Below are 126,798 nucleotides of genomic sequence, written 5' to 3' on the forward strand. Positions count from 1 at the left end.
ACAAGATCACGAATAAGCGCAACGGAAGAAATCGATCACATTAATTAACAAAGAGAGAATTGAGACGTGTACCTTATATGCAAAGATCCAATAAGAAAATAATAATAAGATTATTATTTATGCTTAGGGTTTAAAAGCAAAACCCCTCCACGATCGCACACTAGACACCCCGAATAATGTATGCTAGTACCCCGATCATGAACCTAAACAACCCTTTGTTTAAAACCCTTAAACTAAAAGTCGAAACCGAAAACCCTTAGAGAAGGGGTAGTTCGGCCGAAACAAGAGAAGAGGAGAGAAGGAGGAGATAATTACTTTGTAATTGTGTGTGAAAAAACCTTAAGCTTAACCCTCTATTTATAGGACAATATTAGGTTAACTTTTATTGAAGATTAAGCAAACATCAAGACTATGGAAAACCTTAATGTGGCCGGCCTCTCCTAATGGACTTAGGTCCAAGTCCACTTTCCAATTTTCACATTTTAATCCTCCTTTTTAATTAATTAAATATAATTAATCCTTTAATTATGGTTAATTAATTATTTCGTGATCAAACTAATTAATATATTACTTTAATATATCAATTGTTATTATCGGGTTACCGTGTCATTTCGTGTGACCCCGTAGGCTTAAATTATTCCCGGTCATGCAACTTATAATAATATGATCATATGCCAACACAACTAATACCGGTCCACACATGAATTAAAAATGTTCGGAGTATTAATCACCTGAGATATTTGTTTTTCTTTATAGATGTTTGACAAGTAGTCAAAGTTTGAGCGGAAGTGAATGTTTTTCAAATCGGGTTAATTTGTTCGGTAAGTTTGAGCTTAAAGAAAATGATACAGAAGTTCACACTAATAAACTTAGAATAAAAACATTTTAGCATATTTACGTAGTTTAATGTATTGTAAGATCAAACTAGTTTGGTAAGCTACGGATATTTCGAGCTGCTTATCTTTTACGAGCTTGCTTATTTAAATACGCTCCAAATAAAGTTTTTTAACTGACACTTAAAAAAAGAAAAACACTCAAAACATATAAACTGCTCTTAACAGAACATAGGCATAAATTGGGAGTTAGGAATTAGGATAGTAGTATGGCTGTATGGCAAATCTAGTTACGGACTTACGGTTCATATCATAAATGTGGCCCAAACACACAGCCCAAATGTCCGGGCCGCATAGCCAGAAGCCAGTGACCCATTTTTATGCGCACCTTCCATTCCAATTCATGGAAGGGGCTTATGGCCTAGACATGTATAAACTTTTCCAAAATGGTCAATTTGATAGAATGGTATAGAATTTATTAAAAACAAAAAAACAGCTTATTTAGACAGCTACACATGGATTTTCTAAACAAGTCAAACATATTTTACGAAGTCCATTCATTAGTAAGAAATAGTGTTAAACAATTAAAAGTTGACATGTGACAAGTTCTGTATTAGATTACTTTGAGATCTTGTTTCTCACCCTCTTATTTTCAAATCTAAACCATTCTCGTCAGGTCATCAGTGGTGAATTACTGAATTTGTGTGGTCTTTTGTACATCTTGATAATTTGAATGGTGGGTCTAACACATATGCAAGCTTTAAATCCAAATGAAGTATTAAGATTTATGTTTTTGGAATATATGGATTTAGTTGAATACGAATAGGACATTTCAAAGTTTGGGTGCATCGAAAGACGACTCCTTAAATATTTTGGAAATTTAGTAGGGTCCCTATTTTATTTTCACGTGTCCTCCTTTGCTTACCATTCAATTTTCGACCCATTTGTGCTACATATAGGTACGTGTCAACCTTTAATTGGTTATTTTCATTTCTTACTTATGAATATACTTGGTAAGGAATGCTTAATCATTTTTAAAATTGTATTTGTAGTTGTCCATCTAAAAATTTTTAAATTTTTTTTTTACCATTCAAGTAATTTTTCCATATTGTCATTGGTTGAATTTGCCTTCAGAAGTTACGTTTTAACATAATAGACTGTCTTCCAAAGTTACATTTTAATGTAGTAAATTGCCTTCAAAAGTTACTTTTTAATGTAAGGAAATGTATAACGTGCATAAAAAAAACTTGTACCTTCCATATTAAAAGTCCGCCTCCTGATTTTCATGGTAAGTGTACAAACAATTTATGCACCTTAAACACAGCCCTAAGAGCTGTATTTAGCAAACCCCTTTAACGTAATAGATTTTCAGTTATTTCATTTGTAAAATTATTTATGCCAACGAGGATAGTTTTAATGATTATATGCTTTTATAAAACTATGTATTTTTGTCTAGTTTTCAATCATTTTGAGACACATATTTATAGTAAATGACAATGGGTATCGTGATTTATTGGATATCATGTATATCGACTTATCATATGGTTCGTTTCTCAATGGAAATGTTAACACTTGAGTTTTTGTGTACACATTTCTTTCACATGAAAATGTTTTAAGTTCCAAGACTTGCAAACAAGCTTATTACTTATACAGTTATGAATGAAAATTATGGTTGCTACTAAACTAGTTTTATTTCAAGCTATCATTTATATTAGAAACATCAAACATGACAGTGAAACAAAATACAAAGACAGCCCTTAATTGGTTACGCAATCTCCCGACGTACGTATGTCGGCCTTTCTCTTTGTTATTTCTTTTGTACTGTTGGAGGCAACGAGGGAGCACCACTCTTATCTTTTGAACGTGGAGAGGCATCTACCGTCGGACGTATACAATGTTGTTCAACAGGTATCTTGTTTGGCGAATTTGCATGATCAGACGACTCCTATATTTAGAAAATATTGTTGTAAGAATCATTATGGATAAAGGAGAATACAATATCTAATTAATTGTTATCCTAAAGCATATGCTTGAATCGAACGTTCACATACATATATACTACGTAAGGTATCAATTTCAACTTAACATATAATTAATTGGTTGATTTGGGATATGGTTTGTCTTGGTTGTAGAATCAAGCTCAAAGATTTAACCAAAAAGAGAAAGGAAAGGGATCAAAGACTTTTTTTTTAAAAAAATCAACATTTGTAATGCATTCGAAGGTTTAAAACCAAATCTAGAAGTGGACAAACTAAATTTTTCTTGGAGCAACCGAATACGACCCATTTTGATTTGACCACCAAAAGTCACGCATTCTTTCTATAATCTATAAACCCTTATAAAAGGTATTGAAATTAAGTAATTTTTCATTATTCCTAAAATACTCCTACTTCTATAATCCCTTATAAAACATATTAGATTTTGTATTTTAGGAAATTCAGCAATCTTTTCAATATCCTCATATTGCCCCTAATTCACACATTATCTCTAATTCTATATTTCTAAACACAATATCTAACACACAATCACTTCTTTCTCTCCTTTCTATTTACACACACGCATATCGATTCCTCCTCCACTATTTTGTATTATTATCACCGTTTAACCGCCGCAACGTGCGGGCACCAACCCTCGTAATTAAAAATTTTGTGTTACATATATATATCACTATCAATTCCGGTTCCTCTACTATTCAATCACCGTGTTGTTGACGCGAGAAAAAGTTGTATTAGTGTATTGGCCCCTAGTCCTAAATAAGTTGTTGGATATTAAGCCATGTGCTGCTGCCTAGACTATTCTATTATAATTGAGATATTTGATCTCTGATTGATTGAAAAGATCCAAATTTACTATGAAAAAATCAGGATACCACAATAAGAGGCAGTAACATCATATCATATCTCCGAATATTCCTCTTGTAAACTACTGGTATTTACATTTTAGGTGGTTAAATCATTAGGAAAACTTGACCAATCAAAATTTTGTAACAATACGAGAAATAAAAACTATTCCTCTTATATCAATAACAGATTTGCAAAAATTTGCAACAAATTTAGTGAACTATGGGTTAAGATTTGTACATCAAAATCAAATGTTCTTCTTCATATACATGATTAACAGCAGAATTTTATTAATAACTCAAGGCGCCAAACATTTACAATTACATCAATATTTTGGGCTAATTAATAAGCCATGACTGCTATACAAAAAGACCCTTTCGTACTCCGACTAGATTTGGTGTATGAAGCAAATTAAGATTTTGGTGTACGAGTCGCCTGTGTTCTTAATACAGAAATCAATAGTTTTCTTTATATTAATCTCTTAGATTTATAGATGAGTTATGTTTCTATATAGTCAAAGCCAAATTTAAATTGTACTCCATATATTATAAATATATAAGGCTATCTTCAATGGGATGCCCTTATGCGCCCTTAGGTATCCTTGGATATCCTTTGTCGTTAAAACTTGTCTAAAATTAAGAATTTTTTAAAGGATATCCTTACTTAAGGGTATGCCCTTACTTGTCCTTACCTAATATATTTTTGTTTTTGGTTGGAGGTAAAAGATATATATGTAAGAAGGGATTAGTTTCCTGAAATGTAAGAAACTTTGTACGAATGTCTATAGTAGGAAACAACTAAAGTTGTGTGTATTGTATGTAAGCAACTCGAAATAATGTTTATTGTATGTAAGAATTTCGTTTCAACCAATTAAAATCTGACAAGTGACACCTGTATATGGTTGCCACGTATGTTTTCTTACATACAATAAACATTTTTTCGAGTTGCTTACATACAATACACACAACTTTAGTTTTTTCTTACTATAGACATTCGGTCAAAGATAGTTACATTCCAGGAAACTAATCACTATGTAAGAATATGTAAGGATGTTTGTATAGTTGGAGATAAAACTGTATGATTTGAATGATTTATAAGGATGTATAAGGATTTGTAAGGAAATGATGTGGCAGCTCAAGGACGCCTGGGCGTCCTTAGCATTGGAGATAACCTAATAAAGATTGTGGTATCGAACTATTCGCAAAATAAAACGTTGCATTCTACGCTACGCTGTGAATGCCTATCTAAACAAGATCTATATATATTAGGGGTGAGCAAAAACCGAACCGGAAAACCAAAAACCGAAAAAAACTGACAAAACCGAACCGAAAAAACCGAAATCCGAACGAAATCCATTGGTTTGGTTTTTGTTTTCTAAAAACCGAACGGATCGGTTCGGGTTTCGGTTTCATATGCCAAAAAACCGATCAAAAACTGAACCGAATCAGTTATATATTAATTATTTAATATTTATCATATTACATTTATATTTATTACTTATAATTTGTAAATATGTTAATATATTTAAACTTTTTGTCTTTTTAGTATACAAATCTATATAAATTGTATGTTTTAGATGAAAACGTACAAGAAAATCATTTCGTTTTATAAAAGTTATATCAATTTTAACACCTAAAAAATATAATTAGTCGATAAAAAACATCTTTATATTTTAATTTTTATATCATAATTTTTTTTGTTAACAACTGAAAATTAAAGTTATAACATAATAAACAAAAAAGTTTAAAAAAAAATTATAATAAAAACCGAACAAAAACCAAAACCGATCCAAACCGAACCAAAAAACCGACAAACCGAACCGAACAAAAACCGAATCCAATAGATTGGGTTTTCTAAAAACCGAATGGATCGGTTATAATTTTGGTTTTAGCCAAAAACCGAACTAAACCGATTCATACTCACCACTAATATATATAATGAACATGAAAATTAACAAAAGTAGGGCTTAAACCGACCTTTTGATTATCAACAATGGGAGGTGGCTGCATAATGTCGTCCTGGAAGTCGAAAACCGACTGGGATAGCCTTCTTTGGTGGCGACCTACTCCTCCCTGAGACATATTTGTGAAGAAAGAAAGGTACAGTGAATATGTGCATCCATGTGCGAATGAGGAAGGTTGTGTATATATAAACAAATTTGAGTAGTGAGGGTATGAGGGAGGGAAGGAGCGAAAGCTCAATTACAGTATTACTTAATTAACTGCCATCATTTCATTGTCCAAAATAAAGAAACAAAAGAAGATGCATTATTGATTTTTTTTTTTTTAACATTTAGTCGGTATTCGACATCAAGAAATACCTCACCGTATAATGGTGAATCCCTGCACGTACTCTAGACTACGAGATGTATGCCATAAGCCGTTACAGGTGATTCAGGGTAAAAAAAAACCCACAAACTTGTCACTCCTAAGAGTCGAACCCAAGAACTGTAGAAAAAACCAGGGATGTATCTGCCAGATGAGCTAGCTTCATTTGCTTGCATTATTGATTTATAAATTGGAAAATGATTTGATACGTTTATCTTTACTATCTTTACTTCTTTTATCTTTACTATATTATAAAACATTTTAGATTTTTATTTATGATATGTATTAAGAAATTAAACATATTTTTTTTTCTTCCCAAAAAGTCTCTTTCGGCATATTTATAGTTCCCAAAATTACACACTACAACACTAAATTACCATATCTACACTTATAACAAACTGTCACTCCTAAAACAAAATTTCGTCACAACACGTGGGTATTATGCTCGTTCGTTTAAAACATAAACTTAAACATCCGCTTAAATTTATAGATATGTATCATGAATTTTCTTTTTTAAAATTCGTCATTAATAAATATTCATACAAACTTTGTATTGTATATGTACATACATATAGCCATATAGGTGAAGATTGAAAAAAATAGCTTAATGGGGAAGACGGAAGAAACAATTTTATAAATATCTTGATATTAGTGGGACAACATTCACTCATTTGATTGTTTATGTATCTATCTATTAATCTATATTATTATTATTATTATTATTATTATTATTATTATTATTATTATTATTATTATTATTATTATTTAAAGATGTATAAGGTATAAAAGAAATTATGAAAGTATAATCATGGGCAATTTCGTCATTTGCTATGAATTTATTTAAGCGAATTTCGTTGAATTTTGTCAACCAAACACATGATATAATTTAAAACATTAAGATTCCAATTCCTTTAAATTCCAATTCTTTATAAACATTTCAATTCCTTCAAAAATATTCCGTGAACCAAACAGCCCTATGTAGTATTTCATAATTGGTAGCTGATGGTGAGTTAATTTTAACTGAATGTTGATAGCGGAAGACTTTTATATATGTTTTGATGTTTGATACTAAAGATATCGACAAAAGTTTAAAATGACTAAAATATTAAATCTAAAATCTTGTGTAACTTTAAGATTAAAAGTTTTATTTTCGAACTAAAAACTCAAATACCTCTAAACTACTATAACCAAAGAAAAACTTTCATTATTACTCGTATATTACTATTCAGGATATTGCAAATCATAACTAGCTACTGATATGATTATAAGCAATAAAATATTTATAAAAAACAAAACTTATCACTTTTTTAAACCAATTTTCACTCGTCGTATATGTCAATTTACTATAAGGAGGAGTTAACCATAATCTAACGATCATATTTAGCAAGTTTTTTTATTAGATAGATTGATTGTTTACCAATCATCAATAGATGGATTGGTATATGGTGGAGTCTAAAACCGAGAGGTCTTGGGTTCAAATCCTGGTGTGAGTAAAATGCTCCCATTATATGTGTGTGAGTGTGACACTGGATATGGATCCGAATCCGGGAATCAGAATAAGCAAGATGGATCAGTTGACCTTTTTAACTAGCTAGATTCAATCAGACCTTGTGATCCGGAGAGGTTATCCTCAATGCATTGGGAATCATTGCTTAAATAGTTAAATAATGCTTCTCTGATTCCCATTAAGATTGCTTAAATATGTAATGTATCTTTTTCTTTTAGTTGAACATCTAACACTATGTAGTATTATAATTGTTATTGATTAATGCATCTTCTATGATTTCCATACTTTCGGAAAAACTTAAATATTCTTAACGAAGTATCTAATTTAAATAAATACATAAAATTACTAGGTGTCGTTGCTTAAAGCCTTGAAGAGATCAATTACGTTGATTGAAGATATCTAAACAAATTTTAAAATCAATTACTCCGTAGTATTTAATTAATTTCATATCAAGCAAATAATCACATAATATTTATTTTTGAGAAAATGATTACAAAAAGGAAGTAAATCAGAATCACTTGGTACAGTGGTGGGTTGGTTTTGTCATCGTGTAGATTACTGAATTGTCCTCTGCAAACTTTTGTGTCTTTATGGTTCTTGCATCTTACCCCATTATATATGTTCAATGAATCTGTAAATAAAAGAGGCATAGTAATTGTCTTTTTGTTGCGTGTAGTTCTACTTCTGTTTTAATGTTACATAAATATCTTTTTAAAATAAAATTGATAAAAATGAATTTTTGTAATTTTGCTAGATTAGTTTGTAAAAGAAAAAGGTAATGGACTCTAGGCCCGATACCACATATTGGATACCCTAAATTTGATAAATACGGAGTACAAGTTATATGATGTAGTTTCGGAATTTTATACAATATTTTTAATGCACGCATGACACTAGTGTTATCAACCTTTTTTACATAACTAGCTTTATTCACCATTACAAGAGTGATAATCTACAACATGCGAGATGGTATAACAACGGTAAGTTATGTTGGTGAATGACAGCATTTGTGAGGGGTGGTGATTATGGGTATGTTTGGCAAAATTAGCTGGTAGCTGTAAGTTGTAGCTGAAAGCTGGTAGCTAAAGCTTTTTGGATATTTTTAAACGTTTGGTGGAGTAGCTGGAGCTTTTAGTAAAATGTATAAAATTACAAAAATAGAGATAAATAAAATATAAAAAAAAAATAATACAACGTGTATATACATATTTTATCTAAGTTTTAACCATATATAAAGTCCCATACTCACATTACATTCTTTATGTTTTATTATATTTTTATTATATTATATTTATATTTATGATATATATCCTATCTTTAACTCAATAAGCTAAAATTTTTTTTAAGCATATACAACAAAGATAAGAATAAATTGGAAGCATGTGTTAGTGTGTTACAACCGACTCTCCTTCAACCATGTGATCCAACAGATATTAACCAATGAACAAGCCTTTCCTTTCACATTTACAATTCTATCGCTAAATAAAATATTAGAGGTTATATAGGTAATCTTATATGCTAAAAGCCTCTAGCTCGTGTTAAACGCTATGTATACTAGCTTTTTCTCCAAATCTAAAAGCCTGAAGCTCCTCAACCAAACAAAGTTTTTTATTAGATAAGAGTTTTTCCTTAAAAGCTAAAAGTTTGAAGCCCCTAAAAGCTCTTAAAAACTTCCTGCCAAACACAGCCTATGTTGGTGGCAACGGTATGTATGTGTATATGTATGGAAAAAGATGTGACCTTCGTATAATATGTTTATATGTTTGAAAAAATGTTTTAGTTTAAAGGGTATTGGGTTTTAAGTAGATGGTGGCTAAAATTAATAATAAATTATAAGGTATTTGAGCGTTATCAAAAAATTTAATGTTGCAAGAGGGTGGATGGAATGTTAAATTAAATACATTATAATGAAGTATAAAGATAAATATATATATATATATAGGGGAACAATTAAATAAGAATAATCTTAAAATAAGAATGGTGAGAACACTTAAAAAACATCATTTTGATGCATTAAAAGTGCATAAAACTAACATATTGCATAACTAATTATCATTATTTAAGTGTTTTACAACACATTGATCCGTCAAAATCGAAAAAATCACGTTTTTTGGTGGATGCATCGTTTTGAAGAATATGCATCCAAGATGAATGCACAAAAAAAAACATAATTTTCTTGATTTTGACAGGCCAATATGTTGTTAAACACTTAAATAATGATAATTAGTTATGCACTATGTTAGTTTTATGGACTTTTAATGCATCAAAATGATGTTTTTTAAGTATTCTCACTGTTCTTATTTTAAGACTGTTCTCACCAGAATGTTACCCTATATATATATATATATATATATACGCAAAAAATTTTAACAAGTATTTTATGCTATTAATTTGCATCAAATAATACTAAATTACCTCAATGCCATTGATTGAGCGTTGGTCTCTGTCTAAAAAAACAAAAAGTCTCAATGGAAAAAGATGTGACTTTCGTATAATATGTTTATGAATATAGTTTGAAAAAATGTTTTAGTTTAAGGGTATTGGGTTTTAAGTAGATGGTGGCTAAAATTAATAATAAATTATAAGGTATTTGAGCGTTATCAAAAATTTAATGTTGCAAGAGGGTGGATGGAATGTTAAATTAGATACATTATAATGAAATCTATATATAGGGTAAAGTTATTTTGAGAACCTTTTTTTGCGATAATTTTTGAGAACTTTTTAAATCAAGTCTAACCGATGATTGTTTATTACATGAAAATTGTTTTTTGATAGTTTTTTGAATAACTTATGTGTCATTTTGAAGTTTATAATTGTGTGGAGCACGGATTATCATCCGTTATACCATTATGTGAAGATTTGAATTCTTGATCACATGTGCACGAGTATTGCTATGATCACATATATGCAAGTCGATCACATCGTGCACATGTGATCAAGAATTCAAATCTGAAATCTCCACATAATTGTATAACGGATGATAATTCATGCCTCCACACAATTATAAACTTCAAAATTACACATAAGTAATTTAGAAAATAATAAAAAACAATTTTCATGTAAAGAATAATCATCGGTTGGGTTTAATTTAAAAAGTTTTCAAAAGTTATCGCAAAAAAAAGGTTCTCAAAATAACTTTTCACTATATATATATACGCAAAAAATTTTAACAACAAATATTTTATGCTATTAATTTGCATCAAATAATATTAAATTACCTCAATGCCATTGATTGACCGTTGATTACTGTCTTAAAAAACAAGTCTACCAAATTAGTATATACCTAAGTTTTTATAATTTTTTATTTATTTAGTTTTTGATTTTACACAAGCTATCAACGTGTATAACAAATGATATATTTACACAAATATACTTATATACTTTTATACAATATAATAAAAAAAATAATCCTCATGTTAAAAGATGGGGAAATGTCTAAACTACCACCCCTATGAAAAACAATCTTATATCTAAAACATGATAGTCATCAAACCTCTTTTTTTTTTCCCACATACACTGGCTTCCTTACACGATTTCACACACATCATTCACACACAAGCTTATACTATTATATCTGCTACAACGTGCGGATATCATGCTAGTATATGTGTGTGTATATATATATATACCATATTATAAAGCAGATTCCTTCCAGATTTTCAACATTGAGTTGAAATTTTCAATATTGATTTTAAGTACATCCCCAAAACACCCCTCTCATCTATTCTATATTTATCTAAAATAACCATAATACATTTTCTCTCTTTTCAAATCTCAACCAATCATCTTTTTTCTCTCTCATCCATAAATCATTTATTTCTCCAATTCATTCAAAATCTTTTATCTCAAAAATCATACGTCGATAAATTATAAAAATTGTATGGGTGTTCTTAAAATTTCATGCTCTTTCATTAGAGATGTCATTTGATATACTTTCGACAAATTTTTAAATCCGAGGGCGGAGCCCGTACGGCTAAGACATTTGACTGTCATACTCTATGACATATCAATTCCTATAACCTATCACATTCTATGACCTAGGTATCACCACCACTATCTCACCGCCGCAACGCGCGGGTACTTGCTTTCGTATATATATACATATATTTCAATTCAAATATAAACATAAAAAGAAAGAGGAAAAAATGATTATATAATCAATAAAAGTTAACATACATAATATTATAAAAAAATAAAATTAAAGATAAATTAGTACGAGTATTAAGAAAAGAAAAGACCATAAACTTTTATCCGAAAAATTTGTCGGGGAGAAAAGTTAGCCAATAGGAAAAAATGACGCAGATGTGGACATCCTCGGGGCTGCCATGCCAACAAAAAGATTCTGACTTTATCACATTACCCATTAGTTAGTTTTTTTTTTATTGATTACTCACTTTAGTGATGCAAATTTAGGTCTACCCTTTTATTGGCAAGAAAAAAAAATTCCCATTTCTTTTAGCAATTAGTCCTTCAAATATATTAGATGGTCTTCAAAAAAAACTATAGGAGTACCCGCATAACTAATGCGGCGGTAGTTGGTGGCGGAGGTGATGGTGGCGGTGATGAGTAACGACAGCAGACGGTAGCGATAGAGGGGTGGTTATTAGTTTAAAAAAGGAGTATAGGAGTAAAGATATTATAGTTGTTTAAGTCTAAGGGTATGTTGGGTATAAAAAGTGCTGAAGTTTTCTAAATAGGAGAAGACAAGTTGCTTTATAAGGGACTATAGAAAATATTAGCTGCTGCAAAATAAAAATTATTTTATACTTTAAAGATAATTGAGTTACAAAGCCTAAATTCTTGATAATGTTGCATAAAAATAAATTTCCTTAAACGATACATTTAAGACGAGTAAAAGTGAAAAACATAAATGGTATACGTATTTCCATTACTAGACGAATGTCCGCATAATACGACGGTGATGGTGGTAACAACAACAATGTAGTGGTGGCGGCGATAATTGGTGGCGGCGATGACTGCAAATAGTGTAGGTTATTGATATAAATATAGTTTACATAAAAAGTTTAATTTAGTTATTTTATAACTTAAATGATAAATAATGTAAATTTATTTATTAAAGGCATATTTAGGTAAAGAACATGTTTTAGACTTTTAGTTGTTAAGAATGTTGATAGATTAAGGAAAAAATGATATTTCTAATCTTATACTTAAAAAAGTAGAAATAGAATGCTTTAGGATGGTCATAGTAATAGAAGGGAGTCATCGATGCGGAAGCTAATGCTACCAACCATGTTGACCTTTTCCATTTATTTTCGTTTCTTAAAATATGAAGTGTACCGACTAATCGACGCAATCAAGTGGGATCGGGGAGAATATTGTGTAATAGAAAAAATTGTTTTTTTTTAAGGAAAAGGTTTTTTAGTGCGAGGGGTGATTCTTGAAAATATAAAATTTGATGTGACAATAAGCTAGAGGTGAGAAAAAAATCACTTAATAAGTGTGACATATTAACGTGTTATATTGATAATTAAGTATACAAATGTGAACACAATGATGACTATAACTATTAATATAGTGTCATAGTGGTCAAACATTCTAAGATTTTAATATCTTAAAAACGTTTCTGGAGGTAAGAAAATGACCACATGAATATTTCGATGAGGTTGTGTATATATGAGTTCTGGTGTCCACCCACTTCATGTAAAATAAAAAATCCGTTTAATGTGAACAGGGTAATCCTCTTTCGTTTAATGTGATCGAACTCCATAATCTAGTTATCTATTGGACATGTTATTTGTGTTGGTTTTATAAAGCATAAAGAATAACTTTAAAGCTTGAATTTATTACCTTTTTGCCCTCTATGCATAAATGATATTTAGGGTTCGACATTAAGTTGAATCTTTCATCGTTTTTACTCCGTCTACCTTCAAAATCCCATGTATCAACATCTCTCGTCAACTTTAATTCCAAAATTCTACATAAAAAGCATCTATTTATTCTTGGTCTTAATTACATCAAAGTTAGAACCACATTTGATGCAAGCACCTACGAAAATGGTACATTACGCTATCGGTAACCACTTGTTTATTGTTGTTTATCCTTTATCTACATGTACGTGTGCACTCATCAAATTCACAAAAATGTCATAATCAGGATTAAATCTTTTAATTGACATCATATTATACCGTATCTTAATAGTCATATGTATATTTATGATAATTTGTAGTTTTTAATAGCGTTTTACCTTAAAAGTCTTGATTTTGTTATATTAAGTGGTTTTGAATGAGTTACTAAAATATATAAAAATGTTGGAATTAATGAATTATACAATGTTGTAAAACTTGGACTCTCTGTGAGAGGAATTGAAACTTAAACACCAACCAAGGGGATTATATCATGGGCAGCTATTAGGGGGCCGGAGGGGGCGCCCGACCCCCAAATTTTTTTTTATTTAGGGGTATATTGTTTTCGTGTAGAAAAGTTTTGATATACTCGGTTTCGACCCTCGATTTACCCGAAAAATAGGGTTAGGGAAAAAGAAATTTAGATCCTGACCTTCTACTAAAAATTTTATAGCTTCGGCACTGGATCATATGCTTTTGTATGGGCTCAAAACTCGACCAACTTTAGTCAAACTCGGGTATAATTAGACAAATTTTTAAAATCATGTCAACCAATATTTTCTATATCAAATCTTTTTAGGGATGGTCGGAAATCCATTTATTACAAAATGACAGTTTGATGATAATGATGATAACACTGAGTTTATGTTTTTAAACAATTATGTTTATGCTTTTAAGTTTTAATGCTTTGGGACTGTTAGGTATACAATATGTAATATGTTATATGTTGGTAACAATACTTTGTGTTTGTAAACTATGCAAGATGGAATAATGACATGACATAAGTCAAGTCAAGTCACGTTGGCTGTAAGAATAAAAAAAAAATGTTATCGGTTATAACAATTTATGTAAAAAAGAAAAGAAAAAGCCTATTCTAGGATCATTTTTCGTTGGGTATAGGCGAAGAGCAAAGACCTTAATATTACTTATTTTCTATATAGCAAATTTCATCTTTTACTTATGTTCAATTACACAATTAATTTTCAGTGTACATAAAAGGTATTGTATAGTTTAAAACTAAGGTCATAGTACTGTTCAAATTAAGGTCGAGAAACTACATAAATATTAACTATACTTTTGTAATTGAAATTATGTTGAGTACTACAATGAACCACTAAAAATTACTTATGTGTATAATTATTATTTTTTTTGCGAGACAAAATTTTGTGTGGATAAAATGTTTGTTGAGAAAACATAATTTGTATACATCATATATCATTTTAAGTTGTTGTATCACTCTATGGATAGATGTATAATCTATAAAGGTAATATATTTTAATTTATAAAGTGAGTGAGTTCATAAGTAAAAATGTAGGTGAGTTTTAAAGTTTGTTCATTAAAAGAAAAAAAAATGATTGAGAGTTAATTTCTTTCCTTTTAAATCACTCCAAATTTGAATTGGAAAATTTTTGAACAAAATACAACTAAACCTTCCATCATTTTCATTAGTAATCATTTATTTTTTCCTTTAAATAAACTCAAGAACATGTTTAGTTTTGAAATTATTTATATTCATTTCTTTTTTTTTTTCCTGAAAAAAACTCAAGTACTCACCATTTTGATATAAATTATTATTTCTTCTAAATTATGATCCGTATGACTTGCTATGTAACTATATAGGACACTTTATTGTTAAATCAATTAGATCAAAAGTACACAAAATCACCTAATCCCAATTATTGAAATATGATCGAAAGATGATAACATAGAAACAATAAATCACGAAAGATATAAGTACTATATGGATTGAAATAGGATTAATCATGGTTTAAAGTTCTAAGTTTACATTTTTGACATGTAAAAGTTTTTTCTTCACAATTTTATTCTCCAAGTGTATTTATACCAACTTATTGTTTAAACTATTTCAATGATTGAACATTTGAACCACCAACTATCGAAAGTTAAAACGATTAAATTTGATATCAACTTACAAAATAGATTCCTATTAAAATTTGAAGAAATAGTAAACAATATCATGTGTCTCACAATCCCAACTATCATCTATGTCAAGCAATATTTGAAATAACCCCGGAATTAACAATAAAAACGAAATGTGTAGATGGATCGACTCATCAAGTTCTTGTTGAAATATGACCCACACAAAGAAAAATATTTGCCAATGGTTTAGTTATAAGAAATTAAGAATGTTTGTTTCCTCACCAAAGTTCACATTTTCTAGTTATATTCTAAACATATTCGAGCATTAATATATGTATTTCTTTCCTTTTTTTTAATTTTTGATAATAAGAATTTAAATTTAAATTGGAAATTATTAAAATTTCTTTAAAACGAACCCGTTTAAGAAAAAAACTAGCAAGATTGGGGCCCCGTTCTGCGGGGCTTTAGTTGTCGTATTGATACGGTTTTCTTATGGTAATCTATTTGCGTTAAACCTATTTGAAAATTCAAAAAAGAAAAAAATGTGAAAAAAGCCAAGAAATAACCTGAATAAAACTAAAAGTATTGAGAAAAATCTTGCAATATAGAATACATACATTTAGTTTGTACAAGAAAATTAAAAATAGAAAACAAAGAAAAATTAACAGTGAGTAAAAGTTTTCAATATATTTGTTGAGAATATAAAAGTAAAAGAAAAAAAAAAAACTGAAAGAAAAAATATACGGCATCTAATATGGTGATATCCAAATAATGATGTGAGTTGTAAGATGAATTAATAGAATAGAACACAAAAGAATAAAACTATAAAGAAATCAAGAAATAAGGAAAGGTGGACCAGAATAGTGCTACTTGAGATGTGGGACTGTTACAGCACTCGTAATTCAGTGAATTTCTGTCGCAATTTATACTTTTTCAAACAACCAAAAACCATTTTTTTTTTACGAATGCTAGATCTTACGTGTGTACTCGTACACCAAATCTACGCAACGACACGGACATTCCCATAATCTCAACCGTCCATTACCCCTTCATTATATCAAAACCATCCAGTGATCACCACGTGGCACCTTCTAATTAGCTCACTCTATATAGGACCCACACATATATCCCTATCCTCCCCCACACCCTACAATACCCCCCTCTTCTCGTGCCTTTCATATCGTCTCCCGCGAACAAAATTTCAGTTTCATTCGTTTGCCTCGCTTTTTTCGGATTCAATAAAAAACACAAACCTATATACAAAAATCAAAAATAAAACCCTAATTTTTCAAATTCTTCTTCCACGGTTAGTTTACCTTTCTAATTATATTTATATATATATCTTTGCTGTGTATATATATATATATTTGATTATTGATTTATTTTTACATATATATATATGTACATGATCTATGATTATAATAATAACAAATTACTTACATGATATTGTTTGTACATATCTGAAGGATCGAGATTGAGATTCAATTGTGATTTTGGAAGTTCTTTTTTACGTTGTGTGAATTTATGTATTAGAAATAAGTGGTTCTTGAGGATTGAATTTCAGGTGATTAAATTCGGAAATTGATAATTTGATTGGTGAATATAGTGTTAAGAGTGACTAATTCTACATTTCTGTTGAATAAATGGTGAACTGAGGTCGAGTTATCATAATTCGGTTGTTTGGAAGGGGTGAAGTGAGGGTTTTTGAATAATAATTATTAAGGAATTAGGGTTTTGCTTGGTTGTTTGTTGATATTTGGAATGGTGTTTGAATTTTTGTAGAGGAGGCGGTGTTTCGGATGGGAGAAGGTGAGGTGTGTGTGGCGATGGCGGTGGTGAGTAATGTTGGGGAGATTGAAAGTAATAAAAAGCAGCAGAGGCGTGATAACCGGTGGGTGACGGGTGATTCTGATATGGAGCCGTTGGCTAAGAAACACGTGAAAGAGGGTTCGATTGAGGATGATGTGAATCCGTGTGTTGAGCAGACCATAAAAGAACATGAATGTGAAATTGCGCAGGCAACATATAGTTTAAATTCTGTTGGTGCGGATCCATCTGTTGAGCAGCATGTTAATGGTGGTTTGTATGACATTGAACGAGATTCTTCTGGTGAGAAGCATTCGTTGGAGGTTTTAAATGAGATGGAAACAGAGGTTATTGTTGAGCAGCCTGTCAAGGAGTGCTTGAAAGAGATAGAACTAGAGCTTCATGCCAGGAATCAGAAAACAGTGGCTGAAAGTGACGTCAACGTAGAACCTTGTTGTAGGATGCAAACAACGGGGGTTAAAAGTGATGTTGAATTTGAGCCGTTTATTAAGCAGACTGTTAAAGAATGTTCCAGTAAGAGGAAATTGGAGGCTTGTCAGACAACAGGGGCTGGAAGTGAGAAAGAACTAGAGCCCTCTATCAAGCAGACTGTCAAAGAATGTCCAAGTGAGATGGAATTGGAGGCTTATGGCGAGATACAACTGACAGAGGCATTAAATGGGAGTGCCACAGAGACTTCTGCTCAGCAGCAACCTGTCCAAGAATGCACCAGTGAGAAGGATACTGAGGCTTGTGGCAAGATACAACTGGCCGAGGCTTTGAATGAGAGTAAACCTATTAAAGAATTATCGAGCGAGATGGAAATGGATGTTTATGGCAGGGTGCAACCTATAAAGGCTTTGAATGAGAGTGTTACAGAGCGTTGTTCTTCGCAACCTGTCAAAGATTGTATGAGTGAGATAGAAACAGAAGCTTGTGATAAGATGCAACCCACAGATACAGAGCCTTATTCTCAGCAAGTTATCAAAGATTGTCCCAGTGAGATGGAAATAGAGGCTTGTGGCAATATGCATCTGACAGAGGCTTTGAATGAGAGGTTTACAGAGGCCCGTGCTCATAAACCTGTCAAAGTATGTCCAATTGAGGTGGAAATGGAGGCTTGTCGGAAGATGCAACTGACAGAGGCTTTGAATAAGATTGAACCAGAGCCGTCTGTTTATCAATTTGTAAACGGATTTCCAAGTGAGATGGACACAGAGGCTTGTGGTAAGATCCGACCGACTGAGACTTTAAATGAGAGTGTCACAAAACCTTCTGTCCAGAAATATGTTAAAGAATGTCCGGGTGAGATGGAAATAGAGGCTTGTGGCAACATGCAACAAATGGGGGATATGAGTGAGGGTAACACAGTGCCTTCTGTAACGGTCAAAGAATGTCCGATTGAGATTGAATTAGAGGTTTGTGGAACTAAGCATGTAACACAATTTTCAAATGATATTGGAATAGAGCCTTTTGTTATAAAGCAGACACCCCAGGTCTTGAATGATACTGAAATGGAGCTTTCTGCCTCTGTTAAGGAGTGTCAAAATGAGATAATAATAATAGCTCCTTTCAACAAGCAAGAGGTGAAAGAGGCTTCGAATGATGATATATGTTCTGAGGTTTCAAATCCCGATGTATCTCCACGGGACAATTCTTCAGGATTTCAGACTGTTAATAGCCAACCAGATGAAAAACTAATTATGAAAGGCCAAGCCGTTTGTGGTGAAATTACATCTGCTTGTTCTGGTAACTCAAGCAGCGAGGGAAGCTCGGGCCAGGAGGATCATGGTACGAATGATACATCTGGTACAGTGTCAACATCACATGTTGTACTTGAGGTTCCAAAGGATGCTGTAACTTCTTCTGGAGTTAGGAAAATTACTTTCAAGTTCAGCAAACGGAAGGAAGACTGTAATGGTCAATTGTCTTCTGCTGTGAAGGAAATAGGCAACACTTGGAATAATGGGACTTGTAAAGCACCTCGGTTAACCCATATTAGCGAGCAAGGGCTGCATGAATTTGATGATTCTTTTTTATATCCTACTAATAAGGAAGTGATGCCTGGTAAGGTTGTTTCTGATAGTTATCCTACTACTGTCAAAAGGCTCTTATCAACTGGGATTCTTGATGGAGCAAAAGTGAAATATATTTCTGCTGCGGTAAGATGCATCTCTATGTTTTTTTTTGTGTAACGGCAAGATGAATCTCTATGTAATAGTGTTTTCAGCAAAATTCTTTTTTTCAGTTTTAAATCGAACCATCTTTCATTCATAGATATTGTAATTTACATAGAAATTATAGGCAAACGGGCAACAAGCTGCGCCGCCACTTTTAACGTAACTGAAATTGGCACTTTTATATTCATGTACATGAAATCAGGGGGAGCTTATTGGACTTGTTAAGGATTGTGGCTATCTATGTGGGTGTGCAACTTGCAATTTTTCGCGTGTAAGTTTTTCAGGTGCTTCATAATGGTACTATTGAATTTGGATTGCTATTTTACTAAATGGTTGAGTGATGCAATTAGGTTCTTCGTGCTCAAGAGTTCGAGCAGCATGCTGGTGGAAAAACCAGGCACCCCAATAATCACATATATATGGAGAATGGTAAACCTATATACAGTATAATTCAGGCAATGAAGACTGCTCCTATCAGCACAGTAGACAAAGTGATAAAAAACGTAGCTGGTTCCGCTGTCAATGATGAACTCCTCAAAGTTTGGAAAGGTGACAGTGCTGGCATAATTCCTATTTATAATAAATATAGGATATATGGTTTATAATAAATATATATTTGATGTAACGGATGCGGAAATAATGATTATGACAGTGAAGAATATGTTCTTTTAGATACTGAACTACTTAAGTTACTACATCTCCTTGTTATGTCAATTCTATTTGCATTTTCTTATAATCTCCAGGAAATCTCGAAAGAAACGTGGACAAGATTAAGACTAAAAGCAGCCATTATATGAAGCTTATGAACTTGTACCATTCAACTTCAAGGTGCAGGCCATCCCTTGTATATCAATTGTACCTTCCTTTTCTTTAGTGTTTCCGGGTTTAGGGGAATGGTGAATAGAACTAAAAGAGTTGCTGGTGTTTTTGCATCACGAAAAGTTGTATTTACTTTACTCTTAATAGTTGGACTACATATGACACCTTGTTTATTAGCATTTGTGTGCATATGCATCTTTACACACACATTTGTATATAATATATGCTAGAATTTCTATCAATGTCTGTTAATGTGATAAACTTGAGACTTATCAATGTTGGATTTGATGCGTGATCACCAACATAACTTGTGGTTAATGTCAATTGAGGAGCAACCTCGATTGAGTGCTAATTGGCTTGAGGACATATTGGAAGCAAATGGTAATTTTTTTTAGTGATAACAACTGCTTATATTACTACAGACTTGACTTCTTATTACGATCTATGAAATGATACAACCAATTATTACAAGACCCGTGTAACTTTACTACCTTTACCTTTCCATAAACTTTGACTTCCTGTTGACTATTGACTTTCATTGACCCATTTTAAAGGATCCATATTATAACTGAATGGCGGAAACATGAATATCTACATTCTACTTCCTGTCTGCTTTAGGATACTGGGTTGAATGACATTTGCGACTTCTTGCTCACATCCGTGATGTGTTGTATTTGATTTTGATTACTGTTGTACTATAATAATTGACTTTAGATGGGAATGAGAATTTCATAGATTATCAACGTAGTAAAGTTTTTATTTTTTCTTTCTTTAGCTGCACCAACGATACAAGAGAAGATGGTTCTAGCCCTTACTATTGTTATCCTAAGAGTTTTGCTTTGGAACCCCAAGCATTTGTTAACGAGGCCATGAAAGAGCAGAAACGCCCGTTTAAGAAGTATGTTTTTTATGTTATCTTTATTTTTGTGACATTACACATGCATGTAGACATCGATGCATATGCACACATGTCTATACGTACTATACATATATGCATCGATGTCTATACATGCATGTGTACATGGAATCTGTTGGAGTTAAGGGATGCTAATGGAAGAGGAGAGAGATTGACACTGAGAAAGTGAGAAGTATACAATTTGTATTGGAACATGAAATGTATTGTTAAATAGAGCTTTATACATCTTTTGTGTCAATCTTCTAGATTCCTCTTCTCCTATTTGAATATTTCTGTTCATAAACAATGATAAACGCTGCGCTTGCTCACTCCTGCTCTTATTTTTTTCTTTTTGCTTTGCATTAGCAAATAAAGCCACACCTTATAGATGATTTCTCTATGTTCTTTTTTTTGCATACATATCTCTCTTATAGCTGATTTCACATCTATATTGCAGGCCAAAGTTGCACATATGTAGCACTACTGCTGAAAGTAAACGAAATGCTGAAAGAAGCAATAGGAAAAGGTAGAGTCTACTTGTTCCCCCATAACCTTGTATGTTTTTGAAGTTTCATACAGACAGAATCATGAATTGCTGCTAGACACTGCTTCATTCCAGCCACCTTTTTTTTTAAAAAAAAAATCTTATCTGGTGATATAACTTGTGCCATCTAGTACCCAAGTCCATTGGCTTGCCACATGTAAAACTAATACTTTTCTTACATTTGGTTTGCTTTCACTTGACCCATCCGTCACATTCAAATGGAGGCCAGTAGTAACTTGTTCCTTATTGCTCTTATTATTTTGCCTTATCATATTCACATATCTGACTATCTCTTTTGTATGATGACAGGGATATTGATTTGCACCGCTTATTATTTATGCCAAATGGACTTCCTGATGGGACTCAATTGGCTTATTATGCAAGAGGGAAGGTGAAAATTTTCAAATCAAATACTTTGAGTTTTGATGTTAATGTTTTGTTAGTTAAAGGACACATATATTAATTTTGCAGAAAATACTTGACGGTTACAAGCAAGGGATTGGTATAGTTTGTAGCCATTGTGACTCCGAGGTAATGCCAAGTTATTGCTTATACTCGCTTGTATTCCATATTCTGTTGAGCAATGCCAAATTTTGTCCATTCTTCACTCTTTATATCTCATATGGTGTGAGCATGCCTGTTTATGACATTAATATACAATCTTCTTCAACAGATCAGTCCTTCCCAGTTTGAAGCTCATGCTGGATGGGCCGCCAAACGTCAACCGTGAGTTATTTTTTTGGAAGCAAACTCCTATAGTATTTTTTGTGTGCCCTATGTCAATCTAATTGCCGTATTCACTTGCAGGTATCGCCATATTTACACTCCTAACGGGCTAGCTCTCCATGATATAGCCACACTGCTGGCAAATGGTCAAAGTATCGCAACCAGCAACAGTGATGATATGTGTGCAGTTTGTGGAGATAGAGGAGAACTAGTTATGTGTGATGGATGCCCTCGTGCTTTTCATACAGGTGGCATACTATCTGTTCATAGAAATATTGTGGCATTCTTATTTGATCTTGTTTATATCTTGTTAACATTTTGCATACCAAAAGGTGTCATCTTCGATATTTATCTTTTATCCCTTATCAATAAGATGTATTTTTCATTCTCATATAAAGTAATATCTTTGATTGTTGACAGATGCAAAAACTTATGTATTGTGTGTAAATGTACATGCTAGATGGTTCTGTCTCTCCATATTCTGTGTATGCACCGTTGCACACTAATGTTATGTGCACTATGTTTGACATCTTTTATACAGACATGTCTATAGCAATAAGCACGCTGGGTTTTCCTTTTCTCGTTATAACTATTTTACATCTGTGAGTGGTTGACAATTGGCAATAACATCTAATTATGATGACTTTTTCGTTTTATGCAAGTATTTGATCTGTAGTGACAGCTCTTTTGTAAGTACATTAAAATGCATGTTAGTTTCCTTGCAAGAGGGGGCACGTTAATTCTGTACTTCTCCCGCTCTTCAATCAGTTTGAAACCAATATAGATAGTTCCACATTCATTCATTGCTAAATAGTATACTCTTACGAAAGTTGAACTAATATCTATAGCTTCTTGCTTGCAGCTTGTTTGGGACTGGAGGGTGCTCCTTCTGAAGTTTGGTACTGTCTGTATTGTAGAGATAGTATTGGTTCTGGTAGAAAAACTGGCGAAGAGTCTAGGCCGTTTGTTATCAGACTGACACGGGTTGTTAAATCTAGAGAATACGAAACTGGTGGTTGTGTTATTTGCAGGTTTGTGGACGTTGGATATTTTTTTCCTCTGGCCATTATTCTTATGTTCATGTGCTAATGTGATGGTCATATACTCGTAATATTCTATGCTGATGATATTCATGTTCTTGAGGTTTAATCCGTTCGAAGGTAGATGTTGCTTTTATAGGCTTCTATGCAGCAGGAAAGTTAATTTAGTTAACAAGGTGTATAGTAAAACTCTAATCACGCTAAGTCATGGGTGAGCGTTGTTGACTTATTTGACATGGTAGATAAAGGATTTTCTAACCAATAGGCCATCCTTGCAGATTTTCTCAACAATCAATAAAAAATGATATGTATGACATATCAACACTCCTTAGCTCTATGAAAACTATTCCCCAACCATGTTACAGCTATGATAAGTAGGTTCAATTTATATGTTTTTAGATGCAATAGAGTCTAACATGGAGTGGTCATCTCAAGTCCTAACTCTTGCACACATGTAACTCTATCATTTTGAAACTTCAAATGGGAGTTATGCAGTGTGTTATCAATAGAAAATACTTCTTAGTATTATGCAGTGTGTTTTGAATATTTATCTTGTATTAAATTTTACCGTGGCATGGAAAATCAGGATAGTTTGGGTGTACAGACTTTTTCTTTTTTTACTTAAAAGTATGTATCTAGAATTACAAGTGGTTTTCTGGATGATCCTTTATGTCAAATAATGTCTGCTTTTCTTCATTAGATCATAACTCTTATTTAACTAATTTATTTTATAGGCAATTTGTTACAAATGTTCTCACTTTTATATAGATTGTATTAAATATTGGTTTTATGTCTCTAATAGGGCCCATGATTTCAGTGTTGCTGACTTTGACGATCGAACAATAATGCTATGTGATCAAGTATGTTTGATACTTTGATTATCTTTTGTGCTATATTCTTTTATTTTTCTGCTATTTATCATTTGTGTTTGATTCTGCCTAGTGCGAGAAGGAGTACCATGTTGGTTGCCTAAGAGAAAGTGGGGTATGCGATTTGAAGGTAAGCTACAAATAGATGTTGTATATGAACATATGATCTATATACAGGCAGCCAAAAGCTAAACCTAATACTTTAAGTTTCAACCAGGCACTTCCATCAGATAAATGGTTTTGTTGCGATCATTGTAACATGATCCATGGTGCTATTCAAGACGTGGTTGTCAATGGAGCAGCTGTCATTTCAGGTTCACTTATGAGTTTAATAAACAAGAAACATATAGAGAAAAGAGTAACTGGTGGAGCTCCAACAGAAATTAGATTTCGGATGTTAAGTGGAAGAAGTCGTTATCCTGAACATCTACCACTGTTGTCAAGGGCGGCTGCTATTTTCCGGGTTTGTTTTTATCATCATTTGGAGTTCTCCATGTATATTCAATGCAGTTATGCTGGTTTTTCAGATAGTTGCTTACTGTTAACTTTTAACCATATGGATAGTTTCTAAAATTTTTTTCAGTAGTGTGGCTTCATAGCTGACATTGTGTAATTATACGAGTTTTGGTGGTTCCAATTACGATTCATCATTTGTTTGCTTACCTTATGTGATATGCATTTGCAGGAATGCTTTGATCCCATTGTTGCAACATGTGGCCGTGATCTAATACCTGTAATGGTATATGGGTAAGTTGACTTATGCCGTGCATGTTCTTTTGTGGTTTAGTATTAACATTTAAGTTTTGAAAAATTTCAGCGGTGCCAGTATTAAGTATTAACATTTAAGTTTTGAAAAATTTCATTCCGGCTCTCAACCATTTTTTTTACTGTTAATTCCTTATATTAGTTTATAAGCTATGTTATAGTTACTATCTATAGATGTGTTAGTGGTAGGTTATATGAAAATAACTCCCTACGTTTCATGCGTTGCTTGTACTCAGTCCTTCCCCCCAAAAGCTATATGATTATATCTTTTGGTTTCAAACCTACTTTGTATTTTTCAAGACTGGATATGAATTGGAAATTTTTTATTTAAAATTCTCTAACGAACATCACCCAGCATGTAATGCATGATAGTTTGATATCGATATCATTTTTGAAAATAAAGGTAATGTATATTGTATAATTATATCAACTAAAGTTAGCCATATTAAGAATAGATGATACCAACCGATGTTACTATTTATCAGTAGTATTATTGTTTCAGTGGACATTAGTGAATTTGGGGAGTTATAAACAGGATGGAGGCTGGTTCATATGGAAGGGCTAGTTAATTAAACATAGAGGCTTCATAAACCATTATATAGTATGACTTGCTTCAATGTAGTTTGCTTGAGAATTTACGTATCTTCTTTTTTTTCAACGGGAATTTATGTATCTATTGCAGGAGAAATATATCTGGGCAAGAGTTTGGAGGAATATATTGTGTTGTTCTGATGGTGGGGTAGGTTCATTTAGAACTTTTAATCCCCTTCTACTTTTCCCAGTCTTCCATTTTGTTGTCTAGTTTTATTTATTTTTACGGCTTGCCATTCTGATTTCTTGTTGACCAACTTGTGCAGGTCGGTAGTTGTGTCTGCGGGTCTTCTTAGAGTTTTTGGACGGGAGGTAGCCGAGCTCCCACTGGTGGCTACAAGTAGACAACACCAAGGCAAGGTGAGTGCTTCAGCCAGATTTTGATGTTTGATGAGTTGTTGACATTATCTTTTCCCAAATTTGTTCTTGTTTTTTTTTTTTTTTTTTGTTTTGAAAGGCTACTCTGCATTTGTTGTTTTAGTTGAAGATACTTTTTAACTGCCATCAAAAATAAGTTTTGATATTCTGTTGCCTGTAGGGTTATTTTCAAGCTCTCTTTTATTGTATTGAGGAGTTACTCCTGTCACTGGATGTTGAACTCCTTGTGCTTCCTGCTGCCGAAGAAGCTGAATCAATATGGACTAAGAAATTGGGCTTCAGAAAGATGAGTGATGAGCGGGTAAGTTGTATACTTGTATATATATGATATATCATGTAGTGACAATAATTCTTTGATCTGGGGTTTGTCGTTGATAATTAAGTTGTTTATATATTTACAATCATTACTTGTAGCTTAACATTTTTCTAACTTGTATGCATCCAGTATACACAGTATGCGAGGGACATCCAGCTCACTGTATTTAAGGGAACATCTATGCTAGAGAAGAGATTGTGTCGTATTACATTGTAATATTTTTTTTAGTTTTCTGCCATCCAAACTCTAGCTGCTGCTTACGAGTTTTATCCAGACGACCAGACTCCAGACAGATGGCGAGCAATGCGTCAGTCAGTATCTTATTTAAGCGTACATAAATATACAACATTTTCTTAGTTTTTATAGGAGATTCTAGTAGTTTATAGTGAATTATAAAACGAGCTTTGTTCCTTTCCCAATTTCCCATGATGTAACCTGGAATGATGGGCGGTGCAAATAAACAGGATGATAATAGGGTTCGAGTTGCAGCGTTGCATGTGAACCTTTTTTGTTGTACATGCATGTGGTAGTTTGTCCTTTAAAATTAAAGGGTTTTCGAGTTTGTTTTCTGACGATTGTTTTTTAAATCAGATGGCAGCCACTAGGCTTTTGATTAAGCCCATACTTAGCTCTATAACTCTATTGTTGCAAATGAACTGTATATTCGCTTCTGACTTTTTATTTTTTGAAGCTCAAGTTTTTATTCCAATGCCAAACAGGCTACAAAGGTTTTAATGAAAGGCAATTACGTTTGGCCTTTCCCTTTTCTAAAATGGTAGAGGTGTTGATGAGTTATTGACTTGTCAGAAAATGATCTTTTAATTACTCCTTTATTTTATTTTATTTTCTCAATTTATATATTTTTCTAAAAATGTATATTATTTTGAAGTATGTTTGAGTAGAACGAATATTAAAGTAAAAGTATGATCAGAAAACCGTGTTTTGTACAATTTAGAATATACTGATTGTTAAATGCAAAAACTTTCTAAACTGAAAAGTATGATTACTAGTGTTTGATGGTTTGTGGCGACTATAATGTGAAACTGTTGAACTAGTAATTTTATATAAGCCTAGTAGATGTTTTATATGATGTTGACTAAAATTATAACTTGATTGCAATTGTAAGATATACAAAACAGGATGATTTTCTACTTGGTTTTCTAGTTTAAAGCCAACTGAAATATAACATGATAGAAATTTATCTAGTGAATGTAGTATGTCTTAAATTTTTTATATGATAGATTTATCCGAGACTCATAAGAGTTAAGAGTTAAATAGAATAATACATTTTATCATAAAAGAATATACATACACAATTAGAACACTCGAAGAACACATTATGAATTAATCAAAATGATCAACGCTACATAATGTTCGATAATTTTTAAAATTATAAAAACTGTTATGTATCAAACTAGTATATTATCCGGGCATTGCCCCGGTAAAAATTAACGATATGTAAAATTTGTAACGTGTATTAAGTGGTTGATACATATAAACGATAAAAGTATATTATAAAAACATATAGTAAATTTTAAAAATTACAGCATGAAAATTGAAAATGGGGTGTAAAAGCCTATTCAAAATGTATCAATCAACTTTTAAAATATTACACTATCATTGATCTTTTACATCAATTAATGTTACAGTAATAAACCACAACAGTCGCCGTCGCCGCCATCACCACACCACTATCACTATCACTATGGACGACGCCTTATGCAAACGTACATTTAGCATTACCTAAAATTTTGGTGATCAAAGTTAAAAACACCTACAATTTATTATAATGGATAAAATATAAAAATAAATAGAAAAAATAGGTGACTAAAGTTAAAAAATCTAAAAGTTTGATAGTAAAAATTAAAACCTCTAAAAATTTATATAGAGGGTAGAAAATAAGAAATATTTTTGGTGGCCAAAGTTGATTAACCCAAAGCTTTGTGGTAAAAATTAGTAAACTCAAGCCAAAGTTGATAAACCCAAAAGCTTTGTGGTAAAAATTAGAAAACTCAAAAGTATACTATAGCTAAGCGTGTCCTAAAATGTAATATATAACAAGAAAATAAACTCGCGCGTTGATTCGGAATTTTTTTAAAGCTATAATATAACAACGTATTAACATATTTACTGTTAAAATCATTTTAAGGAAACAATTAACCTAAACCAAAAAGTTACTAATATGCTACGTAAAAACAAAAAAAGTTATCGCACGATTCGTAATAAAAAAAGCTTTTGAATTTGTTTTCTATTTTCTGACATTTTATCTTTTGGTGTCATTTTTGTTTATCATACTAATTTCTTTCAATATTTAATAATATGTCATCACATAATATAGGGTAATATCAATCCTCCTAATTAGTTAGCCTAAAAATCCTTCTAATTAATAGGATCGTGACATGTAAAAAATCAGGAGGTGAGATTAGAAAAAAGAATTAATGGATTACATGTGTTAACAAGTGGATATATTAGGAAGATTTATCATTTTCCCATAATATATACTTATATGACGAAAGTCGGTACTTTCGAATATATGCGTTCAATCATATCCGAAAGAATCATTTTATAAGTTTGTTATATTATTAAAAGATTAATGTCAATTTATTTTTCAAATTACAAAATGTTTTTGAAAACATATTATAAATTTTACATTATACCAAACACAATATATAATGTTTCCCGGGGAAACGTCCGGGTGATGTATTATATATATATATCTATATCTATATTATATTATAAAGCAGATTTTCCCTGTCTAACATTTTAAATTTCAACATTTACTTTCTTAAAATGTCTCTTCTATCAATTCTATATTACCAAACATCTTTTCTCTCTCCTCAAATCTCAACCAATCATCTTTTTTCTCTCTCCTACATAAATCATTTATTCCTCCAATTCATTCAAAATCTTTTATCTCACAAACTTATAAATTTATAAAAATTATATGGGTGTTCTTAAAATTTCATCCTCTTTCATTAGAGATGTCATTCGATATACTTTCGACGAATTTTTAAATTCGAGGGCGGAGCTCGCACAGCTAAGACATTTGGCTAGCACACTCTATAAACTATCACCCCACCATCTCACCCCCGCACCATGCGGCTTGCTCTCGTATAAAAATAAATAAATTACCAAAAAAGAAGGTCGGTATGAAAAAATCTTTGCTTTCCCGCAAAGAAAGAAACCACTTAACCACATATCGTCAAGTTCCTCGTGCTAACCGCCTTTAGGCTTGTGCTTATAGCACTGAACTTCCTGAAACTTCTTCAGTGCCACATCAGCATCACATAATCCAGGACTCTACTCAGGATACTCACTGTTTATAAGGACAACTTCTTCAGAACTTCTTCGGCACATCATGAATTCTTTTATCATTTATTTAATTAACAAAACACCATTCAAATATAATAAAAAACACATTTTTATAATAACACACAAATTACATTACTTAAAAATAAAAGACAACACAAAATATAAAAAAACATAGTACTTGATTAAAAAAAACGAAATAGATAATCATTAAAATTACTCTTCATCATCTTTGATTGACATTTTCCCTAAGCTACGGTAAGCGTTTTCGTTTTCCCACCACTTGTCGTATTGCGGACATTTGACTTCCCAAGTACTTTTGCCTTCCTCGCAGTTGTCGTGATACGATTCGGCCTAGGTGCACTGGTCACCCAACGTGTGACCAACGTTAAAAACGTCATCGACCAGCCTCTTTATCTTATTGATCTCATCCTCCAGAAACATAGAATATGTCTCTTCGTGCTTCGAGACCTTGCGACCTGGTGCTTGCAGTGCCTCAAGCTGATGCTCGCATTGTCGCCTTTTCTCCCGTAGGTAACTCATTTGGTTAGAGAGTTCAGTTTGAAGGAGGGTATCATCTTTGATATCAACCATGATTCGTGTTTTCATCTCTTGTTCGGTCAAACGAGGTCGATTAACATTCTTGTTTGATGATGAGGACGCCATTTGGTTAGAAAGAGTGAGTGAGTTTGTACAATAATGAAAATGGGTCTGAGGATGCAACTGAATTGTGCTATGGGTTGGTATTTATAACCTGGCAATCCAACTAGCCGTTTAGGGACTAAAAGTGTAATTGTTTTTGAATTTTTGGCTGTTTGAGAGACTAAAACTGTAAATATTTTGAATTCGAACGTTGGAGGGACTGATTGTGTAAATATTTTAAATTTTGAAAGTTGGAGGAGCGTCTTTTTGTTCAGCTATAAATATTGGCTCCTTATCAGATATTTCTTATCAACTCTCAAACTCTTATACATCTTAAATGGCTTCCTCATCAAATGTTTGTCGATCATGTAACCATAAACCACCAATGACTGTCGATCAAGTGAATGACAGTATCATGGTTGATATCCTCGACCACGAAATGTTCAAAGACGAAATTGTTGAAATTGGTCTAAAACTGGTAGCCAAAAAGAAATGGTGTCAAGAACAAATCCGTTATATACAAACCGGGCATTGTACTGAGCTTGAGTGTCAATACTTCACTTATTTGCAGGGGAAGTACGACAAAATTCAACTTGCTAATGCAGTTTTCACCTTCAACGAGTTCATCCCGAATGCCAGAGCAGTCTATGAGATGAAGAAATAAGTTTGTTTTTTAATAATGTGTTCTATGAATTATTATGTTGTATGTTTCTATTTAATAAGTTTGTAGTGTTTTAAATTATGAATAAAAGTCTGTTTTTATTAAAATACAAAGTACACATTACAATACATAAAACAAACTTAAATAAAATACATAAAACACACTTAAATCAAAATACACAAAAACAGACTTAATTATTAGAATACATAAACCAGACTTAATGAAAACGAAAGTGGGGAACCGTGATAAACTCCCTGAAACAATGCTCGTATCTAAAATCCTTTCCATAATTCTCGCGGTACTCCCGATGCGTCGTTGCATAGAGCAACTCATCAGAATGAACCTGGGCATTCAACCTCGTATAAATTGCCTGAAACTGGTTACATTCATTGCGAATCTTATTGAAGTGACCTAGTATTTGAGATACACTCCGTGGACCTTCAGTGGTGCGTTCGTTGAAGTTTTCACATATGTTGGTCCAAGTAGATTTTTGGGGTGCTAGGTTAACCATTTCAGAAACTTGTATCCAACACTTGCATAACAAAAGATCTTCGGATTCAGTCCACACTTGTTTTGCCATCTTGAAATTGAATGGTTTGAGGAGGATAAAAAAGAGTTGAAAGAAATTGTTTTGTGATTTGAATTGGTTGTGAAGTTAAGAAATTGTTAGAGTTTAAATAAGGAAAATTAAATTGGAACGTTGAGAAAGAAAAAAAACAACAATCAAACGGTACAAAATGGACCCACATGTAGCGTCCGTGAACTTCTTGGCCAAGAACAACACATAAGACGCAGACTTCCAGACGATTAAGGCCTATAGGCGTCGGCGTCTTGGGCTTGTGAGGACGCATGGAAGAAGGTGCTATAAGCACCGGCCTTAATGGGAAAAAATCCTAACCTTACACGTCACTAACTCATCTACCACCGTCGGATCATCATCCTATGTTTTAAATTTGAACCATCTATTCTCAACATCCTTTTTTATCTATAAAAGGTAAATCATAATTTCCATTTTTAATAAATACTAAAAGATAACCCTTAATTCAAAAATGGATTAATCTTGACCCTTTATTAAATTTATTTCTTATTTCTTCACCCTTAGATCAAGATGATGACATCATCATTAACTCAATCTTTAATCAAATACTTTTTTAGTACTTCAGCTATGAATTAAACGTTCCAACAATATATATTATTAATTAATATTCTCCTAATCATGTCAAAATTAATATGTCTAAGTTTTTTATACCCTTTTTGATTCACATCATCATCTATTTTTTCTTTTAATTTTATTTTGATGATCCATTTTTCATTATAGTTTATTTTTCGTATTTGATTTTCTTACAAATATTTAATAACAAATAATTTTGTATTTGATTATGGTTTAAATTAACCTTATGTTATGAAGTATAACTATACACACTTGATTATATATGATTAAGGTTGAAAAATAGGGTTGTTATTGTTTATAGTGTATCATTTGAATAAGCTCATAGAAGATATTGTGACAAAGAGTCATTATCGTGATATGAAAAATGTGTGAATATTATACATCAACTACGCATTAGCATAAAAAAATACATATTTGCTTCCATATCACTATATACAATATCATGGCAGGTCAAGTTGTGTTCGCTAGAATGACTGACATCGATGCATCCAAGGAATCTTAGAACATCTGGGTTAAAGTTGTCTTACTTTGGAAGCAAACGTATAAGTACAACCCAAAAATTGTCCCATTCGAGTGTCCTTTTAATGAAGGGGGCGTTTAGGGAAATCAATAACTTCGCTATGGCTTCAATAAAGGAGATGGAGATTACATGCTTGTGGATCATAGGGCTTATACAAAACCACTACTATTTGTGCATCAAATTATTTTGTGGATACTGTGAATCCTCATAACTTTTTATACTATACGTATTTAACTGCGAAAAAGCGTACGTTGTAATCTTCAAAAATATAATCATTTGTAATACTTCATAAAACTAAAAAACACTTGTCAGGTGGATGAGAAAGCACTGTCAAACCTTAGTCTTTGAAATTATATTTATATCATGGTTGATTTATGAAAAAAACAAATGGTTTATTTTCATTATTCTTATTTCATTTATTATTCTGTTATTTTTAATAGCTTTTAAGTATTTATTATACCACTATGCTAGCTTTTTATACGTGTAAATTTTTTATAGGTCACGCGGGTTATAATCTAGTTACCTTAAAAACCAAATATATTCCAGATCCTCGTTTATAAAGAGCGAAAAACCCCCAAATTAGCGAAGTTTGAAACCCTAATACTAAAATTTTCGAATGGCGGCGACAATCAGCTTACGAAAGAGCAACACAAGGCTACCACCGGAAGTAAACCGTGTTCTATACGTACGCAACTTACCATTCAACATCACCTCAGAAGAGATGTACGATATTTTCGGAAAATACGGCGCCATTCGACAGATACGTTTAGGAACGAACAAGGATACACGTGGCACTGCTTTTGTGGTTTACGAAGATATATATGATGCGAAAACAGCGGTGGATCATTTATCTGGATTTAACGTGGCGAACAGGTATCTGATCGTGTTGTATTATCAACAGGCGAAGATGAGTAAGAAATCAGATCAGAAGAAGAACGAAGAACAACTTACTAAGCTTCAGGAGAAATATGGTGTCACTGCTAAAGATCTTAATAAGTGAGTCATTCAGTTAACTATTTTTATTATTGTTATTGTTATGTTTTGATTATGGATGGATGGAATTCTAGGGTTTGTATTTTGTAATATTCTGGAATTTGGATGGATTTATGATATGATATAATCTTGTTTTCTGAATTCTAGATAAGTGTTTTTTTTTTGTTTTAATTAATTACTGTATATATTATTAGGAAGTGCTTATGCTTGTATTGGAAAAACCTGTGATTTCCAGATAGTTTGAAGTAAATAGTATTAAGCTACCATTTCAGAACAAGTAGGTAGGGGCTGTCAACGAGCCGATTTAAGCTTAAACTTGACTCATTGTTTGACCCAGCTTGAGTTTAAGCTCGAGTAGATTGATAAAGGCTTGACTTGTTAACGCTTGACAGCCTTACAAACTAGCAAGTAAGTGTGTGGTGTAGTGCCTTTACTTCAAATTTTGATTGTTGCAGTAGAAGCTTTTATACAATGTTAGGAATCCAATTATTATGCAATATCAGAATTATATTTTGAAAGGCGTAGACGAAGTTCCAAATACTACCTAAATATGGATAAACTGATGTTCAAGAAAAATTAAACATATCACTCCATGTTTCTGTGCAACAGTATCGGCATTAGCACTGTCGCCACTTATTCCAAGCCTGTCCTTCGAATTTAATTCGTCGTTTGTTATGCCAGTTTGTAGAATGTTGATCTGTTCTTTACAGGTTTTAAGAAAATTACGAACCTGCAGATAAAAGTTACAGTTTCAAAGCAGTCTCAAGATGGGTGGGTCAAGTGATGGGTTTGGGTGGCCCGGATGGGTTCAGTTGTACCACAAAGTCAATGTGTTACTTATGGTTTAGCAACAATAATATAACAGTAGTAGGTGACACGCGAGGGCGCATACCTTGCTGTAGGCTCGGCCACTTGGGCCAACCTTAGGGCAACACCCCTCCTAAGACCTAAGCCATTGACCCCATCCTTGAATATAAAAGTTTCTTTGTATGCATTAACTGTAAATTTTGGTTGACTTCCAGCCCATTTGACCCATTCCCCTTTAAGCTAAATTGGTGTTTAACACATTTAGTGATCCGACGGTGCCTTGTGGAAGGGCCATCGTTCAACGGATACGAATTTGCACTATAGTTAGCTCAACACCAACTAGGAATAAAAACGTAGTAACACTGAATAGCAGCTATCTAATGCATGATAATAAACAAGATGTTTGAAGAAGGATGATGGTTTAGGGAACAAATTGTACTAAATGCTCAATGGTGTCTCTCCCCTCTTCTGTGGCACGATGAGGGTCTACATAATACTTGCTATGCTTTATCAAGAACTGTTCCAGAGTTCTAATGCGCTCTAGCTGAAAATAAAAGATCAAATAAGAAACAGAACCATGTCAGCATCAAGAACAACTTAATGGGTATATGATCCGTGTGCCCATGTACCGTCTTCAGTCCAGCCTCGGTGAAATAGATCTCTCCCGTGGGGGTGGGGGCGTTAGAGCTGCCCGTTTGGCCTATCAGAAAAATTAAACTAAAATTCTGGTAAGATAGAAGCAAACCTCGTTAAATTTGGATGATAGGGCACCCCTGTTCACAGCATCTTCAAAGTCTTCAGTCCGATACTTAAGCTTAGCTATGCGCTAAATCACCTATAGCAGCAACAACGTTCAGATACATTAATAAGTGAGTCAGTCAGTTATTATTATTGCTTTATGTTTTGACTATGGATGGACGGTTTTCTAGGGTTTGTATTGTAATATTCTGTGGATTAATATAATATAATCTTTTTAATAAGCATAAATACTTTTGTTAGCATAGAAACTTTGGAGGGAAATGGTATTGATGCAGAAATGAGGTTGAGAAGAAAAGAGATGGATATATTTCAAAAATGACGAGCCGATTGCTTTTGTTGATTGGCTTTTTTTAATAAGCTAATTTGATATATGCCCCTCTTCGTTTTCTTTAATTATATATACCCAAAATGTTTTATATTCATTACACATCATGTGTTGAAAGCTTGTTGAAAGCTTATAAATGGTTGTACATTTATTATAAAAGTAATGCTACACTTACAAACTTTTTACAAACTAAATTCTACAAACTTACGTGGAAGGTGATGTGGGTTATCCACCTCATCCCTATTACATACCCATCTAATTATGGTTAAGTTTTGTAATTTATATCAGTTTTCAAAATTTATGACTAAAACCTTTTTATTTTCACTCTTGAAAAAAAAAACCTGATCTCTTCCCATGAATCCAGGATCACAGATTTTCTGAAATATACAAAATTTCGATGTTAAATCTCGATTCGATGGGCGGGCTCATTTTATATTTTTAGGTTAAGTATTTTTTATCTTCAATTTAAGGAGCTTCATAAAAAAGACAACGTCAACGTAATTTTCCTGACCCACACCTTAGAGAATCATTGAGACTTGCAATTGCCGAAGTTTTGTTGCCTGCATATATACAAAGCTTTCATATGGCAGTTTGAGTACAACGTTTTATTGATTGATTGTACACCAAATATTTGAGCAAATTCCAAGCTTATTCAATCTAAACACGACGAGTGGGTATGCCCCTGTCTTGGATGATACGCTCATCTTGACCATGAAAGGTATTGTTGCAAGATGTAAAACATGTGTTAATAATCAACCTCTTGAGATTATGGTTGAACCCTTCGATGTCGGGGACAGTGTACATGGTTGCTAATAAATGATTATTGTACGTTTCTAATAAATGGTCAATCAAAATGGTCGTTTCTGTACTATTTTTTTGTAGTTTTCTTTGGCATATTCATAGTCTCCTAAAGATTCATGTATGTATGAGTAAACAATTTGAAATTGTTCCCACCAGCCGATTTGGGCCAAAATTAGGTAGCATTTCAGTTTTTACGTATGACGCATTGCATATACAACTAAACATCTCAGAATTTCTTTAAAGGATGAGTAGATTCTTTCGAGATATAACAAAACAAAAGCAAAAAGATCATGCGATGATTTCCAAGCTAAGCTTAAAACGCCTTTCTAACACGTAAACGTAAATAATGTAAAATAAAGTCAAGCAAGAAGATCATGCGATGATTTCCCAAGTCTTGCAGCCATGACCAGCAACACAACAACTAGCTTAATATAAAAGGTATGTTGTCTTTTACAATAATTCACACCTAATTATCATGACTATCTAAAGTCAATCTCCAACTCCGAACTAATTATAAGATGCAATAACTTATAAACGCCTCACTTCCTAACATGCCCAAAACACCTACTAATGCCTCCCCGTCATCAAATTAAAATTCTTTTAACGATGACTCTGATAATGTCCTCACAAGTCCGTCATCAAAATCAGGTAATAACTATTGATAAGAATCCGATAATAACCCTTTCTAACACCCGTATTAATCTAACGGGAAAGAAAGAAAGGAGGAGTAATCAGATATTATATGTTCGTCATGTAATAAGATTAAAGATTGATTCATGTTGATTATGTTTGTGTTGCAGAGGTGAATGTTGTGTCATATGGAAGTATTTTACCATGATCGGCAAGAAGTTAGGATTGGAGAGAAGAGATCAACATAATGCCATAATTTTAGGTAATATTCTAGTGAGAGGGGAAAATTATTTACAGAAAGTCATAATTAAGAAAATTGGGTTAACCATAGTTGGGTGATATAAGATGATGTGGATGGGCCAAATCATCCTCCACGTAAGTTAATAAGAAATTAATTAGTAAAAAGTTTGTCATTATAGCATTCCTCTTATTATAAATGGGCTTTTGATATGGAAAATATAAGGTTTTTTATCCCACATGCTACATCTAACATTTATCCATATGTTATTTAGGGGATTAGGAATTTAACTGCCAACCAATATGATACCCGCTTCCATAGAACATATCGTGGCAACGTAATGTTTAGACGGATTAATCCCCTGGCTCACTTAACTTTATGTTCAGAAAGAACCCACTAAGCTATGGGGAGTAAGGGGTTTTTGGAACCCCTCTTTTTCCTAGTTTCGTGACATGTGGAGTTCCTCTTAGAGTGAGAGGTTTCCCATAACCCCTTATTATATAAGTAAAAAAAAAGGACCAACGAGGAAATGAAGAAGCAAGTGGGGTCAAAGGGAATGTAGAAGCAAGTGGGAGTCCAAATTCGAACGGGAAGGAGGTTTTTCTTTGCAAAGAACGCCCCTGAGGCAATGTAGCAGGTGTTACAGGGGAATTCTCGACGCCTTTTGGGCTTGTCTCGAGGAAGGAACGCTTTGTTCCGTTTGGCCTAACCTGTCGGTATGTAATGTAGCGCTGATCGGGGGTGATTCCGTATTGTCCATCCAAAGTCGACTTTTGGCTTCAAGGCAATTTCCTAGTGCCGAAGAAATAAACTTCGCCCGTATTCAGGCGGAAGACCTATTCGAGGTCAAGGTTCAGATCCTCCATCAAATGCAAGTTCTGTATCCAGAGGGGGATTGGTCGGGACACAACAATAGATTAATGGTTTTGTTCTTCCCAAACCAGGTCTTCATATTAGCAGCAGCATGCTTTCTTGACTATTTTTTCACAGAGTAATTTCCTAAAACATACTCGCTCCTTCCAAAAGCTTTACAAAGTATAAAGTTTTACCGAACGTATAATTATTACATTGTACAGTATAGTAATAGGATCATGTATTTTTGTTTTAGAACTCTTAGATGTTAGTATTATGAAAAGGTATCACGAGTAACATGATAAAAGTTAATACATTATATCTACAAATTAGAGATTTATTTGGGAGCAAATCAAAATAGAAATGTCCTCTCGCTTATTTTAAAATGGACGCATTATACCTTTTTCGTTCAGTACAATACTGCTACCTCACATCCTTAATTTTCTCTATGTGATGAAATAAATAATCAACCCCCCTTGAATGTAAGAGTTGCAGTTCAGATCTTCTGAACAACAACAGTGCATATCTCAGAGGCTTCATGATATTAAGTCACATTACAATCTGGATTGTTTGGAAGTGCCATGTTAACGGGCAGCCAGACATTTTTTACTATTTTCGGGTTGTATGATACCATGACAGGTCGTGGAACAAGACATTAGGAGGGACTAAACCAAAATGATTACTATTTTGGATATATATTGGAAGTTAGGATATGAACAAGGCTCAAAAAATAGTGTCATGACAATGGGTCCATCCTCGTGTCTCACTTTTAGTGGAAACAAATACCGCAACAGACATGTTACAATTTTGTTGCATTTTTGTGATTTATGAGTTCTTCAAAGTTGATAGTGCATCCTTTGTTGCAGCAGAGATCACAGCATCAGAAGCATTAGGAAGGTAATAATATTTTCCTGGGGAAGTAGTAACATGGATATCAGTAAAGGAAAGAAACTACATTATACAACAATTTGGTGTATGCAGACTCGTACCTTGGGCGACTCGAGCAATCTCTTTGGCAAAACCAGTTGAAACAAACTTATTTTCCGTGTCAATGACAAGAAGAGACATTCCAGCTTTGTAAATTTTACCAGCCACTTCGAGTATCTCATCCTTCAAATCATAACATAATGAAAAATCATATAATAGCCAACACATATAGTTATGGGTCCACCTCACATGCCACATGGATTTTGTAATCAAATACATCTAGTTTGTAACTGTTGCTTCTCCTGGGTGAGTAATAAGTACATAGAGGTTAAAGTCTGGAATATTGTTTCCAAATACATCAATGAAAGTCATTCAAGTGGCTCAAAATAATAACTTTGTAGATGGAAGGCTTCATTCGTTTTTGTTGTTTTAACATTTCCATTATCTGGCCGCTTTTATATGGTACAATGAGAAACAAAGATGTGACCCGCAGAGACGCCAAATTTAAAAAGTATCACTTTTTTGGAAATCCAAAATGGAAAAGAAAATCCAGTTTTGAGACGATGATATTCATGCAAATTTAGATAGAAGGAAGAGGATTTGATGTTTTCATCCACTTAAGTGTCACATAATGGGGTTGTACACTGTAGTTATAACTATGAAACGCTATTTGCAGGTTCCATCTATAAAATATGAATATAAACAAGAATATATGACTATGGTCTATGGGTGAGAAATGAACTTGGAACCCATCAGCTAGAGGAATGAATTTACCTTTAACTCTTGAGAAGTAGGCCTTGGTGCATCTGAAGCCATTTCAGGATCATTAGATCTTTTGAGTGAAATATTTGCTCTACCATCGGTTATTGCTACAATCATTATACGTCCAACGTCGCCACTCTTCTCTGCATTTATTCCAACCCTAACGGCCTGATCAAAATCACCATTAGTATACCATTAGCTAAAGCAACACAAATGCACTTTGAGTATGGTGGCTAAATTAGCAAATAAGTTACTTTTGTTATATCATGGAACCATAAATTACAAAATTTTGTTTTTTGTTCATACGGTGGTAAGTCCATGAGCGAGCGGAGATCCTCCACCACATGGAAGCCTCTCTAGACGTTTCCTAGCCATTGAAATGGATCTAGAAGGAGGTAGAAGAACTTCTGCAGCATCTCCACGAAAGGGAATGATGGCCACCTATAAGTTTCACATAAAGAGAAGAAATTCAGATAGCTTTAACACATTAAGAGGGGTGCAAAAGACAAGCTTGTGTAGACAACCTAAAAAAAGGAGAGAAATCAGAACAAACATATAGCACTCAAGATAGACCGAACCAAAACTGTGGTATGAACTCACAACCTCCAAAAGTAAAGTTGAGGGAGTAAATTAAAAGTTCTTTCTTTTAGGAAAATACAATAATCACAATGATGATTATGCATTAACAACCAGCATATAAAATAATTTAGACCAATATTATTAGAAAGTTACTTAGCTGATATATTTATATTCAGTTTTGACCCTCTGGCAACTATCTTGAAATTAAAAGCTTTGTTGCTTCTTGTTAAAAATCATTACCTGATCTCTGCTTGTATAGCTTTCTGCTAATAGTTTAAGTGCTGCACCCTTTGCATTCTGCATTCGATTTAGTGCCATGCTTCCACTAGCATCAACCACAAATATAACCTGTCAAATGTAGAAAGAAACATACTATTAAAAAGATTGACCAAGGAGTTAGACTAAACTATAATGAAATTTGCTATTTGTTCCATTCAAAAGAACATTCAAGCTTTATCCATTTCATTACCAAAGACAGGGTTGGTATACAGATCTTAAGGAAAATAAACACATATCTATTTATTATCATTAGTAACTTTCTTAACATCACGATAGCATATTATATATATATATATAGGGGAAAGATAATTTGAGACCAAATAAAAAAAGTCCAAAAAAGGACCATTGATTTTCGTAACTTACACACCACCATCATCATCTACTAAGATATACAAGACTTTTTTGTAAAAACACTAAGACTTTCCGGCGACGGGCCCACCAGAAAATCATGTGTAAGTTAACTTACACATGTGTAAGTTAACTTACACATGTGTAAGTTAACTTACACATGATTTTCTGGTGGGCCCGTCGCCGGAAAGTCTTAGTGTTTTTACAAAAAAGTCTTGTATATCTTAGTAGATGATGATGGTGTACAAAAATCAATGGTCCTAGTTGGTCCTAAAATAAGAGGTGGTCTCAAAATATCTCACCCCTATATATATATATATGTATGTATTAAGATAGCCTATATAACTGAAACGGAGAGGTACTTACCAAGGCGCCTGCTTTCCGTGCCATTCGTTTAGCTCTCATATCTGTCTTCTCTACAAAAACTTTCCTAACCTTTAGTAAGTCCTTTTCTCTACGTAATTTTTGATATGGTGCAGCTGCTCGTAAAGTAGCATCAACAGCTAATCGTTTTACTGGACCCTGTTCAAATATAACAACATAGTTTCAAATTTTCAGGCCCTTGTAGTAGTAACACTTGAGTCACAAAGGTAAAAATATATAGAATAAGGGGAATATATAGGCTTCTTGCATATTTCTTTTTCACAGTTCACTATAAATTATTAGTAGGATCTATACCTTGGGAAGCATCGGTTTAATATATCGACCTCGGTCTTCTGAGAAAATGACATTCTTTGCTCTCCCGGCTTTACCTTTTTTCCTTTGTGCTTGCTGTGCGAAGAAGAGAAGTTTCTCATCCACGAGACCACCTTCTGCATCAAAGATAAATTCTTCAGGTATTTGATCCTGTTGCTGTTCATTCTCCTCGTCATTTTCATTTTCATCATCTTCCTTATCTTCATCCTGTTTATACAATTAGATTAACCACAAATTAGCAACAATTTTCTAGAACAATAAGCAATATATTTAACAAATTTGAAGTTTGGACATAATGACGAACCTCTTTCTCCTCTTCTTCATTCTGGTTCTCAGATTCTTGACTTTGTGGAGGGGGTGGTGGTGGCGGAGGTTGCTGTTGTTGCTGTTCCGGGGGGGTCTCGTTAAATATTGAACGAGGAAGAATGACAAGCTCTACCTGTCATTGCATAGCAAGAATGAGCATCTGTAAAATTCGTATAACTTGGTACAGCAGTCCATAGTAGGGATCACATTAGCCAAACTTTATATACTTGATCTGAGCTTGAAACATAAAACGGGTCGATTTTGAGCTTAGAGGGAAAAACTCTAACTGTTATTGAGCTTTTCGAGCCAATATGTATGTATGTCTCTGTGTCTGTGCATAGATCTTTGATTTTAGCTTTATAATCATCAAGAAAAATATGGTTGCTTATCATATCTTCAATTATATGTGGATACGTTATTCACCAAGAAAGTTAGAGATATATGTCAACTTGTCTGCTAAACAAATGATTCTTTTCTACACTAGGAAAGATAAACTTAAATGATTACTAGGAAAATTCTTGTTTTATTCTTATCATGTAACGGTGTTGTTGTGCCTAAATACAGGAAGGAGGGACAATATTACACACTTTGTGTTTGATACATGAAATTTTCTATATTACGCACCATGTCTTTCACGGAGAATATATTGATCGGTGCTGTTATAAACATTATAGAAAAAAGCACAAATAAGTGGAGAAAGATTTTCGGAAAACAATTTACTGAAAAGAAATAATCAAAACCCTTATTTTTAATACTTACAGCTTTCTTGAGGTCATCCACATTAACCTTTTCACGACCTTCCAGAGCAGCCAAACTTTTGGCAACACGTGCAGCATATAGTTCAGCACGATGTCCCTGTAAAAAAGTCCACAAAAGATATAAATTTTTAACCTGTGGGTATAGGTACAACAACTATCTTAACTAGGGTGTTATGAAATGAGTCTCATATCAGGTTTGCTCTAATTTTTTTTTTCTCCATGTCATAAAACGAAAATAACCCAATCAGAGTACAATCTTCTAGTTCCAACACAAAAGGTTGTCATGCATTGTACTGCATGCAATACCCATCAATCAGTTAAAAGATCTACTTAATTGGGATTTTACAAAGAGATGTTCACAAGTGTGATGGAATTACAAGTACTAAGAGTACAGTTTTGATTTTTGAATATCATGATTCTTTTTTCTTTTTTTTTTTTTTTTAAATTTTGTTCGATTTTTCCCACAATGTGCTATGTGTTTCGTGGTATTTATATAGGGAATACAGTACACTGTTGATAATTCATCTATGAGCCATCTAGTTTTAGAACTTTGCCTTCTCGGTTTGTTTCTGTAACGTATCCTTCAATAAAATATAAAATGAAAATAGAAGGTTAACCTGGCAACCACCGCGGAGAGCTTCCATGACCAGGTACTTCAATTGCTCTCGGCTAATGCTAACATCCTTCAAGTATTCCCTTGCCAAAATAATCTGTATGAAAATAGTGAGCAGTGTGTTCCTGTAAGCAACATATTTCACTACACTTGATGCACCATTTAGCCAAGAACACTATTGTTTACAATTATGAGTGACATCTACTCTACATTAACCAACAAATCTAACTGTGTCTATTAAACGGGTAAACGGATACATGACCCTTATTCAGGTTACCCGGAGTGGGCGAGTCCTTTGACTTAGATGACCTAACCGGGATATCTCCATGGCCAAACCCTTCCCTGGGTACCCCCAAGATGTTACAACAAATAATTGATCATGTTGTAAGTATGATTCCATGCATTCCCTTAGAAGTCTAGTCGTGCAGGGGGCTAATAAAGGTTAACCTTTTTACCTCTATACTTTTTATTGGGTTGCTTCGGGTTATGTTTCTCTCAAAGATCAAGAAGGTAAAACTGAAAAGCTTAGCTTAAGAGGGAACAACTTAATCGGGTAACATGGTTTCACACCCGACCCACCCATTTTCCCACTTCAGCTAAATAATGTTGGTCAGGGTCGGCCAGATAAGATGTGTTTGTGATGACCCAAATGCTGCACGACATGAATCAACTGAACAAGAAATGATGAAACTTCCAACAAAGAAATAAAGTAAATATAGCTTCAGTACATTGAACAAAAAGTGTGTGATTGATACTGTGTTGCTTAACTGCCATTAATAACACATGTTGCCATTTTATGCTTGATTTGATAGCAATGGTGAATATCATAAATCCTTGAATAAGTACTTGCCAGCCATTACCTGAGTCTTTGCGGAGTCTGTTCCTTCCTCCATCAATTTAAAAACCTCATTACTTTGTTCTTGAAACTGTGTTGCTATCTCTACAGCAGCAACACGATCCTCAAAACTCATTGGGAGATCTGCACTGCAGAACAAAGATTTCATTGGTAGAAACATAAGAAGGACAAAGATACCTCTAAACTTACCTTATATATATATATATATGAACTTCTTTTTGTTGTTAATAAGCTACCTTAAATTGATTGCAATACGATCCAGTAAATGTTCACGTACAGCACCTTCTTCTGGATTATAAGTAGCGATTAACAGCGGCTTGCATGGATGACGAAAGCTGATTCCTTCCCTTTCAACAATGTTAACACCATCCGTCAACACATTCAGAAGCAAATTACTTATACCCTCATCTAGTAAGTTGATTTCATCAACATAAAGAACTCCTCTATGTGCTTCAGCCAAAAGACCTGGCTGGAATACAGTGGTTCCAGTCTTGACAGACTCCTCAACATCAACAGATCCAATTAGTCGATCTTCTGTAACACCAAGTGGAATCTGCATAAAGACAGAAGATTGAGTAACATATAAAGCAGATGACAGTGCTAGATTACATGGTTTCCTCATTGACGCTACCTGTACAAATGGTGATTTGACTACTTGGGTCTTGACATTACCAGCAGAGTCATATTCCACTCTGTCAGAAAGTCCATCTTCCCACCTTCAATAATTATGGTAACAGTCTGATCAATACTTGTTTATTATTTTTTCATGTCCTTAAATTAAGTAATGCCAAAGCCCATTTATGAACCAAATACACCCAAAGTGTCATGCAATGACAAAATGTAATTTAAGCTCAAATCAATAATGTTGAGATTTGATAACCTTACTCTTCTGGGCAAGATGGATCAGCATTTGAAGTTGAACCAACAACGACATCAATTGGAGGCAGAATTGCATGCAACCCGCGTGACATAACCGTCTTGGCAGTTCCTCTTTTGCCAGAGATTGCAATCCCTCCGATCTCACGGTCAATAGCCCCAAGTAAAAGTGCAGTCTTAATAGCATCCTAATTAATGAAAATAATCTCAGTAACATATATGAACACCAGCCCACAAAGGCATGTGAAATCATTTCAAAACAGTCATTGCCTTATATCATAATTTAACTTCACTCTTCAACCAACAAAAGAGAAACCATGTGTGAACTGTTTTCAGGTACACATTCAGTCATTTACGTGTTTAACTTGAAAAATGAGGCTTGCCTTCATAAAGAGACACCAATGTTTTCATGGCCATGTATTTCATGAAAGTCACAATTTATTAAATCAACAGTTTCATACTTCAGGTATCCTTCAATTACTTTATATACTATACAAACACAAACGGGAATTTTTTGTACGGATGGGACTAAAATTCTAACCATTGGTGCAACTAGGAACTTTACCTAATATATTTGCAAAAGTAGGAAGTCCGGTGTCTTAAACACCGGACTTGGCCACGTACACTGAAGTGAGGTTTCTACACCACCGAACTTGCCCACGTGTTGCTCAGGAAAGGTAGTAAGGTAATGCAGACACCGAACTAGCATTTGAAGTTTGAAGTTCGGCTATGTAGACACCGGACTTGGCTCCTATCACTTTAAATGGTTGAAGTTGGTTGTTTTGAATAAGTAACAAATATATATGGTCTGCATGTGGCGACAAAAAAAGTGAAGTTTGGTAACTACATAACCGGACTTCCTTTAATTTTTATGCAGGTATCTTTTGTTTGGGTAAACATTAATACAATGAAGACAAACAAGTTTGGATAATCGAAAATTCGGTGGTGTAGAAACCGCACTTGAGTGTACGTGGCCAAGTGCGGTGTTTAAGACACCAGACTTCCTACTTTTGCAAATATATTAGGTAAAGTTCCTAGTTACACCAATGGATGAAATTTTAGTCCCATCCGTACAAAAAATTCCACAATCGGTGACATTTTAAGACTATAACTTGTTTCAAAAACAGAAACACTCCAGTTAACATATAAATTTCAGGTGCCAAATGTATATCAGCTTGGGCCCTGGGTGTTAAATCTACACATACTTTTTTACAGCTGCAAACAGTTGAAAGTAGTCACATTTATAGTAGGCGTTTATTTATCTGTTTGTCGCTAGTTTTTTTACAGCAGATAGGCAACAGCAAACACTAGTATAAAAAACTTAAAACTGCTACGAAGTATCAGTTATTTGACTAGCAAATAAGCATGCATTTTAAAAATAACCTGTCCCAATTCAGCTTAATATTAATTAATTCATAAATGCAATCAATCATGAACTCAAATACACAAACGCACATTACATTACCTGACCAACAACTGCAGCGAGAGGGAAGTACTGTCTACCATAAGGAATAGTAGACGGAGCAGCTGAATTCTCAATGCCGATGGACACGGTGGCCGCACCGTTGCTGGATTCTAGAGTTGCGGACGCGCGAATACGGACGCGATGGATGCTGTTTTTGTGTTTGATCTTGAGTGCTGCTGAATTCGGACCGCCTAGTGGTAATTTCAGAGGAGATAAGATTGGATTGTGAATGAAATATCGGCGATTATTTAGAAATGAGGAATTATTATTATTATTCGTATTAGTAGAAGCTGGAGAATGTAGAAGCGCCATGGATGGATTGGGTTGAATGGACCAAAAAAAGAGTCTAGTGAAAGGGAGAGTTTGTATGTGTCCCAGTGTGTGTGTGTTTCTCTTATCTGATGGGATTACCGTTATCTCTCTATCCCATATCTTCTTTGTTTAAAGGGTCCGAATTATATACCATACTAATTCACTGAGATTATTCCAATTATGTAAAATCTTATCCCATTCGGGTTAATATTTTACCAATATTTTATATAAATAAAGTAAGATTGTGATAACATAATATTTTTTTAAACAAATCTTATTTGGCATCATTACACTTTTTCTTATTAGTTATGTATTTTTTATCTAATTAATTTATATCATCTTTTGAATTTAAATTTTTAGTCCCTTCATTTGAAAATTTTTAAATCTTTCAACCCTAATGTAATATAAGTCTAATGTATAATAACATTGCTTACTTGCCTCTAAAATATAGACATTTTTACTTACGGTTTTTTTTATATTTCATTATGATAATAAACATGTATTTACGAAACTTATTTAAAAATATTCGGGTTAAACCCGGGATAATTAGCTAGTAGTACAATATAATACGTATAACAAATTTAGACTTCAGTACAAGTAAATTGAAATTCAAAAACTTTGGGAATTGCCAAAAGAGTTCATCTTCACTAAAACTTTACTACTACTACTAATGTATTCATTGTGTTTCTATCATGAAAATTTTTAGTACTCCGTACCTTATGATTTTTATGAATAATTTAACATAAACATTCTAGTAATCCACTTAACAATTGTATTACCTTATTTCAAATGGTATAGTCACAAGGAAACATCTTTCCTCACAAGTCAAAAGAGATCAAAGGTTAAGTCTTATTCTAAACATATGGGGTGACCAAATTTTCACCTATGTGACTTCTGGGTGAATTTTTAAAAAAATATCTTTGGGTGATAGGATTTTTAATCTAGACCTTTAGATATTCACAAGTAACATACATTTCAAAAAGGGTGATAATTTACTAATCTCTATCTTAAAAACATTTTTAGATTCTATCAAAATGTTAAGAAAAATTATTAGATTGAATTTTAAAGAGGAAATATCTTATTCCAATATAAGTTTTTTTTTTAACAGCAAAATTTTTTATTAAAAATTAGCTTTCGACAAGATACCGAAACCTAAGATTATAACAAGTTGGGCTAATTTGCCATAGTGGCCAAACTAATTTATCTTTTTTTCTACGATAATTGATCCAAAAAATAGAGATAGAAACAATCGACTTAAAAATATCTAAGCTTGAAGCTGATCATCCGTTGTAGACGGTGTCATTGCGATATTTCTAAACCGACCACCACCAAATTAGACAAATAGCTTCCAAAATAGCTCTATACTTTTTGCTTACCATTAGCTCCTTGATCCATTGTGGTACTTGTGAATGGTTGGACTTTAGGATTGTAACTTGCAGCCAAAATGATATTAAGGTTCTAGTTTCACTCGTGAGATTACAATTCACGAACAAGTGATCAGTAGACTCGGACCCTTTATTACATAATGGACTAGTGATGAATTGTATCTCTAAGTCTTTGTGACTTAAATTTAGCCGAGTGGAAATTCGATCACGTAGCATTCTCCACTGAAAAATATTCACTTTTCTTGGCACTAAGGAGTTCCAAGTTCCAACCTGTGGTAAAACTTTTAGTTGGCAATATAGACAAATAAAGGCTGCATCTAATATCTTTTATCAAAAAAAATTGGTGAGCATTTAAATTCCAGTGCCACTTATCTGAATTTTCTGACAAAATAACATTTTCCAGCATCGAAGACAAGTCTACAAGCTGCTCATTTTCGCGCCCTCCACGCACTGGTCTCCGCCAGTCCCAAGCCCATTTATCAGAGACATATCGATCAGATATATAACAATCTGGTTGAATATCTAAGGTATACAACCTTGGAAATTTAGTCGCCAAAGGTATGTTGTCAATCCATGTATCTTTCCAAAATCTCGAGTTAGATCCATCACCAACAGCAATATAAGTTTTAATATTATAAACTATTTGTTTTTTTAATAAAAGCATGTAAAATTTAAATTATACAATTACTTTGTATCTTCTAAAGCTAAACGGAGTGGGTCGTTTTGGGTAGGCGATCCAGCAGATTTTGCCGGCTAGTCGCCGGGAACACCGCCCCCCATAGGCGATATGGGGTTTGAGCGATTTATGCATGTCGCTTGCAAAGTTCAATTTGATCTAACATATGCCACATTTGTTATCACATATTTTTGTTTTTTAGTGGGTTTAATAATTAATATATATAAATTAATTGTCACATGTCATAAAAGGTTACCTCACCTTTCAAGCAACCACTCCTCCTTTTTTTTCCGCAAGCAACCCCAACAACCTAGAATGTCACATGGCGCGAGATGATTGAAGTAACCCAACCCCGACAAACCACTCTAGATAGCCTAACTACTGTATATACTTGTTAACCTAAGTATCTTTCTTTTCTTATATTTACTTTATTTTACATTCATAACTCATAAGGTACTAACAAAAATTTGAGCTACCATCACAAGTTACAAACACCAATTACATAGCTACCAATTAAATGCTTTAGCTAGTTGCGCTAAATATGTTGAAAAGCTGAGCATGTAATATTGATTTATAACTAGCGTGTAAATCGAGCTTTAACAAGTATTGGTTTACAAGCGTTTTTCGAAATTTTGATTTTTATAACTAAAACTAAAGTATCTAGTCAAGCTTAAAGTTATCGAGTTCATGCTACTATGATGTATTTTAATTAGTATTAGTATTAGTTCAATACCTTAACATGGAGCTCAAACGCATCCATTAGTTAACCGAGTTCGAGATTGGAAATAAAGGGCTTAGTCAAGCTCATCGAGTTTGATAACTAAATCGAGCCTGAGCATTATATGCAACCAATAAAAGTTTCAAGTCTACTCGTATTCTCTATCTTATTTTCTTTCTTTGTTAATAATTGTATACTTTTGATTTCATTTATAAGCGGCTTATAAGTGTAACATGTGTCTTCGAAACAATTTAACAAACTACAAATGCTAAGTAATTATAATTATCGCCCTCGGAAAAGATTGTGTGGAGGCCGGCATGCTATAATTGAAAGGCATCGGCATTGCCGTTCGAAAAGACATAAGCATTCATTCACAACTCCGCTTAATTGTCTTCGCTTTAAGTGGAGGCCGGCATGCTTTTGTTGGACACTCTACTGATTGTCATGTAAACTTTGTTTGATATATGTTGCTTTTGATTCCGATTCATGTTACATACATTTTGGTATAACAGTTCAAAAATAATACTCAACATTGACTAGAGATTGGAGGGGTGTGCCAGGCCTAGGTGAGAGTGTAAGACCAAGGCGACACTGAAAGCCAGACTAGCAAGCTAGCCGAGTGGTCTTTCCCCCCATAAAAAATAAGATTAATATCGAGTGAGCCAATGGCTCACATATCAGATATTAAACTGATAAGAACAGATACTACACTTGATCTTAGCCAAAAGGCCGAGAAAGGTATGCTTTTCCTTTTCTTGGGCCTTTGCTTTTATAACCATCTCCACCTTCCTACTTCACTTCTCACATCCGATGTGGGATACACAACATTCAGATTAAAAAGACTGGTGAAAAGAACTCATATATATTTACATATTTTTTTAATATAATGTAAATGTAAATGTGTTCCAATTAACAAATATCTTTTTTTTTTTAACTTTTCAACCCAAGTGAACTCTCTCTCTCACTCCACTCATATCTAAGTAATGATTGACTTCAAAGAATTTGTTAATGGTGTCTATATATTCTACTTAAATCATATACTCGTATGTTACATATGTTTGACAAAAAAAACTGAACTTCAGTGTCGATTCTTCTAAACAACTTGTTAGATGCCAATTTTTTCATGTAAGAGCTGATCAATTCTTTTGTATTTATGTCATTTTCTGTCATAAAACTGATTTTTGTTTACAAATGAGTTTCTGTATTTTTGTAGCATCACATGTATTCTTTGCTTTTCATTTATTAATTTTTGTTATGCAAGCTTTTGTCTTTTAGTTCATTTTTTATAGAATAATATTATAGCTTTCAATTTTTTGCCCACAACTATCATTCTTTGTTTTTTCTTCTTGTCTATATTAAGTTTCTTATTGTCTGTTAGGAGTTAAAAACAAGATTCCATTTTTGGACAAGTCTCGCATTTTTCTTTTAATCATCATATGATAATATATTATAGTAAACCTTGAATTTATAAGCAAAATTATTAGTCTTTTATCACTATAAAAGTTTGGCCATTAGGAAGAGCATACTTGATACTCCTCAATTGCAATGGAAGTGAAGAACATGAAGAAATATTCAGTTTGGTTGATAATGGTGATGTGTTGCTTGGCTTCCATGGCTGAAGCAAAGTACTTTAAGTACAAAGACCCAAAACAACCAATGGGTGTTCGGATTAAAGACTTGATGAAAAGGATGACATTAGAGGAAAAGATTGGGCAAATGACCCAAATTGATAGATCAGTTGCCTCCACTGAAGTCATGCAGAAGTATTTTATTGGTACAAGAATCACTCTATATATCTAATTTACTTTATATTCTTATAATCAATTACTAAATGTTCATGGGTCATTTTTCTAGTTTGTATATATATGCTGAACCAGTGTGCTTTTGCAGGTAGTATATTGACTATACCCTTTCCAGGGAGTCTTCTACCCGAAAAATCAGCCCCCAAAGCATGGATTGACATGGTCAATGCTTTCCAAAATGCTTCATTATTGACCCGATTGGGGATACCGATGATTTATGGGATTGATGCTGTCCATGGGCATAACAATGTTTACAAAGCTACAATCTTTCCTCACAATATTGGTCTTGGAGTGACTAGGTAAGCTGTATAGCAACTAAAATGCATGACTATGTCTTCTTGTAGATATATGGTTTATTATTGTCAAGTTAACCGGATATGTTTGTCAAAATCGGATCAGGGATCCTGTTCTGCTTAAGAAGATTGGAGCTGCAACTGCACTTGAAGTTAGAGCCACTGGCATACATTATACTTTTGCACCTTGTATTGCTGTGAGTAATAAGAAATTAGTACTTGTTTACTGCTATATATCGCCATTAACAAAAAGGTGCAGTCGCTTTGAACACTTATAGTTGTTATATTTAAACAGGTATGTAGAGACCCGAGATGGGGTCGCAGCTATGAGAGTTATAGTGAAGATCCAAAAATCGTTAAACTAATGACTGAGATTATACCAGGTTTACAAGGAGATATCCCTGCCGGTTCAAGAAAGGGTGTTCCTTACGTTGGTGGGCAGTAAGTTCGTTACCTTTCCAAAAAAAGCTTTAGTGGTCACATGTATGAACCACAAAATTATACCCAACCTTACGATAGCCTGAGTTCCTATTCATTTTAAACACTTAGATTTTTCAGAGATTTGAACTCCTTTACAAATAAATTTATGGTAAAGGGTGTGATTAAACTGATTTAAGAACTCATTAAGTGACAGATGATGTACAAGTTTGAAAGACAGATATAAGACCTACATTATGGTCATCATCATTCTGGTCTGTGGATAAGATCAACTTTTTTAGTGCACTATCCGCATTTCAATCAAGTATAGATTTAAATTAAATGAGCTCCTGTATGGACCATATCTTCCACTTGCTAAAATCTTGAAAATGAATCTAGAAACCAAGAAGATAGAAAAGCTTATGCAACTGAAACCTGGCCTTTTTTCAAGACTCAATTTCTTTTTATTATGCTTTATGATATCGATGAATGCCTTTAAATACTACCTTTTGTCTAAGATTTAAACAGTGGGTTATATATATGGGCATACATACAATATATTTGGGAATTATACATGTTAATTACATTTTTCACAGAAAAAAGATAGCAGCATGTGCTAAGCATTATTTGGGAGATGGGGGGACTCTTGGGGGCAAAGACCAGGGCAACACGATCATAGATGCTAAAGGGTTATTCCGCATACACATGCCAGCATACTATGATGCCGTCATTAAGGGCGTGTCTACGGTTATGGTCTCATATTCTAGTTGGAATGGGGTTAAAATGCACACGAATCAGTACCTTGTCACTGATTTCCTCAAGAACACTCTCAAATTTAGAGTAAAGTCTGCTTCTCAAATTGCATCAAATGTTTTTTTTTTAACACGAACGCAACAACTTGTAAAGTTTTCGGTTGATGGTGACTTCAGGGGTTTGTTATATCAGATTTTCAAGGGATTGACAGGATCACTACTCCTATTCATGCTAACTATACTTACTCGATCCTAGCTGGGATGAATGCTGGCATAGACATGGTCAGTTTTCTTGTGAATTTGTAAAATTTTAACCATTCAAGACTCTTTATATGTTAAAATCATGCAGTTCATGATAGGATTCAACTACGAAGAGTTCATTGGTCGTCTAACTTACCTAGTTAAGAAGCAGTTCATACCTATGAGTCGTATTGACGATGCAGTTAAGAGGATTTTAAGGGTCAAGTTCACCATGGGTCTGTTTGAGAACCCCTTTGGCGATTACAGCATGACAAAGTATCTTGGAAGTCAGGTAAGCCCATGACTTCCATGATTAACGAGACCCCTAAGAACGAATGCACTCTTTTGTTATTATAATTAGTAATCAAACTGTATGCAAACAGGAGCACAGAGATTTGGCCAGGGAAGCCGTGAGGAAAACACTTGTGTTACTGAAAAACGGAAAATCTATAAAGAAGCCATTGCTACCACTTCCCAAAAAGGCATCAAAGATACTAGTTGCAGGGTCCCATGCCAATAATCTTGGTTATCAATGTGGAGGATGGACATCACAGTGGCAAGGGGTTTCAGGAAATAATGTTACAGCTGGTACAATCACAAATCATCAACACTTAAATCACCTAAAGGAGGTAATTTTCAAAAAATCTTGAACAAAAGTTTCAATTTTGCAGGCACCACAATCCTGTCTGCTGTGAAAAGAGCCATTGATCCAACAACTCAAGTCGTTTACAATGAGAATCCGAATGGTGGGTTTGTTAAGTCTAACAAATTCGACTATGCAATAGTAGTGGTGGGTGAGAAACCATATGCAGAGGTTTTTGGAGACAGCTCAAATTTGACCATCTCTGAGCCTGGACCGAGCACCATCAAGAGTGTCTGTGGTTCAGTGAAATGTGTAGTGGTGTTGATCACCGGCCGACCTGTGGTGGTGCAGCCATATGTAAATACCATAGACGCCCTTGTAGCTGCTTGGCTTCCAGGAACCGAGGGTCAAGGTATCACGGATGTTCTGTTTGGTGATTATGGTTTTACGGGCAAGCTTGCTCGAACTTGGTTCAAGTCAGTTGATCAGTTGCCGATGAATGTTGGGGATGTACATTACGACCCCATATACCCATTTGGGTTTGGACTCACCACCAAGCCTAAGAAGAACTTGTGAGCATTTAAATGTTCAAATAAACTGTCTACTTCTACATCATGTCACCATGTAAAAGTGCATGATGATGTATTTCATTTTTCTGACATGACTAGTAATAATAATTGAAAAGATGAGTTTGTTATTCCTCTAAAAAATATTGAGGAGAACCATGGAATTAAGCAATGCATCCATTTATTTTCACAGCCTGTGTCCCGACCAGGGAATATTCAGATTTCTAACCACTGAAAGTGACTGACACATGTGTCTCGTACAACAGCAAACCATATGTCGTTGACCATTTGACCAGACTTTCCGCAGCGACGTTGTTGCGGAAAGTCTTGCCACGTCAGATTTCCACCAACCAATGTCATTATTAATTGTTGGGACTTTGACCAGACTTTCCGCAACGACGTCGCTGCAGAAAGTGTTTCGAAATTCGGATATTTAAAGCGACTTTTCCTTTCTTATCTTCTTTGCAACCCATGCCCCAACTAGAGAATATTCAGATTCCCGACCAAGCACTTTCAGCAGCGACGTCACTGCTAAAAGTGACCAAACACTTGCAGGGATCATTAGGAATTTTTTTTAAATTAATACTATATTATTATATGATTGCTAACAAAAGTTTATATGCCTATATAATTCTTTACAAATGTTGATATGACTATCTATATATATTTGATCAGTGGCGGATCCAGGATTTCATCTTACGTAGGTCCTTGATTTTGACTTGACGACTTAATTCAAGCAGGGAAAATTAATTAAATGGGTCGGGTCAACTTATTTCGGCCGTGTTATCGCACCCTTGATCTTTAAGGATGCCTTCGGGTTCCAACCTCTATCATACTGTCTGTTAGGATGTCAGTGTTATAGTTCGAACCCACTAACCAACTAACACGTCGTTCTAACAAAAAAAAAATGCATACATACCATAACTAGCATAAATTTAACCATATACAATACAGAAATACATTTGAAAACTACTAAATTAATATTGGCAACAATAATGTTATCATGCTTCTCTTGTGTATTTTAGATGCCAATGCAATAACATAGATTGGGCATCAAAACACACAATTTCTTTTTACTTTTATATTATAAAAAAGACATTGAAAGATATATAATCCTGATACCATTTTAAAATAAATTTGTACTCAACACAAATCCATGTTTTAAATAAATTATATAGTTTAAGGTTTAAATTGATAAATGATTTAATAATTGACGTAGATAAAAACTTAATCTTGTTTCAATCTTACAAGTTACAACCTAATTACTTCTTAAGACTTAGTACGTAGTTAGTTCTATTAAAACTTGTACTCTTTGCTAAGAAAAATGTACATTAGAAGCTGGTAAGAAAATAAACAAAAAGCATTGGAGGGCACTTCTATATAATAAACAGAAGAAAGATCAATAGGACTGTCTTGGCATTTTAGTGACACGTGACTCACAAAAGTTCTAGTTAGGGAGCATTAAACAATTAAACAATAAAAACTTCATCTTCTTCGTTTGTTTCTCTCTTTTACAGTCGCCGAAAAATTATTTTTCTCACCACCAAGTCTTGATGTTTATACAACAATAGAATAAGGTAGGTCCTAACCAGATCTTTAGGTAGGTCCTTGAAATAATTGTCACATAACCTCTAAATATCTTTCAAAACTAAGGTTCTTGTATGGTAGATCCGCACTGCATTTGATCACCATCCCTCTCATGAAAACATTTATTTATAAAATTTTTGCATACATATGATCATAGCACTATTCATGCAAATATGATCATAGAATTCATGTCTCCACATAATTGTATAAAGGATAATAATTCATGTCTCTACATAATTGTAAAATTCAAAATGCATCTAAATAACTCAAAAAATAACTAAAACACATTCACGGTGTAAAAGATAATTAGTGATTGAGCTTGATTTAAAAGATTTTTAAAAGTTCATGCAATTTTTAAGGTTATTAATATAACTTTTCATATATTAATAATTACTATTGTATTAAGAAAGAAGTATATGTACAAACTCATTGTATACAATATGCAAAAAACTATTTGAACAGTACAAAACAAAACTCTAATCAAAATTTCATAATCTAAAACGAAGAGGTATGCCTTGAGACCAAAGTCGAACCATTTTTGGTCATCTCATTTTTTTTCATTTAGCAATACTAGATGAAGTTTTAAACTAATTATTTGACATATATATGCAAAAACTAAATATTTGTAAACCTTTGATTTAACTATGGTCTCGAGTTCGAGCCTTGGTAGGTTATCCTCGACGGTATTTTTCAATTAAGGGGGTGGTATGGTGAGAAAGGCTATTTAAGATCTGCTTAGTGTGGGACCCTTTCGTTGTGCTATTAGCACACATCATACGCATCTGAGGTAAAATTTACTTATAAAAAAAAAAAGTTAAGAAGATCTTTAAAGGGTAAAAGAATTAAGAAGTAAAACTACAGGGTGAGAAAGACATAGAATAGAAATCCAGGGGAGATAATGGTAAAACATAGAAATAGGGTTTATCATTTGATGCAGCAACATCATATACTCTCGAAAATCATTTTTAAGGCAATAACAAACTAGGGTTTATCAAATCCCACTCATTTCAATTAAAAAAATGGCATTTTCATCTGCTTTTCGTCGGGTAATAAATGGATCATCTTCGATTATGACGTCACCATTTGCGTCAGCTCGTTTCAACTCAACCCTCACTGCCCCTAAGCTCTTTATCAGCGGTTCGTATACATTTACCCAGTACTACTTTCATTTGTCTAAATTATTTTAATTATCCTTACTGCTTTTTATTTTATATTTTCTATTGCGAATTAATTATCTGTGATTGGTTTCAACAACATGCCTTTGGGGATATTGATTGATGGTGGATGAAGTACAAAGTTAGGTTGCAGAACGATATAGGTTTTATTATAATGTTGTGTGCATAATTTGCAATTATAAAACAGAACCAACGAAATATACATGGACATTGAATATATAGATCAGCTTATTTGTTCGGAAATTTAGTTTGCTTTGCGCATTTATAACAGTAGTCAAGATTTTCATGTAAAAATGTTTTTCGTTGACACATTTCCTTTCTTTATATATCTCCCATAACAAGCGTTTGGTGCAAGTTGACTTTGCATATGTAAGTTGTCATCAAGAAGGCTAAGGGGGCGTTTAGTTATGAAAAACACCCTTCGTTTTCCATTTTTGTTTTTTAAGAAAACATGGAAAACAGAAAACGTGATCAAATCATAGTTTTCCAAGAAAACATAAAACACTGTTTTCTACACTTTTTTATTGTTCCCCACTTTTCCATTTTCTAAAGTTTAAAAACCTTAAATTATATTAACTCTCCCCTTACGCCTCCGCCCATGCCCCCCGTCACCCCCGCCCCACCTCCGTCAACCCCCGCCTCCACCCCACCTCCAACCTCTCACTTTATCAAGTTTATAAGAATATGTTTATAATATGGAAAATGAAAATAGCATTTTCTAGTTTTGCACGCAGCACGCGTTTTCAAAACTTTCAAAACTCTTCCATTTTCACTAGTGAGATTGATGATGTATATCTTCCGTATATAAATATGAATTTAGCAAGGCATTGTCATTGGATTGTTATAATGCTTGACGATACTTTGTTGGTGTTACTTTTGAACATCATTTGCAGGTTTGAACAGAAATACTACTGATGAAAAACTTAAAGAAGCATTTGCTCCTTATGGCCAACTTGTTGAAGGTAGATAAGCACTTTTTGTAGTTTCTCATCCAAACCCGCCCAGTTATTTCATTTGTTTGTCATCTTGTGTAACACCACAGTCCTCGTTTAACTTTGCAGCAAAAGTCATCATGGATAGAGCCACCCAAAGATCAAAGGGGTTTGGCTTTGTCACATATGCATCAATTGAAGAAGCTGAGAAGGCCCGTGAAGGAATGAATGCAAAGTACTTAGACGGATGGGTTATTTTTGTCGATCCTGCAAAACAAAGGGAATACAGACCTCCTCCTCAACCCGAATCACAGCAGTCATCTGATCTGGGTTACAAAACAAACAAGACTATCGGTTGGTGTGGCAATTAGCAGGTTCACCTTTTGCCTCTGCCATGCGGTTGATATTGTTTACAGATCGTCTTAGACATTTTGGGGTCACGTAAAAGTTATTTATTCTTAAGAAAGCTTACTATTGAAACTGCTGTTCTCGTATTGAATTTGGTAGCAGGATTCTCTGGCATTATGAAGAATTTCGTCTTGTGGCTTCTTAGTTCTTACAAAGAAATGCATGGTTTATATAATTATTGGATATTTGGCCATTATAATGGTTTTTAGAGATGTTAAGAGTATTTCTGTAAAACTTTCTAGTTTAAAAATTTGCTACCTTTAAATACCGATTTAGTTTTACATATCCATATCTACATTTTAAAAGATACACAAAGTTATTTTGTCTTGGTTTGTTATTGCATCCAATTACTTCATTAAACACGTCTGTGAAAAAAAATGCACAACCGATCGCCCAATTTCATATTTTAGGTTCCACCTTTTTCATATGATGCAAACCAAGTATATGATTTAAATCATAATTCAGTTAAATTAAGTATTTTTCAATTTTATGTTGGACTTTGTTTTCTTTTTTGTTTTGATTTTGGTTTTAGTTTCAACACATCCGTCTTGACTCACTTAGAAGTCAACATGACCGAACCCAAAATTAATTAATTTATGATCTGGAAGTAAACTTCTAATAAGCTTTGAATAAGATTTCCCAATCACCATAATAAGATTTCATTTATTTATTCTATTCACTTTTTTGCAACGTGATAAATAATATTGAATGTTACATAAATGGAAGTAACAAATGTCTAATAAAATAAAATAAAATAAATTAATGTATATCCATAAGGAAGTGATATGTTCACAAGAATTTTTATTCATACACAAAAAATCTACATATCTATAAAACAAACTACCAAATAATTAAGATTTTGAAATGATCATATTACCCCTCTTCTTTATTCACTAATTTAAACATCTTCACCTATTTACCTATAATACTCAATAAATTACAACATGGATATCAACCATAACAACCCCTATTACATCAATTAATTTGAAATAAACATATCTGAGGTAGTTTACAAGTAGATAGATTTGCTATAATATTTAATCTAAGGTTCCGGAAGTCGCTAAGTATTTCTAGGTCGACTAGGGAGTTGAGAATACTCGGGTCCATGCAGTGAGTATTCGGGGGTCAAACTCAGAGTAACCAGATCGACTTGGCATCTTACCTTGTACTCGGGCAATACTCAGCTCAACTCGAATATTAATCATTAAAAAATTAATAATAAATGTGTTTTTGGTTTTAAAAAAATTAATTTGGTTTAAGAAAAAATTAGATAAATACACTCTAAGATAACATAACATGTCAAATCACATGGTATCTTAAAATAAATAATTACTCGTAAATGTCACAATCGATGATGACTCACTTCTTTCTTCCCCACTCACATCTCACATATGACATAATACTCGTAACACTCAAAAGAATTAAAAGGTTAAGCTTTTGATTGTGCGGCTTATTTTGAAGAAGTACTTCATAAAATACCCCTGTAAAAACCAACCCTAGCTCTCTCTCGCCGACCTGCAAATTCGAATACCTCTAAATTCACATAATATTTATGTTTGCACCTCCATAATATATATTGTAGGAAGAAAGAAAGAAGTGAAGAATGTCACTGTGTTTTCATCCCCATTTTGTCCCACTTCAGTTTCCAGACTTCAATTCTCGCAAGGTCAGTCCTTCTTCTTCTTTAAAGTTAAACATTCATTCTTCGTCACTTTAGATACTAATACTACTAATATAATAATACTAATAATTATAAATGCAAGAACAGGGTAATTTGTTTATAATTAATTGCCTTTAGTTTAGATCAATTATTTACAGTGAACTCTTGAAATGATGGTATCCAGTGTGATATATCACACCGAAGTCCTTATGATACCAATATAAGGAGCTAGGAATGATCATGTAGTAAAACTCACTAAGATTCTAGATTCAAATTTCATACCAGTTGCTTATTTGTTGGGAGTCTATTAATGTATGTGATGTTTGTACTTGGTATCAAAGTCGGTGTGTTATGCATTTTTCCGCAGTTATCGGGTTCATTTTCTATTTCAAAGAGAGACTTTCGGGTATTTGCAACGTCATCGGCTGTAAAAGAGGCATCCACTTTCATCGAGGCAGCTCCAATATTTTTGCCTCAAGGACCATGGAAGCAGGTAATGAATTTGGTTAAAGAAATGCTATATGCTCGTTCATTTCATGCGTACACATAGGTATGATGACATGTGTTCACACTTATTTCTCTCACGTCACAATAACATGAGTATGAGGATTTGTATGCACATAATGTATGGAAGTTTTATCATTTCTTATTGTGATGCATGTTCTGAACTTTGCGGCACTTAAAAGATTGGATCGCTTGTCCGAACGCAAAGAAAAACCAGTTTGAGTTTTGGATATGTATTTAGTATAGTAATGATTAAATATTGGTCGAAGAGGGGTATTTGGTTACTTGAAGGGTCAATTGTAGGCTAGAAATTGAAGGTTTTTAAATTCCAAGTTTGTACAGTTCTCTAAATCTGAAAATATATCTTGTTAAGGTGTGACGTATTGGAATTCAAAGGGAGAAATGAAAGGGTTATATGTCTTGGTACATCCCGGGAAAAGAAGAAATTTGGAATTCAAGAAAACAACTTTGTTTTCTTATTTACCTTTTCTGGCTGTACATTTCCTTATGCATCATCTATCTGTGTTAAAATCTCTGCAAGGCTTAGATGCTCCACAAACAATGTGTACTCTTTGATAAACTAATAGAGATGTTATCATTTAGTTTAGGCTACTTCCATATGAAGTTGTTTATCAGTTAATGTTGCTGGTTGTGCAGACCTCTTTATGTATTGAATCTTGTAAGGATATGATCTTGACTAAAGAGTTTTCATTGTTAAGATTCCTGGTGGAGTTACTGCTGCCGAGGGGTTCAAAGCTGCAGGGATGTACGGTGGATTGCGAGCCTTAGGAGAGAAGCCCGATCTTGCACTTGTAACTTGTGATGTAGATGCTGTAGCTGCAGGTCTGTTCCTATAAATTTATGTTGGCTTTTTACTGCTTAAAGGGCCTTGATCAAGTAGGATGAAAAGAACATAGAAACCATATGCCTTGTAACTAATTACTAATGTATGGTGTATCATCATTATCCTGATGACAGTTCTTTTTCAGGGACATTTACTAAAAATGTGGTTGCAGCTGCACCTGTTCTTTACTGCAAAAGTACCTTAGAAAAATCTAAAACGGTGGGTTATCTATTTAACTTTTGTCTTCTACTTCCAAATCTCTTGAACCAGGCCACTGACTTCAATTACTCAACCTTCTAGGCTCGTGCGGTATTGATAAATGCTGGTCAAGCAAATGCTGCAACGGTAATTTTTTATTTGAGAGATTTCAATTTGTTGCCTGCAAAATGTGTTCCATATATATGGTTCAGATTCTTCTTTACCTCCGTTTGATTAATTCATGATTTAACTCAATTCACTAATGGTGAACTATGAAATTTTGTATGACTACCAGGGAGATGCAGGCTACCAAGATGTATTAGATTGTTCAAATGCCCTTGCTAAGGTATGTGAACCTTAGCAGGTTTTTGTATCTCTATTAAAATGATGAAAATGATTATGATATGTAACTTTTGAACAGTTACTTCAAGTAAGACCAGATGAAATATTGATAGAATCAACCGGTGTAATCGGTCAACGAATAAAGAAGGTATATAAGTGAAAACCCTTATTTGAATTCAGTAAGTGTGTTACTGATTTATCAAGTATCATGCCATGTGCAGGAGCCTCTACTCAATTCTCTTCCTAAATTAATTGGTTTGCTTTCATCAAGCGTCAAAGGGTAATGTTATGTTATAATTTCATGCAGCTTGCTTCATCTTATAGCATCATATCATTCCTTTTTGATTTTCCATTGATTTTAATGATACTTTTTAGTTCGATGGAAGTATCTTGTTTATTGAAAGTGAGCCCCCCTGGGTCCAAAATTTGCAACGTATGAGATGACATGTAGCTTGATAAAGAGTTTACAGTCAAATGTCTGTAAAGTATCTTAATGAGTACAACTTAGAGGAAAATCATGGATCAAAATTGAAGAAGTTGATTTCAACTTGAGTAATAAATTAGTGTTGAACAAGAAAGTGAACAGGAATCAAAACGTCACTAAAAAATTGAAGTGTTCACCTTTTTTTAGAAAATGAGGTTTTAATTATAACTACGGGTCTGCAGAGCAGATTCTGCTGCTGTGGCAATAACAACAACGGATCTTGTGAGTAAGAGTGTGGCAGTAGAGCTTGAGGTATGTATAGAAACTCTTCTTTACAAAGTATTGTATGAAGAATATGTGTTAACATTGCGGGAATATATACTCTGAAACAACTTATTCTTATCCAACAATTAATTCCAATTCCCAACAGTCAGAGAACTAGAGCCAGTACTTCTATTTTATTCTGCATTTTGATTTTTATTTGGGGCTAAAGAGAGGCCTTCACTTAATCTGAACCAATGCTTTACCACCTATGAGTATGTGCCTCTGGATAGACATCCATGTGAATTTATATCTTGTTTTAAACTTTAAAAAAAATGTCCATATATAATGAAATCTCCATAATATGGTGAAAAACAAATGGTTTTGCAAAACCTGTTTGATAATAATTATAATATATTTACTATTCTTAAAAGTGAGACAATATAAATACATTTTCATTGACTAAAATTGACAATCAAATTTACTTTTCTATTTGAATTATGCAGGTTGGCGGAACCCGTATAAGAATCGGGGGTATGGCAAAAGGTTCCGGAATGATCCACCCAAATATGGGAACGCTTCTTGGGGTATGTAACTATGTTTCACAAGATGTGTTTCTCAGAATATTCTTAAAATAAAAACTGATTGAGACTCTGAGACGGTATAAAACACCCTAATAAACACTGAGAACAAAAACTATGTTCTTAACCCATTTCCTCTTGTTGATATTTTTCAGGTGATAACCACTGATGCCCTTGTAGATGCTGATGTCTGGCGAAAGATGGTACAGGTTGCTGTAAATCGAAGTTTTAACCAGATAACTGTGAGTAGCAACCATTTGTGTTAAACTTGATTGTCAGAGCATTGAGCCTCCAAGATTGAAGTTCAAATGCATACAGACCTGTAAATAGTTTTTGGATCTTAAAGTTACAGCATTTTTTTTATCTGAATATTATAAATTTCAGTTATGATAATAAGCTAAAATAAACACTTTATCACCCTCAAATTCAGTAGTGGAGTCAGAAAATCTTTGAAGAGGGTACATTTAGGACGTGCAAGTGGTACTTTCAGATATTTAACCAACAATCAGGCTCTCACACTAAACTTTGTTCTATACAATTGTAGGTAGACGGAGATACCAGCACGAATGATACCATTATTGCTTTGGCTAGTGGTCTATCTGGATCAAACAAGATATCGGCACTACACACTTCTGAAGCCAAACAACTGCAAATGTGCCTAGATGCAGTACGTACCAATGCAGCTTTTTATTCAAAATATGACAATTTCCCCCATGTAAGTCATTATGTTAACAATTACAGTGTTGCTCGATCTTCTTCAGGTAATGCAAGGGCTTGCCAAATCAGTAGCTTGGGATGGAGAAGGGGCAACATGCCTTGTAGAGGTCACAGTAACTGGTGCAGGTAGTGAAGCAGAAGCCGCTAAGGTTGCACGTTCAGTCGCATCTTCATCACTTACCAAGGCACGGTGATATTTGTATATGTGTATGTTATGAAATCTTTTCTGATAATTTCAAGTGGTCAGTGATTTTCGAGTTTATCAGGCTGCAGTATACGGTAGGGATCCAAATTGGGGACGTATAGCATGTGCTGCAGGGTATGCAGGAGTTCCTTTCGACTCAAATGCACTCAGAATAGCACTCGGAGATATCCTGCTTATGGATAGAGGGCAACCACTTCCATTTGATCGGTAAGACCAACCTTTATCACGCGCTCAAACATTTTTAGCAGCTCCTTTTGGATGCACAACTCTTGATGGTCGGGCTAGTTTTGTCTGAATTGTAACCATCCATTGGGCTTTGCCAAATTTCAGCAGGTTTTATGGATAAAAAATGAAGCTCTAGACTTAAGATCATTTTCTTTTTTTACCCGTTAGAGATTAAATACAACCCAAATCAGCTCATTCATAAAGGGTCAAAACATTTTAAATGTTAAAAGTCTGAAACCTGTTTCAGGTCTGCAGCTAGTAATTACCTCAAGGAGGCTGGTGAAGCTCATGGCACCGTCAAAATTCAGATCTCTATAGGTAAGTTACTTTGTGAAGTCAACATGCTCGTATACAGCTTGACCATTTTCATTGCTGACATCTAAGGGTCTAAACTGACATGGTAAAACTTTCTTTTTGACTCAATAGGAGATGGACCTGGAACAGGATTAGCTTGGGGGTGTGATTTAAGTTATGACTATGTGAAGATCAATGCTGAGTACACCACATAAAGTTTGGGGTGCCATTTACTCTGCCAGCTTTTTTTCATACAATTGTGGTGTTTGAAGAAAACTCAAGCTTATTCGTAAGTTAAGTAGTGTATTTTTTTTTTTTTTTTTCTTGCAAAGACGCCGGATAGTTTGTGATTGGCTAAATTCGAATCCCATCAGATAGTTTGTGATTGGGTAATTTCAAATCTCATCAGCATGTTAATGCATTTTGTTTGGTTAGTCAATATCGCCATTGAAATGCTACATAAGAGCATACACACAAGTTAAGCGTTTAAAAGGTCCATTACTTTAGTCTGTTTTACATTGTGGAACACACAAGTTAAGCGTTTAAAAGGTCCATTACTTTCGTCCGTTTTACATTGTGGAATTTTTTTACATTACATTCCACAAAATAGAAACAAATTTGGTGGAAATTAGCTATTAATGCGTTCTTTCTAAGCCTACCACTGACCAAAGAACATGGTCTTCCTTTCTGCTATTTTTATTTCATTTTCTAACTGTTGCATTTGTGAAACATATTTTTGGCAGTTTTTGGTCAACTATAGATTATACCTGATTAATGATTGAGTAGCAACCAATACGATTACGTAGGGAAAAAAATTAATTGTTACAATAGATGTTAATGATACTATTTTTACAATGAATAAAAACATTGACCTCAAACCAACCATGCCTACTTTGTTAACTTGATCCTGCCATGGGATCTCATTTTTCACATTTGATACAAGCCCTAATTAGATGCTATTTTCTATCAGCATTCAAAATACAAGATTTTTAGTGACCAAAGGAAAACACAATTAAGATGACAGATAAGTCATGCCAATAGTTTGTGGTGTATTCTCATAGCTTGGGGTGGTTAAGGTAGATATGGCATAGTTGGTTATAAAATGTGTAGTTTCAATGATCAAACACTTAACCAAGCTGATAAACTACAAACCGGATAATTAACCAACCTATAAAGCCAAAGAAAACAACTACACAAGCAACTTAACACAATATACAACACAGCCACAGCACATAAAATGATACTCGTATAATCTTATTTTCAAACTAACCAACCTATGAAGCAAATCACTGTTTTAAAAACTATACACCGCACAACTTGGCTTCCAAAAACAAATCTGTTGCATAAGCAACTTGCCCTTGACAACCTGATCCACCATATATGAACACACAAAAAGGAAAAACCATATTCTATTGAGCATATCATAATCAATTGCCATGACACTGACACATATCATAATCATTGGAAATAAAATTTAAAAAAAAAAAAAAAAAAACTCATCAGAGAAAGGCCATAATTTCTGAATATTCCAATTTAATTAAAAGACTTGTTCATCTTCTTTCACACATCTAAAACCATCAGAGCTTGTATTTCAAATACAGAGACTATATAGAACTACAATAGCCCTAAAAAGTAGCTTCACCTAAGAAAAACACATTCAAACTCTAGTTCTAATTACATTCAACAGTAGTCAGTGACTAAGCTTTTTTGGGTGATTTTGTGGCCTTTGATGGAGACTTTGAGTGTTCCTTTGCTGCCTTGTCATGCGCCTTCTTCGGCAAAAGAACCGGGTTAATGTTGGGCAACACACCACCATGTGCAATCGTCACGCCTGATAGTAACTTCCCAAGCTCATCATCATTCCTTATCGCCAATAGCACATGCCTTGGTATTATCCTGTTCTTCTTGTTGTCTCGTGCCGCATTCCCAGCCAACTCCAATACCTATTCACAACCCACAATCATATTATAAAAGCCCAAATTATTACAGAGATACAAAAATCTATATACACATACAGTTATATGAACAACATTTTTAGGTTATTTTCAGAAAAGTAAAACACAAACATTAGATACAGAACAATATACGCATATATTGATACAAAAATATGAACACATAGAAGCCGTTCAAAAAAAAATACACATAACATACACACACACACACACACATATATATATACATATATATTATACAATCAGATCTGGTTATAAAAATGTCCAACTTGATAAACTAGAAATTGCAAAATAAGCATAACCAAACCCTAACCCTAAGAGGAAATAAATCAAATGTAACTAATTAATTAACAAAAATGAAGCAATTATAATAATATATACCTCAGCAGCAAGGTACTCAAGAACGGCGGCGAGGTAAATCGGAGCTCCGGTACCGACACGTTTAGCATACCGACCATTTTTGAGGTACCGACCAAGTCTACCGACGGGAAACTGAAGACCGGCTTTCACGGACCTGGAAACCGGTTTCTTCTTTGGACCACCGGCCTTTCTTCCTGCTGCGCCCTTTTTCACACCACCTGCTTCCATTTTTGAATTTTTTTGAGAAATTGAAAATGAGAATTAGTTTTTTTAGAGGGAAATGAAATGTTTTGTTGGTGGTGATTTGATGGGGGAGTGTGTGGTTTATATATGTATTGCCGATTTGATCGCTCTTTTGAAATGATGGTTTTCTTTGTGGTGTAATGGGGTTGTGGCCGTCGGATTGGATTTGATCGACGGGTGATGGTGGGAGATTTATGATCCGCGTGAAATTGAATTAGCCAATCAGAAGAAGGCAGTATAATTGGAACGAATGATTAACATAAATAGTCCATGTATTGTCCTAATTCTACAAAGTTGGATCCCTATTTCAAAAAATTTACATCTTCGGTCAATATTATTGTCTAATTATAGTTTGATGTTAAAGTTTTATTTTGTTTTTGATCTAACTTGACTTTTCCGTTTTTCGATCTATTTTTACTCTTACACCTGCCATTATTTTTTCTCTAAAACCAACCAAAATCTAAAATCATGTTGGGGAAAATTCTGAAAAAAGAGCAATACTTGATGTTCTGAAAGGCGTGTATAACACTTTCAGATGAAATCTATTTGGTGGTTCACCCCAAATGAATTGATTGGCTACAATTCAGATAATTAAAGAACGAAAGTGTGTGTGTGTTTATGAGAGGATTTCGAACCAGAAGAAGTAACCAGTACATGGAATATACATATATCGTTATAAGGCTTGGAAACTTCCTTTAGGCAGTTTTCAACTTACAAATTGCCAAATTCGGTCTTTCAGGGTTCGAAATAGGTAGATACCTCTTCACTTGAATCAACTTTTCCAAAATTGAAAACAATTTTGTGGTTGTCTGACACATCCAAGACTTTATGTACATTCGGTTAACATTCTCAAAATTGGATTTTAAGATTTTCAGTTTGAACACCATCTTCTTGTTTAATAGAACCTTCACTTCTTTTTTAAAATGATGCTTTAACATTTCCTACAATAATATATTTAAGGTTTGTATTGTTAAATATAGTAATATATGTTAAACATTTGAATTTTTTACATCGATTATATTAGAATAAACCAAATATACCTCATAATTTTCATCACAAATTTGGTATGATGTTTTTTGGATAAGATTTGAAACTTGTTGATCATTCATTTTCACTCCAACAACACCATTGGCGTCTACAAAATCCTAACTTGCACATTATACCTACAAAATAAATCAAAAACAGAGTTAAAATTTCACCTTGTAACTGAATGATTATAGAGTTTTAATATGTAATATATACATATATATATATAGGAACTCCTTTTTTGTTACATGAACAGCAAAACCACATGTTGTTGTCCCTTAAAGCATCAAGAATGTCCAATGTATCGATGTAAAGACTTGTCAATTTAACTTCTTGAGCACAGTTGACGCATTCCATAGAATACCATAGCTGGTCAGTTGGAATAAAAACGATTGTTGCAACAACAGCCACTTGATCAAACTGTTCAAATTAAAATGTTTATACATTATAATGTTAAAAGAAACTAGTTATAAATTTGAAAGAACATTATGTTGTGTAATCTAATTGTACCACTTTCATATTTTTAAGGTCTGAGATACATATGGCTGGACAATCATCAAATATCTAACTGTAGTGACGAGTCGTACTGACATTCACAAAGAGATGATTTGTAACCAACACTCCCAAAACGTAACATAAACCTGCATAAAATCACAGTATATTGTGCTGATATGTTGGTGTTGTAAAAATTGTATTTGATAATAAAATTGTTATAAATACGTATCTTGCGTGTCAAGAGGTCCGAAACTATCAGAAGACGCGAACAATTTACTTCCTTTGTCAGTGGCGCTTATAATAGGAACGCCTAACCAATTCGTAAAGATTAGTCAATGCAATTTTTGTTTACATGGATTATTCAAAATATAATAAATTCAATATATAATTATACGTACCATTATGCTTGCTTATTGAAGCCAGTTGTAGAATAATGATTACATATGATTTTGATGATGACATTAGATATGTAGACATTTGCTTAGTCATTTCACCAAACAATTTGCGTTTAATCCTTAGTCATGTAAAGAAAAATATTAAAGTAAATAGCAAATATAAAGGGTAAGATAAACACATATAGCTATAAATGTAGTGTAAACATGTTCACTAACAAAGAATATACAAGAATCAAACTCAATCTCTGTTTTTCATCCTCAGTGGTATTTTCCAAAGTATCGTGCGAAACAATTCCGTCAATGATATCTAAAACTTGAAAATTACATAGTTAGATATATACTAATATATTTGTAAGTTAGAGTTCAAATACTATTATATAAGAAAATCAAAAATATAATCAGTGCTAAAAATAGAAGAGCATAACAAAGAAATATGAGTTATCAAAATCCACATCAAGTATGTCTTGGAATTTGTTGAACTTCAAGACATATTTTGAACTCATTCAAAATTACATAAATGCAATATATGATTAGGATGGATATCCATTTGAAACATAAATTTATTGAGAGTTTAGAAAAGCCTCGAAACTTCCATGAGCACCAATAAAAGACAAATAAATCAAATAAAAATAATGAAACCAAAAGCTAATCAATGTCGATTGTTAAGTCACGGGTATGTTTGGCACAAACGCTTAGAGTTGGGATTGTGGTTCAGGGCTTGGAGTTGGGGCTATGGCTAGGGGTTTGTAGCTGAAGTTTGAAAATGAGGCTAGAGGCCGGGGCTTCTATTTCAACCTTTCTTACACAAACTTTTATTTTAAATACCTTTTGGGGCTTATAAGAGCTTTCGGGGTTAGGACTTTTGATTTCAAATGAACAACCAAACAGGGCTATAACTTTAAAAAGGGCTTACATTTAAATGCTTGGGGCTTTTAAGCTCCTAAAAACCTCCAAAAACCCCTTACCAAACAAATACAATATGTATTCCACCATATACCATAGGATTATAGAAGTGGAAATAATTAATTGACTAAAGTCAAAGGAGGCCTAAATTAGCAAAAGAACTTTGGAGCTATTATGGTAACCCTTAGTTACGTCTCTAGAATGAAAATCACGTATGTCTGAATTTAGTTTGACTAGAAAGATTTTTCTCCCTTATTCCGCGTCAGGTTTTCACAAAGCATCATATATATCAAGTCGAAATTCTTTTTTCATATGAGTTATTTCATAAAGTACCTATTAACACTTTAGCAAAATTCCCGTAAGATTCCATAGTTATATCTTACCATAACATTAATTCGACATCTATTCTGACCAATATAGTAATTATAAACAAATGAAATGAATTTTATTATTGTACAATTCTTACTATATACAAGCATTGATTTTTGGTAAATCTCATTTGTTTCCTTTTTTTCCCGATTTTAAACTTTCTTTCACAACCATTCTTAAATCTTGCTAAATTTTAGTTTGTTGGGATATTATTATTACACAATAGCACTATTGGTAAAAATCTTTTAATAAGTTTAGTGTTTTAAAGATTAAATATTTTGATATAAAAATGAAAGAAGAGTGACTAAAACTTTAAAAGTTTGGTGGTATGCTACTAATTAATCATTAGGATAAAAAGAAGAGCCTATGTGTCTTTTTGAAATTTCTTATTTTATAATTATTGGATCTAAGATTAAAAAATTACGTGTATCTAATTATAGTATACCTTAATCCCATATGAAAAGTCCAACCAATTGCACGTTAAACCAAAAATACAAAGATGACAAGAGAACTAGGGGTTTGTTTTGGTGCATGTGAGTTACGTGAGTAAGGGTTAGGGCTACCACGGACTTACATTAGATCGAAAATTCTTTTAGTAAGCATATAAAAAGTTATGATTGGACATATGTTATCTAAGAGATTGAGCCTATGTAAATTATAAAATAACTCTTGTGAAACATTTAAAGTAAACAAGTTGTGTTTGTGTGTCTTGTATCTCATAAGAGTCTTTATGTCGATTTCAGGTGATGAAACATCTTCCCTTGGATAACCCACCTTAATCCGAGATGTTGAAATTGTTGAGATAGATTATAAAATGGTTCGAAACAACACATATTTTGTAACTATTTATTAAAAGTCGGAGTACAAACTAATGCGTTCATTCATATACTCAAAACATATGGACAAAGAGATGTCATGGACTCATGTAAGCCCATAGATCGTAAATAGGCCCAGTCCAAATCTACGTTCGTAAATCGTAAGAGACGGGGCGTAGCGTTGACCAAGCCAATAATAAATCAATTTTAATTTCCTGCTTATATATCTTCTTCATTCATCGTCATCTATCCATTCATTCACCATCTCAATTTCTCACTGCACAAATTTTATAAAAAAACACCGACCCTTATTTATCGGCAATCCAATCATGTCTTTGAATCCCGATCATCGACTGTCCATTCTCAAATTCACCTGACCCCACCATCATCGATCCAATCAAATCAGATTCTTAATTAATATCTACCGATCCAATTTCTTAATCTGAAGGGTTTGTTGATTAAATTTCAAAAAATTATTTTTAAAAATAATAATAATAATTAATCAGGGGGGTGTTTAATAGCATCGAAAAATGCCTTCGGTGCTGTGGATCGATTTCATAATACCTCCTTGTTTAGCTAGTAGTATAAAATCTAATAATTACGTAGGTCGTAGTTGTTCTCATCGTATGAAACGTAAGCTTGAAAAAGGTGATCGTCGTGGTAATCTTATTAGTTAACAAATCCCTCCCCTCCCCTTTTTATTTAATATTAATTTATTAGTGTTTTTGATAATTTTATCGTATTAACACCGGTCAATCAGCTATATCAATTTCTAGATATTCTCTTTATTATTATTGTGATATCGAATTCGATAAGCGAAAACCGACTTTTGAAATACCTGATTGTTTGTTTGGTGAAGACCCCAGATCTCTAAAGGTACTATCTTTTTCCATATATATTAATTTTATTATTAGTTTTTGTGTATCTATATGTTGTATATGTGTAATTAATTATGATAGCATTGTGTATAAGTGTAAATATTGCTTAACTTAATTGAATGGCTTAACAAGATTATATGTATTTTAGTTCTTTTTGTACATGTGTTTTTTAATTGATCACATGAAGAATAAAACTGCGTAGCCCCATGTATAGAATTTTAAGCGAAAAAGAAGAAGAAGAAGAAGAAGTAGGTAGTTTAGTACTTTAGTTAGGCGTTGCCATGTGTATTGATAGATACAAATACGGGATATGCTAAAAGTTAGTATCTTTTTTGCACCCTGCTCATTGTTATTTACTATATACGGGGGCTGTATCTCAAACGTGCCAAAACCTGTCAAGGATTTTACATCTGCATGTGATTCACTAGGCTCTAGTGTAGATTGTACTCGTACCATGACAACCCACTCTGCCTACATTAGCTACCTTTAAAAGATTTGAGTTAACGTCTGTTAATCAGCATATGGCAGTGCAAAGTTTGTAAGATTTAAAAAAATGGAGATTCTTTGACAAGAACTGTGCTGGATATGAGACACTGTTACTTTAAATATGCATGATGTGTTTATCTTACTTCATTTTTCTGGAATAGGTTTCTTGTAATATTTCCGTGTTTGGAGCGTTAACAGTGCACCCTATTGTTGTGGGATCTTCAGTTTCTGTGAGCTTCAGTTTCAGCTTTTGATTGATGTCGATGGACATATGCTCTCGAAATTGTTTGTCTTCTACTAATAATACCAATGATCTTCGTGGGTTTTGTTCGAGTACTCTAGAGTCTACCCATGGAGTCTTTAAAGCTCTTTCTGTGGATGAAATTAGTGTTGATATGACCAAGTTTCTGAATATACAAGACGCCCAAGAGGACGATTCAAGTTCCTTGCCGCCCCATAAAAGTTGTGACTTTCAGAAAAATTCCGAGTATGACAAGTCTAGTCAAAGCAAAATATTGTCCCAAGCTACTGAGAAATCACTTGGCAAGCTTGCCACGTGTTCGTCTTCAAGTAAAACATTGTCTCCTGAAGACGCCATCACTAGTGAAGTATCTAAACAGGGTGACAACATTGAATCTCTTAGTCCATCCGAGCTTCCTTCCACATCTATGCCAGTAAGTATCTTTTTCTTATGATTGTTGAGATTTATTTGTAATTTCTCTATTATTTCGTTGGTTATTATGTTTGTAATGCGGCAACTATGACCCATTTACTTATGAATTGTTATAGTTCTAACCGTTCGTATAAACGAGTTAGCCAAAAAAGCGAGCTGCCGAGCTGGTCAAACTGGTTAAAAGCCACCCATAATGGCAAGGGGCTTTTGGGGGCTTTTAGAAGCTTAAAATCCCCATCTTTAAATTTAAGCTCCTTTTAAATTGGTAGCCTGTTTGGATATGCATTTGAGATAAAAAGCCCCACTCCAAAAAGCTTTTAAAAACCCCATAACCATAAGATCTTTAAACTAAAAGCTTGTGTCAGGAGGTTTTGAAAAAAGCCCCAGCTTCCAGCCTCAAGCTCTAGCTCCAAGCCCCTAACCACAACCCCAACTCAAAGCTTTTGTGCCGAACATATATAGATATAGATTATATTGATGTATAAACGCTTCTAGTCATTTTATTTAAAAAATAGTACTCCTAAACACCATATTTGGGATCAGAGGCGGATCCAGAAAAATGACTAGTAGTAGAAAAGGAAATGCTTGCTGTCACCCATATATTATTCTTTTCTCGCCTTCGTCTACCTTCTCCCTCAATCCCCTGTTTCTTCTTCTTCCTTTTTTCTTATATGACTGAAACTGCTGCTACTTCTCTTCACAATGGTTTTTCTTGGTTTCAATCAAAAAAGTTGAAGTAACGAGGGCCATACCAATTTGGGTTGGGGGCATTATCATAAACAAACTAAAAAACCTATAAAAATGGCATTACCCCCCGTAACTTGTGAAGCGGATCCGCCCCTGTTTGGGATACTAACACCAACAATTATCAAACAATTTAGGCGTTATGCCTTGACCCTAACCCACCCATTTTGTCTCTCTATGTTGTTGTACTATAAGCTCTTTCTCTTTCTCATATCTCTTGAGTTTTCTCACAGACGCATCTTAAGCCAGTATCCGCCATGAAAGGCAGCCGTGAGAAAAGGGGAGTTGCTCCGCCAGTGAAGTTAACAGTAAAGTGGGCTCCAGATGTTTATGACCCCATTCCTACTTCAGTGTCACATGTGGTAACAAGCAGCAGGTCTTCAAGGCACAGCAAGAAGAATTCGAGAAACAAGCAAAAAAGCGTGAGCAAATCATCACGTGGAAGCAAAGGTAAAGAGAAGAAACAAGTTAGAAAACGTGGCGGACACTCTTCGGGAATGAGTTACAAGCTGGACCATGAAGAGGAGCTGGTTGATTTTTGTGAGCATGGGCCTCAGCCAGGCGGAATTGATTTTCATGTCAGGAATCCGGATCAGTTATGTGGAAGTAGTTTTCTTAAGAGCTATGGAACACGTTTGCATCTCTCATCGGTTGCAGAAGCTACCTAGCTTTCTGCAACAAACACAACTGGTTCGTGTTACTTATGTGTAAATAAATAATAAGGCTGCGATTTTGTTGGTTAGTGTGAAAACTTTTAAGAATCTCCTATGAGTGTTCTCGACTGGTACTGCGACAAGTATGGTTCTATTTTTGTAGATATTGTGTACGTTGATTGTGCCCTATGGTTCTGTTTCTCAATGAAGGGTTAAGTGTTTATTTTGTTCTAGTTATGAGCTTTAGAGCTTGGCTGTGTGTTTTGGATCGACAATAGGCTATGCAGTTATCGAATCCATAATACACAATGCTAAAACGGGCTGTATTGATTTTACTTGAGCATGTTTTTATTATTTATTAATAAAGTGTTAAATTGATTACAATCACTATATTACATGCTCTCTTCATCCAATTATGTTATTTATGACTTGAAAATCGTGTTCTATATTTATGACCAAAAAAACTTTCGGTTTCAATTACAAAGAATGAAAGAAATGTGGAAAACTAAAAAAAGAAGTCACTGTCTAATGAATGGAATAATATTCTTTTCAAAACTTCCATCATAGAAAAGTTATTAAACATTAATATAGGAACAATTTAATACGAAGTAGTTAGGAACCAATCAAATTTATATGGTTCTTGTACGATTATTTTACAACCACACTATGACCTTATCTTGCATTTTAACTCGATATATATGTTGGACTGAAATTACCTCACCATCAAATTAAATCTCTCCCCATGACAACCTACCGAAAGAAATTCTTGATTGTCGCCTATGCAGGGCTAGGCCACATCAATCCAGGTCTTCGGTTCGCCAACCGCATAGTCAAAATGGGAGTTGACGTCACCTTTTGCACGAGTCTCTCTGTTGTTAAACGCATCGACAAAGAAACCGTCCCTCATGGTCTAACGTTTGCCCCATTCTCTGACGGCCATGACAATGGAAGACAACCCACAACCAGCCAACAACAATATATCTCAGATTTTGAAGCAAAAGGTACTTGTGCTGTCGCAGAAACTATTTGTTCTGAGAAAGATGCAGGTCAGCCATTTGACCTTTTAGTCTATACTACTGTGCTACCGTGGGCAGCCCGTGTGGCAAATGCTCACGGTATCAAATCAGCCCTTTTGTGGTGTCAGTCAGCTACTATTTTAGATGTTTATTACTACTATTGCAATGGATATCAGAATTTGATATCCAGCAATAACGACAACCCAACGTTCCCAATCGATTTGCCCGGACTGCCACCACTAACTATTGCTGATTTATCATCGTTTATGTCAGCATCAAGTCCAAAGGAATACGATTGTATTCTACCAATGTTGTTAGATCATATATATGTACTTGAGCTATCTCCAACTATACTGGTTAACACTTTTGATGAACTAGAATATGAGTCCATTAGAGCCACCAAGAAACTGGAGTTTATTCCTATTGGACCTTTGATCCCCTTGGAATTCCTAGACGAAAAAGACTCATCAAAAAGCTCTTTAGGCATGGATTTCTTTGACAAACCAACAAATGACTACATCCAATGGTTAAACACAAAAGATAAGTCAACGGTTGTGTTTGTTTCTTTTGGAACTATAGCCACTTTCTCGTTGGAGCAGTTGGAGGAGATAGCAAATGGATTGTTGGAGATTGGTAGGCCGTTTTTATGGGTAATAAGAGACGACGAAAAAGCAAAAAGACTGAGCAAGATAGAGGAATTGGGAAAAGTAGGGATGATAGTGAATTGGTGTTCTCAAGTGGTGGTGTTAAGCCACCAAGCAATAGGGTGTTACGTAATGCATGGTGGGTGGAACTCCACGACCGAGTCATTGGTGGCCGCTATTCCTACGGTGGTGTTCCCACAATGGTCGGATCAACCAAACGACGCAAAGATGTTACAAGATGTTTGGAAAACCGGGGTAAAGGTGAAAAACAAAGAGGGGGTTGGAATGTTGGAAGGGAAAGAGCTTAAAAGGTGTGTGGAAATGGTGATGGGAAATGAGGAGATGAAAAGAAATGCTGAGACATGGAGTGCGTTGGCAAGAAAAGCTCTTAGCAATGATGGATCATCTACTATTAACCTTCAAGCCTTTTTGGAAAATGTTTGAAGCTTATTACTAGTATTTGTATATACGATATTTGCCTTTAATATATTTATAGTTGCTATATGTTGTATGTGATGCATTGAAAAATATCGATAACTATGTAAAATTTTATGAGATGATATATAAAATTCGACTCATAATGGAGGCCGGTCTTATTAGTGTTTATTTAATTTGGTGTTTGTGTTTTGGGTTTTCAGAAAGTTATGCAGTTATCGAATCCAAACTGCACAAGGATAAAACAGGTTGTTCTGATATTGCTTGTTGCGTGATTATATTTTCTATTGATTAAAACCGCTATATATATATATATATATATTACATGCTCTCTTCATCCAAATAACCGATCGAAGAGAAAGAGTGATTTATGTCTTGAAAATTCTGTTCAACGTAATCAACACTCAACAACTTCAAAGTAAATCACATTCTTCAACTTATGAGTCGCTATGTGTAGGTCTACGTGTTTTAGTTTATACAAAAATACAATATCGTGTACTTGTACTGTGATATTAATTAAACATCCCCTTGGTATTAGACTATTAACAAGGAATTAATGGTTGTATCGGAGCTTTATATCTAGTAGCTGATTTAAAGTAATATTTACATTAACACAAATGACCACACCTTAATAACAACAATATATAAATCCCATAGGGATTTATACCGCGTACCATACATTTAAGTCTAAGAGTCTTCTAGGAATGAAGTTAATTAAGGCCCCCCTTCGTAAAGTTTTATCATTGCATTTTGGGGAAAAAGGTTAAGAAATTGTTTCAATAATGGGTTATATCATCAATTGTTAGTTGTTTTGTCACCGACCTCTTTAGAGTTTTAGGCTTCTAGCATAGAAAAATGAAAAACTAAAAAGAAAAAACAATGTTTATTACATAAAATAATTCTTTTCAAAGCTTGTAGTATAAAGTAGGGATGGTACTGATCTTGGTCCAAAAATCACCAAAAGATGGTACTGACCATGGTCTCATATGAAATTGTATTAATACGAGTTAAAACTTTCCAGTGTTTTTCATGATATTGTACTAGTTCTGAAAATAAAAATAAAAATAAAAAGGGATACTTTTTTAGGCCCAACTTAAAATTTAACATCACTACAACTCTACAAGAGCTCAAGACGACATCAAAATTTTGAGAAAAAATGCTGATCCTAGTAGAAAGTCATTCAACTTTAATATAGAAACAATTTTAAAATAATTTTAGGAACCAATCAATTAACCTTATATGGTTCTTGTACAACCACACTATCACTGTGCCTTATCTAGCATTTTGACGCATATACATGTTGGAGTGAAATTACCTCACCATCAAATTAAATCTCTCCCCATGACAACCTACCGAAAGAAATTCTTGATTGTCGCCTATGCAGGGCTAGGCCACATCAACCCAGGTCTTCGGTTTGCCAACCGCATTCTCAAGATGGGCGTTGACGTCACCTTTTGTACGAGTCTCTCTGTTGTTAAACGCATCGACAAAGAAACCGTCCCACATGGCCTAACGTTTGTTTCATTCTCTGACGGCCATGACAACGGTAGACAACCAACCACCAGCCAACTAGAATATATGTCAGACTTTGAAACAAAAGGTACTTATGCTGTTGCAGAAACTATTAGCTCTGCGAAAAATGCAGGTCAACCATTTGACCTTTTAGTCTATACTACTGTGCTATCATGGGCGGCCCGTGTGGCAAATGCCCACGGTGTTAAATCAGCTCTTTTGTGGTGCCAGTCAGCTACTATGTTAGATATCTATTACTACTATTGCAATGGATATCAAAACTTGATATCCAGCAATAACGACAACCCCACCTTTCCAATCAATTTACCCGGACTGCCACCGCTAACCATTGCTGATTTATCATCGTTTATGTCATCTTCATGTCCACAAGAATACAAACTTTTTCTACCATTGGCATTAGAACATATTTATGTACTTGAATTATCTCCAATTATACTGGTTAACACTTTTGATGAACTAGAATTCGAGTCCATTAGAGCCACCAAGAAACTTAAGCTTATTCCGGTAGGACCTTTGATCCCATTGGAGTTCTTGGTAGACGAAAAGGACTCATCAAAAAGCTCTCTAGGCGTGGATTTTTTTGACAAACCAACGGATGATTACATCCAATGGTTAAGCACAAAAGAAAAATCGACGGTTGTATATGTTTCTTTTGGAACTATAGCTACTTTCTCGTTGGAGCAGTTGGAGGAGATAGCAAATGGATTGTTGGAGATTGGTAGGCCGTTTTTATGGGTGATAAGAGACGACGAAAAAGCAATAAGATTGAGCAAGATAGAGGAATTGGGAAAACTAGGGATGATAGTGAATTGGTGTTCTCAAGTGGTGGTGTTAAGCCACCAAGCAATAGGGTGTTATGTAATGCATGGTGGGTGGAACTCCACGACCGAGTCATTGGTGGCCGCTATTCCTACGGTGGTGTTCCCTCAATGGTCGGATCAGCCAAACGACGCAAAGATGTTACAAGACGTGTGGAAAACCGGGGTAAAGGTGAAGACCACAGCGGGGGGTGGAATGTTGGAAGGGAAGGAGCTTAAAAGGTGTGTGGAAATGGTGATGGGAAATGAGGAGATGAAGAGGAATGCCGAGAAATGGAGTACATTGGCAAGAAAAGCTCTTAGCCATGGTGGATCATCTACCATTAACCTTCAAGCCTTTTTGGAAAATTTTTGAAACTTACTTACTAGTATTTGTGTACTTGCCTTTGATATATAGTTGCTAATTTGCTATGTTGTGTGTGATGCATTTATAAATATTGATAGGTATGCAAAATTTGATGTGATGATATACAGATCTCGACTCAAATGAACAAAGTGACTTTTCACATTTGTGTCATAGTTAACACTAAAAAAAAAACCATATATGCATATCTTTGGTGTTGCATTTAGCCATTAGTTGTACACAAGCAACGACAACATTAACATTGTTATTTCCAATCTAAATGACGACGCATCAATTCCCACTCCACAAAAGAAAAGGAAATAGACCGCTAGCAAGCCGTCACCCCTCACCCATCACCATCGGTTGCTATCTATTGTCGTCACCATTGTCAGGGCTGTCTTTGAGGTTAGGCAAAGAAGCTACAAGCACATGGCTGACAGTAACGGCAAAAAAATTAAGTTTTACAACTTTAAGTTACAACAACAACAACGGTACTCAATCCAAGCGAGTGTCCGAGTATGAGGGAGGTATGACGTAGATAGCTTTACCCCTACTCTAGGTAGAGAGGCTGCTTCCTAAGGACCTCCGGCCCAGGGCTTTACCCTTTATAAAAATAATCTCGACGGCTTCGCCGGAGAAGAAAGCCGGAGTCTCAGATCTAGATCTCTAGAGAGAAACTAGAGAGAGACTCAACGGTTTCTATACGAATCAAAAACCGATTGGTGTTACAACTTTAAGTTACATCATCTTTTATTATTTTAAGCCTAGATAAAAAAATTAATAGCACAATAAGTGAAAGTTTGATATAAAAAAATGATAAATCAATAAAGATCAAGTTAAAATTCTATAACATCGAGGATATATGTTTTTATTTTGCCTTGAACCCAAATTTCAGCTGTTATTTTCGACGACGGTCTTGGCCATCACAACCACCCTCTCGACGCTGTTGGCATCTATCTGCGTGAGTTCCCTCTAATAGTTTTTAAATTATCTACGAAAATAAGAATTATACACTATTAATATATTAACTTAGATGATTATATAAGTTAAAAATATCATTATGTATAAAAGTAAAAGATTATACAAATTAAGAATATCATCACTATGTATAAAAGATTGACAATGACAATATCATCATCACTATAAAATGATTAAGTTTTTCTTAATATAGTTATTTATTTATTTTTACCAAATCTAGTACATATTAAAATCAAATTAAATTATTAAATACTCCGTGGTTAAGCTAAATTCAGTAGAAAATATTGAAGGAATGAGCGACCACTTGAGGCTGCTTCTCTCAATATTGAGTTAATAAAAATAATAGATCTATTTTCCTTTTGTAATCTTCTGGTAAAACTACAATTTCCATACATACAATCATACATATATATATATATTCCTGTATCTATATATCTATAAATATCTCCCGTTTTTATTTTATTTTTACATGTGATGTGATCAGAGTTAGAAGAAGAAGAAGAAGAAGAAAGGATTAAAAGAAGCGAGAGCTAGGTTGTTTTTTTGTTACATTTAATTAATTACAAAAAATGGCTGCTCCACCTGTTAGGGCTCGAGCAGATTACGATTATCTCGTTAAGCTTCTCTTAATCGGCGATAGCGGTATCTATTTATTTATTTAAAATCTCGCTTTAAGTTTGTTTTTTCTTTCCTGTGTTATTGATTTTCTTATTACGGTTGTGACATAAAAATTAAATATTTTAGAAATTTGTGTTATGATCACATCATATAATAATACGTAATGGGTGTGCAGGTGTGGGTAAGAGTTGTCTTCTTTTGCGATTCTCAGACGGTTCATTCACTACTAGCTTCATTACCACCATAGGGTTCGTATTTTCCGTATATCGTTATGATTCGAGTAAATTTGATTTTGAGTATTATTTGAGCATAGTCATGACTTCATATAGTGTTGTTATTGTAGAATTGATTTTAAGATAAGGACCATTGAGCTTGATGGAAAACGAATCAAGCTGCAAATTTGGGACACTGCTGGTCAGGAACGGTTCAGGACGATCACAACCGGTAAGTCCGTGGCTGAACCAGTTCGCTAATATTTTATACTTGTATGTATATGGTGAAACAAGGATTTCCATTTATATAGAAGTAGTTTATGTAGTTCTAAGAATGATTGATTGTTTATCGTTGTTACGGGTGTTTGGAAGGAAAGGAAGACCTTTCAAGTGTAATGATTTTTACATAAGTTTCATAAACTTGCGAATTAGACCACGAACAATCAATGATTTGCAAATCTGGGTTTTCCAATCCAGCTCGAACTTCAGAGCTTGCATCCCCAAGTACTTTAGCAACTTTTGTCTATGTTTTTGGATACTGGATATTGATGCTATGTACAGAATTAGTCTTGCCAAGTAGAATAAGGAATAGTACATGATACAGGTTTGTGCTCCTGTCTTCTTAATTTGAGTCTTACTATGTAAATATGTAGATGCTGGGTCATTTTTATGTAACCACTGAATTAACCAATATGAAAGTTAAGATTTTGCCAACAAATAGTCCACACATAGACTACATATGTTTTTTTAGCAGCTTTTTATTGACATGCATCTTTGAATATTTTGCTGTATGCATATCGTCCCTAAGTTTATACTTACTAAATATCATATGCTAGTTTGAATTGCTGTATTTTGGTTCAGAGAGTAGCAGAAAGCCCCTACTGCTAAACCTCTGATACGCTGTAATTCTAACAAATAATTAAACAAAACCTGCTGCCCAATTTATGTTTTGGTTGAAGGTTTGATTGTTTGAATGCTTATGGCTTAGGGTCGACAGTGAGTGTAAACTAAGGCAATAATTATCTGATCTCAAAACAGTTGGATCTTTTTATACTCTATCTGTCTTGGGAACTAAGAGGCTAAGAGCTTGTAATCTTGTCTTAATATGGTGTATCTTACTACGAACTAATTTAAGTATTTTGCAGCTTATTACCGTGGAGCCATGGGTATCCTGCTGGTGTATGATGTAACTGATGAATCATCATTTAATAGTAATATCTTCTACCCTCATCTTCAAATATAGACTGTTATTTCCTATTACTTGATATATTTGGTCAAAGTATTTTTCTCCCACCGCCAAATTTTACGATTTTCATACATATTTTTGAATAGATATAGTAAGTATATATATATGTTCAGATATCAGGAATTGGATTCGTAACATAGAACAGCATGCTTCTGACAATGTAAACAAGATACTGGTGGGAAACAAGGCCGACATGGACGAAAGCAAACGGGTCAGCTCTCTCACTCACACACATTCATAATAATTGATAAGTTATCTATATATACTAGAGAATGCAATACTAATCCCTTTACGGCTTTACCTTGAAATGGGTTGAAAGAGTTTTATCAGGACAAATGGGGTGGCCTACAGATGTATCAAAATATGGATCATGTCAAATGAGTCGAACTGGTTGGAATGACCCAAAATGTATAAATGCTATCGACCTCATATTCAAAAAGTATCTGGTGTTTTAATAGTGTATGCTTTTTTTCAAATCAACCCACTCCGACATGATACTTTTATTGTTTGCAAATAAATTTATCAAAATGATTGAAGCCGTAGTAACAGATACCTGTTCTGACCCATATCTGTCTTGACTCCTATCCCAATCTGCCCATATGGACACTTCCTGTACCTGTATTTTTTTGCAAAAGGTGAAAAATATATCAATACCTAACAAACTTTACAGAGGAATAACCATTTGGGCATACCCAAACAGTACTTTGAGCACAAATTACAACAGTTATATCCTACTATATGCAGTCTTTCCCATTCACAAATTTTGGTTTGACACCCTATCTCTCAAATTCTTTTACTACTGCAGTGGTCCTCACTCTGAGACTCATAAGTCTCAGTCTCATCCTTATTGTTTCATTAATGCTTTCAATATGAAAACTTTCAGTCCGTGATTCTTGTGTGAACATTCTCTTGTTTCTTTCCTGTACCTGTATTTGTATATGCATGGATTTGTATGTTCTCTTTTCTTCCATCTTTCATACTGAGTGACTCTTGTAATGTCAGGCTGTTCCCACAGCGAAGGGTCAGGCACTTGCTGATGAATATGGCATCAAATTCTTTGAGACTGTAAGCTAAGATGTGTTTCTGTTGACTAGTTTTGCATATTATATTTCATATTGGTATTAGTATTGGTATTTACATCTGATATTTAAACAGAGTGCTAAAACAAACATGAATGTGGAGGAGGTCTTCTTCTCTATAGCTAGGGATATAAGGCAAAGTCGTGCCGAAACTGATACAAAGGCTGAGGTATGGTGACCACATCTGACTCCAGTCTATTAACAAATAGTTTCGGGCAATTATTTGATTATATTGTGTTAAAAATCTGAAACTTTAAACGAAACCGAATAGAGGAAGGAAGCATGAGGGCACATAAATAATTTGAATGTAAAAATGCAAATAAGAAAGGAAATTTTGAAAGTCCATACAATTTAGACATGCCCTAAGCTCTTCAAAATAACCTTAAGGGCTATGTTTGCCAAAATCTTTTAGGTTTACAAGACTCGATCATATTTTTTAAAATTCGTGTCATATGAAAATTAACATTAATATTTTTTAATATTAGCAATTGTTATTTTTTTTTTTTTTTGACAAATTTACAATTGAGGATAAGGTAAATCTCAACCCTGCATACCATGAAGCGCTCATTTTCTTTTGTTTTTCAATCTCAACCCTGCATATCCTAAAGCTCCTTTTGTTTTCCTATAACTTTATAATTGCAGCCACAAACTATCAAGATTATCCAACAAGGCCAGGCTGGTGGGTCTTCTGAAGGTTCTCAAAAATCAGCATGTTGTGGGTCTTGATCGTAAAATATATTGGTCAGTCACATTGACAAAAAGAAGGCAAAGGTTCAACTTTCAGCTTCGACATAAACATCAATAGGATATACTAATCTTGTTATGACAACTTAAAAAGTTGCTTCTGTTTTTTTTCATCGGCTATTAATATTTGCCAAGCTGTTTCAAAAGTTGGTTACTATTATCAGAATTCAATCAATACATCTTCCTTCATTTTCCATTTTCCCATCATCACGTCATCTGGTTTCCTTAGTTTTCTATTTTTTTCATCATCATATCTGGTTTCTGCATCTAATAAATTCTTCGTGTCATGATATATATATATTTTTTTGAACAGCGTGTCATGATATTAAGTAGCGACTAGAAACAGCTATATAGTGGGTTTATGATCTAGCTGGTGAATTTGTGTATGTACGAATATTGTAATATAATTTTTTTTTGGTTAACATAATTATCCGACGATCATTCGCTCAAAGAATAGCCCAGGGTTGTCATTGGTGAACCTTTCTGGCTTTAAAGGGTATGTCCTGTTTTTTCATAAGATTCAAACTTAGGACCTTAATGTATTTTTACCTTCAGAGACCAAACTTTTACCATTAAGCCATTGCCCTTGTGGTTAAAACTTCATATTCTAATTGTTACAGTAGACATGTTTTTGTATGCGTCCATTGTGTTACTCGTATCAAATTACTTAAATCGTGGAATTCAAAATTCCATCACAAAATGGATGGAAAGTGACATTCCATTGAAATGTTTGTAAGTTTACCAAAAAACCCTTAAATAAATAATAATGTATTATTATTTATGTTATTATTATTACCAGTATTATTATAATTAAAATTAGTATTATCATTAAAATTAAAATTAAAATTATTTTCATTTTATCATTATTATTATATATTAATTCTATATTATTATTCATATTATATTTTTAAATTCAATTATTAATATTTTTTTTGTTAAATTATTATTATTATTAATTTTATTATTATTATAATAAATGTAATAATTATTATCTTTTTATCATTATTTGTTACTTATACTGTTATTCATATTGTTATTTTTATTTATAATTGCTATTTTTATAGATTATTATTTTTTTATTTATTATAAATTATATATAATATTATTTATTTATACATTATTATTGTTATTATTATTACTATCATTATATTTTATTGTTTTTATATTTATATTTATATTATTTATATTTATTATATTCATTATTATTAAAAATAATGCCAATTAAAATTACTTTTATTATTAATATTTATATTTTTATATTAATATTATTATTAATAATGATAGTATTTTTTTATTATTCATATTTATTATTTTTAATTATTTATATACTTATTTATTTATTATAAAAGTTTAATAATGGGTATTGTTGTCATTTTTTGTAGTTTGAATTCAGATTCCTTTAACTAAATTTTATTAAATTCGGTTAACCAAACACATGATAAATTTTAAAACTTTTCAATTCTAATTTATTCAAAACATTCTATGAACCAAATATCCAAAGAAAGATAATCATAAGAAGTGTTTCATAATATACAATCCACTCGCTTTATGCAATGTTTGCCTGTATGAAATAAATCTATATAGTAATATTAGCTTTCTTTACTTGTAAATTGTAATCATGGCCCTATGAATTTAAATTTTTTTATTGTAGAATGAAATAAAACTATATAGTTATAGCTTTTTTAACTTCTAACCAATTCAGACTCAAAAATTAATCTTTTATTGTAGAATGAAGTCTATATTAGCTTTTTGCATTTGTCAGCATGAGTGTGGTCGTGCGGATTGAAAGATAACTTCTTATATTTTATAGTGGAACATTTTTAGTTTCTTACCTTGATATACAATACAACATGGTTGAACAAGAGAGAAAGGCAAAAGTATCATCTTATTTTTGTTCAAAGATAAACCATAATGATTTTATTTTTGTTCAAAGAATCCAAATTTCACATTCTACTCATGCCAAACTCTTGACCAAGAACAGATTTTCCCACTAAAATGCGTTTTAATTATTTTTTGTTACGAATATTGACTTAAGCATCAAATTAGACATGAAAATAAAATCAAAATAAGATGCAGAAGATGTATCAAGGTTTAGTCATATTATATAGTTTGACAAAATTGACAAGAGAACCTAAAGGGTTCTTCATGAAAAGACATCGACAATGAACCTCTCCTACTTTCTATTGAAAAAAGAAATTTAGGAAAGGAAAACAAGATGCAATTCCTATACACCACATCATTTGAATTCACAAAACCCCCAAAATTTATAACAAATATAGAGATAATAAAATTGACCCTCAAGTTCCTTTCTAAAGTCATGTCGATTATCATCCATAACGTCCATATTTAATCTCTAATCATCTTCTCCATAGCCATGCCACTTGGACGTTCCACATATCGATAACCAAGTCAATCATATCATCACGACCAAGCAAATACCCTTACGCCTTTTACCATTATCCTGGTATGACCATATCGAACGTACTTATGAGAGCAACTCATAGCCCCAATGTCCCAAACTTTTCGGAAAAAAGAAAGCCTAAAACAAGGTGCAGACCCTTTTGCAAGATATTGTCCACGTGTCGTATATACACTTGTTGATTAAACATTTACCACAACTCTAGTGGCTTGTTAACTTTTTGGCCGCTCCCAAAAACCTCGGAGCGCTGTCTATGCAACTCTTTGTCTTACTTAACAACAATTCTTCGGCTTGCACTTTCGCTACACATGATGGTAACAACGACGGCTTTATAGAGTTTGGATCCTTAGAATTGGCTGTCGTGTTCTCGTTTATAGGCATATTTACTTGCGCCGAGAATAGAGAATAAACGGGTCTATGATCCGAGAACTTTGATTCACCCCTCACATATGACATTTGTTTTAGTCCTTCGCCTTTCCAAAGAATCCGGTCACACCTATTATCATATTCACACATACAAATCAATAAATCTAGCATATAATCAATCAAAAAAGTCATGTGGTACTAAATATTCTGTTTTAATCATATATATATAATGGAAAATGATTAATCAACCTAATTGGTGTGCTTAAAGATATGCCTAAAACCTTAGGAATTTGACATGTGGAATGCACTAATTCTCTTTTCTAATCTTGCCCCTGATTTTTCCACATGTTATCATCTTACAATTAGGCACAACTTTAGGCATACCAATTAGGTTATTTATCATTATCCATATATAATTCATGTCGAGTAATGGGACCAACATGTGAAGAAAGTCAAAGTAATCAAAAAGTCAACTCTTTGTGTCATATATTTTCAGTCCAAATGACACTTAAATTTTTAGCAAGTGGGACGTTTAAAACATAAAACATTGAATAAACTATAGCTCGTGGTTTTGGGATTTCACATGATAATAAATTCAGAATTATTCTATGAAGAAAATTAAGAGAGTTGACTCTATCAAGACACCATAAAAGTCAACATGTGCTTGTACTAAATTTAAAATTATAGATATTTATATATTGTTTCTACAAAGCCATCGACTTATTAGTAAGAAGTTAACTGGTACAAATATATTCTTACCATGCGGGAGTACGTCTTTTATCTTTAGGAGTCGAAGTTTGGGCAACATAGCAATCCGAGTTTGTGATGTATTTATACGTTGGAGCGAAATGTATCTTTCCCTCTTCCCATCCTTCGAAAATGCGACCAGCCTTTTGCTCTATTTTCAACTGCAAATCAAAACCAATGTTATTTTACATACACTTTTTGTACATGATAAGAAAATATATTATTAAGTCTATGCGTTTACTAAGTGAATTGTTGCAATGAATTATATACCTGATCTTTCTCTAAAAGTGCTTGCCAATCGTTTCTTTGTAGGAATTCATGGACATCATCCGTGGTTGTTGACGATGACAAACGATAATTTAGATCCCCTAGCCAAATTATGTTACTACATGAAATTTTAAAAAAAGTTAGAAAATGTAATGAGACTATGAAAATAAAAAACTCATGAGTGATATACTAAGGAAAAGAAATCTTACTCATGGCCCAAAATATTTTCTGGTGGAACGGGTTTTCCAAGTGTTCTAAACGACCGAGAAAATCTCGTTTTCTTCAAAATTTCTGTAACGTCTGCGTTTCTCTTGAACTCGTCCCCTTCTTTCTCGCCAGAAGCCAAATGAGTGCAAACGAAGCAAAATGTAGTACGATGCAATGTCATACTAATGGAAATAGACCCCTAAGAGAATGTGGGATAAATGTTGTTAACACCCGATAATAATGAATGGAAACAGTCGTACTTTCTAAGTAATGATCATATTAAAGATATAATTATCTTACCTTATTTCCAAGATATCCCATGATGCCTCTTCCAACACATGACACTTTTAAGTTGCTAATATGATGGCACAAATCTTTGCGAACAAATACGCAAAGAAAGATTCCGACCATTTGCTTACTAGCAACTAAGTGGAACCCTGCATTCCGCTTGGCTTCAAGATCATTAACTCCGCTAAAATTTGTATTGAAAAATCTTTGGTATTCTTCTAGACCAAGTTCATTTTTGAAAGATAAAAGATCGGAGAAGCTAGCTCTAGGCTTTTGAGTTGACTGATGGTAATGGTCAACGGTAGTGGTATGATTGTAATTATGTGGAATTTCAGGGGTTGTGTTTAAGGCTTCATGAATAAGTGATAGCCACTTGGCAGCAGGGCTTTTGTTCTCTGAGCATAGTACGTTGCCTGCATTTAAGGGTACAATCTCTTGAAACCTGTTTCATAAAGAGAGTAAAAAGGTAAATCAACAGTTGTATAATACTGTGGTACTTTTCATTTTTACATATGTTCACTTTTATCATTCTACTGCTTTCAAATAAAACCAGGGATAAGTACTCCAAAATGTAACTAAATATGGTCAAATGTCTATTGTAGGAATCAACTATCAATTTTGGATATTGTATGGAAATAACTTGGTAAAAGAGTCTAAAACATTAAAAAGTGACTTGTTCCATCATTAACCGGTAAATACTCTATTTTCTTTTTAATTATTTCCGACGTGGAATATGTGAACTGACAAATAACAACAAAAACTAACTTACATATAAAAACAAATGTTGGATCAGTTTCTCATTTCACACACTTTTACACACACGACAATTCCAAACCAAATCCACACATACAACATAAGAAATCCAAAATTCGTCTTCGATCGATGTCTATTTAACTCTTCCACTGCTATATCAAGGTATGTCCTTCATTTATCTACAAGTAATTCATGTTTTGTAGCCGATATAGAAAGGGGAAAACCGAAAACCCTAACTTTTCATTTTTTCAATTTTTTTAAATTTTATTTCAATTGCTTTCTATGTCAGAATATGCAAGATTCAATTCCTCATATATTATTTGACCGCAAATACTAAGTATCTTTGGGAAGACTGTTAAAAGTAAGTGTCATCTCTTGAATACTCCCAAGTCCTAACAGTTAATAAAATGTGATAGCTTGGTTCATTGTACATGAATGCAAGATGAATAAAGAGGTATTACAGGCAGCATAACTATTGTTGTATTGCTGCTTGTATATTATTCTAAACCAGAATAGAAGGCAATTCAAAATTGTTGAGTTGTATAAAGGAAAACAAGTAGACCCGATTCTTACAGTTATCAGATACAGGAGTATGGGATTACAGGTTCAATCACCACTAGCTCACATATTCCACGTCGGAAATAATTAAAAAGAAAATAGAGTATTTACCGGCTAATGATGGAACAAGTCACTTTTTAATGTTTTAGACTCTTTTACCAAGTTACTTCCATACAATATCCAAAACTGATAGTTAGTTCCTACAATAGACATTTGGCCATACTTAGTTACATTTTCAGGCACTTAAGTATTTACCGGCTAATGATGGAACAAGTCACTTTTTAATGTTTTAAACTCTTTTACCAAGTTACTTCCATAAAATATCCAAAACTGATAGTTGGTTCCTACAATAGACATTTGGCCATACTTAGTTACATTTCCAGGCACTTAAGTATTTACCGGCTAATGATGGAACAAGTCACTTTTTAATGTTTTAGACTCTTTTACCAAGTTACTTACATACAATATCCAAAACTGATAGTTGGTTCCTACAATAAACATTTGACCATACTTAGTTACATTTTCAGACACTTATCCCATTAACCAAATCTATGATATATTTGTCTCATACACTTGATTTCAATTTTTAGTGGCCAATCCTCGGGCTTATGCTCGCCCAATCCAAAGACCAATCATAAGGGGTTGGTCTTTCGTGAAGGCGATTACCGACCTTTTAAGTGACACTTGTGATGGTTGGGCTAGATGGTGATCATCACCCGTGGTGGAATTTTTTATTTTATTTTATTTTATTTTATTTGTTATCATTTGTCAATAGCTAATTAAACAATTTGTTGATTTGATTTTTACCTGTCGTTAAATACACAGAATACACTATAACGATTTAGTTTACAAGCTCTATTTGTGAACTACTTCCGATTTAAAGAAACGAGAACGAGGAAAGTAAACATACCCAATGACATATATATCTGCCGGGGATGAAGTTCTAAGCCAGTCCCTCACGTCCAAACCTTTATGTGGGCAATTTCCTCCTACATTCCATGTCCCAACAAACATACTAAAAATACAAACAAAAAAAAGGAAAAAATGGATTAGGCTTCTATAATTGATTAAAAGAAAATACTATTTATACTCTTTTCTTCTTCCATCTTTAATATGATACATAAGAAATAAAATAAAATAAATTTTTGAGTGATACTAAAAAAGAGTATCACTCTAAAGAAATTAAATGAGCAATTCTTAATAAAACAGATGAGTGACACTAGCACTTTAATAATTACCATTAATTACAAGATTTCTAGAATTATTAACTGTTTGCAATGACTAACTTTTTGTTTTACCTAAGATCAACTTTCTCTTGTTTTGGCCGTCCAATATTGTCGTTTGTCAACCATTCATCTACAATATATAAAAAAATATTAGCAGGAAAAAAACAATATCTCAAAAAATTATGATTTTGCGTTGAACATTTGTAAAAGAAAGAATAAAAGCATTCAAACATACCATAGGAATACTTGGCAATCATATCATACCGTAAGTAAAGCATTTCATATTAAGCATATATCTTATCGTACTTTTCACGTCTTTGTTTTTATCGTTCATTATACCATTTCTGTTTATCGCAATATAACTGTCGATTGTTTACAAAAACGCATTTTCCACTCGCTGATCTCGGGCTCTTGGCCTATATATCCTTAATAATCGTATACCATCTTAAGTTAATAAAGTTTTAAATGTAAGGACAAGATTGATAAATTAAAAAGAAATAAATTAGACATAAAACAATGCTTGGAAAATTATAATTTTGTATACTCGGTATAATCGTATCCTTTAAATATAAAAATAACAATATACAATATTAGAAAGAAAGAAAAAGAAAAAAAGTGTAAGAAAAATAACTATTGCTACTTTATCGTTTAATTTGTTTCTGTCGAAAGTCCAATCAAATATACAGAGCTCTATAGATTTGATAGTTCTGAAAAATTAACATAGGCTATAAAAATATATAGTCTGTCAGACCAGAAATATAACTATAGCCGCCAATATATGTGTAGATTATAGAGTAGATCGATAGATAGAAAATCATAATTAACTTAAACAGAGTATTCATTAAAATTAGTAGTAGTACCTGATAATTCTTCCGGAACAACAACGTATCGACTATCATCCGAACAACTTTTTCTTCTCATTTCACTTCTATCTGATCCCCCACCATATGAAAAAACAACGCATTAATTTACAGCTCATTTTCCATTGTTAAAATTTTAAAATAAATTTTAATGATTAAACATGTGCGTACTTAATTAAGTAAACAATAAATCATACCATTTACAGAAAAATCAGAATGAAAATCATTTGACTCTCTCTTTATGTTTAACCATTTTCTCATGTTCATTTTTGGCCATGATCCCTGCAAATATACAATATTAAATTGTGAAATTAAATATTGATATTTTACTTATAATAACTTTAGTACTTTTATATATATAAAAATGTTAAGGGAAAGAAAACATACCTTTGTATGTCGAATGCTTTCGGTTTTCATTTGATGATATTTGTTACAATAAAGTCGAAATCAAGTTTTTGAACCTACATAATCAAGATCAAAAAAAGTGTGGCTTTTCAATATACAAGTTTTTTCATTTATAGATCATTTTAGAAAATATATATCATGATATTTTGTTACCTAAACATTTCATTATAGTAATCTTTATATAACAAAAACCAACTAAATATATGCCTAGTTGCATAAATCACAATCAGTTTCACAAACCAGACCATACAAACAATTAACAATAGTATTATTGTGGCTGATATTTTGTTACCAATATATTTTTTTATGATTTAAACTCATATTTATTATATTTAATTAACCAAAACCCAACTAAATATGCCTAGTTGCATAGATGTTAATCAGTTCCACAAACCAGATGACTCTATTGACAATACTCACAATAGATATTATTTTTATAGATATGTTATTTTATAGATAGATATTGGAATATTAAAATATTGAATATTTTTTTTCTCTTAACATATAAAAACACCATGTTGCAGGAAAATTGGAGGCAGCATAGGAAGCATATGCCTGTACCTTGCACGTTAACAATTCAATTATAAAAATTATTTCACATTTCATTAAATACTTACATCTTGACATAATAATAGTACTAACAATACTAATCATGATAATAATATACTCTATGTCTTACATAACTAATGACAAGTGCAAAGATTATGTTAACTTATGCCCATGAAACATATATAAACGAGCTTTTTATAAATAAATTTTATATTTTCTAAGACATGGAAATTTACATAACTTATTCATACTAAGAGGTTGTTATATTGAATTAACGAGTAACAAATGCAAATTTCATACATTTAGAAATATCAATCTCATTAAATTTAATATACGTGACGTAGGGCCCAAGTTTAAAAAACTACCCGTATTAAAAATTATTGTGTTTCAAAAAATTCAAATATATTAAACTTTTTCTTTAAAGAAGGTGATACCTAGATTATTTTGGGATCCAAAATAATCAACTTATGTTGTATTCATTATAAACGTGAATAAACAAAAAAAATTAAAATTAAAGTGAAAAGTTAAAATAAACATGCAGAGAATAGCCCAGAATAGACAGGACATGGCTTTCTCTTGAAGATAATGAAATCCATATATAATATATGTGTACAATACAATATTTTTCTTGAAGGAGACTTTACAGAGTAGAAAATAAAGGCAGGTGAAAGGATTAACAGACACTAAGAATATTTTTCTAAGATTTTTAGATCTGTCACATTCCTTGATGCTCAAATGAATAAAAATTATAACAACCCATCATAAAGTTCAAAACTTTATAATGATTTATCAAAAGTATACCCGCAATAGCAATTATTATTGAAACATTTTATAATCAGATATCAATAACTATATACTATATTCTATATTCTAACATATTGTTGAATACAATAGAGATTAGATCTTAATGAAAATAGAAAATATATACGAGTATATTCAAGTTTTTGTTGTGATCCTATCTTATGATTTAAGAAACATGAAGCAGAATTGAAGATGGTGTCACAAAAAAGATAAATAATAAATTGAATAGTAGTATGACATGAAAGTACGAATGTTGATCATATATGATACGAGTAAAAAGTAAAGACTTACATGAAATGTTGCAAAGGACTGTAGTAGAAAGAAAAGATAGTTTGTTTTCTTTCTCTTGTTTTGACCACCCTGTCTTGTTTTGGCTTAAGATTAGACGTATTGAAGTGTGTGTGTGTGTAAATCTTGAGATTAGATTGGTTGGGAGGAGGAAGAAAGAGTATGGGGGGGTTTGAGATGGTGGGCGTTTCCCTCGGAAAAGAAAAAAGGGGCAGTTGCTTCCTTATTTATACGCACAAACAAAACAACAATTCATCATGTTTCAAAGACGAGTGGGAGGGGTGGGGTATATGAAACTATGAATCGGGTGTAAATTGGTCATTTAAGATATCTTCATTTTATTTAGGTTCGCGCGATATTGCGGTGTAATGACAGCATCAGTGGTGACGGTGACTAGTGGTGGTGGCGTGCGACGATAGCAGTGTCGGTGGTGGAGGCGGCGGCGACGATTATATACCCACGTAATACGGCAATGGTGGCGGTAATGTCAGTTACGGCGACGATTGGTGGTAGTGACGGTGATGAGTAATATATGTTATTGATGTAATATAGTTTGATATATGGTACATCATGCATTAACATGTATACATTGTTGAATGTTGAAAGTTGAAACATAAAATGAAATTTGCATCAACATATGTAAATCTATATAGGAAAAGGTTCATGTGAGAACCATTTGGATTGTAAGAACAATGAGAACTACTGTATTATAACTAGATGTTCATATGTGAATGGTATATATGAACATATTCGTTCATATATGAACTATCAAATTATACTTATAATTAACTGTGTTCATATGTGAATAGTTAATACATGAACCTTACCCTATATATTTATATATATTTATCTATATCTATATTAAAAGAGTAAGAATCTTAGTATTTTAAAGCCCTTTTCAAAATTAAACCTATTTTAAAACATTATCACCTAGGATTACATCATATGTGTCATCTCTATAATTTTTTACAATATTTATCTTAATTATATATGTCAAAAAAGAATTTAAATATTAAAATAAAGACTAACTATCCTAGCATTTTAAAACCCTCTTCAAAATTAAACCTATTTTAAAACATTGTCACCTAGGATTACATCATATGTGTCATCTCCATAATTTTTTACAATATTTATCTTATTTATATATGTCAAAAAAGAATTTAAATATTAAAATAAAGACTAACTAGCTAATTAACCCGGGTTCAACCCGGACATATTAATAATAGTTTTTTAAAAGCGTATGATCATCCTGCTGAAGTTGCGACGACATGGATTGAGTTTATTCTGAAATATCTATGTATTAATAATAGTTTTTTAAAAGCGTATGATCATCCTGCTGAAGTTGCGACGACATGGATTGAGTCTATTCTGAAATATCTATGTGATTATTTACTACAACATTTTTTAGTTTTGATAAACAAATGCATATAGCTACCTTTAAGCTTTTGTGTATCAAATATATTTGATGTACTTAGACAACAAACATTAATATATTTGATGATAACCATTTTCTTTTTATGTTTTATACGGGTTTTTAATATTAAAAATATTTACAATCTTTACTTTTTTTTCAACCTTTTTACCACGCGCACCTCGTGCGGGTAAAAGACCTAGTATATATATATATATATATATAACCTTACCCTATATATTTATATATATATAATATCTACCAATAGACTAAAATAGGATTAACATGTTCTTGACAAGACACATGACGTAATCCTTTATTGACACGTGTCTTTTTAATTTATTTGTTTTGTTAAATTAGCTTTTTTAGTTGTATACAAATTCAATTTCATTATTATACTTAAAACTAAACTTTAAATATTGACTTAATAATACAAAAGATATTAAAACCTTATTTGATTGATCGTTTTCCCATTAATAAACTGTCTATTTTCTTTCTCAATTGATATGTTCTTGACACGACACGTAGCGTAATCCTTTATTGACACGTTTCATTTTAATTTATTTATTTTGTTAAATTAGCTTTTTTTAGTTGTATATAAATTCAATTTTCTTATTAGACTTAGAACTAAACTCTAAATCTTGGCTTATTAATACAAAAGATATTATAAACTTATTTGATTGATCGTTTTTCCATTAATAAATTATCTCTTTTTCTTTTTCAATTCTTCAACTCTTATTACTTATATTAATTATAATAAGTTATTAATATGTAGACTTCAAAAATTTGAGTTTACGATCCGAAATTATTAGACTATTTGGTTCTAAAAATTTACGTTAAATCCAAAATTATAACTAAACATATATTTTATTTATCATTACTGTTTATTATATTTAGCTTCGCTTATTGATTTTCTTTAAACACAATTTATTTCATACTCACGTATCATGTATGGGGTATATTCTTTTTTTATGATACAATCTATATAACTACCGTACATCGTACGAGTATTAGGACTAGTATATATATATAATATGATAAATGAGAATATGTGACTGTTAAATACATAAGTTAGGGTATATAACCTCTCACATTTTAATACTTTAATCCAAAAAACACAGAGGACCAATTATTTATTAATAATACAATAAATGTTAAAAAAAGTTAAAATGTAAATTGTTATACCCAAACTTAAGTATGTCACATATTTATTTTTCACGTAAGATATATGTGAGGTAATACACTAAAATTTCTTTGAAAATGAATTAAGAGATTTTAAGGATAAAAATGAATTAAGAGATATGTCAATCAAACGCTGCAATATCTTAACCCTTTTGTATACTCAATTATTCACTAAAATTTCTCTGAATGATTACTATGCACATACACTAGCTAATTGAATCTGGATTTAACCTGAGTATTCTAATAAAAGTTATGCAAAAAATATATATAACTATCTATAATATTTGTTGATACATTATAGGGATTAGTGCGTCGGAATGCAACAAACTATGCCCAAAAGGTTATAGTGTGCACGAACTAACGTTTTTTTCTATTGTATGCATAAATTTAGTAAAAATGTTCAAATTATGCAATGTGTATACGTGCCAGCTCATACGAGTTGCCACGTGTAATTTTTTTTTTGAACAGGCCACGTGTAAGGTTTTTATTGGTCGGTCAGAAAAAGTTGCATGATATAAACTTTTTTATTAAGTTTATGCATACAATAAAAAAAACGTTAGTTCATGCACACTATAATCTTTTAGGCATTGTTTATTGCATTCTGTCACACTAAACCCTACATTATAAATCGATACAAAAGTTTATTATCACCCAATAATAAAAACAGACAATTAAAAAAATAACTAATCTTTTGTTTCAAAAACTCTAAAGATAATACTTTGTTTCGAAATTCAAAATTTAAGATTAAAAGAGTAACATAAAAACACAAATTTAATGTAACTTTATTAATAAGAAAATAATGTCACACAAACAAAATTAGTATCTATTAAGGATTGATATAAGCAAATATTGTGAAGCCCATTAAGCAACTTTTAAAAGCTTTTTAAAAATATTTTATGTCATAATGATACTTTATTAATGTAAAAGATTTATACATAACTACAAATTATTTAATATAAAGCTATAACTCATAAACTTTACTTCTAATATACACAGTCGAACTGAATGTCATTTGATACCAAAACAATACATATAGAACTTTTAACGTAGACATCTAAGATAGGGATGAGCAAAAGACTCGAGAATCCACGCCCGACCCGAAATTGACCCGCTCAAAGTCCTAACGGGCCGAGTCACGGGTCACGTTTTTAGTGCATTCATGTGTCACGGGTTGGACGGGTAGTGCTGGTCCGAGTCGTGTGAGGCCAAAAACCGGAAAATTGTAAAGAAAACCTGAGACCCGTCCGAACCCGAACCGTACTGAACCGACCCAAACCTTCACGGGTCGGGTCACAGTTACATTTTTCATGCTCATGCGGGTCACAGGTCATCCTGGTTCGGTCTAGGTTGGACCGGGTTTCGAATCGTGCACATCCCTAATCTGAGATGTCTCATTCATCATGTTTTGACCCTTTTACGTTAGGGTGGGGGGAGTACCTCCCCGCCCGCTCCATAATTGCAAGCTATACCCCCACCCCCTTCCCTACTTATATAAATAACAAAAGAGAACAAAAGACACACACACACACAAAAAGAATATAAGGGTCGAGACGATCCGATGACAGCCCTCCCCACCCTCCTCCCAGCTTATTAGCTACCGATACCACAGGGTGATGTTTAATTAGGTACCGGATCGGTACCTATCCCTTTCCGGTATGCTCCGTCCAACCTTATAAGTCTAATGTGATTGGTGACATGAGCTGTGATGTGGTTGGTGGGCTTAATGGGAATTTGACAAAAAATAAAACCTTTGGCGATTTCAATTGGATTGTGTTGAACAATATGAGTTTAATGACAGATTTGAATCGTTGAATGTCAATCAACACCATCAGTTTCACTCTTGCACTATAAATTTATGGCTTTGGTGGGAGACAAATGAACAATGATACTGTTAGCTTTTATTTTATTTAATGCATGTTTTGTAATTATGTATTAGTAATGCTTTTGGAATTAATCATGTTTAGTTGAATGGTTTGACATGTAATTACCTATGTACTTGTTTGTAGTTATGGAGGGGGTTTAGTGCAAGTTAATTATCTATATAAACCCCTCCACATGTAATGAAACAAATATTTTGCCAATTCATTTTCCTTTTCCCTTTCTCTCTCTAACACTCTCTCTCTCACACACACACTTAAACACATCTACACAATTTAGCATAGTTTATATATAGATACAGAATTTTTATTCTTTTCTACTCCAGCAATCTTTGTTATTTTTTGTATACGTCATAAATCTGTCTTTTAAGGGAACCGTTTTGAACACGGGCCTCAACCACTCGTTTATTGATGTTCGTTTAATTTATTTTTTCCTTTTTCGTATTGTAATCTAGTTCTATTGGTGTAATTGTTTATCCATTCAAGTGAATTGTTTGGTATCCTACCATTTTTCTAAAAGGTCATGTGTAGGTTGTGCAGCAACGGTTGTACATTGGCGTATAGTCATAGATAGAAGAGTGGGAGTAGGGTATAAAGGTCAATTTTTACGGTTAGTCTATGCTCGATAGCTGAAATTATATTTCTCCTTTGCAATTTATGGTCAGAGAAATAAGCTGGCTTGTGTACTTTGTGTAAGTGTGTAACAGAACATTAGTACATTTTAACATGGTTTATGGTTAAATGCATAGAGGAGTGGCGGGTGGGTATGGGTGGTTTTTTTTATAACTGAAATCACGTTCTCTTGACTTCTCGTTTGTTATTTTGTGGTAAAGAAACAAAATGTTTTCCACAGTAAAGTTTTTAAAATTTTGTAAAAATAATATAGTCCCATGTAAAAATGACTTGTTTTGTGCGACATGGGGTGGGGTGGGTGTTTGGAGCAGTGTGGGGTAGTGAGGTGGGAGCCTGTAACTTGAAATTATGCTGTCTAATTTTGTAATATGTGGCCTTATTTTTTGATTGGACTTTCTACTATAATAACAAAAAGCCACTTGTTGACATGGAAAAAATAATAATACGGCCATACGGGTATGTTCTAAATATTACTTCTCGTTTATTTTTACCTTTACTTCTAAAAGCAGCAAGTTTTCATTTTAATTTTTAAAGTAACCGGATTTTAATACAATTTTCTTTTTTATACTAAAACGATGTATAATTTCAATGTCTACCTTGAAGATGTTCCCAAAAGATCATTTTCACTAAAACCGATTGTGATAATGAAAATTTTCCTTTAGGTTTCTCTATTTCTTTTTAGAAGACTATCAACAACACATACTTTTCGATTTGCTTACGACGTGATTAAAACTTGTACATTTTAACTGATGTGTTGGATAAGGCTTTAGTTTCTCTATAAAAAATAAGCATTTTCAATTTATTTAAGCTCTAAAAAATGATAGAGTACATATATATATAATTACACCTTTTTCCCCAAGTATAAGACTAAGTAGCCCGTTCCACACCCAATATTACGTCGGAACGCCCCCCCTCACTCCCGGGGTGTGTTCCACTCCCTTAAAAAGTGTGCCACATTCAAAATATAACGCTTCAGTCCCTTTTGTTTGTATATTTTTTTTACCGTTCTAGCATTGAAACTTAAAAGAAAAAAAAGTTTTTCTTATTATCCTATCAAACAAATTTGATGCATTTCCCTCCACTCCAAAGGAATGGAGAATGCCCTTTATGATTAGTAAATGACACTTGGCATGTTGTGAGTAGAGGAGGGGCATTCCCACATTCTCCATTCTTCATAGTCTAAGTTCTTTATAAAAATCTCCGACAAACACTTTTTTCTAGAGATTAAAGTCTTCCATTAAAGTAGCTAGTTGAAATTTTTAGTAAAATAACATCAAGATGAAGAGACAAATACATACGTAAATTGCAAAAATCATGTCAATCTGATCATAATAATTAAATTTTGTACTTATTGGTGAAAAGCATGACTTGATCACTCAAAGACTCGATCGTTTGGACAAACAGTAACATATATAGTATTGATCGATTACCTAATATTTGTGGTCCTCAATGCTGAGTCGTTGTTTTCACATCTCTACTCAAACTTATATGTTGATAATACATAGGCTTCTGTCCATGAGTTTTACTGCAAGTGCAATAGTGAATTTCGTTTTCAAATGTTACCGTACTATATAGCTTGTGCAAATTTTATTAATCGATACATTATTACCAGAGTAACGCAAAGAATCGATGTAGTCTATACAGAGAGGACTAAGGAAAAGGAATTGAGAAGGGTGAAATCCTATATTCCTATTTGAACTGACCAATATATAAAACGTTACTTTTTAAGATTATATCGAATTAGAAGCTTGACAACGTACGAAGTAGACAAAAACATTAAATTGTAAGTACCCATCTGGCGATCCCCCAAATTAAGTGGATTATTACTGAAGTCATCATTTAAAATAAACTAAGTAAAGCAGATTAACAAACAAATACTTAGTTAATTAGTCAAGTACATTGAACTTTTCCCAATTGTTTTCTATAATGCAACAGGAATAGTTTCAAGTGAGTAGGGGGCAATCTTTTAACACAATATATCAAATCTATAAATAAGTTATTGTATTAGAGACACTTGTCCCAAAATACAATAACTTATTTATAGATTTTACTTTTTCACGGTCATCCCCATTATAATATGGTTTGGTTTATCATTAATTAAGGATATTTTATTTAATTAAGTAGTAAATTGACGTGGCAATTATAAAATGTATAAAAAAATCTAAAATATACTAGTTAATCAAAAGTAGTGGTACATCTGTTAAATTTTTGAGATTTCATTTTCCTTTTTTAACCCATCTAATTTCCCTTTCAATATACGAAAAGGTCACATATAGAATCCTGCTCAAAGATTGTTACCATTAATTAATCATAATTATAGTTTAATTAAGGAGTCCTTTTTAGTGTATCCTTTTTAACAGATATGAACATCTGTTTAAATTTAAGTTTAAAAACAGTTTACGTAGAAAGTTGAAAACAAATCTTAAATGTGACATGTTGATATATCATATATACTTGTTGACATATTAGGGGTTCTTTCCCTCGAATTGAAGACAACAACTGAAGACGTATTATGAAAAGTAATATAATTTAATGTGGTTATTAAACAGTTGTTGATTTATCATGAGTTTATGATTGGCCCCTTACAAATCATCTTTGTTACAAATACTTAAACAACAAATAATCATACGACCGTGTCGATTATCAGTGATCATTGACTGATCATATCACGACTGGTTGGGTGAAAACAAAAATAAAGCAACAAATCTACACTAATTTTATAACTTATATTGAGGCAAATGGTTACACATCATCACTTATATATACAGATCTTTTCAAGTAAGACTTGAATCATACTTTTTGTTTGTGGCTCACAATCTTATTGTTAGTCAATAAATATATTAAAACATGGTACAAGTATATATGGAACAATTAATCTTGATAGTTGTAAATTATATATTATATATATATATAGTGAAAAGTTATTTTGCGAATTCATTTTTTTGTGAGAACTTTTGAGAATTTTTCAAATCAAGCCCAGCCGATGATTATTCTTTACATGAAAATTGTTTTTTTTATTGTTTTCTGAATAACTTATGTGTGATTTTGAAGTTTATAATTGTATGAATGCATGGATTATCATCCGTTATACAATTATGTGGAGATTTGGATTCTTGATCACATGTGCACGAATATTGCTATGATTACATGTATCGAATACATGTAATCATAGCAATATTCGTGCACATGTGATCAAGAATCCAAATCTCCACATAATTGTATAACGGATGATAATCCATGCTCCATACAGTTATAAACTTCAAAATTACACATAAGTTATTCAGTAAACAATCAAAAAACAATTTCCATGTAAAGAACAATCATCGGTTGAGCTTGATTTGAAAAGTTCTCAAAGGTTCTCACAAAAAACAAATTTCTCAAAATAACTTTACCCTATATATATATATATATATATATAGACATTCTATAATTTCTTGTTTACTTCGTATTTCTTTGTTATAGTACGTCTAGGGTCTTGTTTAGTATTATTAATAGAGGGGTGAGTTATTTTAAGAACCACTAAAAAAAAGAACGCGAGAACCAATATCAACCCTCCATTCATCAAGATCAGGAAGGGCATGTTTGTCATTATTAAAAAAGTTGTCCAACACTCTCTTTCTCTCTCCTCTTATTAAATCAAAAAATATCTAAATCATTAAAAAACTTTTATCTCACAAACCGTACATCGTTAGATGGAAAAAAAAACATGGGTAGTCTTGAAATTTCGTCCTCTTTCATTAGAGATGCGATTCGATATACTTTTGACGACTTTTTAAATTTTGTTTTTTTTTCATCACGTTCATCCTACACATGTGTAGAAAAGACCTAGAAGTAGTGAGTTGTATAACCTGCCCATGCGTAAGTACAACCTGCCCATGGGTAAGTACAACCTACACATGGGTAAGTTACTTATAAAGTTCAAAAAAGATGAGGAAGCATTTTAAAACCCCAAATGCTAAACCCTAAAGCTTAATTTCTAATCCGAGGGGGAAGCTATTTTCTAAAAACCCTGGAAAATCTAAATCTTAAATGTTAAACCCTAAAAACCTAAAAAGGATGAGGGTTCTCACTCTAGGGTTTAGGGTTTGAAGCCCGAGGGGCTAACCCTCGACCTTCAAACCCTAAACCCTAGAGCGAGATGTATTAGGGGTAAGTACAACTTGCCCATGGGTAAGTACAACTTACACATGTGTAAGATGAACGTGATGGAAAAAAAATGAAATTTAAAAAGTCGTCAAAAGTATATCGAATCACATCTCTAATGAAAGAGGATGAAATTCTAAGACTACCCATGCTTTTCTTTTCGTCTAATGATTTACGGTTTGTGAGATAAAAGTTTTTTAGTAAATTAGATAGAATTATATTAAAGTAAGAGAGAGAAAAAAAGGAGCTGGCGAAAATACCCCTCTAGTGTTGAGAAGAGTTTTTTTATTTTTAATCTTGTCCATCCATTTTCTTTGATCCAAGTGTGTAGAGGAGTTCTTAAGGTTTTTTTTTTAGGAGTTCTCAAATAATCCCTCATCTATTAATAGATTATAAACTTAAAAATTCAACTTAACTAAAGATGTATATAATCTTTTTGAAGTATAACTATGTTCATTGATCATGCCACGTGTCATTATCTTTTTGTTGAATAACGATTTCTAAGCACACTGGTTAAACTAATTTATCAATCATATTTGTCTTTGTTGTTTAACTTAATATTGTCAAATTTTCAATACACAAATGACTTTAATTAGAACTAAACATGTAGGTGGCTGTAGTTTTCAGGTTCCATGAAAATAAGTTTCATGTTTTTCCAAAATTAATCGTGTGTAGATGTAACGATCTGATTGATTCTATGCTTTAAAATAATACGGATTAAATTGAAAGTCATTTCATCATCTTTTGTGTATTAGATTCATAATGAATTGAATGAATTCTTAGTCTTACATATATATTGAGAAAGTAAATGTTTTATAATAGTGAAGAAATTTTATTTATCAAAATAATTTGTCAAAAATGGTGCATGCGTATTAGGTTAAATGTTGTTGAGTTATTTAATAAAGTGGCACGTTGAATATTAATTTGATCATTAGAATACGGGTCAATTCATGTAAGGTACAGTACGTCTTAATATACATAAACTAAAACCACAAAATTAATTGTTATCTAATTATGTTTTAATTTATCGTAATTGACATGTAACATAGATACTTGAATTCACTCACGATATTATAAATTTTGATAAACTTAAAGAGAGTCATATGATTTTCAGTCACCAACTTTTTAATGACGAAAAATTATTAATATAATAACATTATTTATTTGTTATTGTTAATTAAATAAGTTGTCACTGAATTTTGAACATGTATACGAATTTTTGGTCATTAATTAAATGACGACTACTTTAATTACCAATTAGGTTTTGTAATTTTCTTTTTAGGGGTTGAGTATTATAAAACAAGTATTAAATTAAAATAAATAAGACAAGATCTTAGATCATGATTAAATTGATGCATGAAGATTCACGAAACAATTAATACACGATGATTTTCATGATGAACGGTGATTTTCAGTGAATATAAACCAATGGTTTTATTTATATTACTTTAATACTTGTTTTATATTATCTAAAACTTTGATTTAGTGTTGGAGCTGTTGTGACGAATTGTGACAACTAAAAAATTCCATCACTAAACCGTTTAATGACTACTTTTGGATTGTTAGTCACGACTTTTGATTCTTTCACTATATTAATTAAGGTCTTCACTTATAACATTGAACATGTAAATATGTACTTTCACAATAGTATATTTATATAACTATATATGGTTTTTGTTCAAACTTAATCCGTACGTATATCATCATCTAATTAAAGCTCAAAACACATGCAATGTACATATTTGCTCATGTCTAACAAACTTTTACCTATAAATTGACATAATAAATGGAGAGTCATCTTAGCCACAAGCTAAGGAGTGTAGTTAGAAAATGACTATTGACTTCTAATTAAAATGTCTGCAACGTAATTGATATTTAAATCTAATCTATCTACTTGTAATTAATCTACAATAACGACTGTCTTGATCACATATGCAATATATCATCAAGATTTAGGTAAATCAAGTGAAAATATGAATACTCGAATAATCCATCACCCAAGATCCAACAACAGAAAATTTATAAAAATGCATTAGTATAATTTCTATTTAAAACTTTGGTAAAAGAAAACTACTACCACGGTATCCGTACAATGTGACGATGTTCATGATGACGACGGTGTGATGGTAGGGTACGACTGTTGGTGGTAGAGACAACGTCGAATGATGTTGATAATTGATATAAAGGTAATTGATATAAAGAGTTAATGGAGATATTTTTAAAGATAAAGTTTTGATAGTGTAATACAATCATCAAGAAAAATTTAGACATTTCTCCGTGTAAATTTCAAATGAAGCTATTACTTTTATAAAATTGTTACAACTTACAATCACTCATTCAAATTATTGCATTAACGAAAAATGTTACCTCGTATATGTGTCTCATTATTATATGCCAACAGTACGTTATTTTTAGTGTAGTGATTTATGCACAATTATTTTTTTAAAAAAATCGCGACAATAGCGAATTAATACTCAAGTTTTTCGGATAATCATAAAATAGCCAATAAAATCGCAACTCGTTATAGTTTGACTTTGACTTTTTTATTTATTTACTTTTTTTTATTACAGGAATACAAAACTTCAAATACATAAGAAACATACTAGAAACATACTAATCATCCTTTAAGTTATAGATCATAGGCCGACCCAAAAACCGCGATCGTAAACCGTTTAGGGGATTATTAATATGTTTCTAGTATATTTCTTATGTATTTGAACCTTTGTATTTATGTACAACTAATATCCTTGCTTAAAAAAAAAAGTCAAAGTCAAAATGTTGCGAGTTGCGAATTGCGAGTTGCGATTTTGGCATTCCTTGTTGCGATTTTGGCATTACGATTTTGCATTTCTTGTTGCGATTTTCATTTTTTGTTGCGATTTTGTTGACTATTTTGTGATAATCCAAAAAAACTTAACTATTTTGGTACGATCGCAATGAAAAATGGTTATTATCGCGATTTTCTCATATTTTATAGTTGTAGACCACCATGTTGGTGACTTGTTATAAACCACTAAACATAAATAACATAAGTGTACATTACAACATTGTAACTCGTATTTGGTGATATACATTTAAAAATTAACGATGTATCCATCATTATCTTTTTATTTATCGATTGATTTGTTTTCCACCTAGCTAAACAAAAAATATAAAAATCTAACCATCAATAAATGGTTTAGTGACAAAGAATCATTTTTTTTCTTTCTAATTTTATTTTTGTAAACTTAGATTCGAATTTCTGTTGTAGATTATAAATGTCTTTATGGTAACCAAAGAATAATCAACCACAAAATCCCATTTAAATTATTGTGATAACAATGTCTAAGTAATTTCAAATAACCCGAAAAAGATTCTCATCAAGAAGTTAGGCTATCTTAATATATGATGACTAAATGGGTGCTGTACGTTGCATCGGTAAAAATAGATAATGTTTGAGGTGTTGTGACAATATTAATTTCAAATCAAATACTTAATCGGAACTTTTGTTTATATAATAGTTTTTAACAATAACAAAAATAAAATATATTTGATCAACAAAAAGAATTTTAATAAAGTTTAAACTTCTATAAAAATATTTTTAATCACGATGTATAAAATGCAAATAAAAATGTATTAAGAGGTTCAGATTTTCAAAAGTTGTTAAAAGTGATCATAGCCTATATATAGATAGCTAGTGGCCACCGCTAGGCTATCCCTCTGTTCAATTCGATCTTTCGTGACATTAATTAATTTAGCTCTTCCGCGATCATTAAGGATACGTACGTATTTGGTAGCTTTATCTATGTTTGAAATAATGGATAGAAGTATTAAATATGCCTTTTCAAACAATACAGGAATTCAGAATTGAAAAATGTATAATGGATTATTTGACTATATTTGGTCTTCTCTTAGAAAGTTCATGCACTATTAAAACATTAGGATTAGTTTCCTGGAATATAACTATCTTTGACCAAATGTTTATAGTAGGAAATAACTAAAGTTGTGTGTATTGTGTGTAAGCAACTTGAAAAAATGTTTATTGTATGTAAGAAAACATACGTGACAACCATCTACATGTGTCACTTGTCATATTTTAATTGGTTGAAACAAAATTCTTGCATACAATAAACATTTTTTCGAGTTACTTACATACAATACACACAACTTTAGTTATTTCCTACTATAGACATTTGTTCAAAGTCTCTTACATTTCCGGAAATTAATCCCTAAAACATTTACAATAATTTATTGTCCATAAAGCCGTTGTCCTTTGTTGGAATGAGATGCAGAAGATCTTGAACTTTTTGCCAAACTTTAAAAGTAAAGTCGATGCATTAGAAAGTTATATATGCATGTCTTAGTGGTCGTAGATGATAAGTAATTAATTAAACATGTCGATAAAATGTTTTTTTTCTATCAGGCTAGATTATTACTGGGTAATACAAATATTAACAATTGTAATTACTTCTACAGTTTGCATTACTAATCCAACAGCAACAGAAAACGTTGATTTTGGATATATTATTAGTCCCCCAAACCAATCCCTCATGTAATTTAACACTGAGATTAAGTACTGCAACTGAGATATCGAGTGTGATTTGAATATCTAATGAAATTTCTCCTACTATTCATTAATCTTTGTATATCATTAGTAGATAATAATTTTAGTTATGTTCAAACTAAACTCACAAATAAATATTACTCGTATTAGTTAGAGTTATAAACCTTGTTTGAAGAAAATGCTAGCGCGCTTTGCGCCTAGAAAAAAAAAAGAAAAAAGATTAATACTCTACCTAGCTAGATAACACCTTTGTTAAGCACTTAAGCATCACCAAATGCTCCACTGACAAGGAGGTCGATTTAGTGGCAAGAAGGTTTGTTTTCTCATAAGGTATCATGTTCGAATCTTACCCAAACAATTTCTTGGATGACCACATGTATTTTGATTTCATTTATATATTGTGAGTCTAAATGAGTTTTCCCTTTGGATCCTTGAGTGATATGAGTTTCTCATAGAGGGGTAAAGTTGAAGAACTCTTCAGAGAGATGACTCTCTAACACAAATTGGGTTAGTACAACTGTATGCTAAACTTTCTGATATTCATGAATAATTCACACATTTAAAAAATATATATATATATATTTCTCCTTTGTTAACCGAGCTTGCATTCTCAAAGACTAAAATCACACCATTTTTAAAAGTAATTAACTTGAATCTAATAGAGGGAATAATTACAACGTGCTTTACGTGTTTGTTGTTTTGACCAAGAGAAATGATTTTCGTACCACAAATATTGATAAATCTACCATACAGTATAACTGATAAAACATACCGTACAAACCATTAAAGTATACATGTGATAAATTAATTAATATATGTGGTACAAGAATCACTTCCCTTTGACCAAAGTCAATATATACTACTTCATAAATAAGATTAGGAGGGCATAAAGTGTTGGCCCATTTTGGTCCATCTAAACCACCATATTGAGCAATTCGACCAACCATATCTGATATTTAAGTTTTTTAACAAAAGAAAAGTAATATATAATTGAATTTCTGTCTTAAATAAAAAAAAACTTGTGAGCTTAAAATTAACTGCATCTCTGATACGTCTATTTCTAAATATTAAATAATAATGATAAATCAACTTAATTGGTATGCCTAAAAATCAACCAAATAATAAGATGGTGACACTTGAAATATTCAATGAATAAGATTAGAAAAGAGATTAAGTAAAATACACATCAAGGTTTTAAAGTTTTAGATTATAATTTAGCCACATATTTAAGTTTATTTATCACTTTCCAATATGAAAAGCTCCTGGATAATATAATGCTTTATCCGTACAACTGGATTATACCAAATAGGAGTGGCTATATAGTTTATTAATCCCCCACAACCTCCTAAACTTTTGCAATATTGTTGGAACACGTTTGTGTTACCGTCACTGATCATGTATCATTTCTGATATGATAATTGACGTTAACTGAAATCCCTATGTCTAGTAAATATATAATGAGCTTATTTACTTTTAAAGACGTAGTATAGGGTTTTCCATTAGGTGATTGTAACTGAGAGGACTAATGGTGCACACATTAAACACCAAAGGGGTTTAAAGTGTAAATACTCTCCTTATATATAGAGAGTCATTAACCCTAAGTTAAGGTTAATCCCTATACAAATAATACCCTAATTTTCGTGTGTCTCTCATCTCTAAATTCGTACATCAAGTTACAGCCGAATTAATCATCTATTATTACTCAATCACCTTGTTATGGGAATCCGAAATCAATAGCAATCATGCTTTATGCTCTTACAGGTTCCACAGGACGATCTGGGATGTTTTATCACTTGAATCGAATCATGTTTATTCCAACACTTATATGTGAAGAAATACTAAACTTATTCGGGAACAATGCGGTTGCGAATGGTGGTGGCGACGGGTGACGGAGGTGGTGGCGACGGGTGACGGTAGTAGTGGTGGCAGCGGTGGCGGTGAAGGTGGCGAGAGCGGCAATGGTGGTGAATATAAAAATAACTGATGTTAAAGGTAGTAGTTTAGTTATTTTAATGATTGAGTGATATATATTGTGAATTATTTTATTAAGTGTACTATATGTATATTAAGTGAAAATGTTTAAATTAGTGAATAAAGTAAAGGCTAATCTTGGTTTTCCGAAGGCCAAAATTTTAAGAAAAAAAGAATCATTTCCTTTGTTTTATTAGATAGCATAGATATAGATATGTTGTTTAAATATTAATATTATAACTATGAGATTGGTTATTGTAAAACAAGTATTAAAGTAAAACAAATAGAATAAAATTTTGACCCTTAGATCATGATAAAATTAATACACGAAGATCTATGAAGTACAAGAATATATGTTGATGTACAATGATTTTCATGATATTTCATTAGTTTATTTTAATATTTGTTTTATCTTACCTAAAAACTTATAACTATAACTATGGGTTGTGATCATTTGAAACTAAAATTTTCATGAAAACTAGAAAAATGGCCAAAACACACTGTGATCTGAATTTAACATAAAAATTTTTTCAATAGAAAACTCATTGTTTTAAGTTTATATCACAATGGGTTTGAACAATTTTATGATTTTCACGCACTATCAAAAACACACTAAAACTTAACACAATGTGTTTTTTGAAAACACAACAAAAATACATTGTATTAGATTCAAATCACAGTGTGTGTTTTTTAGTTTTCACCGAAATTTAGTTTTCAAATGAACATTTCACTACTAACTATATACTAGAAACAAAAAGTACATATATGTTTAAGATTGAAATAGATCGAATAAATCAAATGGTATATATGGAAAGGAAAGAATTCAAATATAAAGTCCACATGCGAACATTGCGAAGCTCGTTGAAGTACATGCACCTAATCATCATCAGATCGCTTCATCACCCCACATACTTGTAATCACCCCATAAAGCAAAAATACCATATATCATTTATCGTGAAATAAAATGTTCAAATTAGTATCTTCGAATTTACCTACGTATCTCTAACCGTTTCAATTTTTCCAATATATAAATTTACCTAGAATGTCGTTTTTAAAAAAAAATAATAATAATAAAAAATTACACTACTTAAAGATCATTGATTCAGCATATTTTTCAAACGATACATTATCATATTCATATACTTCAATTAATAAAATAACATTTATACATATACTACAATTAAGTTTTCAAAACTTTAAAATACATAAGTGTTGGTATTACTTTTAGTAACATTTTTCCTTTTCCAAGATGCTAATTAAAAATATATTGTTTATGTTTTATAAAAATAGGTATCTGCGTGATGCGGCGGTGTAATGACGGTGACAACGGTGACGGTGACGGATGGTGGTGGGTTCGTGGCGTGCGGCGATAACGGATGCGGAGATCTAATTAATGATGGCGGCAATGGTGGTAACGGTGGGAGTGGCACAGAGCGGTAGCAGTGAGTAGCATAGATTATTGAGGTAATGTGATTTTGATAGATTTTTGAAACTTAAAACTCAACAAAGATGAGTTTTGCTTTACAATATGCGAGGCAAAGTATCCGCGCGATGTAGCGGTTTAGTAGCGACGGGTGGCGGTGGTGATGGATGGTGGCGGTGGCGGTGTAATGACAAAGGCGGTAGCGGCGACGAGTATAGTGTAGATTATATTGATATGATATAAATTGTTGAATGTTGAAAAGTTAAAAGTTGAAAAGTGGATTTGTTTTATAATATAGTATAATACATATTTATTAAAATATGATCATATGAAATGATAAATAAAAAAATAATTTTTTTCTCGGGTGTTTTTTTTTTCTATTTATATATATGAATATTTGTATTTGTATATTTATATATATACTAAAAACAAACTGGTTTTTACAAGTTTCTATGCATATGGTACAACTACACATACATGCAACTTTGAACTCTTTACCTTTTAAACCTCTAAAGATTTTACCTTTTACATTTAAGTCCATCATCTTTTACTACTTCACATTTTAACTCCCTAAAGTTTTCTCTTTACTTTTTAACCCCCAAATTTAAGCCCATCACCTTTTACTACTTTACATTTTAACTCCCTAAAGTTTTCTCTTTACTTTTTAACCCCCAAAGTTTTTTCCTTTTACAGTTTAGCCCATCAAATTTTACGTCTTTACCATTTAATCCCCTAAAGTTTTTATCTTTTACATTTTAGCCTATCAATAAAATGCTTTATTGTTACAATGTTGTAAGAATTATATACCCGGTGGAATGAACACTTTTATTAATCAAGATAGTCCTCAATCGAGTGCTATCAACAATACAAAGAAACAAATAATCGTCCCCCTAACGGATACGATTAACTAAACAAAACACACACATACAACTTACCTCACTACACCTCTCAGATGAGCAAGAAACACTGAAGATCAAGATGATCTTTTACAGGAACAAAATACAAAGACAGAATACAGATGATCAAACAAAACGGAGAGAATAATAAAAGAGGAAAAGAACTTAACCCTAAAATAGAGAAATAACATATATATATGCAGCCTTCACCGATCTTCCACCAAGTTACAATAACAGTCCCTACAGTTTAAGAAAATACAAAGCAATAGAAATAAAACCCTTACCTTTTACCTGTTTTACAATTCTGGCAAAACTTGAGTTTTCAAGTTTGAAATATAAAAAACCAACATGTATATTTAACATCCTCCCTCAAACTTGAAAACCACTAACACTTAAATGTTTCCCAGTTTTCCAAACATATCAAATAGATTCAATCTCTTGTTCAAACTCTTGTGTTGAGTAATACTCAACCCTTTAGTAAAAATGTCAGCTACTTGATTCTTAGAATCAATCTTCTCAACTTTTATAAGACCAGAAGTAACTTTTTCTCTAACAACATGCCAATCTATTTCAAAGTGCTTAGACTTTTCATGAAATACAGGATTAGAGGCAAGTTGTATAGCAGAGCTATTATCACAAAACATATCTATAGGGAGAGAAGAATTAACCTGAAGACTTTGAAGCAGATTATTTAGCCATATAATTTCACAAGTAGCAGATGCCATACATCTATACTCAGCCTCAGTGGAAGATCTAGAAATAGTAGCTTGTTTCTTGCTCTTCCAAGAAACAAGAGATCCTCCCAGAAAAACACAAAAACCAGAAACTGATTTTCTAGTGCTAGGACACTTTGCCCAGTCAGAATCAGTATACACAATAAGATCAAAGTTATCTTTTTTATTAAATTGAATACCAGTACCAGGAGCACCTTTCAAATACCTGAGAACCCTTAAAGCAGCCTTGAAATGAGACATTAAAGGAGCATGCATATGTTGGCTCAGACAATGAACAACATAAGATATATCAGGTCTTGTATGAGTCAAGTATATAAGTTTACCAACCAGTTGTTGATACTTAGAAATATTAGTCAAGAATTTGTCATGTTCAGATTTAGTAGAACTAAGAACAACATTAGCAAGAATAGGTGTATGAATAGGTTTTGGCAGCAAGTAAGCCATATTCATGTAAAACTTCCAAACAATACTTTCTTTGTGTCATACATACACCTTGATCATTTTGCAATATTTCAATACCCAAAAAATACTTTAGGAAACCTAAATCCTTAATCAAAAATTTCTTACTTAAAAAATCTTTAACTTCATTTACTTCTGAAACATTATCCCCTGTGACAACAATATCATCAACATACACTAGCAGAGCAACAAAGCCCTTATCAGACTTCTTAGTATACAAAGAATAATCAAATTTGTTTTGAATAAAACCATTTTCAATTAAAGCATTAGTCAATTTAGTGTTCCATTGCCTAGGAGCTTGCTTAAGACCATATAAAGACTTGTTTAGCTTGCAAACTTGATTATTACTTTCAGAAAAACAACCAGGAGGAACTGTCATATATACATCTTCTTCTAAGTCACCATATAAAAAAGCATTGTTCACATCTAATTGGAATAAGGACCAACCCTTTTTCACAGCAATACTAATAAAACATCTTACAGTAGTCATTTTTACAACATGACTAAAGGTCTCTTCATAGTCAAGACCAAATCTTTGACTAAAACCCTTAGCAACAAGTCTAGCTTTAAACCTCTCAATTTCACCAGAAGCCTTATATTTTATTTTATATATCCACTTACACCCTATAGCTTCTCTATCTTTAGGTAAACTAGTTAAAGTCCAAGTATTATTCCTATTAAGAGCCTCAATTTCACAGTTCATAGCTTCAATCCATTTAGGATCCTTAACAGCCTCATCATAACAAGAAGGTTCAAAACTCTTATTAAGAGTGGTAGAAAAACAATAATTCACATTATTAAGAAGACTATAATTCACATACTTTTCTAGTCCATAAACCAAATTTGACTCAACAACATAATCATTTAACCAGACAGAAGGTTTATGAGTTCTTTCAGACCTTCTAAGACGAAGGTTACCCTCATTGTTATCAACATTATCAGAAATACCAGACTGAATAATTAAAGAATTTCCCTCAGATTGGTATTCATCACTTATTGATGTTGCAGGTGCTCTACCAGAAGTCTGGGAGCAGTTGCCATCATCATTAAGTGTACCTCTCCCTTCATCATTGGGATTAGAAGCAACACTGTTTTGGATATCACACTCTAGACTATTAAAGAAATTAACAAGATCAAGATCAGAAACTTTTTCAACACTTTCAGAACTTTTCATTTTAAAAGGATAAATGGTTTCATAAAATTTAACATCTCTTGAGTAAAATATATCATTATTTTCAAGACTTAAAAGTTTATAAGCCTTTTTAGTAGAAGAAAAACCAATTAAAACACACTTCACAGATTTACGAGCAAATTTATCATTATTATTTAAAACAGTAGAATAACACAAACATCCAAAACTACTTAAATGGGAGAGGTTAGGTTTTCTTTTATAAATCATTTCAAAAGGAGATTTGCCACTTAAAACAGATGAGGGTAACCTGTTAATAAGATAAACAGCAGTTAGAACACATTCAGTCCAATACCTGAGAGGAATTCCTCCCTGAAACATTAAACTTCTAGCCACATTTAATAAATGTCTATGTTTTCTCTCAGCTATACCATTTTGTTGAGGAGTATGACTACAAGAAGTTTGATGGATCACACCATTTTCATTAAAAAATTCATTCATCTTAGAATTTACAAATTCTGTACCATTATCAGACCTAACAGTTTTTATATTAACTTTAAATTGATTCTGCAGAAGAACATAGAATGACTTAAATAAACTGAAAACTTCATCTTTTGTTTTTAACAAATAAACCCAGACAGCTCTTGAAATCATCAACAATTGTAAGAAAATATTTATAACCTTCCCTACTAATAACCTTATAAGGACCCCACAAATCAATGTGAATCAACTCACCAATTTTATAAGTTTTATGATCACTAAGAGGAAAAGGTTCTCTAACTTGTTTGGCTTTATGACAAACATCACAGACAGAAGAATGTTCAGTATTACCAAGATTTAAATCAGATTTTAAGACAGTTAATACTTGTTCAGCAGGATGACCTAATCTACAATGCCATTGAGACTTAGAAACATGAAAAGACATACACACAACATTGTTAGACTTACCAATAACATTACTTTGCATATCAAACAGATAAAGACCATTATTCTCACTACCAGTCCCCAGAACATTCTCCCTTCTCAAATCCTGAATATAACAAGTAGTTTCATCAAAACCAACAAATAATTTGCTATCCTTAACCATTTTATGTACAGACATAAGACTAACACAATAATTTGGAACAACAAGAACATCATATAACACAACACTTGAAGTCAGTTTCAAATTTCCAACTTTAGTGACTTTAGCCAAAGTTCCATTAGGGTGACCAACAGTTAGGTTAAGACTAGAAATATCAACAACATTAAACATATTTTCATCAGAAACAGTTTTATGTTGATTAGCCCCAGAATCTATGATCCAACCTAACCAGATTATGAAGTTCTTAATAGTATTAGCACAGAAAAATCTATGAAAATTTGCATTGAAAAACACATTGTTGTTCATAAAAGTGGGTATACCTGCTATATTAGACTGCACAGCTGCAGACTGCTTGTCACTCAACAAAGACATTAACATCTGCATTTGTTCATTAGTGAAAGGCATAGAAGAAGGAACAGGTTGCACAGATTTCACATTCTCATTAGAATTTTGATCAGATTTCATTTTAACATCACAATTTGCATTAAATCCTTGTTTATAACCATGATTTTGTCTAATAGGATTAGGATGTTTCTTAAAGCCTGGAGGATAACCAACAAGCTCATAGCATCTTTCAATAGTATGTCCTATCATATTACAATTCTTACAAACCAGATTAGGATTAGGACCTCTACTATTATTACCAATTCTCTTATTATAATCAACAGTTTTAAACACAAAAGCAGTAGCATTAGGTTTATTCTCAGAAGCAGATAATTTATGATTAAACCTATGTGACTCTTCTCTAGATAACACACCATAAGCACTTTTAGCATCAGGTAAAGGATCTTTAGTTAACAAAGTACTTCTAATTGGTTGATACACATCATCAAGACCCATCAAGAATTGCATAAGTTTAATCAATTTATCATGAGTAGCAGTCTCAGTTCTAGCATCACAAGTACAAGTAGGCAGTTTAGTAAGAGTATCAAATTCTCTCCACATGGAATTCAATTTATGATAGTATTCAGATAAAGATAAGCCACCTTGTTTAAAAGTGTTAATTTTATGCAACAGATTATAAATCACAGAACCATCCACTTTATCATATGTTTCTTTTAACTCAGTCCAAACTTCAGAAGCATTTTCAGAAAACACTTGCCCTAAATACACATCTTGAGACACAGAACCAAGCAACCAAGATAAAACAACAGCATTACATCTGTCCCATTGCTGGGATAAAACAGGACTAGAAGCATAAGCAGTTTTCACAATAGTACCATCAATAAATCCCATTTTATTTTTAGTTTGCAATGCAAGTTTAATAGCACTAGCCCAAATTCTGTAATTCTCAGTACCAACAAGTTTGATAGACACAATAGGAACACCAGTAGTATCATTAGCATGAAGGTACAAAGGACTACCAATATCAAGACCACTCACAGTAGTTATACTAGTATCACCCATATTTAGCAATGCAGACAAACACAGAGTAACAAATAGACAGCAAATCAACAAATAAAGAAAGAAAAGAACAAATAACACACAAAAACAAAAGCACAAATAAGAAGATAATAATAAAAAAAATATCTGGAGTTTAACAGATCACACAAGGTTCAATATAGTTTGCAGGTAAGACTACTACCAGGATTCCACTCTTCTTCAAGGAAGAGGGTCAAGGCAGTCGTACAAAACCCTGTAAATCAAGACAAGGCAATCCACCAGACAATGGAAAGAAGACTTACAGTGCTATCTGAAAAGAAGGAGTTGAGGGAGAAGAGAGTATCACCAATGATACTCAGCGGAAGCAACAAACCAACAACCAGAGAAACAAAATTAGGGTTTATAAGATGAAAAACCCTAATTTTATATACCGGAGATCTTGCGAATCACAAAACCCCCAAAAAATACGAATCCTAATTTATCCTTCAAACCCTAGACCTTCAAATCACCGGTAACCTGGCTCTGATACCTTGTAAGAATTATATACCCGGTGGAATGAACACTTTTATTAATCAAGATAGTCCTCAATCGAGTGCTATCAACAATACAAAGAAACAAATAATCGTCCCCCTAACGGATGCGATTAACTAAACAAATCACACACATACAACTTACCTCACTACACCTCTCAGATGAACAAGAAACACTGAAGATCAAGATGATCTTTTACAGGAACAAAATACAAAGACAGAATACAGATGATCAAACAAAACAGAGAGAATAATAAAAGAGGAAAAGAACTTAACCCTAAAATAAAGAAATAACATATATATATGCAGCCTTCACCGATCTTCCACCAAGTTACAATAACAGTCCCTGCAGTTTAAGAAAATACAAAGCAATAGAAATAAAACCCTTATCTTTTACCTGTTTTACAATTCTGGCAAAACTTGAGTTTTCAAGTTTGAAATATAAAAAACCAACATGTATATTTAACAAATGTCAAATAAATGTTTGTTGGTGACTTTATCAAATTTGTACCAAAACATTGTCATTTGAAAAGATAATCTACTTGAGTCTCGCCGCAAGGTGTGTAATATAATCTGCGGCAATGTGTTTAAGCTTAATGAATCATTGTCCACGACGTTACTATAAAAGCTCCGCGGCAACGCGCAGGTGTTTATTTCTAGTGATATGCTGAAAACAAACTTGAACGTCGCATGAGACAACGCTTAACGTGATTCGTCGCCGAAGCAAATAACGTGCGGGTACTATGTAGTATTATTAAGCCCAATTCAAATTATCTTATTCTTAATTACAATGTAACATATGGTGATCAATATATTAATAGAATTATCATTCAACAATTCCACCACGCGATAAAAGAAATAAGTTAAAATAAGAAGAAAGAAGATGAATTTGTTTCGATCATGCATGATGTCATTTGCTTCGTAGTATGTAGGAGAAACTACTTACAGTCTTCTCATTTTAATTCTCATATATTTAATTTATTTTACATGTTACTCGTACAACTTAGAGCATATATATAGAGTAGATTGGTTTCTGATATATGAATAATGTTATAATATGGTAATAATAAAATGCATGATTCTTGTTAACGCACCTTGCTCACATAAGTCATTATGGAAAAGAACGGCTAGCTATTTAGATTTTAAGATTCTATTCAATTTAGAGATAAAGAACCGCTAATTAAGCTCACATAAGTCATTATGGAAAAGAGCATAATTAACTTGGATCGACTAGCTAGCTAGCTACATTTTGTATTAACAACTAGCGAATTGAATACTAGAGTGCAAAAAATAATTACATTACATATGGTCGGTTGGTGATCTTTGCAAGTTTACTTCTAGCTAGCTGAACTCCCCGATCGATCACAAAAGAATTGAACTCGGTAATTATAAGTATTTAATTGTTACTACGTGCGCATAGTAGAAAGCTTTTTAATTGAAGTTTAGATTAACTTATTACCTAATTAATTAAGGCTAGCTAGCTGCATTGTAATAAAACCTTATTTGTTGTATCCAACCAAATGGGATGGTGTAATTGTTGGTGGTTGTACTTTTGTAAACATGATTAAGGGAGAGAGCTTTGTGTTCTTTCTAAATTCTCTAATCATGTGAATCATGAGATGAAAAGTGGAAAGAATGAATTTAATTATAGTTAACCATTTTGCATGTGGGGTCTTCAATTATTTGAAATTCGCTTTATTTCCATAATAACACTTGCAACCCTTAAATTATTCATTAAAATCGACAAGAATATATTTGCACATTCCATAGAAAAAAACTCAGATCATTGTCTCGTAGAAGTACATCATAGCCGCATATGACATTTACAGAACAGTTTTGTTTGACTTTTCTTTTGAAAGTAGCAACAGATAAATTGACTTATTAATATCTCTTATGTGGGTGCGCCCATGATGGTTCGAATGTTGACAACGCTCTAAAGGGTTTGGTCCCTATGTGGTAAATGAGAATAACGTTGCTAAGACCCTCTCATCACATTTACATATGACATGTTTCAAACCTAAGACCCTCAAAAGAAAATCACATTATATACAAATTCTTTGACCACTGACTAACATCCTAATGACAAATTTGTTTGAGTCACTAAAATAAATCATACTTAATGAGAGCCGCTCAAACTCAAGTTAAAATAGTCAAACTTGTGTCAAATATGACCAAACTTTTAATTTAATTATACAGTTATGTTTATATCTTTAAAACAGTTAATTTCAACTTTAAAGTATTATGTTTATATTTGACTATGTTCAAGTTTAAAGGTGTAAGTCTAGTTCTATTTTTATCATTACATATAAATTCAAAATTCAAAATCTGCTGCTTTGATATATAAAAATGCCAATTACTCTATGAGTTGTTAAAAACTCCTTACTCCCCATCTTGTTAAAAGCGATTTTCAGTGGCTGAGTTCTTTAATTTTAGTAGTGGTTCCAATTGTCATACTTATACGCCATTATTAAGAATTTCTTTAGTTTTCTACTTGTGTAAATTTAATTAACGGTTATGAATTGAAAAATATATAGTTCTCTAATGTTTCGAATTCCTCTTCATTATTTTTTTGAACATTGTTTCGAATTCTTCTATCCTACATGATTCTCAATAATATTTAATTGCAACAAATTACCTGGCCATGGTTGGTGGTAATGGCAAGCTCCACTACTCTATTTTTGTTTTGTATGTTTTGTGATCTATATATCGACTAGAAAAATAGATAATTAAATAGGTTGCAAAACTTCAATTATTCTGTAATTTTGAATATTTATTTTACATAGGTTGGGGACCAATTGAGATCGTGATGATACGGTTGCCAATATTATAAGTTAGCTCTAATAGAAATGTAATCACAAAATATTCTAAAAAGGAAAAAGTGAAATAAAGTAATGAAACTATATCAACGAATTAATTCTTCTTTTGCTCGTAACAATGTAACATATTACTCGTACATAGTTGGACGGTTGGTGAAACTTGAAACGGTAATATTACATCCCTATTCTTTTAGGGCTTAAACCAATAATTTTTATGGTTTAACATGAAAGGACAAATCTCTTCTTCATAATATTAATGAAATTTCTAAAAGTTTTAAGGCTTAAAATTGGAGTTTCCTCTCTTGTGGCTTTCACTCTTGGGTCTAATTTAGTGTTCCAAAATAATGGTTAATTTTGTTTTTACTTGTGATTCTTTTTGTAATTTGTTTATCGGGAAAGGTTAGGTAAAACATGCAGTACCTATCTTAGGTAAAGCAGGGGGTGATTATGTAAAATTCAGGGGGAGTTTATGTAAAATTCAGGGGGGGGTTATGTATGTTTATTAAATTCAAAGGTTTAATATGTAACTTTTTTTCATGTGACAGTACTTAAGCTTAGGTAAAATCTGCAGTACTGATTATTTTCTCTTTGTTTATTATTTATTGAGTTTGGAATTACACGCTTTTTGAAAAATTGTCGATTTGTAAATTGATTTATTAGAGTTGAGTAAAGATTTATTTAAGCAATCCTTTAATATAAAAACAAAGAAAAAACAAAAACAAAATGTGGATTTTCAGTTACCCTTGTTATATAATTAGTTTAGTCCATATATAGGAATCTTTTAATATCCTAATGAATTGTTAAGAAATTGACAAACAAGTTACAACATATATTTGTACTTGGGCAATGAAATACAATGAACTTGATTAGGATCACATTTTCTCAATTTAATATGGCTGAGATTAAAAGTGCTAATTCACAATGGTTTAGTTAGTGATGGACGGTTTAGTAATATATGCATAATTTAGTTTTGAATGCTGTCTAAAGGTATTGATTGAGTATAGACTATAGATAAAACTAAGATAATTACATCATGATTGTTTGCTTATATATATATTCGTATGATTATAAACACCAAAAGATTATTAAAGTTGGAAAGCATTTCTGGTTAATTAAATAAGTAAACGAGCTTAAGTATAGATCATAGATAAAGCTTTAGTTATTTTTAACGATCTTGATGAGCTAGTAGATGAGCCAGAATGTTTTGTGGTTTCATCATACTTTTTAAACATAAAACCATTTTGTACAGTTCAAAACTATAGGCAGGTCCTACTTTAATATCAATCTCGGTCACTTTTTTAAAGGGCTTGTCGATATATGTAGAAGTAAAGTATGTATTTATCATTTTACAATCAATTTCAGGTTTCTTGTCACCTCATTTTCAACATTTGGTTTATAATCATATGATCAACCAAAGATTACAATGACATTTTAGTCTTAAGGAGAACTAACATATACTGAACTTTTACTGATGATGATTATATTTAGCATATGCACAATTTTTACATGTAAATAATCAAATCAATGTACTCATTATTGGCATGTTAAGTTAAAGTAATTAGTTGAAAACTAACATAAAAGAAGTGGGTGGGTGACCCAAAATAGTTTTCTAATGCTTGTGTAGTTATGTGATTAGAGAAATAAACATCCCAATATGATGGGAAAGTTCATGTCCTAGTTAATTGCAAGTTGCAATAGTGTATCTTGTCCAATGTCCTATATAAAAGAGAAAGGTCAAGATCATCCCTTTCTTCAAGTTGTATATATCAACATATGTCCATGTCCTAACATGATCAAAGTATTATATGTGTCATTCCACTCTATTAAATGGCAAGTGGTCTTATTTTACTCCATCTTGCTGTTTGACTTGAGGAGTTTATAGAGGCGTAGCTCATTCTAGATTGGTTAAAGCGATAATAAGTTGTGATTATATATACAAACACATATTAAAATCCTTTGATTTTGTCTTAATAGGCATCTCATATTCCCATCCTTGTTAGAGTTTATTACATACATAATAACATAAACGTCCCTTTGATATGTGATCATACGGCTAGACGCTGTTGAATTATCAACTTAATTCTTGGTAACTTATGTTTGTTATTTACTTTTTGTAGGTAAATAAGGAGTACAAGGACTTGCAATGATATTATTCAAGAAAGGACTCATTCTGCCAAGATTGAAAAGATCAAGGACCAAAGTGGAAGAGTTGTGCCTATATATTCATTACTACCTGCGACCTGGAGATCTGAACATTCCCTTTGTCTTTTCAGCCGTTGTCACATCCTTTTCTTACCGTTATGGTTTCTGTTGTCATGTTTATTCACCTGAGGGTTTTGTTCCATATATCTTAGATTTAATTATTTAGTTGTATTTCTCTTTTATTATTTGTATTAAAACTCTTTTATCAATCAAATGAATCCAGTAGTTCATTAATACCTTGTGGTTTAATCTTGCATCTGGTTTCTATATCTTGATTTCTTCATGGCATCAGAGACAGGTTCGCTCACCATCTCGATTCAAACTTGGGTTTGTATCGATTGATTTTTCCGCATCTTATTTTTTAGGGTTTATATCGATTTGGGGATTTCTCTTTTTAGGGTTTCTTTCTCAAATCGATTGATTATATAAAATATTTTGTTTATCTATATCTCAGTTGGATATTACTCTCATTAGGGTTTATATTCATCTGATCGATTCTTATTTTATTACACCTGATCTTCTTCCCTTTGTATAGGGCTTGGAGTTTTGTGTGTTTAATATTATATATTTGTATCTGCTTATGTGTGGGACTCCTCTTTTATATAAGGGTTGTAGTTTTGCCATTTTAAGCGGATTTATTTTTTGATTCAGTTGTTTGATTTGATCTATTTAGATCTGGTCACTTCTTGAATCCTTATTCTATCATATCTGTCCCTTCATCAAAAGTTTGGAATTACTGTTGGATATACCCACTATAAGTTATCTCTCCTACTTCATCAGTAGCAAATGTCTTCACACTTGGAGGGCTCTGAGTGTGGAGTGTTTGGCCTATAGGTGGAGACCTCTCTTGTTGTTTACCTTCTCTTTTTTGATTAAATGCTATGTGGTGTATGTACTCTTGGTGATTAAGTGTCTCTGTCTGCTCTTTGTTGATTATTATCTATTTGTCTTTCTTTATTATTGTTCTAACCTTGTTCTTGGTAGAAGAGAGAGCCCCAAAATGACACTTGTCTTGACACTTTAGTGTCCTGAATCTGGTTCCTCTTTTGGTTGCTCTTTAGGTTGGTCTCTTGTTTAATTTCTTGAATTCTTGTTCTTTGTGTCTTGGTTATTTGGTTTCTTATACTTGTTTCTGTGTGTTTAAGTGGCTCTTTGCTTGACAAAATGGCTGATATTAATAATCCTGATATTAATCCTGAAAATGCTGAAAACCCTGAAAATGATTATGAAAGTGAGGAAAATGTCTTTGCCACCTTGATAAGCAAACTTGATTTTGGTGATGAATTGTATCTGCATGCTAGTGACACTGTGGGAACACCTTTAATTAACTTCAAATTAAAGGGGACTGAAAATTATAATGTTTGGGCTTGTGCCATGGAACTTGCACTTGAAACTAAGAATAAATTGGGATTTATCACTGGTACTTGCATGAAATCTTATGATAATGATGAGTTAGCTAGGCAGTGGGATAGGTGTAACTCTGTTGTGTTGTCTTGGATTCTTGGATGTGTAACTGAAGAACTTTATCTGGGTCAAATTTTCTCAAAAAATGCTAAAATTGTTTGGGATGAATTAAAGGAAACTTATGACAAGGTTGATGGTTCAATTACTTTCAATATTCATCATAAAATAAGTACTCTTTCTCAAAATGGCAGACCAATTTCTGAATACTATCACAATCTTAACTCTCTTTGGAAACAGTTTGATGCTCTGGCTAAACTCCCTACCTGTACTTGTAATGCTGCTAAAGAAATTCAAGCTCATCATAATCTGTTAAAGCTTATGCAATTTTTAATGGGTTTAGATGATATTTACTTACCTATAAGAAGCAACATTCTTACCAGGGACCCCTTGCCAAGTGTCAAGGCTGCTTTTGCTATTATTTCTAGGGAGGAGTCTCATAGGGGGCATTTCTCCTATTGAGACATCTACCAGACATCAAAGCAGTGCCTTCTTTGCAAAAGGTTTTGATTCAAAAAGGAAAAATTTTGGTTACAAGAACAATTTCAAAAGTACTGAAAGCTTTGGTTATAAAAACAACAACTTTAAAGGGTCTGATTACAAAAATTTTGAAAGCAAAAGGGGTCCTAATCTTAATCTTCAATGCAGTGGTTGTTTTAAGTATGGTCATACTGTTGATAGATGCTTTGATGTGGTTGGTTTCCCACCTGGTTATGGTAGGGATTCCACTGCAAGAAGGAATGTTGGTCAATCTTATCATAAATCTGTGTCTAATAACAATGTGATAGGTAATGAGATCCATGGAACTGGTACCTATGTGGCTTCCACTTCTGGACCACCCTCTCCCAAGACTCTTACCCCTGGTTCCAGCTCCATGACTCTTACCTCTGATCAGTATAACAGACTCATGGCTCTTCTGAATGAAAAATCTCTTCCCAAGGGTGCTCATGCCAACATGGTAGGTAGAATATTCAGTTCTTGTCTCTTTTTTAACTCAAACAAGTTTTTTAATTCAAACTTTAATAGGTTTTTCTGCTATAACATTTCAACAAAATCCATACAAATCAGTTTTGGATGGATTGTTGACTCTGGTGCTAATCAGCACATGACATGTGATGATAAGAATCTGTTTAATGTTGAGGGTATTTCTGGTTTAGGTCTTACTGTTGGACACCCCAATGGTACACAAGCCAAAATTCTTAAAATTGGTGATCTAAGACTTACTGAAGATGTTGTCATTTTTGGTGTTCTATTTGTGCCTGAGTATTGTGTAAACTTATTGTCTGTGCACTGTCTTGCAAGAGACAGTAAAATGCTTGTTTCTTTTGATAAAAATAACTGTTATATACAAGACTTGAAGTCCAAGACTCTGATTGGGAATGGTAGGCAAAGTGGTGGTCTATATATGTTTGAATGTAAAGGTATTACACCAATGTGCAATTATGTTAATCCTGTATGCTATTTGTCTAAAAATGTGTGGCACAATAGACTTGGACACCCTGCTCACCCTGTTATGGTCACTCTCAATAATAAACTCAATTTAGACATGAAATTGACACATCTCTCACCTTATGAAATCTGTTACAGAGCTAAACAGACTAGGGATCCTTTTCCTTTGAGCACTCATAAGAGTCATGATCTTGGTGAACTTGTTCATCTAGATCTTTGGGGACCCTACAGGGTCTCTAGCAGAGAAGGATATAAGTATTTCCTCACTATAGTTGATGACTATAGTAGAGGTGTTTGGGTTTATCTTCTTAAAAGTAAAGATGAAACATTTAAAAACTTGGTCTCCTTTTATAATCTTATCAAAAACCAATTTCATAAAAATGTCAAAACTTTCAGAAGTGACAATGGTAGTGAGTTTGTTAATCAAAAGGTAAATTCTTTCTGTAAAATGAATGGGATCACTCACCAAACTTCTTGTGCCCACACACCTCAACAAAATGGGGTGGTTGAAAGGAAACATAGGCACTTGCTTAATGTTGCAAGGGCCATCATGTTTCAAGGGGGGCTGCCCTTATATTTTTGGTCTGATTGCATTCTAACTGCTACCTATTTAATAAACAGGTTACCCTCTCTTGTCTTGTCTGGAAGATCTCCCTATGAGTTAATTTTTAAATCTCAACCTAAACTCTCTCACCTTAGGGTATTTGGTTGCTTATGTTTTTCAACTGTTCTAAATAATAGTGATAAGTTTTCAAGTAGGTCTCAAAAATGTGTTTTCATTGGGTATTCAAATGAGAAAAAGGGATACAAACTTTTTTGTCTTGATAATAAAACTGTTTTGTATTCTAGGGATGTCAAATTCTATGAAAACATCTTTCCTTTTAAAATGCTTAATGATTTTAAAGATAATAGTAAAGTTGATTATAATTTTCAACCTTTTGAGTCTGTTTTTCTGGAAAATGATAACACCAATGCCCAAAGACCTAATGATGAAGGGAGAGTTTCTTCTACATCATATGGTGATGGCAGTGTATCCCTTGGTGGCACACCAAGTGCTACCAGGTCTGCAACACCCATTGATGACAATGATTCTTCTGAGGGCAACAATATTGACACTCAAAACATTACTATTCAACCTCATGGGGATGATCAACCTAACCCTCCTGACCTTTGAAGATCTAATAGAAACATTAGAGCTCCCAAGAAATATGAAGATTATGTGCTCAATAATAAAACCAAGCACTCTATTTCTAATGTTGTGTGTTACTCTAAGTTGAATTCTGAAAATTTGTGCTTTGTGTCTAATTTGAATAAACTGCATGAACCTTCTTCATACTTAGAAGCTAGCAAAGATCCATAAATGGATTGATGCTATGAATTCTAAGATGGAAGCCCTCTTTAACAATGG

The 126,798-nt window shown here is 32.8% G+C and overlaps 12 protein-coding genes and 1 non-coding gene across 13 annotated transcripts; 9 read left to right on the forward strand and 4 right to left on the reverse strand.

The window, feature by feature from the left end:
* The first annotated feature begins 16,946 nt into the window (after positions 1 to 16,946).
* Positions 16,947 to 27,019, forward strand: LOC122602951. The gene is made up of 19 exons (XM_043775564.1): positions 16,947 to 19,436; positions 19,657 to 19,725; positions 19,805 to 20,003; positions 20,198 to 20,282; positions 21,049 to 21,171; positions 21,626 to 21,694; positions 22,022 to 22,103; positions 22,184 to 22,243; positions 22,386 to 22,438; positions 22,520 to 22,686; positions 23,301 to 23,469; positions 24,281 to 24,338; positions 24,421 to 24,477; positions 24,565 to 24,810; positions 25,033 to 25,094; positions 25,795 to 25,851; positions 25,970 to 26,063; positions 26,242 to 26,382; positions 26,527 to 27,019. Exons 1-19 carry the CDS (start codon positions 17,268 to 17,270, stop codon positions 26,611 to 26,613), a joined length of 4,047 nt encoding a protein of 1,348 aa, XP_043631499.1. The 5' UTR covers positions 16,947 to 17,267; the 3' UTR covers positions 26,614 to 27,019.
* Positions 27,020 to 33,236: 6,217 nt separating this feature from the next.
* On the forward strand, positions 33,237 to 33,834 carry LOC122602900 (splicing factor 3B subunit 6-like protein). Its single transcript, XM_043775512.1, has one exon. The coding sequence runs from the start codon at positions 33,317 to 33,319 to the stop codon at positions 33,698 to 33,700; it is 384 nt and encodes a 127-aa protein (XP_043631447.1). The 5' UTR covers positions 33,237 to 33,316; the 3' UTR covers positions 33,701 to 33,834.
* A 4,937-nt stretch (positions 33,835 to 38,771) lies between these two features.
* Positions 38,772 to 46,975, reverse strand: LOC122602897 (magnesium-chelatase subunit ChlD, chloroplastic). Its single transcript, XM_043775508.1, has 15 exons — positions 46,571 to 46,975; positions 45,115 to 45,293; positions 44,861 to 44,945; positions 44,466 to 44,782; positions 44,234 to 44,357; positions 43,378 to 43,470; positions 42,762 to 42,857; positions 42,001 to 42,135; positions 41,679 to 41,903; positions 41,367 to 41,522; positions 40,614 to 40,721; positions 40,101 to 40,235; positions 39,807 to 39,962; positions 39,095 to 39,215; positions 38,772 to 39,016 (listed from the first exon to the last, which is right to left on the reverse strand). The coding sequence occupies exons 1-15, from the start codon at positions 46,880 to 46,882 to the stop codon at positions 38,931 to 38,933; spliced, it is 2,328 nt and encodes a 775-aa protein (XP_043631443.1). The 5' UTR covers positions 46,883 to 46,975; the 3' UTR covers positions 38,772 to 38,930.
* Positions 46,976 to 50,207: 3,232 nt separating this feature from the next.
* Positions 50,208 to 50,403, reverse strand: LOC122606346. Its single transcript, XR_006324863.1, has one exon. It is a non-coding gene; the product is annotated as a U2 spliceosomal RNA (small nuclear RNA).
* A 329-nt stretch (positions 50,404 to 50,732) lies between these two features.
* LOC122602898 (beta-glucosidase BoGH3B-like) lies at positions 50,733 to 54,448 on the forward strand. Its single transcript, XM_043775510.1, has 10 exons — positions 50,733 to 50,786; positions 51,177 to 51,435; positions 51,552 to 51,762; positions 51,863 to 51,953; positions 52,052 to 52,197; positions 52,770 to 53,013; positions 53,103 to 53,207; positions 53,275 to 53,457; positions 53,549 to 53,753; positions 53,837 to 54,448. Exons 2-10 carry the CDS (start codon positions 51,207 to 51,209, stop codon positions 54,322 to 54,324), a joined length of 1,902 nt encoding a protein of 633 aa, XP_043631445.1. The 5' UTR covers positions 50,733 to 50,786; positions 51,177 to 51,206; the 3' UTR covers positions 54,325 to 54,448.
* A 2,389-nt stretch (positions 54,449 to 56,837) lies between these two features.
* LOC122602899 (organelle RRM domain-containing protein 2, mitochondrial) lies at positions 56,838 to 58,697 on the forward strand. The gene is made up of 3 exons (XM_043775511.1): positions 56,838 to 57,038; positions 57,970 to 58,038; positions 58,138 to 58,697. Exons 1-3 carry the CDS (start codon positions 56,921 to 56,923, stop codon positions 58,377 to 58,379), a joined length of 429 nt encoding a protein of 142 aa, XP_043631446.1. The 5' UTR covers positions 56,838 to 56,920; the 3' UTR covers positions 58,380 to 58,697.
* Positions 58,698 to 59,926: 1,229 nt separating this feature from the next.
* Positions 59,927 to 65,105, forward strand: LOC122603376 (arginine biosynthesis bifunctional protein ArgJ, chloroplastic). Its single transcript, XM_043776058.1, has 16 exons — positions 59,927 to 60,082; positions 60,444 to 60,569; positions 61,300 to 61,423; positions 61,570 to 61,643; positions 61,725 to 61,769; positions 61,918 to 61,968; positions 62,044 to 62,112; positions 62,186 to 62,244; positions 62,631 to 62,700; positions 63,156 to 63,236; positions 63,386 to 63,472; positions 63,775 to 63,897; positions 63,992 to 64,132; positions 64,214 to 64,359; positions 64,625 to 64,695; positions 64,804 to 65,105. Exons 1-16 carry the CDS (start codon positions 60,020 to 60,022, stop codon positions 64,884 to 64,886), a joined length of 1,413 nt encoding a protein of 470 aa, XP_043631993.1. The 5' UTR covers positions 59,927 to 60,019; the 3' UTR covers positions 64,887 to 65,105.
* A 1,082-nt stretch (positions 65,106 to 66,187) lies between these two features.
* Positions 66,188 to 67,302, reverse strand: LOC122603507 (probable histone H2A.5). Its single transcript, XM_043776228.1, has 2 exons — positions 67,005 to 67,302; positions 66,188 to 66,614 (listed from the first exon to the last, which is right to left on the reverse strand). The coding sequence occupies exons 1-2, from the start codon at positions 67,209 to 67,211 to the stop codon at positions 66,369 to 66,371; spliced, it is 453 nt and encodes a 150-aa protein (XP_043632163.1). The 5' UTR covers positions 67,212 to 67,302; the 3' UTR covers positions 66,188 to 66,368.
* Positions 67,303 to 71,473: 4,171 nt separating this feature from the next.
* LOC122603378 lies at positions 71,474 to 75,053 on the forward strand. Its single transcript, XM_043776060.1, has 3 exons — positions 71,474 to 72,105; positions 72,755 to 73,267; positions 74,244 to 75,053. The coding sequence occupies exons 2-3, from the start codon at positions 72,851 to 72,853 to the stop codon at positions 74,676 to 74,678; spliced, it is 852 nt and encodes a 283-aa protein (XP_043631995.1). The 5' UTR covers positions 71,474 to 72,105; positions 72,755 to 72,850; the 3' UTR covers positions 74,679 to 75,053.
* Positions 75,054 to 75,374: 321 nt separating this feature from the next.
* Positions 75,375 to 76,934, forward strand: LOC122603966 (UDP-glycosyltransferase 75C1-like). The gene has a single exon (XM_043776837.1). The coding sequence runs from the start codon at positions 75,406 to 75,408 to the stop codon at positions 76,765 to 76,767; it is 1,362 nt and encodes a 453-aa protein (XP_043632772.1). The 5' UTR covers positions 75,375 to 75,405; the 3' UTR covers positions 76,768 to 76,934.
* Positions 76,935 to 78,044: 1,110 nt separating this feature from the next.
* On the forward strand, positions 78,045 to 79,520 carry LOC122605840 (UDP-glycosyltransferase 75C1-like). Its single transcript, XM_043778796.1, has one exon. It carries the CDS (start codon positions 78,100 to 78,102, stop codon positions 79,462 to 79,464), a length of 1,365 nt encoding a protein of 454 aa, XP_043634731.1. The 5' UTR covers positions 78,045 to 78,099; the 3' UTR covers positions 79,465 to 79,520.
* Positions 79,521 to 80,698: 1,178 nt separating this feature from the next.
* On the forward strand, positions 80,699 to 84,525 carry LOC122605023 (ras-related protein RABE1c). Its single transcript, XM_043777890.1, has 9 exons — positions 80,699 to 80,802; positions 80,915 to 81,072; positions 81,224 to 81,296; positions 81,392 to 81,492; positions 82,406 to 82,471; positions 82,620 to 82,717; positions 83,509 to 83,571; positions 83,662 to 83,754; positions 84,228 to 84,525. Exons 2-9 carry the CDS (start codon positions 81,000 to 81,002, stop codon positions 84,309 to 84,311), a joined length of 651 nt encoding a protein of 216 aa, XP_043633825.1. The 5' UTR covers positions 80,699 to 80,802; positions 80,915 to 80,999; the 3' UTR covers positions 84,312 to 84,525.
* A 2,033-nt stretch (positions 84,526 to 86,558) lies between these two features.
* On the reverse strand, positions 86,559 to 94,216 carry LOC122605706 (type I inositol polyphosphate 5-phosphatase 8). Its single transcript, XM_043778664.1, has 11 exons — positions 94,067 to 94,216; positions 92,408 to 92,481; positions 92,218 to 92,302; positions 92,021 to 92,092; positions 91,233 to 91,290; positions 90,845 to 90,949; positions 88,636 to 89,065; positions 88,338 to 88,534; positions 88,132 to 88,246; positions 87,874 to 88,022; positions 86,559 to 87,244 (listed from the first exon to the last, which is right to left on the reverse strand). The coding sequence occupies exons 2-11, from the start codon at positions 92,435 to 92,437 to the stop codon at positions 86,950 to 86,952; spliced, it is 1,536 nt and encodes a 511-aa protein (XP_043634599.1). The 5' UTR covers positions 92,438 to 92,481; positions 94,067 to 94,216; the 3' UTR covers positions 86,559 to 86,949.
* Positions 94,217 to 126,798: the final 32,582 nt, after the last annotated feature.

This window comes from Erigeron canadensis, chromosome 6 (assembly GCF_010389155.1).
Source record: "Erigeron canadensis isolate Cc75 chromosome 6, C_canadensis_v1, whole genome shotgun sequence".
In the NCBI taxonomy this organism is placed as follows: Eukaryota; Viridiplantae; Streptophyta; class Magnoliopsida; order Asterales; family Asteraceae; genus Erigeron; species Erigeron canadensis.

Bases quoted from the DNA above. Each gene is read 5' to 3' on its own strand.
- LOC122602951 (XM_043775564.1), top strand. From the start codon at position 17,268: ATGGGAGAAGGTGAGGTGTGTGTGGCGATGGCGGTGGTGAGTAATGTT. The intron at 21,695-22,021 runs GTAGAGTCTACT...GTATGATGACAG, and splicing joins GAAAGAAGCAATAGGAAAAG to GGATATTGATTTGCACCGCT. The intron at 25,852-25,969 runs GTAGGTTCATTT...CAACTTGTGCAG, and splicing joins TGTGTTGTTCTGATGGTGGG to GTCGGTAGTTGTGTCTGCGG.
- LOC122602900 (XM_043775512.1), top strand. From the start codon at position 33,317: ATGGCGGCGACAATCAGCTTACGAAAGAGCAACACAAGGCTACCACCG.
- LOC122602897 (XM_043775508.1), bottom strand. From the start codon at position 46,882: ATGGCGCTTCTACATTCTCCAGCTTCTACTAATACGAATAATAATAAT. The intron at 44,946-45,114 runs GTAAGGTTATCA...TAATTATTGAAG, and splicing joins GATCCATCTTGCCCAGAAGA to GTGGGAAGATGGACTTTCTG. The intron at 41,904-42,000 runs GTTCGTCATTAT...TTGTATAAACAG, and splicing joins ATGAAGAAGAGGAGAAAGAG to GATGAAGATAAGGAAGATGA.
- LOC122602898 (XM_043775510.1), top strand. From the start codon at position 51,207: ATGGAAGTGAAGAACATGAAGAAATATTCAGTTTGGTTGATAATGGTG. The intron at 51,954-52,051 runs GTGAGTAATAAG...ATATTTAAACAG, and splicing joins CTTTTGCACCTTGTATTGCT to GTATGTAGAGACCCGAGATG. The intron at 53,014-53,102 runs GTAAAGTCTGCT...TGGTGACTTCAG, and splicing joins AGAACACTCTCAAATTTAGA to GGGTTTGTTATATCAGATTT.
- LOC122602899 (XM_043775511.1), top strand. From the start codon at position 56,921: ATGGCATTTTCATCTGCTTTTCGTCGGGTAATAAATGGATCATCTTCG. The intron at 57,039-57,969 runs GTTCGTATACAT...CATCATTTGCAG, and splicing joins CCCTAAGCTCTTTATCAGCG to GTTTGAACAGAAATACTACT. The intron at 58,039-58,137 runs GTAGATAAGCAC...TTAACTTTGCAG, and splicing joins TTATGGCCAACTTGTTGAAG to CAAAAGTCATCATGGATAGA.
- LOC122603376 (XM_043776058.1), top strand. From the start codon at position 60,020: ATGTCACTGTGTTTTCATCCCCATTTTGTCCCACTTCAGTTTCCAGAC. The intron at 61,770-61,917 runs GTAATTTTTTAT...TATGACTACCAG, and splicing joins GTCAAGCAAATGCTGCAACG to GGAGATGCAGGCTACCAAGA. The intron at 64,360-64,624 runs GTAAGACCAACC...AACCTGTTTCAG, and splicing joins CAACCACTTCCATTTGATCG to GTCTGCAGCTAGTAATTACC.
- LOC122603507 (XM_043776228.1), bottom strand. From the start codon at position 67,211: ATGGAAGCAGGTGGTGTGAAAAAGGGCGCAGCAGGAAGAAAGGCCGGT. The intron at 66,615-67,004 runs GTATATATTATT...GGTTGTGAATAG, and splicing joins TTGAGTACCTTGCTGCTGAG to GTATTGGAGTTGGCTGGGAA.
- LOC122603378 (XM_043776060.1), top strand. From the start codon at position 72,851: ATGTCGATGGACATATGCTCTCGAAATTGTTTGTCTTCTACTAATAAT. The intron at 73,268-74,243 runs GTAAGTATCTTT...GTTTTCTCACAG, and splicing joins TTCCTTCCACATCTATGCCA to ACGCATCTTAAGCCAGTATC.
- LOC122603966 (XM_043776837.1), top strand. From the start codon at position 75,406: ATGACAACCTACCGAAAGAAATTCTTGATTGTCGCCTATGCAGGGCTA.
- LOC122605840 (XM_043778796.1), top strand. From the start codon at position 78,100: ATGACAACCTACCGAAAGAAATTCTTGATTGTCGCCTATGCAGGGCTA.
- LOC122605023 (XM_043777890.1), top strand. From the start codon at position 81,000: ATGGCTGCTCCACCTGTTAGGGCTCGAGCAGATTACGATTATCTCGTT. The intron at 81,493-82,405 runs GTAAGTCCGTGG...AGTATTTTGCAG, and splicing joins GTTCAGGACGATCACAACCG to CTTATTACCGTGGAGCCATG. The intron at 82,718-83,508 runs GTCAGCTCTCTC...TTGTAATGTCAG, and splicing joins ACATGGACGAAAGCAAACGG to GCTGTTCCCACAGCGAAGGG.
- LOC122605706 (XM_043778664.1), bottom strand. From the start codon at position 92,437: ATGAAAACCGAAAGCATTCGACATACAAAG. The intron at 91,291-92,020 runs GTACTACTACTA...TATATATTGTAG, and splicing joins TGTTCCGGAAGAATTATCAG to ATGAATGGTTGACAAACGAC. The intron at 88,023-88,131 runs GTATATAATTCA...TTTGATTTGCAG, and splicing joins CACTTTTAGAGAAAGATCAG to TTGAAAATAGAGCAAAAGGC.